We start from the raw sequence: 110,293 nt of genomic DNA, 5'->3' as shown, positions 1-110,293 counted from the left end.
TGGAGGAACAACTGTCATGACAGACACTTTACAAATAGTTGTGTGGTAAATAGCATGTCGTCCTCAGCTTTGATGCCAATAAATATGTCCTTGTATAGCTGTCGTATGAATTGACCCAGTATCTATTGTGTCAATAATGATTTAGAGCAAAAGTGATTGTAGGACCCCAAGAACGGTTGGAAAGAGGAAAATAGATCTAGTGTGTACAAAGTGTGTAAAAACAGTTATTCGAATCCTTATCCTTGACCTTTGACCTTTTCTACTATTTACTTTCTTTACTTTTTGGGGAGAGGGGAAACTGAAAAGTAGTTTTCCCGTACAAGTCTAGTTGATTGCCACAAGTGTTCAGGGCAAGTTCACTCAATCATATCGGCACACTCTTCATCATCAAGCCGCGAAGATCCGTATTAGAATTGATCTCCAGTAACCCAAGAGGCCACGTAAGAGGCGACTAACGAGGTCGGGTAGTCATCCGTGCTGACACATGTCATCGTATGCCATAGTGTAGATTTGTGTGTTCATGCTGCTGATCACTGGATTTCTGATCCAGATCCTATTATTTACAGACCGCCGCCATACAGCTGGAATATTGCTGAATGGAGCATAAAACTCACTCACTCACTCACTCACTCACTCACTCGTCATCCAGTCAACCCCACGAACGGCTTTACGAACGTTGTCATGGAGATTGGATTAGCGATGAACCGTTACCTTCGTGAAAGGTGATGTGGGTGGGATATGTCTGCGGGTGACGTGTTAGATGTTGTACATGGATGCTGCGCATCAGATCATTGTTTACAACTGGCTGGAAGAACCCAACAACTGTTCCGAGGCAAGTTCACATGGACAAATAGATCTACAATATAGTGAAGCGATGTAAAATCACTCACTACACCAAGGAAAGTGTTTCGATTGGTTTGGAAAATTAATTTACATTTGACTCACCTTAAATTTTTGAATAGAGCCTTGAAGCCCCAAGAAACGACTGGTTAACCCGCGCACCGTAAATACGCACGTTTTAGTATTAAATGTCAGGACTTACAATAAACACTGATAAGACAAAAGCTATATGGACTGGCTCAGAGGGAAATAGTACTGCTATATTATGCAAGGGCGTTAAAACAGAATGGCAAACTGACGTGTTTGAAGTCTTGGGAATTAAATTCCATACAGATCTTAACAATCTGTGGGTAATCAATCCAAGAAAATTTAGATTGGCTGACATTGCAACTTTTTTTCAGAAGGATTAAATCTAGCAAACCTGAGATCATGTTTTAGAAACATTTTGTTTTAAATCCCTCTAATATTCTTTTTGATCTCATTAGAAAATCTGGTGTAAATGTTGATCACATAACTCGGCATTGATAAACCTTTCCTGGAAGGATGCTTTGAACGGATGGAACAAATATCTTTTCCGTAAACGTCTTGTGAATTCTGGAGATATTTACGAAATGACAGTCCTGGTTTAACCATGGTTTAACCATAACTGCAAAAACCCAACACATCACAATGAAACTGGACAAGTAAAGGAAATGTTAAGGAACTGTGTGACAAATGTTTCATGACGCCTAGATTTCTAATGAAAAGCTACCTAAATTGTGTATGAACTGGAAAGCATCTTTGCAAATTTTACATTTGACTGTCATGGACTTAGAATGACTTACAGATACGGTTTGACAGATGACAAACTACTTGATTTTCAATACACGTTTTCAAATAGTATTAGCTGTGCCAAGAAGAGCTGTCGACAATTTAGATTGCTGTTTTTTGTAATGAACTGAATGAGAGCATTTGTTCGGAGTCACACAAACGTTCTGGAATGAAACTGGATGAACAATCATACAGAAAACACAATTAAAATAACAACATTCCTTATTTGACCCGTGAAGGTCAGGGGTAAAATAGGTCTTCAGCAACCCATGCTTGCCACAAAAAGGCGACTATGCTTGTAAGAGGCGACTAACGGGATCGAGTGGTCAGGCTGGCAGACTTGGTTGACACATTGACAATATTTACAGACCGCAGCCATATAGCTGGAATATTGTTGAGTGCTACGTAAAACTGAAGTCACTCACTCACTAACTTATCACCCAAAACATGCATCCATTTGTTTGATATTAAACAACAAGCTCAAAAACTTCAAAGGTTTTTGGTTATTTGATATTGATTTCAATGCTGAAAAAATCATCGGAATTAACATCCAAATGAAGAGCAGCATTAACAAATAACAAATATTATCTCCCTGATCAACGTTCAGACTATGAGCTTTAATACTGACCGCCGTGTCTTAACGAATCCTTAAACACTATGTACTGTTTTATGAAGTGATAGAGAAAAGTAAAGTAACGAAATTAACACCAGAACCTTCAAAACACCAAATTGTCGAAATCCTCAAAAAATTGAAATATATGAACGTTTTTAATACAGCTCAAAAAGATCATTTACGTTTAATCCGACCTGCCTGGATCCGTGAGGACACAGTTCAGTAACAGCAATGCTTGCTCCGGATACCTAGAAGAAACCATCACTTCAGTTTGGCGTAGTGTATTATTACTTTGTTGAATTGCAAATGAAAGCTTGCAATTGTTACAATTTAACGCAGTTGAACTCTCACTGCTGTCATTAAATTGTAATTACATTTTCCGATATATAATCAGCCTTTCAAACAAGCGTCATAGTGGATATGCTAATTAGCCAAATAGCTTTCCATAACTCCTAGGGTGTGTAATTTGGTTGTTTAGTAAATATATATGTTATGTACGTCAACAAGTTCGTCGTATTTTGTCCTCATTTGAGTCAGACCAACTTTACTTGTTATTTGGTTGTGTTACATTCTTCACGACAGTAATGTTGTGAGTGTTGTGCTCTATCGTGCTTGCACACAAATAACAAATGGAACATCAGTATTTGACATCGATTCAATAAGACATGTTCAGGATGAGGTCGCAATCGGGCAATAATTTGATTAGCAAATTTATTATTTGCAGAGAATACGCTTAAGTGTGTTTTGTCGCTTTAGTTTGATTATCGATGTCTAACAGAATGTTTTAGAACAAAATTTGACAATCAGAAACCGAGCTTCACAAAATCCCACTTCCAGCTTCACTGCTTGACTTTTCGAAATTGATTAAATTGACTCGAAACCGTTGAAGTATCTAAATGAAAATTGCAAGAGAAATGTTCGCTAATATATAAGTATATAAGTTTAGACCGCAGAATGAAGGAGAACGTTTGTAAGGTACTACAATCGCATGGTAGCATCACTTATTCGCCGGAGCGCTGGATATGTGTTGCCGACTGCAACCGTCATTAGTAAAGGTCAAGGTCACCAGCGGCTTCTTCACGAGACAAACTCAAAATGTAACTCTCACACAGAGATATGATGATAGGGTGTCGTTACTGAACGTCAATGTCACATACAGCACTCCCCTCCCCTCAACCTCCTAACCCGGGGAAGAAACCCAAGACATAACTCCCACACAAGTAATTTGTGGTTGAGTGTGATAAGTCTCTAGATATGTCTCGAAACGTAGACGAATCTATTTTCAGTGATCCCAAAGCCAGTTCTTAAGTGCTCAGTATGCCTGCACCTGGGAGTTCCAAACGACCACGGGGATTTTATGGTAGATTGTTCGTAACTGTGTATGGTCGGTTAAAAATATATCCTTTGTCTAATAAAAATGGAGTCTTACTTCCGGCTCACAGATCTATGACGTCACTTCCATCTACATTTTTTTCAAGCTCGTAGACATCATGAACGACAGTTTGTGAACGTGTAGTCTGAATACATACACAAAAGGTTCATTGTTAGGTCGATTGCTACATTGTATGTGGGTGAAGGTACTGATAACATTTGCTTAAAAATTCGCGGTGACGGATATCGAGCGAGCGAGGGACCGAAGGCTGTTTCAAAACGCAACTGCGACGTCACGCCCTTCAAATAAAAGTACACTTGTTAGGGTGTATATTGAGGTTGTATACTGCCAACAAACGATGTAACCATTGTTTATACAAATTAATTGTTCCAAATATTTTATTGTGTATATGGGTGAGTGTATTTATAAAAGGCCGAAATCGGTCAATTCTTGGACGTCGTTTGTTTAAAAGAGAACTCGTTATATTTGTAGAGAATGTTTATGATTAGACAATGCGTGTTGAGTTATGCTAACTTTATATAACTGATACGCTCACGATCTGATTCTTCAGTTGATCCTTGTGTCCTTGACAACAGGTGCCCTGTGCGGGACTGATCACTCACATTTCGTGTTTCCAGAAATCTGCTCAATATTCTGCAAATCGCAGAAATCCACGATTCCCGTTTTAGCTGAACCCTTGTTTAATACATCATCAAAATATGTCATATATAGACACTGTTACAGATAAGTGGGTGCTCTCAAGTCGACGCAAACTGAAATAACTGAAAACAGAATAGCTTTACTCAATCTAACACTAAAATAGTTAAACCTGAATTGTTTTCACAGGAAAACAATTTCACAACAATTGCTCGGAATCAAGTATTCTTCAGTGTTAATTATTAGTGTAAGACATCAGAACCCCTCATACTCTTAGGGGAGCCGGGGTGTTTTTGTATTTCTATGTTTGTACTCGACCGACCGACTGTAAATTGCCCAACCAACCTAAAATGAAAAAAAAAAACTTTCCGCAGATGTCAGGCCTTACCAACTGCTCATGTCATTGCTTGATACCTGTATCAGTGCTGGCATGAATGCTACAGGCAGAGGTCGACTGTACATTAGCAACTCAGCTGAGCGATATGTGCTATGTATGAACATTCTTCTTTCTTACATTTAATATATCAATCCACTCTCATATATCACAGAGTGAAAGGAAAGCGTTTTAATGGCCCAGATGTCTGACTTTATGACAGTAGCACCTGAATCATTCCAGTTTGATGTTTTCTTTATTCTTACCCGTGAAGATCCGGATTAAGAATTGATATTCAGTCACCCATTCTTGTCTTAAGAGGGAGCCGTGAAGGTCCCGGGATAGAATAGGCCTTCAGCAATCCATGCTTGCCATAAAAGGCGTCTATGCTTGTCGTTAGAGGCGACTGATGGGATCGGGTGGTCAGGCTCGCTGACTTGGTTAACACATGTCATCATATCCCAATTGAGTAGATCGATGCTCCTGTTGTTGATCATTGGACAGTGTGGTCCAGTCTCAATTATTTACAAACCGCCACCATACAGGTGGAATATTGCTGAGTGCGGCATAAAACTAAAGCCACTCACTCACTCGTTCGCAGTAAGTTATATTTTTCAAATACAACTGTTAACTTACAGTTCTTTGTTCTTTCTTGGTGTCACGACGGATTCTTGCTCAGATAGTGTTTCGTTAACTGTTTAATTTTGAACATAATAAGCAAGAAGATGAAAAGGACACGATATTAAATCCTCACTGAAACACCCTTGCGATTTTGAACATTGTGCCAGTTCATTGTGTATGGTTTGGATCGTACTGTGATCAGAGCGAGTGAGGGGGTTTAGTTTTACGCGGCTTTAGGCACTATTCCAGCAATATCAGGGAGACTATATACAGATTATCCCTGGCAATATCAAGCGGGGAACAGCAGAAAACAGAAACTGTGCGATCAGCTTTAATATTTACTATATGAAAAGCGGGGATTTTTTTATTTCTATCTTTCTACTCGCCTGATAGACTGTAAATTGTCCACCAACAAAAAATAAGAAAAAAAAAAACTTTCCGTAGATTCGAACTCGGGCCCTACCAACTGCTCACGTCAGGTTTTAGGTAGGGGACGGGAAGTAAGCTGAGCTTACATAGTACCCATCTGAGGAATCGGACCCGGGTCTTTGGAGTGATGAGCTAGCACTTAACTACTGTGATCAGAACAGAATGGAATAAATACAGATGTTATTTGATGCACAAAAGATAATTTCACAACGGTTACAGACGGCAGGGGAGGTACGTCCTGAAACTATGACTCACCAAGGAATGGGTTTCACACATTGTACCCATGTGGGGAATCGACATTGAGGAACGAACGCTTTAACCACTAGCCTACAGCTACTTGGCAAAGAAAGGCCGAGAGCATAGAATAAACGAGTTAAATTGTATTTTAGGAATTCATTTCAACAAAATAATAGTTTGCATGTATGTAATTTCATGCCTTTGTGGTATTGACATGTCAGTGTTTGATACCCTTGTGAGACTTAAACATCATTGTGCCTTAGTTTGATACCCGTGTGTTACTGAAACCTCCCTGTGCCTTAGTTCGATACCCGTGTGATACTGAAACCTCCCTGTGCCATAGTTTAATACCTTTGTCTTACTGAAACCTGTTTGTGTCTTTGTTTGATACCTGTGTGATACCGAAACCTCCCTGTGCCATTATAAGTTGTTCAATGGTCGCGAGGCTACATGAGCCCATGCCCCCCTCGTGTCCAGTGAACAACGTATTTCTCTGGGAATTCCGAACTCTTCTGGTGCTTCAGGGTAGTACTTTTTCATCTCGAATAACATTGAGTCACGCATGAAGCACGGAAATTACCGATGTATTGCGATTAAAAATCGATGGAAGGGAGAACTCTAAATCTGATTACCTAGTGTCGTCTGCAAAATGGCGATACGCCCCGCATTCAACAGAAGTGCTTCAAACAGTTCAAGATTAAAATTCAGGTGTTCGGTAAGATAAATACGTTGTTCACTGAACATAAACAAACCTCGAGGGTACATGAGCCCATGGCCAAATCGTGACCAGTGAACAACGTATTTCTCTGGGAATTCCGAACTCTTCTGGTGCTTCAGGGTAGTACTTTTTCATCTCGAATAACATTGAGTCACGCATGAAGCACGGAAATTACCGATGTATTGCGATTAAAAATCGATGGAAGGGAGAACTCTAAATCTGATTACCTAGTGTCGTCTGCAAAATGGCGATACGCCCCGCATTCAACAGAAGTGCTTCAAACAGTTCAAGATTAAAATTCAGGTGTTCGGTAAGATAAATACGTTGTTCACTGAACATAAACAAACCTCGAGGGTACATGAGCCCATGGCCAAATCGTGACCAGTGAACAACTTATATAATACATCCCCTGTAAGCGGGGTACATTGAAAATAATAGAATAGCGTTTAGCCAATCAGAAAGCGACATTCATGTGTGAGGTAAGATAAAGTTTGATACCTGTGTGTTACTGAAGCCTCTCCGTGCCTTAGTTTGATGCCCGTGTCTTATTGACATAGTTGTATGTCATAGCCTAATGCTTAGATGTGTTTGATGTGTTTGATGCATGTGTCTTTGTAAAACATGACTGCGCTGTGGAAATGATTGTGTGTCTTTGTAAGATGCCCATGTTTTAACGACAAGTGTTTGTACACGTGTCTGAGTAAGGTATTAATGTGTTATTGACGTGCTGGTGTCAATAAAATATTTGTGTCCTGTGTCCGTTACTGGTAGAAACTCCATGCATTCAACTGAAGTTGTGAGATTAAGAAAGGGCGCAAACACTCGATGTACCGACATTGTTCTCAAGCACCGTGACATAAGAAATGTCGCTATCAACCGTTCTCAATACAGACCTTTGACATCATAAACATCCTCTCCCTCATGCTCCGTATAAAAAATAAAAACGACCTGTGACTTCTGTCCTGAACTGTATAACCCGGACGTTTCACATGACAAGCACACCCGAGAAACGTTTTCCTCGTCACGTGACCACTTTCTTCGGCGTTGTTTGAGGAACCAAAACGTCTTAGTCATTCAGGAACGTATCCCGCGAGCCTACCTGTACCCGGACTGTAATCACGTGATGAAAACGCGCATTTTAGTAGAAGTCAATATTTATCATAATGTATATCAATACTTAACGGTTTTGTCTTAATAATTTGTCTGTACTTGATTTTAAAGCTGTTGTGTCTCATAGGTCGAAGGGCCGGGTGGTCTACATTCTCAGTTTGAATTATACGTGATTTTAACATGTAACGCTCGAATGCTTAGTTTTGTCACCATTAGTTAAACAACACATGGAACTATCTTCTCTCATTGATAATCGTGAATCCATTTCTTGAACAACATACTCTATATACTCTGCAATTTGTGTCATTGTTAAAAGCACTGTTCCTGGATTGTATCGTCTTCTTTACGTGAACGCGACGTTTTTTAATGCCGCTTGTAGCATTGTTACAGCGATATCACGGCGTACGACCTCAAGGATAGACTTAAAAACTATTCTCAAACAGGGAGTGAGTTAGTTGACTTTCAAGTATGAACATCTTCTTCACAATGATTCATTTGGAAGTTTTGAGTTTGTCGTACATCAAGATACAGTTTGCCTTGTCGTAGCGCACACAACAAGAGGCAGAGTGAGTTTAGTTTTACGCCGCTTGTAGCAATATTCCAACAATTATACGGCGAGGGACACCAGAAATGGGCTTCACACATTTTACCGATGTGGTGAATCGAACCCGAATGCCTTAATCAGTAGGTTACCTCACCAGCAAACAGAAAAACATGTCTGGTTTATCAATTTCATGAAAGGTCACCTTCATCACTAAGCTACCAAACCGCACCTGTTCACCGTGTTATCCACATAATACTCAATGTTTGGCATATGACATAACTAACGGGACTGGATGGTCAGGGTCGCTGTCTGGGTTGACAGATGTCATCATATCATAATGGCGTAGATCGATTATTTCCTGACCGCCCCATTGCTACAGTTAGCAATGGTATAGTGAGTGAGTGAGTTTAGTTTTACGCCGCTTTTAGCAATATTCCAGCAATATCACGGCGGGGGACACCAGAAAATGGGCTTCACATATTGCATCCATGTGGGGAATCGAACCCAGGTCTTCGGCGTGACGAGCGAACGCTTTAACCACTAGGCTACCCCACCGCCCCAGCAATGGTATAAACACGAAGGCCTGTATATATAATTTCATGACTGTGCAAACCAGTCAGCATTAACAAGATTGTAAACTGGAGTATGAGAAAATGAGTGTGGAAGTGTGTTCATTTGTAGGTAACCTAACATACTCGCTGAGTGCTTTCTCTGATCGAGGTTCCATTTGAAGTGGTGACAAAATCTGCTTTTAGGAGCAAGTTCATATGAAGTGGGACTGGAGATCGACAGCCAATCACAGTAGACTGAAGAATTACAGCCAATCACAGTAGACCGGAGAGAGATAGCCAATCACACTGAAATTTTATTTTCGAACTTTCAGCTTCATTTCCCGAGAATTTAGCTCAGTTCCAAGAAACGACCCAATACATCCTCTTACTGTTTACCATGGGATATCCGGGCTAGTGCACACTAATTGTTGAACTGGATGGTTGCTACCGAATCCCTTTATCGGTTCTCAGCTGAATATCCGGCTGTATGTACCTACTGGGCACCAAGAACCTATATTCTGTGGGATCTAAAGCACCAATGGCATGCGGTTACACAGTTATATTAGAACGTAATCATCCTTGATCATTATGTAAGGAAGGCCGCTATTGGCTGGAATGTAAGCTAGGGTACAAGAAATGCTGTTTGTTTCTCAAATGTTAGTTCATTATTAGGTGTCCCGTCTCTGTATTCGAGACACTGACTTCTTCACTAAGTGCAATTGGATGGCAATGGATGGCAGCTTGTGTACAGGATAACATGAGTGAATGCAATGTTAGGACATTTTGCACACTTGATCAAACGTTTCAAATTATGGGTCACCCCCATTTAAGACCAAGGTCACTGTGAAACATGGATCAAAGTTCACGAAATTTCGAAACAATGCATGATAACCCTGTCGCTCATGATTATTTCCCACGGGTGTTCCCAGAGTTTCACGCGAAGAAGCATCATATCAAATCTAGACTTGATTAGCCTGTATGGCTTCGGCATTGCACGGAGGGCTTGGCATTAGGAAAAATAAAATGGTCCAGGGACTGTGAAATGGAACCTAGACTTGCTTCATTTAGAGCTTTAGCATTGCAGAGAGGGATTGGTAGTAGGCAAAATGATGTGATTCAGGGACTTTGAGACAGATTTATTTGACAATGCGGGGTCTTTTCAGACGGGAGAAAATTTAATAACTCTGAAGCATACGCATGTTCAGCGAGAATGAATGGATACCCAGGAGACGGACATTGAAATAAGACTGTTAACTTTGTAACTCCTGATAAACTACATCGGTTGCATTAAAACCCCAGGAAGTCTTCGTGTCCATGTTCCCAGCTGTGATCGGGATGTTGGTTGATACAACACATTCTAAATTATATATGATTACTATTTCAGCTTTTAGCAATATACCAGCAATATCACGGCGGGGGACATGTGTGGGCTTCACACTTAATACCCATGTGGGTATTCGAACCCGTGTATTCAGCGTGATGAACTAACGCTTTAACCACTTGGCCACACAACGCTCCGAAATTGAATATAGAATCTGCTATAAATAATGTCCGCCCCTGAATACAGCCAGCTCGTAGTGGAAAATGTCATCCTAGCGCCTGACGGCGATGCATTAACAGGCAAATATTGACGATGCTATTTCCTGCACGTCCACATCAATATTTAGTGTACTCGGCGTCTCCTTGGTACTGTATTTGAATTATTCAATAAACTATAGCTTTAGTGATCGCAGATTGGTTTAGAACGTTTAACAAGCTGAATGAAATCAGATGAACTATGATGCACACGGAGTGTTAATATTTTGGACCCTCGAGGGGGCGTGTTGTGTGATGCGCTGTTTGAGATCATGTGGGGTATCCTATCGTCACATCATAGGTGATATCCTTTCGTGACATGGATCATATCCTGTAGTCACATCACGAGTGGTATCTTGCCATGACATCATGGGTGATATCTTGGCATGACTTCATGGGTGAGATATCCTGTCGTGACGTCATGGTGATATTATACGTGACATCATGTGTGATGTCCTGTCATAACGTGTGACATCCTGTCGTGGTACCTTGGGTGATGTCTAATCGAGAAATTCATAGGTAATATCCAGTCGTGACATGTATGAAATCCAGCCGTGACATGGGTGATACCCTGACATGAGATCATATACGATATCCTGTCGTATCATCATGGGCGATATCCTGTTCTGACATCATGGTGATGTCCTGTCTTATCATCATGGATGATATCTTGTCGTAACATTATGCATGGTATGCTTCATGGGTGTCATCATGAGTGATATCCTGTTATGGCATCATGGGTGATATCATGTGATATTCTGATTGCATAGATAGTATGCGTCATAAAACAATGACCGTGATGCACACACCTACCTGAAGTTGGCAATGCCTGGATTTGACACATCTCTCGCTACTGGTCTCTTTCCATATCCCCCTAGAATACAGTTTATCCCTGAATAGAGATTTAATGAGTCACATCCTGAATATCACAGCCATATCGTGAATAAACAAGTTGTGTTCATTGTTTGATCGACATTCTAGAAGTTGGTGAGGCAGTGCTAAAGCGTACGAGCGACTACAACCAAGTATTGAGATGTATATACACACATGATTATACAATGCCATTGAGAAAGTGGATTTGAACCCACACCCTCAGAGTCTGACACCTTATCGCCAGCAAACAAAAGTCCAAAACATCATGTTAAAAAAATCCCCTCATCAATATAGTGGTTGAAAACAATTTTCAACATCTGAAATTTCCTCATTGCAGGTTTGGCATCAAGTGTGAGATGTCAAGAAATTTGCAACAAATCTGATTTCCTCAACTGACTGACTGTCTCGGAGTCAGGGGGCAATACAAACCAGAGGTGGATTAAAACCACACCTTCAGATGTCGTTATGATCATGTGACAAATAGATGAAACAATATAATACGTTATTCTTTCATGATTATAATGTTGTATTGTCTTTGAAGATTTGGACACAATTACAGTATCTTCTTTTCAATATAATACGCTGGTTAAAATATTGAAAAATTCGAAATTTTAGTCTCCGAGTTAAAAAGATTGTTGCCCTTTCTTCCACATTTTGGACGTCAGGAATTAACATAAGGGTAGGGTTAAATGGAGTGGGATTCCCGGGTATAAATTCTGGACCCGTCCCAGCCCTGACCGTCACAAATCTGGACTGTTGGCATATGAAGTCGTCATGATGAATTTGAAGCACTGCTAACTGCACCGTTAAACAACTCTAAACCATCGGTCCACCCACCAAGTGCAATACTGCCATTGTGTCTGTACTATATGATGGAGTTTGTAGTGCTACTTTATTTAGTACCCTTGTAATTCACCTTATCAGTGCATTGTGTTTATTTGTGAACTAATTTATAATTAAAATAATCTGCAACATTTTCAGAATGTTACGTCAACCAACATCTCGATCAAAGATGGAAACATGAACAAGATGACGTTCTGGGAAGAATGCAACGGAAGTAGTTTGTGAGGAGTTACAAAGTTAACAGAATTATTTGTACATGTATGTTATCCTGTCACTCCGGTATTTTACCTACTACCAATCCCTCTCTGCAATGCTAAAGCTCTAAATGAAACAAGTCTAGGTTCCACCTCACAGTCCCTAAAGCATATTATTTCCCTTCAGCCTAGCCCTTCCTGCAGTGTTAAAGCTCAAAATGAAGCAAGTCTAGGTAACATTTCACAGTCAGTGAACCATATTATGTTGCTCATGGCAAGTCTTCCGTACAATACTGAAGCCCTACAGACTAATCAAGTCTAGATTTGGTACGATGCTTCTGCGCATGAAACTCCGGGAACACCCGTGGGAGATAATCACAAGCGAGTTATCATGCATTGTTTCGATTTTCCGTGAAATCTCAACCATGTTTAACAGCGGCATTGATCTTAAACGGAGGTCCCCCGTATCTTGGAACGTCTGACCAAGTGTGCAAATTGTCTTGTAATTTCATTTATAAATATTCAAGTTATCTTGTACACAAGCTGTTAGGACGCCATGTTACCACGCAATGACCTTGGTTGCCTTCCAACTGCATGTCAGAGTATTCAGGAGACGATCGAGACACCTTATAATAGACTAACCCTTGAGAAACACAAAACATGTCTTGTACCGGAGCTCACGTTCAATTCAATAGCTCCCCCTTGTGCATTATTATCAAGGATGAATAGGTAAATGCGTAACCTTATTTCATTGGCACTCACTGGCATTAAAGATTTGGTGCTTTAGATCCCACAGAACATAGGTTCGTGGTGCCCAGTAGGTACATAAAGAAGGATATTCATCATTGAACTGATAAAGGGATTCGGTTGCAACCATCCTGTTGAACAATTAGTGTGCACTAGCCCGGATATCCCATGGTAAACAGTAAGAGGATGTATTGGGTCGTTTCTTGGAACTGAGCTAGGTTATCGGGAAATGAAGCTGAAAGTTCGAAAATAATACTTCACTGTGATTGGCTATCGCACTCTGGCCTACTGTGATTGGTTATCGCTCTCCGGTCTCACCTCAGAAGGTCGAGAAGGTGTCGACTAGAACGGATGGCATGTTTTATTTTGCAATGACCTAATTTGTGCATTTACTCAGGTGTGTTAAATCCGCAGCGTGTGCGGTGTTATTTAATTTATTTGGATATTAAATGTACTAAATATGAAGAGGCTGACTAAGAAAACTGTGAGTGTATTCATTATCAGCTCAAAATGAAATGTTTCTAAAGAAAACTGACTGGCAAACGAAAGTATACAGGATGCGTTATATTTCAAGAACATAATAATACCACAAAAGCGTTTGATGAAACGGAAAATGCATGATGAAGCACGCTGCAATACACGGGGTATGCCAGCAAATATGTTTACATAAATAAACAGCGATATAGTTCTGACAACTGCAGAGGGTTCCGATGCTGCAAGGTCAAGGACATTCAACACAACGGTCTTTGGGTGTATATTCCAGCAGCACGCATTAGTGCTGGGTACCGTGAACCGGCTAACGCGATGACCCAGTGATATGGCTGCTAATGACTTCACCGTCAACATCCGGCGGATAGCGATCCTCTTGGGGTGTTGTGACTCTGGGACGTCCAATTCTGGGTCGATCACATGTATGACCTATCATACTGAAACAGTTAAACAGCCTAATTATTTTGCAAAGTAAATCGTGCAAAACAAGTACAAATGGTTTTGGTTGCATTGTCATAAGTGAAACATGGTGGTTGCGTTCTAAACAATCTGTGTTGTTCAGTAATTTACTAGTCAGAACGCAAATTTGGGATTGCAGCAACAATTACACCTGTGTATTTTCTTTTTTTCGTCAGTTTATATCGTGCACGTTACCACCACAAAATGATTTGACACGTGACGTTCCGGAGTAGAATTTATCTTTAGCAACGTCGTTTGAAGTGACTATCAGGTGGTCAGGCTCGCCGTCTGGGTTGACACAAATCATCGTACCAAATGCCTAGATCGATGTTTGTTGTTGTTTTTTGTTTGTTTCTGTTTTGTGGGGGTTTTTTAAATTTTTTTATTTATTTATTTATTTTTTTTATTTTTTTTTTTGTCCTTGGGTTTTTTTTCATTTCGATGTGGTACGTGAAGTGGCATGATGCTACACGATCCCTTGAAGAGCGTACAAGTTAATTCACCCTGGCGGTGGAGTGCAATAATAATACTGACAGTGTGTATCCTATATCACTCTATTAATGCACACATCTTGCGTTGTCAGCATGTTGCGTAGATGAAGATTGTATATTGCACCAACCAGTCTCATTTAATACTCCATTTTCCGAGAAAATGACACTCAATACATACTTGAAGCTCAAATAGATAATAATCGTTTAATGGGGTGTAAGCGTATAAAACTCATGCCCACGCTGTGTAAATCAGTCTGGGAGTTCATTTAGCGATAGATTGAGTTATATCCGTTTGATGTGTCATGAGATCTTCAAGGACGTGCTGAAACCCTGGCGCCATTACCTGAAAGAAGATGGTGGAAGCATCGTGTACAGTGTACTGGCAGAACTAAACAACCTCACTCTCTTCGACCAATCCCCAGTAACCTGGCTTAGCTTTTGTTGCTGGTGATCCCTATCTCGTGTTTTGGTAGTATTAAATGTCATCGATTAGTGTTTAACAGAACGTTTTAGAATTGGAAATCATTATTTTTATGCTCGAGTTATATATTTCGTTATTAATCAGCCAAGTGGTTACTGCTGTCGCTCGTCACGCTGAACATCTGGGTTCGATTCCACACGTGTGTTGTTAATACTTTCTGTGCACTTAAGACCATTGTGCACTTAAGGGCACCACACACGTGTTTGCAATGTGTGAAGCCAATGGATTTTGCAGCGTACATCTAAACCCACTCACTCACTGTTGTGTTCACTCAAAATTGCCATGGATACGAATACGATTGCTTTGTTAAGGAATGTGCATTCCTCTTTTCCTACTTGTTAAGGGGAGTACGTGGTGAGATTTAATTCCTTACAGTGTGCAGCGAACATCCCTCGTCTGTCTGTCGAGGCACCCACATTTGTCAGTCCCGATAGTATGTAGCAGTTCATTGACCCTTTACTCAGAGTTCTGCGCCAGCTTGTTAGAACGACCTCGACATAGCCCAGTTATACACAGCAGACTCTGTTATGAAACAGTCGTAAATCAGCTTTAAGTGTCGCAATTCAACGTTCCCTTCTTAAAATATGACCAAGGTTTTAACAGTGTAAGATCACACACAGAAGTTCGTTTCGTTTGCTCGTCGTCTATATTGTCATAACCTTTAAATAAACGCTGATTGCTGTCTTCTTTACTTATTTAGTTTCATTGTCTTTTTAATACACACATTGTTGGTAAAATAACTGTGTTAACGACCGCTTTTTGATTGGTTGTTCTGCTACCAATCACAGCTCACATCCTGTTGTACAATTTGACAATTCTCGCTTGAAATATACTTTCACGGCCACGTCAACAATAATAAACATACATACATGTTGATGTTTTTCCACACTTTGCTCTACGTTACAAACATTAAACTATAAATATCTACACGGAAATAAAATACATACAATAACATGCGTTCCCTTTAGTCTTTGTCCAACTCAAGCGAAAACACAAGATACCATCTGTTCTGATTTGTTTTTGTTATTTTTTGGTTTGTTGTTGTTGTTGTTGTTGGATTCGGTTTGTTGGGTTTTGTTAATTTTCTTGTTTCGGGTTTGGTTTTGGGTTGATTTTTTTTCTTCTTATTTTATTTTTTTTATGGGAGAGGGCACGGTATTGCATCTTTTCTTTAGGGGGTGGGGGAGGGGGTGAATATGCATAGTGGTCTGAGTATAAACAAGTGGGCTGTAGCAGTGCACAGAATTATCGATGCATTGCAATTGTTGAATCTCCGATAGCAATTAATCGTTGATGAAAACGAAAAACTGTCAATGAATTGGTAGTACGTGTGACTATCGATCGTTTAGTAATTCACTTTCGTTGATAAATGCGCAGCGCAAAATAAAGGAGGTTATGATGTATAATTGCAGTTTCAGTTTTAGTTTGCTCAAGTTAACCGTTTCCTTGACATGGGGTTCAAGCTATTAAATATAGGCTGAAAGTACTTCAGCTTGTTTTTATTTCATATAAACTGTGCATTTATTTAGGAAATGACTTCAAACGAGGCAATTGCTCTCGTTATAACTATATGCCAGCAATGTAAATAAGTACTGACGTTTCGCTTGCACTTGGCTGAATAAACCACAACACTGATTCCATCATTCACGTAGACCATCTTATTAATTAGTGCCGAGTTGTATTTATTTTATAAAACCCAAACCAATTTTAATAACCGTTTAAGCACATTTAATCAACTATATTAGTCCATAAACATAGCTATGGAATGTACGTATTTTTAGAACAGCCCCTAAAACAGGCCTTATAGAAAGCATATCCAGCACTATGGCTGTGGAATTCACGTTTTCAATTTAAATTTTAAAAAAACAATCTAGACCTTTATAAAACAAAAAACAAGTCTTTCATGTTGTAATTATCCAGGGTTGCACAATGAAGCCTGGCTCGTGTTCAGATTAAAGAATACAACAGTAGTTAAATGTTCTCAGTGTACTGTCTATGGTTACAACATAATGTAAGTGCAAGTGTACTTTGTGGCCGGTGAATGACCCAACACGCAATTCCATGGCAGGTTTTGTTTGGCATCGACGGATTGGGAGAGATTATTATCGTGTTCTTTCACCTCATTTATCACTGTAATCAAGGACCGACTCAGGTTGAATGTTATACAATTTGGTCACGTGCTAACACTTTTTGTACAATGTAACCTCATTACAGTGTGGAACCGCGACTCCATAGCCTGCTAGGCAACAGGTGGATTGAATCAGTAACCTGCGCATCGAGACACAAGAACCACACCTATACCTGCACAACATGAAATGGGTCTGGTGAGGTTTAACGACGTCATTCGTTTGTCATTTGGGCACCAATGACGTCATTTCCAAGGGACGTAAGCCATGAAGTGTTCATTATGGACATAGAAGCCAGGGTTTAATGTAACTAACGCAAATACTAAATTAGTTACTTTTGATATCTGTATTGTTTTGGCTAGGGGTTCAATTGACAAACACATCTACGGCTCTGCCTGTTAAATTTATTACCTCCCTTGACTGTCTTTTGATCCAATCAGGTGTCTACGCTGGGAAGTTGAGCGAACCAATCACAACTCACTTTCGTTTTTTGAATTATCTAACCGATTATACTTGGCAACAGAAACCATGCAGAGGTTCTCTGGAAAAGGTAGAAGGCGTTCTTGCATATGTCGTTTTAAAGTTTCGGACCTGTCAATTTGTTTGTATGATTTCCCTAAAATCTGGGACGCACTGCGAGCAAACCTTCTCAGCTGCGACCGCTACCTTTGTTGACACTGGCAAGCTCGGTTATAACGGCGGCCTAGCTGATTGGCTAGTGTGAGAAGGCGGAGCCAGCAAAGGGAGGTAATAAATTTATCGGGCAGAGCCGTAGATGCGTCCAGGGTATAGTGGAGACTTATCGGAACGTATACCCTGGAGATATCGAGGATGGCCCATCTGGTGCCCAGTGTCATTCTCGCTTCGCTCTTTTTCCTTGAGAGTGTCTGTTGTCCGGACTATGACTCGCAGTTGTATGTTATTGTACAACCACTTAGTGGTGGGACTTAGCGCAATATAAATTTTCAGTCTCATTATTACTGTGGGGGAATAGATCCAAACTACCTAAATAACCGATTCCGCATCAGACAACCCAGTGATCAAGATCATGAGCATCGATCGACGTAACTGGGATACGATGTCGTGTGTCAGCAAAGTCAGCGAGTGGAATTGCATTGTCTTGTGTACACTAAATCGACGGGAAACATCGCGCAAACTGAAACACACCTGTTTCTCACCACCTCGAAATTTCCCTGAAGTATGCATGTCGAAATTGATCCATACCGTTGCATTTGGGAGTGAGCGCCAGGCTCTTTGACTTTGTAACGCATGTCACTGGCGACCCAATCCCGTAGTTCGAACATTTATACAGTTATACATTTATACCCATCACTGGATTGTGTGGTCCAGACTTGATTATCTACAGACTGCCCCCGGTCTATTGTAATATTGTTACGCATAACTATATGGAGAGAGGTGTCCCCCCTCTCTTTGTGTCTCTCTCTGTGTCTCTCTCTGTGTGTCTCTCTCTCTCTCTGTCTCTCTGTCTCTCTGTGTCTCTCCCTCTCTCTCTCTCTCTCACTCTCCTATCCGCTCCTGTTTTCTTCAAAACATTTTTTACTGCACTTGTGTTGCCATTACTAACGTTAGTTACATTACGGACCTAACATAACTTACATAACTTGACATTGCGTAACTTGTGCAACTTCTCCCTTTCAGTGGTATGTCTGAACAGGCAACATTTCCGGTTGTTATCAAAACTGTTTCCACAAACATTTCCGTTTCCGTGATGCATTACAAGCACTCCACCTGGAACAGCCATTCGGCGGAATATTATACCTCATTACACGCGAACTATACTGGTTATTAACTATCATAAACACCACAATCAGAGGAGTATATTTAATAATGTAACAGACATATTTGGAAATACGTAGAAATATTAATCCGCTATTCCAGAAGAACAATATACGTGTGACGTAAGAGATCAGCGCGTTCTTAGTCTTGAGTGGTTCCTAGTAATTGTGTGGAAAGCGCATACATACACTGTTGCTATGGTAACCTACAATTCTTCATTGATATGCCCAAGATGTTTGTGTACGATTGTGTGAACTATCAGAATGACGTCATGGCACTGCAAATTAATGTGAGGAGGATAACCTGGTTCTTGGTACGTCTCACTATAACTTATAAGACCGTTGCAAAAGGAAAACAGCTCGTCAACCAACATCAAGATCCATTTATTTACAGGGGTTATTAAACAATACAGTTTAGGAACAGTTTTGGTTTTGATTTGAACAAGAACAATCAGTTCTTACCTAAATGAGCAGTGGAAATCAGAAAAACCCTTGAAAGTGAAAATATCGAAGTTAATAAAATCTACACAAGCAATCTGAGTTGATATTTGTTTATTAAAACTCGGATAAGTGTGCTACTAAGAACTGGATTTTAGATTCCATATTGGCTATGTTTGGTTTGTCCTCACATATGAAGATCCGGGTTAGAACTGATCTTCAGTAATCCAATACGTGACTAACGGGATCAGTTGGTCAAGCTAACTGACTTGGTTGACATACGTCAATGTATCCCAACTGCGTAGATCGGTACTCATATAATGTTGACCACTGGGTTATCTGTTTTATACTGGATTACGCACAGACCATATGGCTAGAATATTGCTAAGTGCGGTGTAAAATTAAACTCAATGTGTTTCATAAGCCAATGAGTTTCATACGATCCGTCTGTGTAAATCTGGCACCAATCTGACCAGTGTTCATACCTTTAAGCGAGTGTTGTCTGTTTGGCGATGTTCGAGTTTCTGTGTTAGTTTGTTTATTTCGGAGGAGAATTTTGTGTTTATCTTAGGAATAGTTTAGGTGTGAAGACACTGGATGGGTTGTTTTGTTTTAGCCTATTAAGGTTTTGCCCCCGGGGGTCAGTTGTCCGGGGGTCAGTTGTCCGGGGGTCAGTTGTCCGGGGGTCAGTTGTCCGGGGGTCAGTTGTCCGGGGGGTCAGTTGTCCGGGGGGTCAGTTGTCCGGGGGGTCAGTTGTCCGGGGGTCAGTTAGCCTGATACCGCGATACTGGGGATAGATGTGGAATTTTGTGAAAAAGCGCTTGAAGTTTGGGGCTTATGTTGGTTTTATGGGTACTGCTTATTGTTTTGTGGTTTTGGAGTGAATGAAGATTGCTTGCTTCATTATCATGAGCCGTTTGATTAATGGGCTTGTTTGAGCTGATAGCCAGAAGTTTATAGTTAACTGTCCCCGTCTATGGGAGTTCGCCTGTTGTTGGAGGTAATGAGATAAGTGAACTTCCTTGCTGAGTGCGTGTGATTGTTTTAGGGCTTTGTATTGTGAGCGGTAGGGTAGCCTAGTGGTTAAAGTGGTCGCTCGTCACGCCGAGGACCCGTGCAATAATTTGCGTTTGGTCCGGATAAGCATACAGACATGAAGATTTGAGTCAGAATGACATCCCCTGCTTGTTGTAAGACGAAACTGACGGGATCGGGTGGTCAGGCTAGCTGTCTTGGTTAATGCATATCCCTATTGTGTAGACTGGCCCTCATGCTGTTGATCACTGGATTGTCTGGTCCATACTCGATTATTTACAGACCGCCGCCATATATCTGGAATACTGATGACGTTTAACAACAAACAAAACAAACATTGACTGTCTCCCTGATGACATTAGTAAAGATAGACGTATCGAGATGGAATATGGTTGAGTGTGGCGTCAGAGAACAACCAGCCTTGCTCCAGAGTGTCCAGTTCCACTGCTGTCGTCCATCTGCCGCGAACAACCTGGCAGAAACGAACATTAATCATGACATAGCCTGATCAACACGATGCAGGATGCAAGGAACATATACATGGGCAGCTGTAGTAATTTAAACATCAGGTGTCCTCAATTAGTCACCTCAGTTAGTCATTAGTCACTCAGGCATGTGACATGAAACATATGGAGCACCACTAAAACTCAAGTGTCAACAAATGACAATTAGTATCCTCATTGCCTGATACGTGATGATGAACAACTGGGACATTCGTTAATAATACATTGAAACGGAAATTATACGACGCAGACCTAGTGTGCGAAAAAAGACACTGACCCGTGTCATGTAAAAATCCAGTCTGGCCAGTAAATTTCCAGTCACAGACCCGACTGGATAGTGAATGTTCATGGAGTCTTGTGGGGTCTGGGGAGTTTTTTACATGGTATATTACTTTTTAAAAATATTTTATTTAGTTTCTACACTACAGTTTAGGGCGAGTGAATTATTTTGTGGGCTAGTAAGTGGTCATAGCCAGACCGAAAGTATACTGAACAGCAAAAGAAACGCAAGTTTCAAAAAAAGAAATCTGATAAAAGTAAGCTTTCATGTTTATGTCTACAATTTTAAAACCTCACAAAAAAGAGTTGCGTTTCTTTTACTGTTTGGTATATTTCTCACACCGTGTGGACCATGCATATAGTAGTGTAGATAACGATGGAAATGGACCAGGCCCATCCCAGAGCCTTAATTTAAAAAGGAAGACACCTAAAGACAGCGAGCAACACTTCTTACGGATTCACCGTCCCGTAGCCTTAACAGTCCTGCATCTGTATGTGTCGTGGGCGCGTAACGGTTTGCATAGTGACACAGTGAAGAAGTTGTGTGGTTTCAATACTGTCTGCAGCTTCTTTTGAAGGAAACGTAGCCACTAACTGCATGGGAAGTCTGTCTTCCACGTGGACTAGGCTGGTGTGTTTGCGCGTTTGATTTGTACGTGGTGCTGGTGTGTTTCAGCACCCCTGTTTTCGATGTTTTTGACAATGTTTCATTTCACACAAAGTCAACGAATATTGAATCAGTTGCGTCTCTGTAAATTCTAGCATGCCCTTTAAAGCGCCCATTAAACACAGAAAAAGTTGCATTTGCCTTACAGTATAATTGAACTCACCATGTTTCAGTTTATATACGAGTATCACATTTGCGGCTGTTCCCATACTTTTTGTTTTTACTATTTACTATGAAAGGCATGCCAATTTGTCGATACATTATGAAAGTAAATCTGCTCAGATAAAATATATTTACACTTGGTGGTCTGCATGGTGATCTTATATGATAATTAAGATAGGTGGCTTGATGAAGGTTATGCTTGATGACTTGATGACGTTTATGCTTGGTGACTTGATGACGTTTATACTTGGTGACCTGTAGACTTTTATGCTTGTGGTCTGATGACGTTTCTGATTGGTGGCCTGATGACTTTTATGCTGTGTGACCTGATGAGGTTTATGCTTGGTGGCCTGAAGAGGTTTATGCTTGGTGGCCTGATGACGGTTATGCTTGGTGACCTGATGAGGTTTATGCTTGGTGACCTGATGAGGTTTATGATTGGTGGCCTGATGAGGTTTATGCTTGGTGACCTGATGAGGTTTATGATTGGTGGACTGATGACGTTTATGATTGGTGACCTGATGAGGTTTATGATTGGTGACCTGATGAGGTTTATGCTTGGTGGCCTGAAGAGGTTTATGATTGGTGGCCTGATGACGGTTATGCTTGGTGACCTGATGAGGTTTATGCTTGGTGACCTGATGAGGTTTATGATTGGTGGCCTGATGAGGTTTATGCTTGGTGACCTGATGAGGTTTATGATTGGTGGACTGATGACGTTTATGATTGGTGACCTGATGACGTTTATGATTGGTGACCTGATGAGGTTTATGATTGGTGGACTGATGAGGTTTATGATTGGTGGACTGATGACGTTTATGATTGGTGGACTGATGACGTTTATGATTGGTGGCCTGATGACGTTTATGATTGGTGACCTGATGAGGTTTATGATTGGTGGCCTGATGAGGTTTATGATTGGTGACCTGATGACGTTTATGATTGGTGGACTGATGACGTTTATGATTGGTGGCCTGATGACGTTTATGATTGGTGGACTGATGAGGTTTATGATTGGTGACCTGATGACGTTTATGATTGGTGACCTGATGACGGTTATGCTTGGTGACCTGATGAGGTTTATGCTTGGTGGCCTGATGAGGTTCATGATTGGTGGACTGATGAGGTTTATGATTGGTGGCCTGATGACGGTTATGATTGGTGACCTGATGACGTTTATGATTGGTGGACTGATGACGTTTATGATTGGTGGCCTGATGACGTTTATGATTGGTGGACTGATGAGGTTTATGATTGGTGACCTGATGACGTTTATGATTGGTGACCTGATGACGGTCATGCTTGGTGACCTGATGAGGTTTATGCTTGGTGGACTGATGAGGTTTATGATTGGTGGACTGATGACGTTTATGATTGGTGGACTGATGACGTTTATGATTGGTGGCCTGATGAGGTTTATGCTTGGTGACCTGATGACGTTTATGATTGGTGGACTGATGAGGTTTATGATTGGTGACCTGATGAGGTTTATGATTGGTGGACTGATGAGGTTTATGATTGGTGACCTGATGAGGTTTATGCTTGGTGACCTGATGAGGTTTATGATTGGTGACCTGATGAGGTTTATGATTGGTGGACTGATGACGTTTATGATTGGTGGCCTGATGAGTTTTATGATTGGTGGACTGATGACGTTTATGATTGGTGGCCTGATGAGGTTTATGCTTGGTGACCTGATGAGGTTTATGCCTGGTGACCTGATGAGGTTTATGATTGGTGGACTGATGAGGTTTATGATTGGTGACCTGATGAGGTTTATGCTTGGTGACCTGATGAGGTTTATGATTATTGACCTGATGAGGTTTATGATTGGTGGACTGATGACGTTTATGATTGGTGGACTGATGACGTTTATGATTGGTGGCCTGATGACGTTTATGATTGGTGACCTGATGACGTTTATGATTGGTGGACTGATGAGGTTTATGATTGGTGACCTGATGAGGTTTATGATTGGTGGACTGATGACGTTTATGATTGGTGGACTGATGACGTTTATGATTGGTGACCTGATGACGTTTATGATTGGTGGACTGATGAGGTTTATGATTGGTGACCTGATGAGGTTTATGCTTGGTGGACTGATGAGGTTTATGATTGGTGACCTGATGAGGTTTATGCTTGGTGACCTGATGAGATTTATGATTGGTGACCTGATGAGGTTTATGATTGGTGGACTGATGACGTTTATGATTGGTGGACTGATGACGTTTATGATTGGTGGCCTGATGACGGTTATGTTTGGTGATCAGATTTATTACAATGCTCTTATGAAGATAATTAGAGGCGATCCGATAATGGACATACGTATATGAAGTTTATGTTTGGTGATCTGATGAAGTTTATACTTGGTGGTCTCATGTAGTTTATACTTGGTGGTCTGATGAAGTGTATATTTGGTGGTCTGATGAAGTGTATGTTTGGTGGTCTGATAAAGTTTATATTTGGTGGTCTGATGACGTTTATACTTTGTGGTCTGATGAAGTTTATACTTGGTGGTCTGATGAATTGTGTATTTGGTGGTCTGATGAAGTGTATATTTTGTGGTCTGATGAAGTGTATATTTTGTGGTCTGATGAAGTGTATATTTTGTGGTCTGCTGAAGTTTATACTTGGTGGTCTGATGGAGTGTATATTTGGTGGTCTGATGAAGTCTATACTGGGTGATCTTGTGATGTTTGTTTTTGGTGGTTTGATGTGTGATCTCATAAGAATTCAAGTGGAATGTGAAGGGACGTACTGGATAATCAGATGAAGATTATACTAAATGCTAAGAAGAAAGTTATACTATCTGATCAGATGGGCGATTGAGTGAGTTTAGTTTTACGCAGCACTCATCAGTATTCTAGCTATAGGGCAGAGGTCTGTAAATAATCGAGTCTGGATCCGAAAATCCAGTGATAAACAACATGAGCATCGATCTAATGTGTCAACCATCTTGGCGAGCCTGACCATCCGATCCCGATAGTCACCTCTTACGACAAGCATGGCTTACTGAAGATCAATTCTAACCTGTAGGGTTGATCAGGTTACATGTCCGGGGGGGTGATCTGATGAAGACATTCGTCATTTGATGAAAGGTTAAACTGTGTGATCAAGGGTCTTACTTCGTTGGTGATCATATTGAGGCTATTATGAGTGATGAATCGTTAACACTGAGAGATCAGTTATTGGGTTACACCTAATGATCAGATAAAGGTGAATATTGTGTAATCAGGTTGAACTATACTTGATGATAGTTCAGGATTATACTTGGTGAGACATGGGATGAAATGTTAGCGATCTGTACTGCCACTTGTCAGGCCATATTATGCAGACCGCGCTGGCTCAGTGGGTTAGATTGCTGACCTTAGATCTATGTATCTATGTGCACAGTTACGATGCTCCTGTAACAGACGCTGGTAATGCATACATTCAGTAACTGTTTTAATAATGTTATCTTCCAGCCAAACGCTAAAATCCACTTTCTGAAACACATTTAATCATCCAGGAAGTGACGATCATGAACGTCTACTGAACGCAGCAGGTGGTCACGAGCCAGGATGCTGTCACCCAGTCGCGGTATATGTCTCGATCTGTCAGCAACAGATTGTGAGCCCGACACCAACATACCGCCGGTGATAGGCGCTCAAGGTCAGATTAGTCATAACGAAGAAATCGGTTACAAACTGCCACTCAGGGACCGTTGCAGGCAACATGTGTAAGATCGAGAGTACATGCACGACTTCATCACTACGTACAACTTCATCCCACAACTTCACGTCATGACATCAGACTCGACAGCAGTGTAGGGAGCTCAGCGCTGAGTTAATGTTATGTTTCCTGACGAAATCGAGGTTCAGTCTCGAATTCCAGAATGGTCCATAATGGTGAAGCTGGTTCCACGATGACAGACCTGTCGTCCACATTGACAGCGGAAGAGTCATGGGTCAATACGATCGTTAAAACATTATTGCGCATCTCGTAGTGTTAAGACTGTGACCGAATTCGTACGTTCAGTTGCAAAACTTTCATTTAAGGCCATGTTTACACCTCAGTCTGGCTGGGACACCAGAAACGAGCTTCACACATCGTACCCATATGGGGAATCGAACCCGGACGACCTAACGTTTTAACCATAAGGCTGCCCCATCGTGACTTGTGAACGTCTACGTCAACTTCAGAATCAGTCTGTCATTCACACTGAAATTGGTGTTGTTCTCACAGCCGTGTTGAGCAGCCGGGGTCACAGAGACATTGGTCGACTTCAACTATCAGAAGCATGACTTCTAGAATTCGTGTTAGTGGTCCGCTCGACAACTTACAGACCGTAGTGATATAGGTGTAGTGAGTGAGTTAAGTTTTGCGCCACTTATAGCAATATTCCAGCTATATCACGGAGGGGTACACAAGAAACGGGTTTCACACATTGTACCCATGTTGGGAATTTCACGTGACGAGACAACACATTAAACCACTAGGTTACTCCACTGCAGCTGCCCTTCATACTGCTGGGTCCGGTGTTAAACAACCAACAAACTGCACCTAATCTTATCAGGTTTGTTTTTTTATGATATCGCATTTTGCAAGTCATAACATTTCTTTCGCTAAGAATATATGTAATCTGGGTAATCTGACACATAAACCTGTCAATACACGCAAGGGTGTAGAATAGACACGGGTATGATGCCACGTTATTTTGAGGTCATCGTGCCATGTAAGCTTTTGACCTAGCTGTTATCTAAATGGGGACAGTAACAGGCGTTTCCCATTTCTGTCTATTACAACACGCCCATGTCAAAGAGTCCGTATCCATGTATGATTTGAATGAGAATTAACCTGAATGTTGTCGCCGTTGTTGACACAGGTGAACTTCACTTCACCACCACAAGATGATTCCTCAAAAAGTGAGTACTAGAAAACTAGTAAAACTACATCAGTTATAAAGTATCGTCATCCGCATAAATTGTGCAACCGTTAAAGCGGGACATGCTGACCCTTATCACGTCCAACCAGTGTTATCGACGATTTTAAGTCACCCGTTCATGTAATTTCTACATCTTTTTTGCATTTTATGCTCCAAAGATTCTATTTCGGTTGGCTAGCTTTGTAGTTAAAGCCGAAGGCCCGGGCCCTTTTCGCAATAATCCTCTAATATCATGGCGGGCGACATTAGAAATAGGCTTTGTACGAATAAGGGGAATCGAAAATGGATTTTCAGGGTGACAAGTGAACACTCGCTTGTCACCCCACCGCCCACAGACCACTGAAACCGTCAAATAGAGAGTTCACATCATCCGTGTCGGAGAAGAAGATACCAAGAACCACCGTTACATATCATATAAATGTTGCAGCGCACTGATTACGTTAACAAGCCTGCATGAGATGCGTTCTATCCTTAAATATATGAGGACATTATTCACGAATTACTCACGAATGATGCTTTTAGTTTGTTTGTGCATATTACTTCTAAATAAATATATCAAAGATGACATAATTTGAAAAATATCTAATCGTGTACAGATCATTATTAAAAGCTGCCCCCCAACCTTGATAACCTTCACAAATTGCTGTTGTCGCCACTGACCACATTTGATACAGCTCCAATTTAGAAATATAATTTGTTTATCTCGAGTTTGTTCTTTACTTCCAATTAACGAAGGCTAAGAAGCTAAGACAGTGATATAAAAAGTCATTTAAATAATTAAACTTACATAAACCTGAACCAGGAAGTAGGACCCCAGATTTCCAATGACTCACTATCGTCAGCGCGAGCCAGCGGTTTAAATGAACGCCAGGAATAGCGAATCTAAGCCTGTTTTTAATCTTTACAAAGCAGACACGTAACTTGCACGAATCGGTTTGATTGCATATGTACTGAATCACAAAAGAAACCTGACACAAACGTTTCCTCGGTCAATACATTTCTAATATCAAACTATTTCGATTCTTTATTTGTCTACAGCATATGTACAAATCATGATTGTAGTTCGAGTAGATATAAACCTGTAAGCACTCAAACACTGAGTTTTTACATAAAGGGGTATCCTATACTGGACAAAATAAAATAGGGATATTGGTATTTTATTACTGATATTTAATCAGTATGTCAGTGAATAAATACATCATTATTCATAATTTCAAAATTAAAAATATCCCAAATTATTTTTGTCCAATACAGTTGATAAAGCGTTCGTTCGTCAATTCGAAGATACGGGTTCGATTCCGCAGATGGGTACAATCCGTGAAGCCCAGAACAGGTGTCCCCGGCTGTGATAGTGCTGGCATATAACTTAAGCGGCGTAAAACTAAACTCACTCACTTTCAAAGCAATCCGAATGATGTTTAGTTTGCGTCACCAAAAAGGTTTGGTAATATAGTTGAATGGCAACTATCTTGAATGGCAAACATTTTTATTCTTGCAATCAGCTGTCGTTGCCTGGAAGACAACGCCGTGGACAAAGTCTCAGTCGTCTCTAAAGATGGTGCCATAGGAAGGTCATGGGAAGAATGGCGGAAAGCAAGGGAGCATAGTGTTTGAACATATGGGTGATCGGAACCCGTGAAGGTCCTGGTCAATAATCCATGCTTGTTGTAAGAGGCGACAAACAGGATCGGGTGGTCAGGGTAGCTGACTTAACTGACACATGTCATCAGTTCCCAGTTGCGCAGATTGATGCTCATGTTGATCACTGGGTGGTCTGGGCCAGACTCGACTACTTACAAACTGTCGCAATATAGCTGGAATATTGCTGAGTGCGGCGTAAAACTAAACTAACTCGCTCACTCATGAGGTGAATTTAGGCGATGTGATGATGTAATGTTTTATTGCTGAAATTCAGCTGGGGATTGATTTTTGCCACACAAAGTTACCATTTGTAGGTGTCACCTTTTTGTGTTCGTCAAAATCGTCGAAATCGCACCAGCGACGTCTTTTGAATATATCTTTTTGCTGATCAAGTCTAAACTGCAATTACCTCTTTGCAAATGTCTCTTGTGTATATAGAATACCATTAGTGATTTTTTTCGATACGATGTCTGTTCATTGTGCTGTCGATATTGAGAGGCATTACCGGGCATTATTTCTCACAATCCTTTAAATTCTGTTCAGTGAAAGACTGTAGCATATTTATCGACAAATCTTATTAGTGTGGATCTAAATGTCGCATGCACTTTTCAGAACAATTCACCAGGAGCCTTCGGGAAACGGATTACGCTTTCAGTGTGGAACAGAACCTTTTATCCAAAATACTCGCACATGTTAAGTGAGTGAGTGAGTGAATGAGCAAGTGAGTGAACGAGTGGGTGGGCGGTCGAGTCTGCGGGTTCGTGGGTGTATGAGTGAGTGAGTTTTGAGTGGATTCGGGTTTGGTGGGCGCATGGTCGGGAGAGTGGGTGTGTGTGTGAGTTGAAATTCGGGTGGTTGAGTTTTCAGTGAGTGAAGTAGCTTCCCTTCGAACAATCATCTTACGGCACGTCTACGTAACGTGTTAAGGAGACCCGAACTTCACGCTTTGTCATCAGTGATAACAAGGTGACGTTAGATTTTAACCCACTCACTCAGTGACAACAAAGAGTTTAATTTGGTTATACAGGTAGGGACATACACCGACGTCGAACCCCACCGTTATGACGCCGTCGGATCCAAATGCATTCCCGTGCTTCAAATACTCAATAACACCCGGAAATTGGCCAACACATGATGTTTATCTCCTAAATCATTGCTTGATACAAAAAGTGTCCTTCAGTGTCTACATATATAAGATGCTGTGCAGTGTCCTACAACAGTTGTGTCTGTTTGAAGGGAAACAATGTCTGACAGTTATGTTTACCAATAGCTTCGGGTGGACAGTTTCCGTCCATCTTTACTTATGTTATCAAGAAGACATTTCTGTGTCCAGTCCTGTGTGGAAGTTCGATTGTTCGTTGTCTAACGTCTCAATATTCCTTATTCGTTGTATGGCGACTGTCTGTACATACTCAAGGCGGGACCAGACCTACGCAGTTGGTACACGATGACATGTGACCACCCGATCCTGTTACTTGTCTGGAAGTCATCAGTGTCGATAAAAATAAGATGATAGCTACGTTGTTTAATATGACCACTGTGACCACACAACGGTGGGCAACAGCATGAGGCCTTATGCCAGTCACAACAGGCTTCAACACATATTTTGACGCTAAACACCTCCAGCAGAGGTTTACTAACTTTACTAAACATTCAGTTGAACAAGATCTCCCATCGGTCGGTCCTTTGTTGTTTAACACTGCACTCAGCAGTATTATAGCTATATGGCGGCTGTTTGTAAGACTGAGTCAGACAATCCAGTGATCAGCATCATAAGCATCGATATACGCGACTAGGTTCCTCTAGTGAAAACCATCAGCCACATATGGCAAGTTTGGAAGCTTGCTACAGCTGTTGACGGTCGTCCAAAGTATATTGAATTCGAACACATAATTCAGTGAAACTACGAACCAATTTTGAAGTAGGTGTATGCACAAGGGACGACATTTTAGGATCAGTATATGAATGTTCTTCTTTGAGAACCAGTCGAATCTAGTACATCTCAAACACGTGGCAGTTAATGTGTTGTCTCTCTCGGTCTCGTTAATGTGTTGATGGGCGGACTCTCACATTCTCTACTGTCCCGCATTCCAGTAATCTGTCATTTTCTTGATTCTGGTAGCCTCATTCGTGACATTGTAACTGATACTGTTAAAATCATTAAAACGTCTCCGCCTTTTATAAGTTGGCCGCATCGAGTTAATAGTGCTTTTTGAGACAGTCGTTGATAGCGTGCTTCAGTCTCATATTAGGATGTGTCTTGGCGATTGATTTAGCAAAACCCTTAAACAATATTGAAAGGAATGCAGTTCAGATAATAGTCATCGATACAATTGAAGATTTATCACTAGGTAAGTTAGCTAGTTAAAATATTTTTGGGGTGCGTATTTAAGTTATATGTGTATGCTTTCATCTAGTTTCATCTTAGTCACGTGACAGTCAGGTTGTTTGTCCTCCCGCCTCGTTACTGTGTTGATGGGTGGACGTTCGAATTCCACCCGCACCCGGCATCTCGATTCAGTATTGTCGAAGTATGGCATCAGAACATGGGAGGAAAGGTTGAGACACTAACTACTTTGATAAAACATACAAAGTTAAGCTGGAGACAGACAGGGGTCGTATTAAGGACAAAATATGACGAACCTGCGATCATAAGATCCTGTAGAAGCTAAGGGATGCAATTTGTTCAAGGAAGTCTTCAAGGAAGTCCACAACAGCAAATCAAAAACAAATCCTACTTGTTCATAAGCCCAACGACAATTTAACATATATAGAGCTTGTTTTCTTTTTCCTGCATTTGCGAATTGAAAGAATTATATTAATCATTTATTATGAATATTAAACCGTCGCTTATGCCCGCATAAGTTTGTGAAATGTAATCTGTGGCTGGGTAAAGTGTGTAACAGCTACCATCCGATCACATGATATGTAATGAAAATATAGTTTGCAATAATGTAAAACACAACTTTTTGGACGACAATTTCAAGTTTAAATTGAATAAGTGACTTTTAGCTTGATAACGAGGTAAGAATTACCATCGAAATGTCGCTTGATGCAATAAACATGAAGTTGTCATCCATAAAGTTGTACATGTTTCATTTTTTTCTCGTTAACTTCTAGAATACCCATTAAACCAGTAGTTTGCAATGTCTAGAACTGTTTCTTGCAAATTATATTTTTCAAATATAAGCAGGAGTATTTTTCGAGCGCTGTCTCAGCGACAGCACAGATCACCTGTCTCCATAAGCTGCGTGTCCAGGTAAAATACGCACAGAAAATTTCCAATTACGCTTTGGTAAATAATTATTGAGTACCAGTTACGCATTTAAAATGTACGATACGAAAAGGGTTTAAAACATATGCGCACGGAATAGATTGATAAAAGCCACTTGCGTATTGAAAAGGCATTAATTGCTAAAAAGTCGTACCGTTAGTATAGAACTAATGTTATATTGTTGTCATGGGATGAGTGATTCTTTTATGAAATCACTTCCATTATATTCGTGCTGATTAGCTATTATATAAGGTAATACATACCAGCATAGTAGACTTACTCAGTGATATATACTTTACTGTGTTTAAATCACTGAATATTTGAAAGCCGTAGGTACAAATGAAATACCCACCCAACATTTCTTAATACAAAGAAAGTACAGAGGGTACAGTACCCACATGAGCTAAATTTTGTCTGATGCTCTATGTTCTGTGTAAGATTAAACATTAATAAGAAATAGAAACAGTTTCTTTAACCCCTCAGTGAAGTAGGCGTACTGCTACACCCTACTCACTCATTCACTCGCACTCTCTTAGGAACAAGGTAAATCTCTGATAGGATCTGTCGTCAACAGTTTGAAAGCTATTAAAATACACTGGGTGTATGAAACACAGCACAAAGCGTACGCTCGGATTTGAGTTCCACGGGCCATGGGTTCCTGAGTCCTTCAATACAGACCCCTGACGTGTACCAGATGTCGTGAAATATACGTATCTGGCGGGATGTTGACAGTAAACGACAAGATCCTCTTATTTGGGGTTCGAACACCCCCAAGCGACGGATTCTCAAACTAGTAGCAAATTATATTGGCTATTTTTAGTAACCAATGGTGAATCCGCCCATGTAATCTCAGCACCATACCATGATTGCTGGAGAAAAATGTCATTTGTGATAATGAATATCCCACTCTATAACCCCATTGTAGCCTTACTCCATGGAGGGGAGGGGGGTCTTGGGGTGCTGTTGTTTGTTTTGATGTTGTTGGGGGGGGGGGGGGGTTGTGTTTTGGGGGTGATTGTACATGTTGATGCAGGATGATTGTTGGTTGGTTGGCTGGTTGGTTGGTTGGTTGTTGTTTAACGCCACACTAAGCCTAATTCCAGGTATATGGCGGCGGTCTGTAAATACTAGTAATCGAGTCTGGACCAGATAATCCAGTGATCTCAACACCATGAACATTGGTCTACTGAGATGCGATGACATGTCAACCATGTCAGCGAGACTCTGAGGACATGCACTAGTTTCTGAAGACGGGTGTTGTCTTCACGGGTGTTGTCTTCACGGGTGTTGTCTCCATTATATACTGACTTGAACTGATGCAGTGTGGCTGCAAGTACAACATCAGTTATTATTTGGTCTTAAATTTAGCTACTCCCCCAACCCTCATTCTTTTTACTTTAAAGCTGACATATATCTATTGTGACAACGAATTGAATTGTACACCCTAAGCCACCGGCTCCCTTTACATTTAACTGTAAACAACAAACAAACGACATAAAAATGTCTGAAGGTTACTTATTTCTAATTCATCACGTTGCTGACAGCAGAGCAACAGACAAACACAAGACGCTATAGGCAGCTTTTAAAGACAACGACACAGTGACGTCATACTGCCACATTGTGACATAAAACACAATTCTCTCAGTGCAGAGTTTATGGAGGGTTCATATTCATCGTTTCGAAGAAACTGTTTAGACAGAAGCACTTTAACTAGTCTGTCTCACGGTCTCACCATATCATTTTTCCAACTTCCAAGCCCTCTCTACAACGCCAAAGCTTTAAATGAAGCAAGTCTAGATAACCCCAGGTTCTGAATCTCTGGTCCCCTGAGGCTCCTTTTCTAAATTATATGGGTTTGTTTGTTACTATTAAAATTATGTATATTCAGAGACTGTAAGCATTAGTCTCCACGTTAACACATATCCACCTCACACACATTTACTCTAAAAAACGATCCCGCCTTTCTGGAAAGAATAGTAGGCCGTTGTTTACAAAGAACATAGTTACAACAGACGAACAGACGATGCATTGTTAACCCGCCTCTTCTGTAAGTCACAGGATATATAGACTAAGCATGGTTTCTGAAAATACATAATTTTTACGGTAATAAATAAACCTATTTTAATTGAAACTGAGCCCCAGTGAGACGGGAGAACCGGAGGAAATCTAGACTTGCTTCATTTAGACTTTAGCATTGCAATGGGGGCTTGGTAGTAGGGTAAATAGTGTCGTTCAGAGACTGTGAGACAGACTAATGAAGGGAGGTAGAGGTTATCACACACAAACATGATCTTGTAAGGCCGTATGTTATTTGATATGTTGAGATTGTCTCATCTGAGATAGTGCCAGACCTGATTCTTTGGTGGCGTGGAGCGATAGGTTGTTAAAGCACAGCAACCCTTCATCCGAGCTCCATCCTTAATAAACTCTATACAAGATCTTCAATAAGTATAACTGACGTACTGAAGAAAACACACGGAGATTATTCCATTTTTTTTTAAATTGAGTGAGTGAGTTCAGTTTTACGCCGCGCTGAGCAATATTGCAGCTATATGGCGGCGGTTTGTAAATGATCGAGTCTGGACCAGGCAATCCAGTGATCAACAGCATGAGCATCGATCTCCGCAATTGGGAACCAGTGATATGTGTGAACCAAGTCAGCGTGAATGACCACCCGATCCTGATCAGTCGCCTCTTACGACAAACATGGTCGTCTTTTATGGCAAGCATGGGTTGCTGTTTTGAAAATGGAAATATATATCTTGAAAATTGTTTTGAATGTGACTTGCAAGTAGCAAACATTCACACATCGTGTACACGTTTACAAAAAACCACAGATATCATACCCAGCTGAACCCTTGAATACCCGGATTAGAACTGATCTTCAGTAACCTATGCTTGTTGGAGGCAGCAAACGTGATCGGGTGGTCAGACTCTCTGACTTGGTTGACACGCCATCGTATCCCAGTTTATGTTGATCACTTGATTGCCTGATCAAGACTTTTACAGACCAGCGCTATATAGCTGGAATATTGCTGAGTGCGGCGTTAAACAACAATCAATCAATCGGACCCAGGTGCGACTTTGCCAGCTCCTAAGGAATGAACAACAGTGCTTATTGGTTTCTTTTCGTTTCCATGAATTATAAATTTAATTTATAACTTCTGGATTACTTCATGTATCCTCACCTGTACTTGGTCTTGGTGACTTTGACAGGATCGAAAGGTCAGGTCTGGTAGAATGATTGATGCAGCGTCCTTGTCCAAACAGGATTATCTACAGGCGCCGTCTCACAGCTTGAATATTGGATCGTAATAATAAAAAAACATAACTATGGTGACTTGCCAGATGTATTGGCAATCTTTGTACAGTTGTATATGTGAATATACGTCCGAAATAGCCACTAGTCCGGTTATTTACAGCGGCTAGTAAAAATCCAGTCGGGCCATTAAATCTACACAATCACTGGCTAGTAACTTTTCATTGTCTCACTTTGCAAGTGTATCACTCTCTCCAACTTGTTACGTTGTTACACTTTGAAATCATGCAAGATTATGGTATAACGAAAATGTTCATCGCATTAGCAACAGAATGATGAAACATGTGTTCACATTCAAATTTCTGGCTAGTGAATTACTTAGTGAGGCTTGTAACTTTCAGGCAGTAGCACAAATCCAGTGATTGATATCAAGAGCATGTGTCCACGCAAATGATGTCGATAAGGAACCCAAATCAAAGAATAGTATCAGTATCATAATGTTGAAATTAAGGAGCGGTAGGATAGCCTAGTGGTTAAAGGGTTCGTTCGTCGCGAGAAAGACCTGGGTTCGATTCTCCATCTGGGTACAATGTGTGAACCAGAAATGGTTCTGGTGTCCCCGGCTGTGATATTGCTGGAATATTGCTAAATGCGGGGTAGACCCAAACTGACTAAAACACAGTACGAGTAACTATGGCGATATTACCACGGTCAGTGACTAAAATTATAGTCACTCATTCACTCCAGGAGTTAGATCTCAGAACATGAACAAACCCACACAAAAATCCCAATGATGGAGACACATTTCAGTATGACACAGTTTATGCAAGACGTCTAGATAAGGTGGAAATGACTTAACCGCCATCAACCCGATCCCATCGCTATTCGACAGCGATATATAAACGCGTGATAGTGTTGTAGTCGAATGGTAGTGGGGATTTGGGGTGCGTTGCAAGCCGAAAATTCCTTACACTAAGCAAATGAATGGCTCTTCCAGAAATGGCGGAGCGATTACCGTTTGCTCGTCCGGCGCTAATAAAGAACGTATTACGAGAGTGTGGATGGCGAGTGATGAATTAAGTATTGTTGATGACTACATTGAATTTGTGGAACAAACTGAGGATGCTGGGATGCAAGATGCTTTTGCCAATTTGGCAGCCGAAGAATTTTCTTCAGTCATCGAATTCAAATTTTCCTAAGCCATCATTCTGGTTCGAGAACGAAGCGACCTCATCCAGCGACTGTTGCGATTACAAGCGGCTGAAAGTTGTCCGTTGTCAGGTGAATCGCTTCACATCGCCCTCAAGCGACTGGTTGTTTGCACTTATGTATTATCATGGAAATGGCTGTATCGCTATTTTCAGATGTCTAAGCAGCTCACTCCAGATTGCATTTAATGAACTCAGCAGTAGACGTGTAGCTCAAGCAGATGTAATTAATCAGGCGAAAGCTATTCTATTTGAATATCTACCGTAAATCACCCAAAACGATTACGTATTGCACCGTCGGGTATATCCCGCATAGCCGCAGTTTATACCATAAACTTTATTGAGGATCAATTACTAGTTATCACTGTACTTCAGGTGATGCTGGTATCGCACCCAACATGGCGTCAGGCAAGATCGCTTGGCAGTTATTTCCTTTGAATTAGCCGCCTTCCACCATTATACTATCCAAATCATTTAGCATACTGATACACCTTGATGGCGTAAATACGTTGAATGCACTGAAATGTCTATATGTTGAGGAAAAAGCATTTTTTAAATGGAGAGAACGTGTCGAAAACTCAAATTCAGAATGCCGGTAACGCAGGGTGATGGATGGTGGTAACGGCGAATAATAATACGTTCGTGTTGTTAGAGGCCACTCCCAAAAGACAGACCTCCTATTTTGGAGTTATTTATTTAATTTACATACGATAACGTGCAATGCACATGATTAATAAACGCCCTTGCGTAATTGTAACGTAAAGCGTTTTTAACAACTTATATATTCTAACACCTAAGTGTCTAATAGGCCCCCTTTGCCCGGGTGATGTGTAATTCTACAACACTTTCGTGCAGCTTTATGTGATTGTTGCATACCCACCACTGGAAACCTTAAGAAACTATTTTTCTTATTCTTCTTTAATCATACAATATATGCAGTGTTCATTCTAGCTCACGCCCTTGAGCCATTTGTGCGCAGTGGATGTTTATATGGCGCACTTTGAAAGTACTTGGGAGGAGGGGGGCGCGGGTGGGGGGTGGGTGGTTGGCGCACTCGTAACATAAACATAAATCTGAAAAGCACTACGGATTTGTTTTCAAGTGTTTACTCAAGAAAACTCAAAACGCAAATTTAGTTTAACTGTCACAAAATGCACTGCCTCCTCTCACTCAAGCAATTGCATGCGGTTTCAAACGACAGTGCGAAGCCTACACAATAAAGGAAAAGGCTTGTCATGATGACGATGCGGAGAGCACAACCAACCGCGACAACTATATCCGAATAGAGGATGAGAAGAGATACCAGGAGGATGTGTCCACGTGTTTTTCAAAATACGTGGTTTCAAGTTTACTCTTTACCCCTGTGCATCGTTCGATTAAGAGGCAAATCGTATGAGATGTACGCATTACCCATCACAAAAATGATGAGTTTACAGGGAATGACACAGACAATTATCAGACCAGAACGCCCCCAGAACATGCTATATCATCAGTCGAAAGTCGATCCTTATCAATGAAAAATGACACTCATTGACTTAAGCTTTCAGACAGGTATTGTCAGTTCTTAATTCTTAAAAACCAATGAACACTGAACACATTTTACACTGAATAGCTTCCTTAACAGTCTGACAAATGTTTTGTCCTCAATCCTCCTCACTGTCACTTTTCCTTCGACTTGTGGTGTTTCAATACCAACTGCCGCTGTTACGGGTGATTGCCTCCCTCCCATTGCAAGCAGGGTGGGTTCTGCTATTTATTTTGTTGACAGTTACATGGACAGATTCTCTCATACAAAATAAAATAAAATCGGTGATTTACAATGTGATTAGGTTGTCTGACAAAACATCCACTTGCAAAGTTTGAGATCGATTGGATCACTGGATATTTACAAAAAAACTGGGTCCACATGCATTTCATGCCAAACTATGTGTTAAGAGCGTCTCGTCTATATCTCCTCAATTCGGACATTTTAAATGTTGATTTCGTTCCGATTTTGACATTTATTTGAAGTATATTTTACATCGTGAATTTATTGGGTAGGACTGAATATATAAAGCTATATAGTCTGTCAACTTAACTTTGGGACTGCATATTTTGCAAATATCCTGTTTCGTTATTCGCTTCAGTGGAAACGTGTTTACAGGTGCATTCATGTTTCTATGTGACAGGAACCTACTTGTAATATCACGTTGACCGCCTGTCACAAAAATTACCTATATATAAGTATCTTTATTTTTCGAGACTGTTTTCATCAACTCAGTCTGGTATATGTCTGACAGGTGACGTAGGCATTTGTGAACAGGAATTATTGTGATAAAAATGTTGCAGTATTTCACACAAAATGATAATCATGAAGCTCTAGTATATTAGTACACCAGGGCCGTGTTCCTTATTGAATCTGGTAGAAATCATAGTTTCCCGATTATCTGTCAAACTCGTGTCGTGCTTGTGGCTTCAGCATCCAAATAAATCAGCTGGAAACTACGTCACTTCCGCCCACTTCAACATGACAAGACGTAATAGAATGCTTTTGTTTGTCTATACCTAAAATATCTTTCCAGGCAGTTTTACTTCGTCCAATCAATAATTCAAACTTAAAGGAACCTACACAGCCTACGTATTCAATCAAATTAACTGTTTCGGTATCTTAAGGACTAATGCTGTGTTTGAAGGTCAAATCACAGTACCGGTTCATGTTAAAACCAACCAACAGTTATCAATATGAAATAGTTGATGAACATTGCGAAAGCTACATCAGTGAGTGAATGAATTGTTGTTTACGCCGTTTTTCCAGCAGTGTGACGTCGGGGGACACCATGACTTTAATGGGCTTCACACATTGCACCCATGTGAGGAATCAAAGTCGGATCTTGGGCTACCACTAGGCTACCCCACCGCCCCTAAAGTTGCATCAAGGAGATGCAACAGGATGTACGAGATGAACGTGTATTTTACAGATATGTGATATGAGAACACTGATCTAAAAATTCAAAATATACAATTTCCTGTTTCTGCATTAAGGCTGTGAAAATAAAAATGTACTTCAGCAGAACTTTAAATATGTAACCATGGCAAGATATCTTGCAACCAATCAGATTACAACAGGACTGGTATCCCTAGCAACCTTTCAATGACATTTTATCATTTTAACATTTTATGGATGTGTAGCATTTCAAAACTATTGTCGTGTAGCACAACGCACGAATAAGCAAATTCAATATTGTATCGCGTTATTGTCACCAAGATCAATCAAGCTTTATTTCACATATATAATTCCATTTTTCCATTAATGAATTCACCGAGAGCTGTACGAGAAACATTGCAATAACAGCGTGCATGAACCAAAGATGGTTATTCCACTTGCAAATATTTGTCAGTTTGTCTGTTAAATACCGGTAATCTGACATAATATAGCTCTATAATTGATCCACGCACTGTTTGCTGGCCTATCATTCATAGCATCATACAAGAGGCGACTGACGGAATCGGGTAGTCAGGTTCGCCGGCTTGGTTGAAACATCGTATCGTATCCAAATAGTGGAGATTGATGTTCATATTGTTGATCACTGGATTGCAAGTCCCTGACTCTATTATTTACAGGCCGCCGCCTTACAGTTGGAATATAGCTGGGCGTGGCGTAAAACAACAAACAAACGTTTAGAGAAGACTGGACACTCATGGACAACTGTCAACATGAAGAATTTAGTCAATGTTGGCGGTCACTGTCTACCTTAAAACCTACAGAACTATAGACAAACAAACATATCTAAAACACTTATTCTCACAACAATATCTGCCCAAATGAGGTTTATCGAGTCCACTACCAGTATACCCGCATACATGTATCATTCTCAGATTCCTGAGAAGAATGCAGCCAAACCTGTCTGCGTAGTGCTAAAAGGATTTTAACATCCACCTTATTTTTTGTAGAAGAAAGACCGGTGAATATTTTGTTGAAAAACAAATTTGTAAGCAGGCAATGCATATTTTAAGACCCATCCGAAACAAGAATATTTGTATGAATTATTACAACACCCAGTAGATACTAATGCACTTCGCACATTGAATATGTAAATGCACAAACAAGGTCTGATATATTTAAAGGGAATTTCGCCACTGCACCCTTGCAGCAAACTGGAAAAACGAACAGATAGAGTATGACAGTTTCTCAAACAACGTTTACATTTTGTTATAAAAAATATGCAATTTTTTTCTAGATTTTGTGTGTTTTTATTGCACTCCGCGTTGGTTTGATTCTTTTGTGTCTATTTGCTTTTGCGTTAGATTGCCAGTCATTGGTATCATGTCGTCTAAAACGGACAACGACTAAACAGTATCATGGATTCCGTCTAAAACGGACAACGACTAAACAGTATCATGGATTCCGTCTAAAACAGACAACGACTAAACAGTATCATGGATTCCGTCTAAAACGGACAACGACTAAACAGTATCATGGATTCCGTCTAAAACGGACAACATCTAAACAGTATCATGGATTCCGTCTAAAACGGACAACGACTAAACAGTATCATGGATTCCGTCTAAAACGGACAACGACTAAACAGTATCATGGATTCCGTCTAAAACGGACAACGACTAAACAGTATCATGGATTCCGTCTAAAACGGACAACGACTAAACAGTATCATGGATTCCGTCTAAAACGGACAACATCTAAACAGCTAATATCATGGATTCAAGGTGGGGATCCCCGGAAATCGATGCACCCATGAAGAGGAATCGAAGTCTTAGGCGTGACAGTCGAAGCTTTAACCACTAGGCTACCACACATTTAATCTTACTATACAGCCGTCAAAACGTCAATGGTTAGGCGAGTTCGGTATTGCATGCCGACTGGATCTACTTTTGTTATTTTCAAGGAGCGCCCCAAACACATTCCTTGAAACATAATATTTGTTTTGTTATCTTTTGTCAAATATTATTCAAAACTTGACACGCAACTGATGACGTAACTCGGACGGACGCGATCTCACATAAAGTGTGACACATCCGTTGCGTTAGAACTCGGTAAGTTCAACGCGGAAGTTTCAACAGTGACGTCTAGCGTTAGATTAAAATCTGCTGTGTCATGGAAAGGGTATTTAATGAATATAGCTCGTCATGTTAAGGAAACTGTACCTGAAGTATTGAACTCTGAAAGATGACGTAAGGAGTGAAACAATTCGCTGTTTCTCCTCTTTATACCATGACAAACAGTAAACTGCGTATACTATTCAAAAAAGTAGGGGACTCTGGATTTTAAAAAATAATGAAATGGAGATCATGAATTCAAGAAGGTATCAAATGACAGAAAAACATTAAGGGAACATTTGTCAATTTATTCGAAACTCTGGGTACAGAGTAAGGGTAGACACAAACACAGGGTAAAACAGCAAATTTACCATCCCACTGAAACAGAATCAGTAGCGGGTAAAACCCCCTCGGCTGGCTAGACAAGCTTGAATTCGGCGTCCCAGGTGATTTTGGGGAAGGTTATTCCATTCCTGTTGCAACGCTGCAGCAAGTTCTTGAACACTGGCAGGAGGTTGTTGACGCTGGCGTAGCCGCTGTCCATGCATGTCCCAGACATTTTCCATGGTGGAAAGGTCCGGACTGAGCGCTGGCCATGGTAGTGTGGTGATATGCTGCTGTTGGGGGTACTCTGTAACGATCCTGGCCCTATGACATCTGGCATTGTGATCTTGGAAAATGAAACGGCTGCCATGACGATTTGCCACCCCACAACGTGGGGTGGCAAAATATTGTCCCGGTAGTACTGTCCCGTGACACGCCCAGCAACAACATGCAAGTCCGTTCTGTCTCCCCACACCATTACAGATCCACCCCCACACCATTACAGATCCACCCCCACACCATTACCGATCCACCCCCACACCATTACAGATCCACCCCCATCTGGATCATGTCTAATGACGTTAACATCATGGAAACGTTCGCTACGTCGGCGGCAAGTCCTCCAACGCCTGTCCAGGAAGTCGACAGTGAACCTCGACTCATCTGAGAACATTACGTTGTTCCATCGGCGATTATTCCAGTGTTGCGATCACGACACCATTAGCGTCTTGCCCTAATGTGATCATCCTTCAAACAGAGAATGACACAAGGACGTCGGGCGTGTAAGTGATGGGTCCAGTCGATTCCTGATGGTCTAGGCACTCACTACCAAACCAGTATCTCTTTGAAGTTGATACCTTATCTGATGTGCTGTTATCAGACGATTTATCAAGGCGATAGTGCGGAGAGGTCTGTCCTGAGCCTGAGTTGTTGCCCTTGGTCGGCCAGATCGTGGACTATCGTTAACAGACCCTGTATCACGATGTCTGGACCAAAATCTGCTGATGACAGACTGGCACACATTCATTGTCCTTGCCACAACGACCTGTGTTTTGCCAACCTAAAGCATGTCAAAGACACGTAACCTCTCATTCTGTGTTAGATGGCACATGTTCTCTGTTTCATTAACGACTTCAACCACTGATAATCTGATGCTTTCGCTTAAAAATCTAGCTCTAGAGTGACTCCAACCTTCAAATTCAGAGTCATATAAATTTTGTGCACAACCCCCATGATAATCAGTTGCATCCTGTGCAGATCCTGAGGGTATCGTTGTGTTTGATCCATGAATTTCTTTGAAAATTCTTCCTCAGTTAGGATCTATATAACTTTGTTTCGTATCCATTTGTATATGTGAAAATTTTCAAAATTAAATATCCCCTACCTATTTTAATACTATATTTAATGATAGTTTGTTAAACAACTATTTTATTTTTTTAGAGCGAAAAATCTGCGTAAACCTCAAAGTCTTGGTATGATGTACTGATTATGATTAGCGTTTCATTGAGTATTTCTTCCTTATTAGTTTTCGAGTTAGATTGCAATTTATCTCTCCGTTTTGAGTCAAACGCACTTTAGTCGCCCTTTACAAACACGAGCTACTGATGACCAAGTCTAACACGGATCTTCCCGGGTTACACGAACGCAACGCATGAACCAGAACAAATATCCCACAGCAAGTATACTCACAGCAAGTATACTATGTTCTTCCCCTTAGATTTCAAATGGCTGTGTGTAATCATATTTGGAAATGATTCAGGAAACAGCTTCACATTACCCCTCTCAATGCGGTTCCGGAAGTTCGTGCTGGCAGCGGTACGTCGCCCGTCAATCAGGAATAATATCCTCAAGTCAGCTACTGGTCAGTATGCTAGTATTTATCATCCCTGCTATCTAGCAGGAACTACTCAGGATGTAACTGATACAGAGCCAATCACATACCTGCAACTGACTTGCCGGGTACATAGAGAAGTGACTGGTCTACAAGCTCTTGTGTTTATGTGCGAGCATGCGTGTGTTAGAGTGTGTCTGTGGACTGAGCTGTATCCCAGTGTACTCTTAGTCTATGCTTGATCCGATACATCGTCAGCAAATAACAGTGGTAAACGCAGACTCCCTTTAAGAAACTACACAGCATTTATTTTCGGTGGGCTTTTATGAATTCACCAAGGCATAAGCCAATAACTGACACCCTTGACTGAGTCCAGCTGTCGCAGGGAAGATATGCACCGTGAACTGTTTTAATGTACTGGAGGCAGTCCTTAAATAGGCACTTCAGTACTATGTCATATGTCATTAAATGATAATATGGGCTGCCGAGAACACAAGCATGTTTTATGCCTATTATAATGTCAACAGGGCGGATACAACTGTGTTGTTAATACAAATTCGGCAACATGGGGATATGAGGAAATGACAAGCCGCGTTCAGATCCGGGTGACAACTGGTCCTCAGAAACCCGTGCTTGTCGCGAGAACAGCTAAAGTCAAACTTGATGAATTCGTATTCCAACTGCTTATGTCGATGGTCATAATGTCAATCACTGGACTGGGTTGTCTAAAATATACTATTTTCAAACCACTTTCATGTAGCTGAAGTAAAGCTGAATTCCGCGTCAAATAACAAGCAGGCATCCAACAATACAAGTCTGGGGTTATGAGTGAGTTTGAGGCTTTTACCCCATTTGAATAGTATTTCCGACGAATTAAACTCTGACAATGAGAACCGGAAATGATGCAGATATTATCCTTCAAAAAAGGTGCTCATAAACAAAGGATCCTAATTTGGTGAATCTCTGTTTCAAGCTCATGATCACTGGATCCTGGTACGTTGAGAGGCGCAGCTCTACAGTGCATAGCGACTCTTTAGACAAATGACTACTAGTATTTATATAGAAATCAAAATATATCTATATTCTGACTGTCTCAGAATGTCATAGACACTCAAGGGCACGTAGATCACACGTGGTGTCATGTGACCAACATCAAACAGATGAAACATGGGTATCACTTGATGTGTCAAAATTTAGCATCAAAACAAAGTTCATGCCACCAGCTTCGTTTCAAAGTCTCCTTGACAGCCATGTCACTGAGGTGAGGCGGAGTTTGCCGTTGCTGTGAAGATTATTCCAGTTATACAGCCACACGTTGGCATACATCACAAGCAACAGTCAAGACTATCTGTTTTTTCAACTCTAGCAAAATGTTTAACATGGAGTTATTTTTTTAACTAGATTACGCCGAAATGTGGGGAATCAAACCGGGATCTTCGGCGTCACAAGCGAACGATTAAATCACCAGGTTACGCCACTGCCATTTTAACGTAGATGTCCCTTGGACACTCAGGATACAGCTTCGAGACGACTTGTCCTTGCTTTTAGCCCTTGACAGAGCGAAGCTAGGAAACAACAAGTGTCATGCTTAAACACGACTTAATACGCCGCTACCGGAATGGAACCAAAACATGGATGCGATTCATGGTAAAATAGTTTTCTTGAAAGCGAAAAGGTTAGTAATCGGGAGTTTGGGGGATTGTTTTTGAAGACTGTAGTACACAAACAAGGGTTTAAAATCTGGGGAAACAATCAGCACAACACAAATAGCAGCAGTTAATAGAACACAAGATGAGAGTATAACCTCAGGAGCAACCACCAAATCACATAAGTGAGTATGAGACGAGGAGAAACAAAAACATAAAACAAAACATAAAAGACATCATGGGCAACCAACATCATGGGCAACCAACACAACACAAACGGGACTGTTTAACATCAGGAGTAACCTACAGAAGACAAACTGGGCTGTTTAACATCGGGAGTAACCAACACAACACAAACGGGGCTTTATAACAACAGGTGCAACCAACATAACACAGGGCTTTACAACATCAGGAGCAACCAACACAACACACACGGGGATTTGTAACCAACTGAACGCATGGGACAACCGAGCACAACGCAATCGACTGCTTTAATCAACAGACATAACGCAAGTAATGTCTGCAAATTATACGGGCAACCAACACAACTCAGGCGAGGTTTCAAAATCATACTGGCAACCAACACAACGTAAGTTTATGCTGTGAATCATATCAAAAGCCGACACAACACAAACGATAAAGGACAATATATACACTATTATAGAAACAAATTTCCAGTAAATTACAACCCTACAGCCTTTATTGCCGTCAGCCTCATAAACAGCATCCGGTATGTACATAAACTCAATATCATGTCATTTGCAGATCCTACAGGTACAAGATGAATATGAATACTGGTATTTCTTCCATGGATCTTATAGGGAGGTGGGATAGCCTAGTTGTCAGGATGTTCGCTCGTCACGCCGAAAATGCAGGTTCGATTCCCCACAATGGGAGCAGGGTGTGAAGCCCATTTCTGGTGTCCCGCGCCGTGATATTTTGGGCGTATTGCATAAAACTGTCTTCGTATAAAGAGAATCATGAATCAATTCACATAACAGGTCTCTGATAGTGCTCGTATTTACTCCTGAAATCAATCAATGTTTGTCTCACCATGCTCACATAAGCAGTATTTATTGGTATCAGTAGTATTTGATTAAAGTGCCGTTTATCTGATTAAAGCCTGTCCTTCACTCGCTGAAGACCACAGTAGATTCATCAACCCGGCTGTGTACGTGTTCGAGTCGTTTGACATGCATTGATGAAATTGACATTTATTTCTCCTCTTGGCGTCCTATCTACTCGTTATAATGGATTCTTACCATCCGTCTTAACCCACTGACAAGCTATGCTGGTTGGCATTAACGATGTGATATCGGGTTACGAGAAGGCAGGCGACGTATATGTAAAACATCAATAGTGAACAGAGAAAGCGACCTACTTCCTGGTTGGAAGTAGCCAATCAAAAACCTAGGTTGTCCGATAATATACGATGATTGGTCCATCGATCTGAAGCCAAAGGAAGTGGGACATTTGCGCTCGTTTTGTCTGCATGCATGTTTCACCCTGGTAAAAGCATACCGTTAAAATAGAGATACAGGAAATGATGTTTTCAAAGGACAGTGGCATTTATGGAATGCACGAAAAGCAGAAACGCGGAAGTGACAAATAAATACGATGTCCCTCTTCTGTTGATTTTGTAACACAATCGTATCCGTTTGTCAGTATACTGCATGTTAAAAGCAGGCACGATACATGGTCGATTATGTGAGGTGAGGTGAGGTGAGGTGTAATGGGCTATAACGTCGCCCTTAACACTATTTTGTTCATACAACGGCGTGCATGCGTGTGTATGTGTGGCTGCTTCTACTAACCCAGATTTAAACTGGCTTTGTAGTGCTACATTACTGACACATCATGCCGCAGTTAAGCATAAACACCCTATATATAGGCCGTTTGGCTAAAAGGCGGACCGATGAATTGCAATGTAACTCGAAAACTAATACACATAACATACTCAGTGAAACGCTGATCATAATCAAAAAGCCATACCAACTCTGTGAGGTTTTTGCAGAATTTTTGTCCTAATAATGAAAAAATTGTTTAACAAACTACCATTAAAATATTGACGCAGTTCACTGTTCAATTTATTACGAGGGAATGCAGAGAAAGGCACAGTGTATACTCAGACACATTATATCGACTCCGAGCCGACCAGTTCTTGTTGTACCCATCAATGCCGAGCGCCAGGCAGCAACCAGCAAGTAGCATAGAGACGGTCTCTGTTAAATGAACAGGTCCCGAGTTTTCGAAACAAACATAAGTTTTTACTCAGATTTCAAAATGAGTTTGAAAATTTGAAACTGCTTTATTTTTAACTCAAATGCATTTTAAAATAGAAAATGCTAAAAGACCTTAAACAAAATCTTCACAAACTTCAAACTATTTTTGAGTTTAATATCAACTTCAGTATATTCTGGGAAATGTATTTTCTCAAATTTGAGTGAAAACTCGAACTTAAGTCAAAACTCAGACTTAAGTTTGTTTCGAGAAATTGGGGCCAGGGCTTTATAGGGACTCATCTTCTCGTTAGTCATAAGATTTAAACTTTTAAGCAAATTTGCGGATATATTAAACGGCACCACAGGTTTAACCACAAAAGCTGGACAAAATCATTAGAATCTATGCCGAAAGGTCGCCTTACACAGAATAAAGAAGTTGTATATCCATGAAAAGACAATCATTCCTCAAAAATCCATGAGGAAAAATATCTTAAAGGGTGGTACATGTTTTTATGGACAATTAGTGTTCATTCTGGTTGAATGAAAGCAATACATATAAAGGATTTTATTATGGTTTTGCCTTTGCACAATCTTAATGTGTTTTTGCACCTTCTAGAATTGAAACAGACAAATATCTCAATGTAAAGATTTAAGAGTGTGTCACAAAGATCATTTGTAAAACAACACTTTTCAGTTCAGGAAGTTCATTTTCTTTGGTCGGTTGTAAGTAGGTTGGTTGGTTGGTTTATTGCCACACACAGCATTATTCCAGCTTCGTGGCGGTCTGTAAAATATCGAGCTGACCAGACAATCCAGTGATTAACAGCATAAACATCGGTCAACGCAAATGTTTTACAATGACATGGGTCAACCAAGTCAGCGATGCTGACCATCTGGTCCAGTTAGTCGGGACCACCTGGACCGGTTTGTCTATGTTTGCTGAAGGCCCATTCGAACTCGGAACAAGGACACTGGTCCTCTGTTCCTTATTTAAAATTGAAAGTCATTCAGATATCAGATTCAGATATATACTTTGGTTCTAGTATTCATTGTATGTATTCAAAGTTAGAAAAGCAGCTAATGTGAGCTACAAACCCTCAGCATAAATGCAGAGTGAGTGAGTGAGTGAGTGAGTTTTAAACCGCTTTTAGCAATATCCCAGCAATGTCGGGCACAACAGATATGGGCTTCACACACTGTACGCATGTGTGGAACCATACCCAGGTCTTCGGCGTGACACCTCACACAGACAAATACATAGTGGTTGTAGAAACGCTTCTCACCTTGCACAACATAAGTAAATCTCCATGAAACCAACCGTAACAGAGCGGTACACGGTTTATAATGCCATATCGTGCAGTGTACGATGATAATATTAATGATAACAACATTACAGTAATAATGAAAACAATAATCACGTTTTATTTTAATTTATCACTATTATTGATATTTTATATTAAAAAAAATTCGTTAGAATGTATTTATAACAACTGAATACAGGTCACATAATTCATAGGCGGATCTAGAAGTCGACTGCAGAGGTGCGCACCCCGCTTTTGTCCTGATATTTGCTGAGTTGCTGAGTGCGGAGTAAAACTAGACTCACCCGCTTCTTCAATTAACATCCTGTACTTGCATGTCTCGTTTACGTCATGAATGTTTAGGGCATTTATATCTCATGGGCACACTTCCTTCTTCACAGTGGGGTAAAACACCGATGTACTAATTATTGAAACACGAAGTCACGCAAAACAAATCATCAAAACTTACATGATCGTTCCATTTCATTCGCTACCGCAGACCGAAAAGCCCAGGCAACGTTTGACAGCCGCGTTGGATCGTTTCGAAAAGGGGATTCCCCTTTCTCTATTAATAGAAACTACTTCCTGGTTTGCGTTGAGTTGTCTCATTTGACAGTTGACTCTCTGGGCGATAGCGCGTGCCAACAGATGGTGGGCCAATCCACGTGGGTCGACTGGCTATCAACACACACAACGACTGACAACGTCTTCATACACATGTTCACTGACGGCAGTTTGTTGTGTATTTCTCTAACCATAAACGTGTGTACGCTCTCTTTCTTTGGTTGTGGACGACTCGTGGAGTTTATCAGCCACAAACATGGTGTCAAAGCTACTCTCCTTACTAAAGTGGCAGACCTACACAGAAGCAAGCCCTGGCTTTTAGGGAAAACGTAAGTAATCTGGATTGTCATATCAGATGTAGATGGATGTATGAATTTAGTATGTGTATGTGTGGATTTAGATGTAGAAACGTACACGTAATTTGTGTGTGCATATGTGGAGGCCTCTCAGTCAACCCGGGTTCTGTGTATATATATCTCTCTCTCTCTCTCTCCGAATACGAATCCCATACCTGTCGTAAAAGGTGGAAAACGGGAACGGGTAATCAGGCACGGTTGACACATGTAGGTAGGTTTCCAGTTGCGCTGATCGATGATCATGCAGTTATGCTGTTGATCACTGGATTGTCTAGTCTAAACCCGTTTATTTACAATCCGCCGCCATATAGCTGGAACATTGCTCAGCTGGAACTCACTCACTCAAGCTCGTTATGAATGTTTAGAGAAAACTTTCAGACGTTATGAATTCATGAACTCAACTTATTACTGCCGATCCACTAACGTAGTAATGAACAAGCACTCCTAAAAGACATCTTCACTTAGAAATTTCATTCACTACACTTGCACACGACTCTTAGGCATCTAATATAAATTTAAATAATAACTCATAGATTATATATATAAATAAATTATTCCTGTAAACGTCTACTGTTACAGACATTCTTACTCTAATCTAGGCACGCCTGTTATAACGATCAGACTAGACTGGTGCTTAGTTCCTGAGTATATGTAATTATGATGGTAACAGATAAACTCATTTAGATTCCAAAGGAGCCCCAGTAAATTGGGAGATCTGGGACTTTGGAAAATGCGACTTCCTTCATTTCGGATCTCGCTTAAGCAATGCATGGAGCACTAGGTAATAAGAGAGATAGGGCTGACACTGTGAAGCTTTCAAGCACGCAGCAGTTTGTAAATGCATAATCGGACGAAGGAACGTGTGTGTGCACGGGTGCGCAGCCCTTCTCACCCCACCCCACCCGTCCTGAAAGCTTGAAAGGTTACTTAATACTAGGTGACGATTAAGAACGGGTGGAAAAGGAAGTGTGCATCCCTCTTTCACAAGAGTGAGCCGAGCCTCCTATCTCGAATAGCTGTATCCGGCTCTGAAATATACATAGGTATGCAACCTAAATGAACGTGTTAATAAGTGTTGCAGTTCTATAATACAGTCAGGCATGACAAGCAAACGGTTTATAATCAGCGGGAAATTGCATTACAATGACAGCGTTCTTTATAGTCTAACCAGGATGAATGCGCACTTGATTGCACAGTGGATTTCACTTCACAGTTACACCGGGCCAATGATATTGGAAGAAGCGGGATGGGTCTGGGTGTGGGTATATGATGGGTGGGGAGGGGGAGGGAGGGAGGGGGTTGTCCATGACAGTGGTGGCATCGTCTTAGTTGTACTCATTGGGCTCCTGGTACAGTGAGTTTGGCTTTGCGCAACTTAAAGCAAAATTCCAGCAATATCTCGTTAAATCTGCTTCATGCATTGTACCAGTGAGGGGATTCGAACCCGGACATTCTGCGTTGCGGCAGGGGAAAGAAACCTTTCGCAATTTCCCACCAGGCCACAGGACCAGTTAGTGGACAGTGTACATCACTGGACCTCACACCCTCCTTGTACAGAGATAGGGCGCTGCTATCGAGGAGCCTCCTGCTATCCTGTGACAGACATTATTTTTATGCATGTATATTCTCAGATAACAGTTCGTTTACCTACGTCCTGGTTCACGTTTACTTGATAATGTGTGAGCACTCATGAAATCCTAATATGGCACGTCACAACATCGATTTTCGCGATGATCGAAAGAACACCGTGATTACTTTGGACTGTGTACATACAGCCATAGATGCATCAAAAGTTATGTTCTATATCTTTAAGTGGAGTGAGCATGGTTTTACGCAGCTTTATCAATGTTCCTGCCATGTCAAACGGGCGACACATGAAACTGAACACGGGTCTTCGTCGTGACGAGCAAACGCCTAAACCACTTGGCGAACTCACCGCCTCAGAAGGTAGCATTAATGAGATACAACATGGTGCAGGGCTTGGGAGATATGCATGATATATTTTTCAGATATTGAAATTAGGATCACTAGTCTATCCAACCGGCCCTTCTGGGGAGAGTGAAAGTTGTCACTGTCATCAATATACATTGTACAATCGCCCCACACAGTTACTATCAATGCGGTTTGGACAATTACATCAATGGTTTAAAGGAGTGAGTGAGTGAGTTTTAGTGAGTAAGTGAGCCGCTTTTAGCAATATTGCAGCAATATCACGGGACACCCGAAATGGGCTTCACACACTGTACGTATATGGGGGGTCTTCAGAACCACTACTGAGCTAGCCCCGCCAGTCACTCGCTTCTCCTGTAACGCCTTAAACGTGTGACGCCTTTTCGCTAATACTTCATTTGATCACTCTTTGGCAGTTCTTCAGAATTTTTAAATTTTAATATACTGGGTGAGTGAGTATGGTTTCAGTAATATCACGGTGGAGGGTTCCAGAAATGGGCTTCACACATTATACCCAAGCGGGAACAAGTGGCAACTTAAACCACAAGGCTACCATCCGCCCCGTTTAGTACATAAAAGTAATCATTGATTTCGTCTGTCATTTTATTATTTTTTTCAAAATTGTATCAAACGCTATCTACTGCAAGCCGAAATTTTATCACTTGGCCAACGCTGAAATGTCCCCTGAAATAAAATATCCTATTCGACGTGACTTTTCAGTAGGACTGAATAACGAGCGTGATCCCTTTACATGTTATCAGTGGGAATACAATAACTGATCTTTCGAGCTACGGTTGTAGAAAGATGTAATGAGGGATTGCAATAGTTGAGTTCCCGATAGCAATTAATCCATGGTAGAAACGAAAAACTATTGATAGTATGTGTGACTACCGATACTTTAGTAATTAACTTCCGTTGATAAATATAGGAAGTACCTAATTCTTTCACTCTGATTAAGAGTTATCCGCCCTGTTACCTCAGATGTGGGTTTTACATTGAACTATACATTCATTTGAGAAATGACTTCAAATGAGACACTTCAGTGTGAAAAAAGACATTGCAGTTGTTGGTCTCAATAGACGATCGCTATCGCAAAAGTTGTTTTCCCCTCAATAGTCAGCCTTAGTTATAGACGACCGAACAGCACATGCTTGAAGTTCTCTCTGTAGATAACGTCAGTAGATTTAACCCCCGGGTTCAACTTTTCACAGTTGTCCGTACGGATTAGCGAGTTCCTAGAGAATTAGGCTTCCTTAGTACGGTGTCTGGACTAACGAGGACTCACCGTTTGAACAGAATTCATTTTCTCTGGAATTAGATATAGACATTTGATATTATTTAATGTATGCTTGCAGGAAAACACTTTATCGTCCAAAACTGTGTTCCACAGGAGATAACGTTTGTGGGAGATCAGACAATATCTCCTAGGAGATATCGTTTTGACAGTAGATTTTGCGCAATGCCCTGACAATGCTATGACGTCATGAACTTGATGATGTGACCATGGTCTGACATCACTGCACTGGAATGGCAGTGCTGTTTTCAGAGATGTACATTTCTCACTGAAAACTAAAGAAGAATGATTTTGGATGATGAATAGAATCTCACCCTTGTGTCAGCTGATATCAATTATTTTAGCACTCGTTGAAAAAGGTAAAAATATTCTCGGATATTTGTTACTTTATCAACTCATGTTGATATGTTTGTTATCAGTGGACACTTGGGTGAGATTCTCTATACATCTCATAGACACCATTTAACAATTCATTCCGTATTTTTCTCGTCAAAATTGCACTTTACATTAATTCCTCGAATTAGTGATAGCTTTTAATCGAAATTGTGACATCAGTATATGAAAAGCTTTTACAGATGTCATATTTTGATGATGGGCACTCACTTTGGTTTACCATAAATCGATCCTTTTGAGTTAATAAATATAATTTACAATTTAATTACACCCACCGTTTTGCAACGCAAATAATTTCTCAAGCCACTATTGAAATATTTAAGTAACATAACAAAAGATTATTATTTGCCAATACGAAATATATAGTACAATGGAGACTCATTTTCCCCGAGCTTATTCTTCCCGAGGTCAGGGTGATCGGCAAAGTGACATCGATCTCCCACCGTGAACACTTTCCAATATCATTGACCCACTGGCCTACATTGTACTCTAATTCGTGCAGCAACGTGACACGGCACTGCCGTGTTCGTCCAACCTTTTAGAGGACTGGGGAGACTGGCATTTACTTGTTGGAAACAGCCAACGGCAAGATCCGAGTGTATGACATACTGTATCGATCCATGTGTCTGATCCACGCCCGCAGCACTTCCTGTTCTACACCGAGTGATTGACACATGCGTTCATTACTGTGAAATGAGCTTTCATCGTATGTGTTCTTCCCTGCTTGATGAACGATGTGTTCATCATGCTGACGACCTGCTCTGTTGTGTCTTGTCAAAGCTCGTTCACGTGCGGGGCGATGACGTAGCCTAGTGGTTATAGCGTCCGCTCGTCACTCAGAAGACCGGGTTCGATTCCCCACATGAACATAATGTGTGAAGCCCATTTCTGGTGGCCCCTCCGTAATATTGCTGCAATATTGATAAATGCAGCGTAAAACAATACTCACCCACGAAAGGGCGTAAAACAATACTCACCTACGAAAGGGCGTAAAACAATACTAACTAGTTCGCGTGGCTTCTTTAAAGTACAGTGATCGTGATCGGCATCCGGGATATTCGCAGCAACTGGTAAAGAGCGTGAGCACTTCTTGTTGTGAAAGACCAAACTCGTCTAACTTCCACTCCATTAAAATGTCAGGCATTGAGCAAAGACGTCACAGTGTGTGTGTGTGTGTGTGTGTGTGTGTGTGTGTGTGTGTGTGTGTGTGTGTGTGTGTGTGTGTGTGTGTGTGTGTGTGTGTGTGTCCATGTGAGTGTGTCCATGTGAGTGTGTCCATGTGAGTGTGTCTGTGTGTGTGAAAACTGTTTTAAAATGACTTTCACTTTGTGTGAATCAGTGAAGTTTGAACCCTAGATTTCAAAATGTCCGCAGCAGTGGCCCTCAGGCAATTACAAGTTTCAACTGTCATTAATCATTTGCCCAATTACTTAGGGGATATGCATTAAATAGATACTTACATAAATTAATAGATCATGGAAAATGCCAGTGTTAGTCTAGTCGAGGATCAAATCGAGAGTTTGGGTCTATATGTTTTCGTTTTGTTCAGTTGGGTGCCAGAAAATCGTATACAAAAAGCCCGAGTTTGTGAAGTGTCTACACACGACCAGAAACAACGCGTTTGTATTTATTCGTGAAAGGGAATTCCCTTGAAAGACGTCAGTGTTTACAAGAATGCATGAAAGTCACTCTCATGGTTTAGTGACACGCCTCTTATTGAATTAATGGTCATGTTAACGTAATTTGTTTAAAAACCCAGACTCAATCTCAAATTATTTAAAGTGAACTGGCGTCTAATATGCAGAAGATGCTCCCCACAGAGTTTCTACAAACTTCCTGTTTAAATTTAATTGAATTCAAGACTTTAAATTTAATTTGTGTGGCTTTACGCGTTCTCGCAAACTATCTGGTTGATTCCCATCTCGGTGGATCCTTGTACGTCAGTTTAAAAGTGCAAGAACATCCAGGTTTAGTGTTATTTTCAACCTCACTGGAATAACACGACATTGAGCTACACTGGTTTTGACAAGTCTCGTTGATCGGATTCATTTGATCAGTTTGTAAAGTTCTACACGTATGGACAGTATCATCAACATTAACATTACTACTTCTCAGTAAATAGATTTAAATAGTCACAAATATGTTTGAGTTTGTGTATGTACACTTTTACACGTCTATGTCGAAAGTATCTTATATTTCACACAATCCGAGCTTCGGCTCAACCGAAATATTATGCTTGAGTGAGTTTAAATTTACAATCACAATCCAGTGGTCAACATCGTGGGCATCGTTTTACGTAATTAGGAAACGATAACGTGTCAACCAAGCCAGCGAGCTTGACTACCCGACTCCACGTGTTGCCTCTTACAAGCATGAGACACTGAAGACCAGTTGTAAGTCGGATCGTCAAGGTAACCGAAATATCATGAACTAATTACGAATGGGGCAAGATTTCACTTCTGGACAACTTTAATTTCGATTCGACCCGTGAAGGTCCCGGGGTAGAATAGGCCTTCAGCAACCCATGCTTGCCATAAAAGGCGACTATGCTTGTCGTAAGAGGCGACGAACGGGATCGGGTGGTCAGGCTCGCTGACTTGGTTGACACATGTCATCGGTTCCCCATTGCGCAGATCGATGCTCATGTTGTTGATCACTGGATTGTCTGGTCCAGACTCGATTATTTACAGACCCCCGTCATGTAGGTGAAATATTGTTGAGTGCGGCGTAAAACTAAACTCACTCACTCATTCACTAATTTCGATTCGACAGATCATAGTACTACTGTGTTCGACTGTATATGTGCAGTTAGCACCGCGATACTTGAAACCTGGGATGGTCTCCCTGTTGAAACACAGCGCATATATTATCGCCCTCATATTATGGAAACAGGATCCGCAACGCGATTGATTACACAGGTTCTCTATTTGAAGTGCGTGAATGACTCGTTTCCGGACACCACCTTTAAAGGTGCGGTTTAGACACCGATATACAGAAACAGGATTTCCGTAGAAATGTTTAGATCATTATGCGTCTCGGCTTACGGATTTAAGTGGTTAGACGGGTCAGAAAAGTCTTTTGCGTGGTTGTAGTCGTCAGTGACGCACAGGTGTCGCTGCCAACGCGACAGCAAGCAACAGGGATCGTGTACTTCGTAAGTGAAGACGGATATGACGCTATTTTCCTATGCTATTACGTGATATAAATTCCTGTTGCGATTGATTGAATTTTCTTTTTATTCATCTCCAGTGTGAAAACACTCACGTAGGCTGCTAGCACTAAAGTCGATGTTACCTTGTTCCTTACACTGGGGCTATTTTACTTGTCGGTATTATGACGAAAACTATTCATAATTCATTTTGAATTTTATTTTATTTTAGGTTTGATATAATACAACTTTCCGTTTATCATGTAAGCGTATGACGAGACTTGTGTGTCCGGCAGGACATTTTTCATACGATATTTTTCAATATGGTCAAAACAGCCGGGAAGCCACTCAAACACTCATTGTGTTTCAAAATTAAATGAAATTAAGTAAAAGTTTGGTGGATATTATCTGCAGTTGGAGGTCAAAATCTGCACGAATCTAAACCTTTTGACGTGGATGTGTTTTGACTACCCGGAAGTGCAAATGACTTATAAAGACGATAAATAATCACGGATTTGGTCCCACCAAACGGCATCTGACCTCGTCCAAGATTTTCTTAATCCATGAACAACAGTTTGAACAACAACTGTTTTAGTCGAACTTTCAAACTGTATATTTGGCTGAGCAAACGACTTGACAGACATGGAAGTAGCTGAAATTTTGCATTAAGCATCTCACGAGGATGGCAGACACACTGTTGTTGTAATCATCTGACCGTGGGGTTTCAGACATCTCCGTTATCAGAAATATTTCATTATCACTACTTTAAACTGCACCTTTTTGTAAACAGGCGTATCAGGTACCTTTTTCATCGAGTGAGTGAGTTCAGCTTTTAGCAATATTCCAGCAATATCACTGCGCGGGACACCAGAAATGGACTTCACACATTTTACACACGTGGGGAATTGAACCCCGACCTTCAGCGTGATAAGCGAACGCTTTAGCCATTTGGCTACCACACCAGCCCGGTACCTGTTTGAAGGAACTTGTGTTGTCAAGTTTTAAAAGCTGGTTTGAATACTTATGATCACATAAATGTTGGTTTAAATCAGCCAAAATACCCAAATCATGATCCCACTAACTACCTGGTCTGTTTGTGGCATTGTCTAGCAATCGGTGAACATCCGGATTAGAACTGATCTTCAGTAATCTGACTTGACTGACATGTCATCGTATCTCAACTGCGTGGATCGGTGCTCATGCTGTTGACCAGTGGATTGCGTGGTCCAGACCCGATTACTGACAGACCGCCGCCTTATAGGTGGAATCAGGGAGCCTATAGGGTGTTGTAGAGTATCCGTGCTGGAATATAGTTGAGTGTACCCACTCGCAATTTCAACGTTATGGAACAATTTCGACACGCACGCTTCATGGAAAATGGGAGATGGCGAGTGGCATTAAACTACCTACCAACCAGCATTGTTTAACGTTGACTTGTATTAGAGAGGTATATTACATTAATCTTTCATATTTTCCAGAATAACGGAGCTACTGGTGGCGTGCCTCCTCATTACGCTGGCTGCCGTCGCTCTATCAACTACATCTGTGTCAGATTTACCATTTACCGGAAACCAGTCGGCTCCCCTCGCCCCGATTGTCCAGACAGTCATGTCTATAAATGTGGGTCGCTACATATACATGACTGTCCAAGACTGCTTTCTGCATCAGCATCTAGATCGTTTTAAAACAGATCTGATTCACCACATCGTCACAACGGTGTCTTACGCTACATTCTTAGCATACAAACAAAATATATTTCTCAGCGTGGCTGGTTTGCTGATGGAACTCAACGTCATGCCTATAGAATTCGGCCGGTTTATGCGGGACCTGGGTGTGCAGAAATCCTCTGCTCTTTATAGAAGAACTGGAATAGTCAGCTGTGCTGTTACCATGGTTTCAAGGGGTGTTATTCCCGTTGTCTGTCTAGCCATAGCTTTAAAACAAGACTCACCTCTGAAAATGGCATTTCCTCCAATGATTTTGTTTTTTATGTGCATCGTGTTCTTCTGTGTTCTTAATTTCTGGATGATTTTGCAAACTGTGAGCCGTGTTATTAAGTATTCCCCGTGTGGAACGGGCGATATCGCTGAACAGAGCTCGAACTATCACGTGACAAATCCGATGGAGCCTCAGTCACGTGACATAGCACTTCCGGGAACACATGGGAGAAGACAGTGTGTGACGTTTTCCAACTTAAACTATGGATATGTTAAATCTTACGATAACAGGAACATTTGTAATAACGAAAACGGTAAAAATAACCATTGCAGCAAAACTGTTTCCAAGCCCATACTTGTGTACAAAGACCCGCGTTTGCCCCCGACGCATGTGGGATCGGAAACTGATGACGTTTCCAACAATTCCGTTGGCGTTGTTCACAATAATTTCAGTACAAGAGTCCATTTACAGGACGAAACGAGCCGACCAAACTCTGTGATGACGGATTTATCAAGAGTTCACTCCCCTGTATTTAGGGGGAGCCTGCAAAGCATTAGTTCGAGCACAAGCTGCTCTTCCGCATCCATCCTCATCCAGAACGTGGTTCCTTATCCTCAGCATTTCCCGGAGATGCCGCTCGAAACAAACCGCACAATCACGGCGTTCTCGGAAACAGCCGAGCCTTCTTTCACAGCTTTAGGCGATACTGGCTAGCGTTATAACTGGAAAATGTCCCTTACATTGTGAAATCTCGTTCATCCCGTGTTCAGAAAAAGGTCATCAAGGGAGAAGGGGGGAGATGCATGTGTGTGTGTGTTTGTGTGAGTGCGTGCTTGTGTGCATCAGTTACATCCTGTGAAAATAGCCCACCGCCATTATTGGCTTCAAAAGCCACCCCCACCCCTCCTCTGCTCCACAAAAAAGGGAATATTTGAAGGCTTCGTCAAGAACATTCCTCTTCTGATTTGTGAATTCTCCAATTAATTTCAACAATTTTACTGACATCACGCTGAATTTGTCGAACGTCATTTTTTCTTATATTAGATGTAACCACACATTCTTGTTCGATCTTTCACAACAAGAGGTGCTCACACTCTTTATCAGTTACTGCAAATAACCCGGATGCCGATCAATGTGTTCTGGACCGATCTCTGAAACCAAGTACGTAAATGTGTGTGCTTGCGCGCTGAAGTATGTCTGTATGTGATGTGGTACACGTACGTGTGTGTGTGTGTGTGTGTGTGTGTGTGTGTGTGTGTGTGTGTGTGTGTGTGTGTGTGTGTGTGTGTGTGTGTGTGTGTGTGTGTGTGTGTGCATCCGTTAACGTGTCCGTGACTGTCTGCTTTTGTGTTTTTAAACCCGCCATCGACTGAAGCAAAAATGTGATTCGCAACAGCGAGGTATTCGCTCAACCAAAGATTGATGTAGGACGATAGCTGCGCAACGGTGCTCAAAATGGTCATATTATCGAATCTATTTTTTTCATTTACCAATAAATGTATCCATTATATCGGTAATGTAGGAAATAGTCCTTACATTCATGACCATTTTGTGAGTGAGTGTAGTTTTACGCCACTTTAACAATATTCCAGCAATATCACGGCGGGGGACACCAATGGGCTTCACACATTTTGCTCGTGTGGGGAATCGAACCTGGGTCTTCAGCATGACGTTCGAACGCTTTAACCGCTAGGCTACCCCACTGCACCGATCACATTGTGTACACATTGTCATAAGAGTCTAAGCAAGATAAAAAGTGGTAGCAGTGACGCGTTGTGTTCAGGCTCACTGTTATGCTTTCAAGTGAGTTTTTAGTTTAGTTTAGTTTAGTTTTCTGTCCCTTTTAGCAATACTCCAGAAATATCATACCATCGGACAGCAGAAATGGGTCTTACACGTTACACATTGGTTCGCTGGTGTGAACAATATCTGAATGCTTGTCTATTGGACAGACGAGATTCTTTGAGCTCATGCTATCAACCACTAGTTTACTTAGAGTGACCGTTAGGTAGCTTGTAACTGTACTGAAAATTCAAATCTGACTCCAGAACATCACGGGCGGCGGGATAGCCTTGTGGTTAAGGTGTTCGCTCGTCACGTCGTAGACCCGGGTTCTATTCCCCAAGTGGTTACAGTGTGTGAAGTCCATCGCTGGTGCACCGCGCCGTGATATTGTTGGAATATTGCTACAAGAGGCGTAAAACTAAACTCGTTCACTCACCTAGAAGACCAACTCTGGAAATGTGACGTCCAGGGACATACAACACAGTATTATGTCTTAATGGGTACATTGACGGAAGCATGCTCACATTTATTGATGCCTTGTTAAAATCGGGAAATGTATTGTTACTTTATTTATTTGAATAAATTGTCATGAAATAATAATGTTTTTGTGATCGTCTTGGGTGACGAAGACAAAATAGGTACCAGGGCCGCCTTTCACAAAGCACTAAGGTGACCGTAAGTCACTAAGGTAATCTTAGTGCAATGTTAAAGAATGGGAGTTAAGGTTAACTTTAATAAAGGTTGCTTCGTGAAAGGAGCCCCAGGTACTTAAAGCTGATACAGTGGGTGATGTGTTTAATACGGTGCGATGGGGTAGCTTAGTAGTTAAGGCGTTCGCTCGTCACGTCGAAGACTCAGGTTCGATTCCACACATGGGCACAATGTGCGAAGCCCATTTATGGTGTACCCCACCGTGATATTCTTGAAATTTTACTAAAGGTTGCGTAAAACTAAACTCACACCCTCATTTTTAGATTTATGGAGTCGAGGGCGAATTGTTTGAAGGATGTTTGATCAAGGTGACAACATCGAAGGCCTTGGTAAAGATTTCAAAAGCCTTAAGGTAAACACGTGAGGAACAGTTCCAAACAAAGAATGTCAAAGAAGTTGATATGACCTAACAGTAGGGACTGATTAATGTCTAGTTCACGCAAGTGTCTTCAAGGTTATGCCTTAATTTTTTCACATTTTTTTAACATTTCATAATTTCTTTGCGCATTGGCACGCAGACCGGCAGGGTCAATGCACACAACAGTTTACGTTGAATTTATCTCATTGGCACGCAAAATTGCGTACAGACGTGTCAGAGTGGCTTAAGGCAGATTCTCTTCCTCAACGGGTACAACTTGTAACTCACCTCACCATGACATTGCTGGAATATTGTAAAACCGGCATGAGGATTATTTTCTATCGAAACTAGAACATTGTCAGAAGGGGGTCAAAGCCACACCCATAACTCATATCTTAAACATGAGGTGAAGTGGGGTTAAAGATCGGGCTTAAGATTACTGCGGCCGTACGCATGTGTGGATGATTTCGTGTCCCTCTGTCCTTAGCTAAAGACGTTTTATGGCGCTAGTCCACTGGGGCAACAGGCTTCTGAAGTCACCAGTGCATGTTCCATTCCCATATTGCTGGGTTCCATACATGGCCACGCAGGGTCTTAAACGTCAAAAGTCTAGTATCGAATGGCTACCTTACGCTCTCTGGTAGACGCTCATTCCACTTGACCACAGAGTCTTGAAGGAGCTATTTGCAAGTGTTCCCGTGACACCATAATACGGAGATTATGGTATGCTAAAGAAACAAATAGCCATGTCAGAGTTGATGGTTAGTGTGTATGTACTGATTATATCTGGGGTGTTTTAAGAGTTGTGACAAGCTCACGACGGCATGTAGATCGTTGGTTCATATACAGTAAAAGAAACGCAACTCTATTTGTCGAGTTTATAAATAGAAGATATACGTATGAGCGCTTAATTTTATGAGATTCCTCTTTTCTCGAAACTTGCGTTTCTTTTACTGTTCAGTATGTATGCTCTGCGCAGAATTGCTTCGCTGAGCAACACCAGGATGCGAAAATCCATCGAAATAAGATGGTATTTTTTAAAAAAAAAACGAAAAAAAAAAAAAACACTAGATCCGAAGATCCATGATGAAATCTTTGATATTGACATTAACTGACCTAACTGATAGCACCACGCCTGCAATCACTTGTTTATGTTGCTGAGGGTAGTCTTTACAGCATCTTGACATTGCAGATTTCCTTTTGACGTCTCTTCTCACATTAACTTTTCGTATATATTAGCTTTTCATGTTAATACTCGTCCATGCCCAAACCCAAGTGTCTAACCTTGAACGTACCGTTTTCTCGATATAAACATTTAGTCAATGGACATTCTCAAATTAGCCGTCATTTAAGCTGTCAAACCTAGAATAACTTGATTCATTCATGTACGTCTCTTCACCTTCGACACAACGGTGTTCGTATTTTAACAAACATAACAATAAATTCGTTATGCACATAAGTATACTCCTCCTCCGGCCCGTATGATAATGGTGACAGTGAGCTTAGCTTTACGCCACACCCAGCAATATTCTTGTTACACCCCGCGTTGTTATTTTGCAAATTTTTGAAAATGTTGAATTTTTCTGAATTTGTAACTAGCGAGTGTGACGCAACGGCCCTGTTTCTGTGCACCCTGCTTGTGAGGCGTGTGGCAATATATATGCATAAATCTAGTGCATGTATTTCATAAGCGTACATAAGATATATTCCTTTACGTGATGAGAATAATATTCTAATTGTAAAGCGGATATGTCATTTTCAAACTACATACATGTATGTAAGTCTTGATGTCACTGTTGCTTACAACGTGCATATGTTATGTCGGGATAGAGAAACGTGGTTGACATTAAACGTCGAGACATTGTTAATGCTTTGTGTGAGATGAATATGCCTGCACAAACTCATACCATTGGTCGCACACTATCAGCGCCATACACATACACACACACATCACGCATACATACACAAATACACGCACACATCTCATACACATACACACGCATACAGAAACACCTCACCACATTACAACTCACCCCACCTCACCTCACCTCACATCACATCACCTCACATCACATCACATCACATCACCACATCACACATCACACATCACACATCACAACTCACTTCACTTCAACTCACCTCACCTCACATCACCACATCACAACTCCCCCACTTCAGCACACCTTACCTCATCTCACCTGTGCATCCTGCACCCTCACCTCACCTCACCTCACCTCACCTCACCTCACCTCACCTCACCTCACATCACATCACCTCACATCACCTCACATCACCTCACATCACATCACAACTCACTTCACTTCAACTCACATCACCTCACATCACCACATCACAACTCACCACACCTCACCTCATCTCACCTCAACACAACACAATACACACAATACGCGTGTCTCCAAACCCCCAGTCTCCTGTACCCGTCAACCAATGGTTTCTTTCATGTACACACAACACTCACACAGCTTCTAATATATGGCCTTTGATCCCGTGCACCACAAAGTGCTCCTCTACCGTCACACAATGAAAACGGTGTCCAAAAGATGGCGCTAGTATCTCTGTCATACGACCTTCACTTGCCAACCCCAGCTGACAAAGTCCACCCTCTAAAGTCACTTCCCTGTACAAAAACACATGCGATTGGTTCACTTGCAGCTTCCTGATTGGACAGTGATACTAAAGTTCAGACTCTGAATGCTGGGAACATGTTTGAATAGCATGTAAACACTCCGAACTGTATACTTTGTAACAGGATCTCGAACAGGGTATGTAAAGTTCACAACCGTTTACAATATTGAAATGAGGGTGTATTGCACAAGATCTTTCTTTTGAAATTTTCTCAAAGTACATTGCATATATTATCAACTGGCTTTCGAAAATCATTTGGGGCGGTCAGGTAGTCTTACGCGTAAAGCACCCCTCGTCACACAGAAGACCTGGGCTCGATTCCCCACATGGGAACCAAAATGTGAAGACCATCCCTGGTGTCACCTACCTTGATATTGCTGGAACAAGCGTCGCAAAACCACATTCATTCATTCATTCATTCACTCATGCATTCACTTAATGATCATTACTGTTTTCAGTGTTTTGTTATTGAAACAATGATGATGTGTAGGTGTACAATTACCATATTACATCAGTGAGGAGTGACCTTCACCTCCAACACAAACAGATAGCAGGTGTCCGTGACAGACAGCAGGTTTTCGTGATGTCTTTCTTCCGGTTATTACGAACTCAAATTGACCACTAACTTCGCTATAACCGGAATTCGTTATAAGCATTGTGAATACAACATGCATTTGGTAAGAACGAGGCATAATTTACTCTCTGTCTTCAGCTGGTGGTTGTGGTTCTTTTTCCGAATCTCGGAATCTCGACTCTTTAAGCAGAATTTAATGACTGATTTCCATTGCTTTATGGATGCTTTATGAAGATCCGGGATAGGAGGTTTTCATAAACAATGCTTGCCACAAAAGAGGCAACTGTTGAGATCGGGATGTGGTTGACACATATTACCGCTTCCCAATTATACAGATTGGTGCTCATGCTGTTGATCACTGGATTGTCTGGTCCAGACTCGATTATTTACGGACCGCCGCGATAGAGCTGGAATATTGACGAGTGCGGCGTAAAACTAAACTCACCCACTATAGATCTCAGACTATCAGTAGAAGAGAATGACTGTCACTGCCATAGCCTACTATGACAGTAGAAGTTGTGCACATTGATGTGATTGTTGTTGATTGTTGTGCGTATTGCACAAACACACGTGTTAGACACAAGGAGTAGTAGAATGGTTGACTGGGTCTATTGTTTAACGCCACACTCGGCACTAACCAAGCTGTATGGCGGCGATCTGTAAATATATCACGAGACAATTCAGTGATCAACAGCATGAGCATCGATCTACGCAATTGGGACACGATGGCATGAGACACATGGAGTGATTGGAAAGCCTGTCAGAAGAAATCGTTTAATAGTGACATTTTTCATTAAGCATTCCCGAGGACATAATACATTCCTCCATAACAGGAACATTGGAACGACGAAATTTGGGTTCATTTGGTTTCTCCCTTTATCAAAATGGCACTCGGCAAAACATGTCTGGTTATCATCTTTCTCTGCTGGAAGCTGACCCGTGAATTCTAAGTTGTCTCCCTTGGTGTTAAGGTCCCGGGGTAGAATAGGCCTTCAGCAACCCATGCTTGCCATAAAAGGCGACTATGCTTGTCGTAAGAGGCGACGAACGGGATCGGGTGGTCAGGCTCGCTGACTTGGTTGACACATGTCATCGGTTCCCAATTGTGCAGGTCGATGCTCATGCTGTTGATCACTGGATTGTCTGGTCCAGACTCGATTATTTACAGACCGCCGCCATATGGAATATTGTTGAGTGCGGTGTAAAACTAAACTCACTCCCCAACTCTCTGTTGGAAGCTGCTCCGGTATGGTTCTTGCAACGATTTGTGATAATGGATTAAACTTAGGTTCACCATTTGCAGCTAGGTTCAAACCTACAATCAAAACAGTGTAAGGACAAGGCATTACCATCGCTAAAGAAACCGTCCAGGAAAAATCCGGAATGTTTTCGCTTCAGTGTTCTCTAATGTCGAGATACATTCGCAGTGACTCCCTCATAGAGCCAGACAGTATACACAGCATATTAAGCTGGGCAATTTCAGTACATGGGAAACTGAGAAGAAGTCTGCTCTTCCACCAGGATTATGAAATGTGCCAGGGAACAACCTACTCATTGTCATGGTAACAATGCACTAGTGTGATTTTACTTGTGTTCCAACTTCCTTTGGGTTTCCTTGGTTGATGAAAACCGCATTACCCCAAATGTAAGGTTGATATCAACCTCTAGGGTTTTACCTTCAAATGTTGATCAGAGCGGCTTTTGGCAAGAACAATGTCTATATTCAATGCAGTTTTAAATGTCCGTAAATGACTGTACACATGTATCCGACGTGAATTCTCTACTTTAACTGATGGCATTTATGAAATTATGACTTTCGGTTATCCCGTGTGCCATGTGGTTACATCTCTATGTCCGGTGTCCCGGGGACCCCGTTGTTGTCTAAAGGAAGCAGTGCTTGTCGTTAGAGGCAACTAACGGGATTGTGTGGTCAGGCATATTGTGGTTGTACAGCAGTTTAATCAAAACAATGTTTACGTGTTAACATTTTTAAGATACCCTGTTATGTCACCTACTGAACACGTCTGACATGAAATTGAATGACATTTACGACGTCAGCCGAATCCAAGGTCCTCCAAGAGCGCTACAGGAACTATGTGGGTGTTTACGTGTGAATGTGTGCATGTAGACTATTGATTGACCTAGGAAGTCTTGGTGACTGAGCAGCTTAAGCGGCTAGCTTTGTGTGCTGGCGATTAGGTGCCTGACTCTGAGGGAGCATGTTCGAATCCCGGATGGGACTCAACCCATCAAACGTACTAGAGTCTGTACTTTAGTAAGAAAGTGTGATCTCAAACATAAGATACATTACATTGATTGGCCTGGTATTCTGACAGAGGCAACTGACGGATCGAGTGGTCAGGCTCGCTGGCGGGGCTGACACGGGTCATTGTATCCCAGTTGCGATGCTCATGCTGTTGATGTCAGGATTGTCTGGTCTAGACATGATTTTTACAGACCGCCGCCTTCGTATAAGCAGGAATATTACCGAGTGTAGTGTGAAGTACAGAACAGCCTATTATTGCTTGATTTTTGGTAGAGTATGAAGAAACCTCGGCCTATTATTTGCTTACTTTGTAACCAGCAGCAGCATGGATTTTTTAATTTTTTTCTTCGTGTACTAAACATACGCGTTGACAGACTACGCAAGCATGTCAACAGTCATGCAGTACTGCACCTGGGTGGAGTCGTCTCTCTATGCCCCAACCACAAAGAGAAGGTCTGTACTGTGAGATCCACAGACGTATTCAGTATCGTGTTCGCCCACTGTAAACCCACTGTTGAGAGCACGTCATGCTAAGCCTTTGTAATCAGCCTTTATCAACATGACCAGAATACTTCCTGGTACAGTTCGTGTTGCTCTGCGCGCCAAATATAGCAACAAAATACGAGATCTTTTTTCTTGTCACGACTCGGAATCAGGTGCTCAAGGAACAGACGCCAGGAGAATTAGTCTCAGAAGGACAGACTTATTCTGGGTTCGAGTCCCGGTAAAGACCCGGTAAGTGGCCCATGTACGATGTTAATAGATGGGAAACTAACATGGTAATGCAACAACCCTATCGGTATCTTCATCCAAATATAATTCTCTTTTCCGTCCTCTACAACCGTACTCTCTTATCTTGTCTCTTTCCTCAACCACTTCCCCATCCTCATCTTCAGTGATATCAAAACCACCGCACCACCGTATCCATTTGGTCCACTCCACTCCGTCAAAGGCCACATCCACCTCTGTATCCTCACAAACCTCCATCACATCCCATCCATCTCGATCCTTATTCACATAACACTCCATCCCATCCACACCCACCTCCGCGTTCCCATCCCACCCCCCATCCACCTCTGTATCCCCACAACACCCTATCCCATCTCCATCCACCTCTGTATCCCCACATCACCCCATCCCATATCCATCCCCATCTGTATCCCCACAACACCCTATCCCATCTCCATCCACCTTTGCATCCCCACATCACCCTATCCCATCGCCATCAACCTCTGTATCCCCACAACTATCTACCCCATCTCCATCCACCTCTGTATCCCCACATCACCCTATCCCATCTCCATCCACCTCTGTATCCCCACATCACCCTATCCCATCTCCATCAACCTCTGCATTCCCACAACACCCCATCCCATCTCCATCAACCTCTGTATCCCCACATCACCCTATCCCATCTCCATCAACCTCTGTATCCCCACATCACCCTATCCCATCTCCATCAACCTCTGTATCCCCACAACTATCCACCCTATCCCCATCAACCTCTGTATCCCAACATCACCCTATCCCATCTTCATCAACCTCTGTATCCCCACAACTATCCACCCCATCTCCATCCACCTCTGTATCAACCACATCACCCTATCCCATCTCCATCAACCTCTGTATCCCCACAACACTCCATCCCATCTTTATCCACCTCTGTATCCCCACGACGCCCTATCCCATCTCCATCAACCTCTGCATCCCCACATCACCCTATCCCATCTCCTTCCACCTCTGCATCCCCACATCACCCTATCCCATCTCCATCCACCTCTGCATCCCCACATCACCCTATCCCATCTCCATCCACCTCTGCATCCCCACATCACCCTATCCCATCGCCATCCACCTCTGCATCCCCACATCACGCTATCCCATCTCCATCAACCTCTGTATCCCCACAACTATCCACCCCATCTCCATCAACCTCTGTATCCCCACAACACCCCATCCCGTCTCCATCCACATCTGTATCCCCATAACACTCCATCCCATCTCATGCACTTTTGTAATGCCTACAACTCTCCATCCCATCTCCATTCACTTCCGTATTACCCGGACGATGAGGTGATCTAGTGGTTAACGCGTCCGCTCGTCACGTTGAAGACCCGGGTTCGATTCCCGACATGGGTACAATGAGTGAAGCCCATTCTGGTGTCCCCCGCCGTGATATTGCTGGAATATTGCTAAAATGAGGCGTAAAACTAAATTCACTCACTCACCGCATTACCTCCACAACGCTCCATCCTATCCCCATCCTCCTCCGCATTACCTTCCCATCCTCCTCCGCATTACCTACAACGTTCCATCCCATCCCCATCCACTTTCGTAATACCCACAACACTCCATCCCAACCCCCTCCGTATAAGCCTTTAACACTATGTCCCATCCCCACCCACTTCCATACCCCACAACGCTCCATCCCACCCTCTCCGTATTCTCGCAATGCTTAATCCCATCCTATTCTCACCCATACTACACCACCTCACCCGCTTCCCCATCCAAAATCCCACCACGTACGCGCCAACACACAGCACCACCAGCAACCACCCACGTTTTCACTCTCAATATGAACAAGAACAGCGGAATGATCCTCTCATAAAACCAACTCACCTGTAATCCTATCTAACTATTTATTCAAATACTATATTCATAATCGTTGTGGTGATGCAGTGAAAATGAGAACATCATATGATATCCGTGAGCTGATGTTCTCCGTGCATGTTTTTCAGAAAGCTGATGCATTTCTGGAGAGGATATTATTACCTGTCATAAATGTCACTGATAAATGATATACATAATACATTAGCGTGTGTCTGAAAATTGATTTATAAGAATGATTATTCTACGTCGCTATCACACAGACATGATGCCAGCTGTTCTAATTTCACGTCAAGGCGTAATAACGGGGCATACAGTCATTTTATGTACAGTCGTCTACCTGAGGGACGGTGGGGTGGCCTATTGATTAGCGTTCGCTCTTCGCCCCGAAAACCTGGGTTCTATTCCCCACATGGACACAATGTGTTAATCCCATTCTAGGTGTTCCCTGTCTTGCTATTGTTGGAACATTGCCCAAGGCGGCGTGAAACGAAATTAACCTCACTCACTCACGTCCCCTGATTTCGATGCAAGTATGCGGAGGCATGTGTCTAGTTAGGCAGTCGGCATCGATTCCCAGCATTGGTGCAGAGAGTGGATTATTGGCACCATCTACTGAGATAGAGCTGGAATACTTCTAAAATAGTCCGTCACCTCATTCTATCCCGTTAACGCTCACCCAGTCTTCAGGGGCGGTGGGGTAGCCTAGTGGTTAAAGCGTTCGCTCGTTACGCCGAAGGCCCGGGTTCGATTCCTCACATGGGTACAATGTGTGAAGCCCATTTTCTGGTGTCCCCCGCCGTGATATTGCTGGAATATTGCTTAAAACTAAACTCACCCACACACCCAGTCTTCACATCGCGAGTGTCACTTTTAAGAGTAGGATACAAATGATAAGGTCACCCATGAAGTTGCGAGAGGTCAAGTCGTACAGGGGTCAAGTGGCGGGGTGTCAAGCAGGTCAAGTTATTATAATTACCTATTTCCTAAGTACAACAATGTCAAAAAGGAATAAATTAAAACGGGAATGTATTTAAACCCTGTCGTAAACTTGGCTGTACATAGCTAAAGCACTTTCCGCGAAGTTGTTTACAGCAGCCCATCCTGGTCGCAGGAGGTGACTAAGGGGATTGGGTGGTCAGACTTGCTGACAGGTTGACTCATGTCATTTCACCCTCATGTACAAAAACGCCAATTTGAAAGATATCAATTACTAGGTTAATTTACCAAGACCTTATTCACATTTCGCCATCTAAATCTGAAATATTGCCGTTTCCAGTAAGTAAACAAGGTATACATGTAAAGCGATAAAGCGTATCACGTAAAGTACTTGTGAGTCGGTCACTGAGTACACGGGCTAAAGAAACGGATTTGTTGGTGCAATGTCGAGAACTTCCTAGACTGACAATCAGTTGCAAAATAGATATTTTTTATCTTCAGATAAGCGAAAAAAGTTGGACTGTTGCTGGGCAGCCAACCGTAAGTACCGATGTCACCGCGACCTAAGTTTGTTTGTGGGTCTGTTGTTTAACGCCGCACAGGTTGACTGGTCTGTTCATCCAAGGATCAATCTGAGGCCACAAACAGCAAAATATAGCAACATGGCGGCGGTCTGTAAATAATCAAGTCTGGGCCAGACAATCCTGTGACAAACAACATGAGCGTCGATATCGATGGGGTACAATTTACACGTGTCAAGCAAGTCTGACCACCCGATCCCGTTAGTTGGCTCTCACGACAAGAATGGGTTACTGAAGATTCTAACTCGGGTCTTCACTGGCCGGCCACCCATGAACGATGTTTTGATTATGACAGAGAATCCATTGTGGTAAATTGATGACGTCAGCATTGGCCATCGCAATCGGTGTAAAGTGACGGATAGGTCACCCATTTTGACCATTCAATCCTCTTTCCGACCCTTTCAGCGGGACTCCTATAGCGATTACTGGTCCCATGGGAAAGTAGACGGGTGTTTTCGGATTTAGTCTGTCGATGGACAGAGAAGAAAAGTTAACTTATTTGACAGTTAGACAGATCAGAGGTACTGCAAAAAACCTTTCTCCCTGAGGATGTTATTTGCTGAGACTTGTGATTTTACATCCAAACTTCACCTGGGAGCCGAATTATGAAATTGGTGGTTAAAACGTTCTTACGTCAAACCGAAGACATCGTTTCCGTTCCTCACATCGGTACACTGTGTTTAAAGCTTTAAGTTGGTGTCCATCGACATGATATTGCTGGAGTATCGCCAAACACGGTTTATAACTAAACTGGTGAAGAAACCACACCAAGGAATCCTCACTTGCAGAGCGAGATATTTTACGAGGGCTTCACTATCCGGGTTTCATTGCAGCAGTGAGTGAGTGAGTGAGTGAGTGAGTGAGTGAGTGAGTTTTACGAACCTTTAAGCATTATTCCAGCAAAATCACGGCGATGGACACCAGAAATGAACTTTAAACATTCTCCCGTCGAGGGGAATCGAATTGGGTCTTCGACGTGACGAGTGAACGCTTAACCACTTGCCACCCCACCGCCACAAATGAACAACCAGCAACTCGCAGACCCCACATATTGATAATGGATAAAATAAGAATGCTATACCTTCATTTTAAGTTATTTTATGTTTCTATTGTGTTAGTTGGGTTTAAATTTGAAAAGCTGACAAGCAGATTTAAGTTTCATTTTGCAGGCATGTTAACGGATTACATATATTAGTTTACAAGGACCTAAGGAGAAGTTTGAAGCTTATTTTAAAATGTTTTAAGATGCCGATGTAAAAGAATATTCTAAATATGTCATGTTCACAATTTCTTCAGCTTGTTGAGTTCTATATCATCGACATTTGCCAATAAGTAAACGCAAGAATTTCCTCCCGTGCTCACAGTCATTTCAGCCTTCACAAGCCTTCAGTTGATGAAGGGGTTCCAATATGAATCTGGTTTACTAGAGGCAAAAGGCGTCTCATGTGGTGGTCAAGAGCGATGAGGGCCTTTGAGATGTTCTTCAGTGGTTCAAGACACTGCATAAGTTCATTTATCTTCCCGACCAGAGCGCCCTCTTGACACTGAGAACTGACTCCCGTCATGCCTTCTGTACCACCTCTTGATGACTGACCCTCAATGTCAGAGTCAGATTCGACCTTGACCTCAGCTGATTCTTCGGGTTCAGTTCCGAAGTTATATCTTTGTTCGCTGCTAAATGACATGCCTGGTTCTTCTGTTCTTACTGTAGAAGATGTCGCCTTCTGAGCCTCGTTGTGGATCTGGGTATTTCCGGTCCCACCATACTCTTCGAAATTTTTCTTCCTGCTTGTCTCTCCTGTGACTGCTGGGTCCAGTTTTGTCAAAGTGTTTGTGTCCACACTCCGTGATGATGTAGGGTTTTTCTTGAGTTTGTCTGGTTCTGGTGTTCTGTAGTTTTGTCTCCATTTTTCCACTCTCAGTTCTCCATTCCCCGATATATTTCTTCGTTCGATCATGCTACCGTCTCTGCCCTCCAACATGTTTCTTTCTCTGTCGTTTCCTTCTCTGTCTTCCGATCTCCGTTTTCTTCCTCCACTCTTTCCTTCTCTGTCTTCCGATCTCCGTTTTCTTCCTCCGCCCTTTCCTTCACTGTCTTCCGATCTCCGTTTTCTTCCTCCACCCTTTCCTTCACTGTCTTCCGATCTCCGTTTTCTTCCTCCGCCCTTTCCTTCTCTGTCTTCCGATTTCGTATTTCTTCCTCCGCCCTTTCCTTCTCTTTCATTCGATATCATTTTCCTTTCACCGCTCCTTCCTTCTCTTCTCGATTTACTGTTCCTTTCGACACCGTTTACTTCTCTGTCTTCCGATTTCTTTTTCCTTTCTCCGCCCTTTTCTTTTCTTTTATCCGATTTCATTTTTCTTTCTGTGCTGTTTCCTTCTTGTTTGTCCACTGTCATTCTTCTTTCACTTGTGCTTCCCCATCCTTCACTGAATCTAGTTCTTTCTTTAATGTTTCTTTCTCCTTCCTTGGCTTTGTCTGATTCTGTCTGTTCATGTGCAGTACCAGTGTTCATATAAGAACCGTCACAGGTACCGGCAGATTTGTGCTCATAATCGAAGACGTTTTCCATGCCGTAACGATAGACAGGTTCATCCTCCCGGTAAGGGAAAATATCTCGACCAATTTGTACTTCATACGGGTTTGGGGATTTTTCGTACTCAACTTTTTCTCGAGGTTTTTGTCTTAATGCTTCTTGATGACGAAAATGATGTGTATGCCGGTGGAGCTGACCAACTGACACAGCCTTGAAATCGCACAGAGAACATGTCCAGGGCGCACGCTCAAGGCTGACGTGGGTTCGGATGAAATGCTCTATTAACTGTTCCCGTTTACCATTCGTGTCGCACTTACTGCATTCGTAGATTTCAGAGGCCATGTTGTTGTTGTTTTTCCTGAAAGAAAAAGTAAATTAATAACTCTGCCTGCGGAATAACCTAAAAAGATTCAAAGGAACCCGAAGAGAATTCAAGAGGAGAACTATTGAGTATTGATTTTTTCCTTGATAAACTAGAGTATGATTCCATGACCAGTCAATGAAAAATCCCCCAACTTCAACATTTGTGTTTCTAATGGGTTTAACCAGACCCGTCCTAATGGGTTTAACCGTTTCTAATGGGTTAAATTCAAGCAGAATTTTTGTTACACAGTACGTTTTATGCATGAACATGTGAAGTAGCTACTCATTTTTAAAGCCACTTTGGTGGGTCAGTCTTAGTCGATTATTATCTGGAATGAACATTAGTTCACCTCAAGCAAAGGTGAAAGTAGAGATAAGTTTTTTTTATGATGCCGTTATAAGCTAACCAGGGTCCATTTCTTTGTGATCAGTGACGTCAACATTTCCTAGTGGAGAGGTGAGATTGTGTGTCGTTCAAAATGAGATTCAGGAAGTTGTACGTTCGGGTTACTGTAATGAGATTTAATGCAGTGGTTACACTTTATGCAGTAACTGGCATATCAATGTTGTCTATTAAAACCACTTCCGTGAATAGTAGTGAGCGAGTGAGATTATTTTTATGCCACTTTTAACAATATTCCCGCAATATCACAGTGGCGGACACCAGAAATTGTTTTTACACATTGTACCATGTGGGGAATCGAACCAAAGCGCTCGCCGTGACTAGCGAACGCTTTAACCACAAGGCTATCCCACTGCCCCAATGGACAATAACCAATGTTGTGCTGAATTACGAATCCCAATCAGAAGAAATTTTTAAAAATTTGCTTAAAGGTCCGTTTGTTTTAAAATGAGTTTGTTTTATCGTAAAAGTGTGTGAATTTGGTTTTTCGCCGCTTTCCGAAATATTCCAGCAATCTCACGGAGTAGTCTAGTGGTTAAATCGTTGGTTCGTCACCCCTAAGACCCGGGTTTTATACCCCCCATAGGTACAATGTGTGAAGCCCGTTCCTGGTGTCCCCTGCCACGACCAGTGAAGTCCCGGGTTGAAATTGGTCGTAAGAAGGGATCAGACCGCTAGGCTCACTGACTTGGTTAACTCGTGTCGTCGTATCCCAGTTGCTAACATTCGATGCTCATGCTCTTTGTCATTGTATTGTCTGGTCCATTCTCGAGTATGTACAGACCGCCGCCATATAGCTGGGATATTGCTGAGTGCATTGTTAACCAACAACCCATCCAACACTACTGATTTTCAAACTACAGGATATGCGTAAAGTAGGTTGCCAACCCACACTGAATTACGCCATGAATCAGGAAGTGAGCACATAGTTTGCACATCCCTGTGTCTCTCCGACGTATGTTTCCTGATGATGGATAACGCTGCTTTAGGACAAAACGTTGTGCTTATTCCAGGGCTACAACCCGCATGGGAAGTCTGTCTTACACATGCACTTGGCTGCTGTGTTTGGGCGTTTGAATCACACGTGCTGGTGTCTTTTCAACTTTGTGGCTTCATAAGCTTCACTGTATGTTGTTTAAAGTGTCCATTAAGTTGCATTTACTTTAGAGTATGTATGACACATCATGTTTAAGTTTATATATGACTGTCAAATTTTAGAGTCCCCCCATACTTGTAATGCATGATTTAAGTAAAATCAAACCACTCACCTGTCGAAAGGCTGCTTAAAGCTGATGACAGTCCTCTAAGACTGACCCACCAAACTGCCTTTCCGCTTTAGCTACTTCACATTTTCCGAGAATAAACATTAGTTCACATGAAGCGAAGGTGAAAGTAGAAATAAGGTTTTTATTATGCCCTTATTAGCCATCCTCGATATCTCCAGGGTGTACGTTCCGATAAGTCTCCACTATACCCTAGACGCATCTACGGCTCTGCCCGATAAATTTATTACCTCCCTTGACTGTCTCCCGGGAGGTTATTCCGGATCTCTCCACGTTATAATTATATATATAAATGCTAGCTGTCGTGTTGACACACACACACACACACACACACACACACACACACACACACACACACACACACACACACACACACACACACACACACACACACACACACACACACACACACACACACACACACACACACACACACACACACACACACATATATATATTCATTCATTATATTTAATGAAAGTCAATAGTTTTTTTATTTATTACATAACCGAAGTACACCGTTTATTGCCATCCAGTTTCTGAATGAAGTAGTCCGGCATCCCTCCTGAAACATTATGAAATCTACTACCCATGTCAAGTTTAGACTCATTAGTGTCACTGTGGCCACTTACTTAAGTCAACTGTTCTAAAGTATTTTGTGGCCCATTGCCTTAGATTTTATCTCATTTGTATTGTATTTGAAATCGGTATTGTGAAATTGACTTGTGACTGTATAACTTGCTCTTTGCTTAATAATACAATGTATTAATGTTTTAGACTTGTCTTTGTTCTGTTTTGCTGGTTCACAGAGGATTTCTTAAACCTTTTGTCTCGGCAAATTCTTAACCGTAACACCACGGATATAAACCACTGGTATTATATAACCGTATCTTAATATTGTGAGTGAGCGAGTGTACTTGTACGCAGCACTCATTATTCCGGCTATATGGCGGCGGTCTGTAAATAATCGAGTCTGGGCCAGACAATCCAGTGATCAACAATATGAGCGTATTTCTGCGCAAATGGGAACCAATGACATCTGTCTTACAAGTCAGCGAGCCTGACCACCCGATTCCGTTAGTCGCCTAAGCATAGTCACCTTTTATGGAAAGCACGGATTACTGAAGGACTATTTTACCCCGGGACCTTCGCGGGTCTAATATTGTGAGAGGGCCCTACGTGTACGTGTGGGAGTGAGAGTATGTCTTCGTTAGTGAATGTATACAACCCATCAAACGTTTAGACTCACTTCAAACATTCACTATATGTGAATGAATGATGAATGAATGTCCATATTTCATCCAAAAGATATTCGAAGATTAAATAATTATAACATCAGCCAGTTACATATATGTACATATGATGTTACAAAGCCCGGATATTTACACAGCACAGACATTTACATCAATGGTTCTTCAGAAGGTTTACATCCAAGAATCCTGTACAGAATAGCTATGCTTCGAAAAATGTAGTATGACGCTTTGCCATGTTGTTTTGTCAAGACCATGTTAAGTTTTGCACCACAAAAGAGTACAATGGCATCTTCATCATCAATCATTTCAATTAATACACCTACATCTACATCTACATGTATATATGGTTACAACGAAGATGAATCTCTGCACTAAACTGGCTAAAACAACTGCTGCAAATCTTAAGCATGTTAACTGCACGAGGATCATGCATCTAACTGCTGAAAAGCATCTGCAAACATCGTACATGTGAACAGTTGTGTTTTGGTGTAAAGTAACTTAATAAGAATTCGCCATTTTTAACCGAGCTGCATCATTTATTAAAAGCATGCCATTATGTTTTTCAACGATACGAATTTGTTTTACAATACATCAGTTCACGTGTAAACAGTACCTTTAAACGGTATGGATTGTTTTGCAAAATCTACTTTAGAACAGTTGACTTAAATAAGTGGCCACAGTGACACTAATGAGTCTAAACTTGACACGGGTAGTAGATTTCGCAATGTTTCAGGAGGGATGCCGGACTACTTCATTCAGAAACTGGATGGCAATAAACTGTGTACTTCGGTTATGTATTGACTTTCATTAATTTAAATATAATGAATAAATAAATAAATAAATAAATAAATAAATAAATAAATAAATAAATAAATAAATAAATAAATAAATAAATATGAATGAATATATGAATGATATATAAATCGTACCCATGAGCAAGCTTATATCAGTATCAACACGAGGTGATGATAAGGTTGCAATATATAGAGAAAGATATATAGAGAACCTCACCCAAGTATCTACTGATATCAAAAATATCCACACGAGTTGAGAAAGTTACAAATATCCGAGACTTGGATATTTTAATTTAATCTTTAACAACGAGACATGGCAGCGGGGAATGCTATTTGCTTGATTCTACCTTGAAGGCTCCAGTCGGACAGTTCCAGCCCCTCACTAAGATTACCCCTGTGTAATTGTCAGTGCCATTGAGAATATCAGTTTTTGAGCACTTTCAGTTCGAATTTGGAGGAACCTGGAGTAAACATTAGTTCACCTGAAGCGACAGTGAGAGTAGAAATATGGTAGTCAAATTCCCTCTGACTCAAGCGTCATTCCCGAGTGTTGAAACAGCATTGTCTTTAAATTGTTCTATTCACCACATAAAGTGTAGTTCATTCATTTGACCCTGGAAGTTATCGCATTGCTTTGAGGTAGATCTCAGGACTGTTAAAGCTGATTTTGAGAGAAAGAGCTGAGGAAAATACGGAAAACACATGAACATTATGAAGGATTGACCGGGAAAGGCAGTCCGGCAACAGAGGCCGTTAGTATGTTTAGGCTGCCGGGTAAAAGAAAGTACTCAGTGTTGGTATTTTTATACAAACGAAAATAACAGTAAATTAAACAATTATAATATCATTAAACACTATATAATTGAATATTATATATAAATATTAAACGTAATATCTAAATATTAAATATAAATTTAAGTTACATAAATATCATAAATTATTAAGTATTATAAATATTACTTAGCATTACAAATATAATTAAAGTAAAATATGATTTATATATAAACCTATCGTTTTCACCATGACTATGACTTACTCAATGTGGTGTAACAGGATGGTTCAGTGAAAACTGAGGTAAGAAATATATTTGAACCCACCATTTCCACCATTCGAAATGTCGTAAATATGTTGCTAAAATCAACTTTTATTTATGAAAGTCACATTTCACAGTTATTATGAAATCATTGCAGTATCATGCAATATAGCAATATTTTATTCTAAAAGAAACCATATAGAAAAGGTCTTTGAGAGCTAAGTAAGTATATATGTATGTATGTGTGTGTGTGTGTGTGTCTGTGTGTGTGTCTGTGTGTGTGTCTGTGTGTGTGTGTGTGTGTGTGTATGTGTGTGTGTAGTGCTGTCCTTTTTCAACATGATGATCTATACTGAATGTTACCACGGGTGTCATCAAGCGGTTGACATTTTGTGCGGAGCTAGGATTGATCTGTGTAGCTTCCTGCAGTCGGACAAGGAGCTGCCTGGGGTGGTCATATTTCATACCTTTATTGCTTCTTTAAGGTGTTCATATTTTATGTTTTCATTGTTTTTTAAAGGCATGCCATGCACAGAAGTACATGTAATAGCTGTTGAAATTTTAGTGGATTTTTTTTTCAAATATGGCGTCATGGTAGACGTTAGTGGGAAAATATTTGGCTGTGTATAATCTAAAGTAACCATGTTATCAGCCACCCCAAGGGACGTAACCCTTTGAGACTTATCCTCAGATGCCATTGTCCGTTGTCACGCAATCGAGTGATTGAGTAAGTTTAGTTTTACGCCACACTCAGCAATATTCGTTATGGAGGACGAAAATGTTGAGGTTGGTGAAAGTTTTCAGTTGTACAAACGTGTTAAATTATCGAGGATGTCAACATCAGTGGAGGCAGGATGTTCTTGAATCAGGTGAGACAAACAGTCCGTTCTCCTTAAACACTGTTATTGACACTACATAATATACTGGAAAGTTAAAATAGTTAACTTCTGTTACAACAAACTGAAATTTTAATTCCTTATGACCCGGGTGTTGAGGTAGCGTAGTGGTTAAGGCGTTTACTCGTCCTGCCGAAGAGCCGGGTTCGATTCCCCACATGGGTACAATGTGTGAAGGTCATTTTCTGGTGTGATATTACTAGAATATTGCTAAAAGCGGCGTAAAACTATACTCACTAGTTATGACCGTAGTTCTATATATGGACTCCTACAGATCTAAACACCACATAAGTAAGTTCGTTCGTATTCTGTTCGTTATAAACATGTTGTAAACGTTGTGTACTGTATAAACGATGCAACCTGTAATGATTTAACTTCTTCAAGTATTTATTGCATAGTATTTAGAAAGATTAAATATGTTTAATGAGATAAAAACAATAAACATAGAATAATAATCAGGATGAGGTGTATGTGAAATAGCCTCTGGCCCGCTAGGCCATGGCTAGTAAAAATCCAGTGTGGCCAGCTAATCTCCACAGTCGCTGGCCCCACTGACCAGTGAATTTCCGTGAGGTAATTTTGCAAACATATCATTCTCCGAGAAAGAAATAATACGCATGTGAATCATGCAAGATTATGTCCTAGTAGACTTAGTGTTCTTCATATTAGCTGTTTAATAATGAAACCCGTCTCTAAATGTCGGGCTCGTGAATTATTTCGTGGGCTATTGCTCGTGACAATCCGACATAGCTAGCCCGACTGACAAGCAAAAGGTCTGGAAATTAATTCGCACACGTGTATATACACGTAAGCACGTTGAAGTTCTTTTTGATAAATTCATTCAGGGCCATTAACCCTTCACAGAATACTTACTTGTTCATTACTACAAAACAAAATCCTGAAAATAACGATACGAAAACGATACGAAAACGGATCCATGAAGATCCGAGTTGGATTTGATTTTCAGTAACCAATAATTGTCGGAAGACGCGACTCGGGGGTCAGGCTGGCTGTCTTGGTTGACTCATGTCATCGCATTCTAGTTGCTTAGATCGATGTTCATGCTGTTGATCACTGGATCCAGACTCGGATATTTACAGACCTCCACCATACAGTTGGAAAACACAAAGTCAGCCTAACCCGCTTAGCATGGAGCGGGTGGCTGAGCGGGTTAGACGGCTGAGTTTGTGTGCTGGCGAGGAGGATGTGGATTCGAGTGTGGAACTAGAATCTGTACTTTACTAAGAAAATGTAATCCCAAATATAACATATGACAGATATGAGCAATTTCAATAATTTTCATCCCAATACGATGTTTCAACGTTTAACGCAACTTAACAATTTCCCACACATCGGGTATGGGTGGGGCCGAACGTGACTTTTCCTTCCTTGGTCGTCAAGGATATACCCTTGTATACAGAACACAGTAGGTTAGGTGTCGGCTAGGACCTGTGAAGTACGGAAGTTTTCATTAGTAAAACTAATGACGTGAACAGTTGATACGTCATCCTGCTTTTTCTTCCTCCAACGAATGACGCACACAATGACGATATTAACGGTTAAGATCGCCATGACAACGAACACTACCAGCACCCATATGGGCACAGGCGTTTCAGACCTATCGTCCACCTGAAGCGTCCCGTCACCACAATTGTCCAGCCCGTTCCCAAGGAGACGGCGAGATATACACACATTGTTGGAGCAGGTGAAGTCCTCTTGAAGACAAGGCGCTGGGGACGAAATAGTGAAAATTACTTGATATATCAACAGTAAAAGAATCAAGACAACTCGCTGACAACACTTAGAATATAAGGGTTTAAAGGGTTTAATTAAGCAGACACACGGTCAATATACTTCAGACGAAATGAAGCTGTAATAAAGCAGCGTCAGTGAAGGTGCAATAAAGCAGCGTCAGTTGTTTGTGCACAATGTCCTTCCATTCCCTGTCCAGGTGTGACTACACCACAAAATGGGCTTCACACATTGAACCCATATGAGGAATCGAACCCGGGCCTTCGGCGTGACGAGCAAACGCTTTAACCACTAGGCTACCACACAGCCCCAGGGTGACGAGCGAACACTTTAACCACTAGGCCACCACACCGCCCCAGGGTGACGAGCGAACGCTTTAACCACTAGGCTACCACACCGCCCATGTCAAGTATAGACGATACCGACAAATGAATGAAAATAAGTAGTAACCCTCACCACTCAATAAACTCCAATGGCCAATAGTTCTTCGGGTATCAGTGCTATGAAAAACCTCTATCATATTATGCAGCCCACTCCCAAATGGATATTTTGGTGCTTGTACAGGGGGGAAATGTTTTATTCGGGGGCATTATCGACTTGATCATCTCAAATATGGCATTTCATCACTGGATGCAAAATAAGAGGGAGTATTCTTCATTGCTAAATGTTTACAATGATTCATTGCTAAATGTTTACAACTTCATAATGCTTGATACAGAAGGTTAGTCGACTGCCAACCTTCAGTGACTGCAAAGAACTGACAGACAAAGAACCTTCACTGACTGCATAATACAAAGAACTACCAGACTACCAGCCTTTACTGACTGCACAATGCAAAGAACTGACAGACTACCAGCCTTTATGGACTGCACAGCGCAAAGAGCTGACAGACTACCAGCCTTTACTGACTGCACAATGCAAAGAGCTGACAGACTACCAACCTTTACGGACTGCATAAACTAAAGAGCTCATAGACTACCAGTCTTTACTGACTGCATAATACAAAGAGCTGATAGACTACCAGCCTTTACTGACTGCATAATACAAAGAACTACCAGACTACTAGCCTTTACTGACTGCACAATGCAAAGAGCTGACAGACTACCAGCCTTTACTGACTGCACAGTGCAAAGAGCTGACAGACTACCAGCCTTTACTGACTGCACAGTGCAAAGAGCTGACAGACTATACTAGCCTTTACTGACTGCATAAAACAAAGAGCTCATAGACTACCAGTCTTTACTGACTGCATAATACAAAGAGCTGACAGACTACCAGCCTTTACGGACTGCACAGTGCAAAGAGCTGACAGACTACCAGCCTTTACGGACTGCACAATGCAAAGAGCTGACAAATTCCCATCCTTTACTGACTGCACAGTGCAAAGAGCTCATAGACTACCAGCCTTTACTGACTGCATAATACAAAGAGCTGACAGACTACTAGCCTTAACTGACTCCACAATGCAAAGAACTGACAGACTACCAGCCTTTACGGACTGCACAGTGCAAAGAGCTGACAGACTATACCAGCCTTTACTGACTGCACAATGCAAAGAGCTGACAGACTATACCAGCCTTTACTGACTGCATAAAACAACGAGCTCATAGACTACCAGCCTTTACTGACTGCATAATACAAAGAGCTGAGAGACTACCAGCCTGTACTGACTGCACAATGCAAAGAGCTGACAGACTACCAGCCTTTACTGACTGCACAATGCGAAGAGCTGACAGACTACCAGCCTTTACTGACTGCATAATGCGAAGCACTAACTGACTACCAACCTTCACTGACTGCATAAATACAACCGTTACTCAATGTACAATGTCTGGGGTTGCCAGACCACCCACCGTTACTGTATGCAGTGAGGCGGAGACTGAAACGGGGCCCATCTCTGTTTCTTCCTGGCCTGAAAGAGATGGAGAGGTCGACCCGAGGGAATAAGCGGGGAACATTGAGAACAGAAGACCGCGTCCTGCATCTCTCACCTGGAAGAAAGAGAGCCATCCTTTTGCAAAATAAGTATCGCTTCTCGTTGCAAGTGAAATATGGAACAGGGAGATATATCTACACAATACTACACTGTTTCAGCTGTGTTCCAGCGTTATCTCGGCGGGGAACACCAGATATGGGCTACTCCACGGTGTACCTTTGTGGGAAATCGAACCATAATCTTTGCCGTGACAATGGTGTACAATTTCAGTCTGGCATCGCTGTTATAGATTATCAGTTCCTGCATGATGTTCACTTCTATAAGTAGTTTTTGATTTGCAAACTCGTCACTGTGTCATAATATTTTGAACCCCGAAACCATCATTTCTTCTATCCCACAAGCTCAGATACATACGTACGCACCCATATCCACATTCACACTTCCTAATCGTTCATCCTCAATAACACCTGACCCTTACATAATAAGCTCTGAGTTACGAACTATATACCGTTCAACGCAATACACCCGTATTGATCAGGGCTGGAATCCATCTTCTGTAACCCATGCTTGTCGTAAGAGGCGACTAATGGGATCGGGTGCTCAGGTTCGCTGACTTGGTTGACACATGTCATCGGTTCCCAATTTCGTAGATCGATGTTCATGTTGTTGATCACTGGATTGTCTCGTCCAGACTCGATTTCACGTATTTACAGACCGCCGTCATATGGCTGGAACATTGCCGAGTGCGACATAAAACTATATTCACTTATACGATGCAATGCGGCCGACATTGATCCGTCCATAGGTCTAGTGTTTTCCTTTTATGAAACTGTGTGTGTGGCTACTCTTAAAGTGCTTGTGGGGTGGTGAGGTAGCCTTGTGGATAAAGAGTTCACTCGTCACGCCACAGACCCGGGTTCGATTCCCCGCATGGCTACCATGTGTGAAGCCCATTTCTGGTGACTCCAGTCGTGATATTGCTGGAATGTTGGTTTAAGTGGCGTAAAACTAAACTCACTCACTCACTCACTAAACTGCCTGCGGATCTGTAGTCTGTGCCATGTAGGTTGTCATATTCTTCAGAATAAAATACACACCGTTTAGCGTCACGTGACCGAAATTCTCACAGAAAATGCCCGGGGTAAATTCGACGAAGGTGAAGGTCGCCATTATCATCTTGCCTGCGGGTGCCAACACGGTCAGGTCACAGTTGCGTCGGTTTTCGACGGCGACGTTGTTGGTGATCTCCACGTTCTCAAGCCCTGCTACATCCATGTCTAGTCTGTCTCCACACATCGTACCCATGTCGTCTGAAACAAACAGCTGCGTTTGACAGCATGAGTTGCATGCTGGGCGTGTTTGTTTGTTGTTGGTGATTAGAGGAGGTTAAATTAGTGAGGGGAATGTTGACAGCTTAAATGGGTGAATGGTTTAACTGATATTTGAGCGAGCGAATCAAACCGAGACATGACTCCCGTTAACAAATTCAGGGACCTACTTTTCAGCCGATTCGAATTTTCTCGTGTGAAAGTGAAAGGAGACACTACAAACAACGATGGTTACACTGAATTCCAATCAGTTGTTTCATAAGAAAATGGTATTTACAAATTAATATTGATTTTAGAGTTTAAAATAATCTGTTATATATTTTATGTCGAGGTTTAGGCAGCATGTCGTTAACTAAGACGTTAGAGATTGTCTCTGTTTGAAGAGGTCGTACCATGATTGACAAGTCATCTGGCTCACTGTTTACACTTGTTTTGTGTTCCTTGCACAAGAGTATTTTTGTAATGTACAGTTTGATTGACATAATACTAAGTCCATACCAAGCCGCCAAAGTTTTCTAGCAGCCAAGCCTCGTTTTGAGATTTCCACGATTTCCAGATTTCCGTTTGTCCGAGCACGCTGCACGACAGAGCAAGCTGCACGACAGAGCACGCTGAGCGGCGTGTTTGGAAAGGATTAAACGGCACTGATTGATATTTATATATCCAGTTTAATGGGTTGGTCTTAAAAGTCTGACTGTTTTCTGTACTCAGTCGTGCAATAGGATGCAACGCAGTCAGCAGGAAACGAGACTGTTGTGTAATCGTTGTTTTGACTTGAGTGATCGTACGGCAGTCAATCTTGGTAAGTTTGGGAGTCAGTAAGTCAATCAGGAAGTCAGCCAGTCAGATAGGGCGTCAATCAAGAAGCCATCTGTGAGTGAGAGACTTTTTTTCATATCGGAACACCACCGTAGGAAAACTTCATCGTGAAATATTACACAGTTGTGTCCTTTATTAGTTCATCGCGGTAGACCAGTTTCAACACTCTTCCAAGCTGCAGTCGTCAGGTAAAACTTTGGTTCATGACAAAGAATTGATTGGAAGGAGAAAGATGCCCAATCTTTTAATCCATTCCTTATCAACATTATCTTAAATAACTCAAACCAGATGAAATAATGGTACCTAGCTATAGAGGGCGCTGACTCGGAAGCTGGAGAGATGGTTGCCTTGTGGTTAAAAGATTCGCTTCCCCGTTGGTCTGAAATGTCAGTGTGATTGTGCGTGCGCGCGAGCGTGAGTGTGCATGCGTGGGAGCGTGCGTCCGTGCATGTATGCATGTTTGGTTGTAAATGACTCTACGCTCATAAAGGATGTTATGCCGAAATATAATAATTATCTTTATTTGCCTGGTCCAGGCATGAATATCAATGGCCTACTGGAGTAGTTTGAGTATCGGTCATGCAAACAAACAATATAAAAGGAATGTGACTTACATTTCTTCACAGTGGAAACAGAAGGTATGAAAACAAACAGAAAACAGATACTGCAGACAGCCCAGGAAAGACACATTCCTGCCACGTCCCAACTCACTTCAGACAGCGATCACTGTGTTGAGAAATATGCGCCTTGCAAAATCGGAAGCAGTGTTGAGGCCTGCGGAAACAAGAATTTCCGCTGTATGAGCCGAGATGAACGCTGTTGTCATGTTTCAAGAAAGGCGTTCAAGAATTTCAATTTCCATGTATCTGAATTTGACATGTTTTGAACTATCAAGTATTTATGATCGTGTTTGTTTCTAATACGTAGGTTGGTGGTAAGAGGCTGGATCTGGTGACGTCACATCCGGAACAAAACTGTGATGAGAAAATCAATGGCTCTGGAAATACATGTACACGGATCGCTTGGTCTGGGATAACATCGGTCTTCAGTAACCCATATGCTTGCCAAAAGAGGCAACTAACGGGAATGGATGGTCAGGCTCGCTCACTTGGTTGATACATGCCGTTGTATCCCAGCTGCATATATCGATGCTGAGTCAGCAGATTCATGGAATATTTGTGAAAATGTTGTAATAAAGTTCGAGAAAATTTCCAAATCTCGATCTTTAGGCATTTTTAGGTCGTTTCCAAAGGTCGAGATCGATTGAATACGAGATCGCGAGAATGTCCCTTACAGTGTTCCATACCTACACGCCTGGAAACTGTCAAGGACTCCCTCCGGAAGCGAGTTTTTTTTCTGAAGCAGTTGTCGAAAGCGTCGCTAAGTCCAGTCGCTCTTCAGTTGAGAGACTATATCAGTCACACTGGCTGTGTCCGGTGGATTTGATGGAGTCACAACAGGTGGAATCCTTATATCCAAAGGTGAAAGACGTAGCCGAGTTCCTAAATCACCTGCAGGTGACTTCACACCTTAACGTTCGCACTATCAAGTCTTACCGATCTGACATTTGTGCCACAATACGCCAAATGGCGGAGGTCCCGACTTCTCGGAGGATCTGCTTCGGAGGGATTCAGTGTCGTGAACGTCTGCGTCCGCTGCGTCCGCTGCGTCCGCTGCGTCCGCTGCGTCGAGACAGTTGACTCTCGAATGGGATGGATTCTTAGTTCTCGAGGCTTTTGAATAAAGACACGTTCGAGCCAATGAAGATGGCAGAGTAAAGGCTTGTTTCCTACAAAACAGCCTTTCTCAAGGCATTGCACATTCTCTTCCCACAGAGGTTACTTGTCATATCTTCCTACGTAACCTCTGTTCTAATACGACCCTTTCATGGTGCGAGTGTTCAAGACTCGTGATTGGAGGCAATCAGATTTAGTGGTGCAATCAGCGACCTTGTTTCAAAAGTGATCGTTCGCAAGATCTCGGTAATTTCCGGATGCATCGTGAAAACTAGAACCACTTCCCGAGCGCGATACTCAAATGTTTCTTCTAGACAGAACTCCGTCATGTTATAGTTGTTTCTCCACATTGCTTGCATTTGTCAAGTTGAATCTAGGTGGATGTAACACGTATTCTGATTGGACAGAAAAAATGGGAAATAAATCTGCTGCCATTTTTTGCCGCTAGGAGATTTTATGAGTACCCCGAAATATGGCCGTATTAGAACAGAGGTTCGTAAGAAGATATGACAAGTAACCTCTGTGGGAAGAGAATGGGCTTTGCATGGCTACAGATTTCCGAAGCTTACGTTGGCAGGATGACTTGGTAAGCTTACAGACTGAGACTCAGAAACCACATGAATGTTTAGCTCCTATTACAATCCCTCCTCTCTCCAGTATCTTAGAAAAAGAGGATTTGAACCGCTTTCTTTGTCCTAGAGCCTTACATGGTATGTCCACGGGGTTAAACACCCTACACCCTACACCCTACACCCTACACCCTACACACTAGGTACAGAAGTCGCCTCAGTCTCTTTTCAAAGTGGAAATAAAACGGGTGCTGTGAGGGAAGCCTATGGTCAGTACATAGTAGTATGAAATCACACGAATTAGAATCGTTTGGTCCCCGGCATTCGCTTCTTCAATGTCTAGATGCAAATACAAGGCAAAACACTAATTATTGCTGAAGAACAAACATGCTAATATCACAGAAATATCGGCATCGTAATTAACAATGGGATAGTGAGATAACTTTCCCCTCGCAGCAGCACAGAATTTATATCACCACCTCAATGTTAAGCCAGGAAAATTAGTAATGCACTGTGATTATGTACGTTGTGATTCGTATAGTCATACTGTGGAAGGCATACACAACAAATCCACGAAGAACTGTATCTCAAATACACAGTGGACAAAGGAACTATTTGTATTTAGTGTGCAATCAGAAGCTACAGAGCTTTTACCTGTTTGGATGGTTTAATGGAAATCCACATCGTCATGGATATTCATGGATTTTACATGATCTATAACATTCTTCTGCAGGAAATATGCTGGACAAAATAAGTTAGGGATATTGGAATTTTTATCGCAGGTGCAATAGGCCAAGGAAAAGAAACTAGAACCGTATTCTGCCACTTCATGCTTACGGTATAAGGGGTAATGTCTTAGAATGGTTTGAAAGTTATCTAGATAGCAGAATACAGAGAAATTGTTAATAAATGGTTACAGTTCAGATATTAAAACTGTGAAGTGGTTCCGTTTAGGACCGCTTCTGTCTACCATTTATATTAATGACATCGTTAACGGTATAGATAGCAACATTCGCTTTTGGGTGATATATCGATGTATATACTATAATAGATAACCATACTCATTATAAAAAGAGATTTGGCAAAAAAGTGGCAAGTTAGTTTTAATCCTAGTAAGACTGATAGTATAACATTCACTCAAAAACGCAAACTATGCCATACCGAACTTCATAATGAATGGTGAAATTATTAAAGAAGTTGATTACCATAAACATCTAGGTATTACACTTCAAAGCGATTTTCTTAAAAGTTCATATAGGCGACATGATACAGAAGATTAGTCCAGTGATCAATTGTCTGAGACGTTTGAAATGTCGTTAGGTCATTTGTATGGGTATACAGAATGTCAAATCACAAGAATGAAAATTCGAATGGAGATTGGCAGCCCGCAACCGATTTCGAATGACCTGTGAGGGCAGTCGACCTCTCAACATCTCAGCCCTGGTTCGTGAAGCCGGCAGAAATCTGTCACGTAGGTGACGTAGGACGATTTGACGGTCTTCTGCTCGTGACGTCACACGTGGACGGCCCGACCTTGGGCGATCAGAAGTGGTGCCAGTTTGTTGTAGACGACCTCGCCAGTCATACACAGTACGACGGCTGCAACTCATTCCTCCTGCTCAATAACTGATCTTGCAACATGCCAACGGCACGTTCACGTTGCACATTTGACAATCGTGACACTTAAAGTACCGTTAGAACTGTGGTTTAAAAGTGTTTTTCTTTTCAATGTTTCGGGCCAATGCAAACACGTGCAAATAAAGAAAACTTCGATGCGAAGATCACGTGACTGCACGTGCAAAACCTGATTTGGCACTAACGTCATTTGCACAACGAATGGATGGGTATGAGTGGGTTTTGCTAAGTCCCCAATTCGGATACATAGATTATCGTCAGAGAAAACGTTTTGATTATTTTTAAAAATTACATTGTGTGAAGTTTCTTTTTGACACAGTATATATTCAATGTAATACAAGTGTGATGTAACTTGCTTTCCTGCAGGAGTGTTAACTAGGTTACCAGGCATAACCAACACCAAGCAACAATCATATGCTGTGGTGTTAATATTATTCTTTGTCGTCAAACTATTTCATCTATGTATCCAGCTATGGAATAAATTAATGTACTGGAGCAGCGTTTACACAAGCCAGTTGGCTTGGCCGCCTATCCAGATTTCTGCACGCTTTGTTGAAATAAAAATACATTTAAAGCATTTATTGTGCACTGAAGTTTCCTAGGGTCTAGCAACTCCTACCAGGTCGCGCTGACCCGACCTGTGTTGGTGGCAGTGTCGGGTCGCCCTCACCTCGTTCATGAACAGGACATCATGCGCAAGCTAATACCGTATTTCCTCGAATAACAGCTTTCACAAGGTGGCAGTGCTGTCAACACGAAATGTGAAGTTAGCCGTAAAGCAACTCCATTTCCTCGATGGACTGTGAAAGAAGAGCACGTGACACGAAAGTAAAGGTAAGTTTTCCCTCATATTTTCATTATTTAGCGAGTATATCAGGTTTTGCCACTGGGCTGGTGGATCTAGAAATCTACTAATCTTTCAGTAATAGCTTGACATCCTCTACATTTATTGCACTTGCTCGTTAAGTGAGGGCACCCTCCTGGGTGCAGAAACAAGATCGCGGAAAATGATCATTTCAACCCGAAATATGACATCCTCATCAGTAGACGTGCATTTTTTTAGCTGTCAGTACTTAGATATAGTTAATTTAATCTTCATTCGCAGTACAGGCTTTAATGCACCAGTAATTATTCAGTTCTCGTCGAAAAATCAAACTGTACATTTTACATGGAGTTGGTCACATGTAGCAAATTAAAAGACTGCCCAATGCGTTGTGATTTTACTGTCCAGGGAGTTGACAATTTGTAGTTTTTAACCGCCATGTCATCAACCGTTATTCTAGAGGTGTTTGTTGTTGTGATGAAGAATGTTTTGCTCATGATTGTTGTAGTTTCGGAATAATATACTAATGGTAGAAAGTCAAGCAACCCGATAATTCTGGATGTCTATCAACCAATTCTTTAAACATCATCACAACAGTCTAGCTTTATGCCGCACTCAGCAATAGTCCAGCTATATGGAGGCGGTCTGTAAATTATCGAGTCTGGACCAGACAATAAAGTGATCAACAGCATGAGCATCGATCTGCGCAATTTGGAACCGATGACATGTCAACGAGCCTGACCACCCCATGTCTAAATATTTGTGCCATGGCCCAGCTGGCGCTTCATGCACATTTATACACTGCAACCAACCGTGCAAACAAGTGCATGCTACTCGTAATGTCATAGGACTTTCAGTTCTAACTTCTGAATATTGTCATGCCCTTCATTACAGAGATAACAACACATGTGGGTCGCCTTTGGACCAAAAGCCTTTGCATGACCCCCCGCAGTGTCACACCACGGGCGCTCATAATTAGCTTTAGTTCTTGACAAAGCATGCTTGATGGTGAAAGTAAGAATGTATCAATTCTAAATATCAGGTTGATATGAAAACAACGGTTGGTTGATTGATATGAAAACATCACTAAGCCTATTAGAGTTACACGTGCCCGATTCTAATTTCTGTAACATTAATTGCTTGTACAATACCTCATTATGACAGTTGGGACAATGAAAGCAATGAAACAGCTGTTTGTGGTGTGTTTAAATTGGATTGAAAGCATAAGCTCTAATAGCTCGTAGAATGCCATTGGTGTAATCAGTTAAAAATGGAACTATGTTAAAAATGGAACTTCGACCGCGAACAGTGACAAGCTACAGACAGCTCCATGAAGAACAATCCTTTGCCCTGAGCACATCTGTTAGCATTCGTGTCTTAGTTGGAGTCTATCCAGTACAGAGAGTGATTTGGAAGCGCAAGTCTCGTCAGGTAAGTTCATACTATGATATCTTGATAATAACAGAAGAGACCAAAAAAATGTTTAAGGTGCTTTCAAAGATGCATTTCATCTCTTTTTCAATCAACAAGTTCCTTGATATTTCTGTTCGACAAAGCGCTATATTTAGACATACTGCAGTATTTGTTGCTGTATTGTATTTTCTTAATTATCTGCACAGATTAGCATACATACATACATACATTTTGCTCACTTCAAAGTCATTCCCTATGTCGTGTAGAGGTTTACTGGGTCGTTTTGAATATGTTTGAAATTCTCATTATTCAGTTATATATAACAACATGGATAGGTTTCAAATGTAACTGACACGACCACAAAGTCCACAGTTTATTAAAAGCCACTTGCCAAAAAGCAATTGCCTTCAAGAAAGTATCATGACCTGTCTAATTTTCCATTTGCCCTGTTTTTATGACATAATCATGGTGATGTAATTATGAAAGAATATATCAACAGGGTACTTGATGTTAATGTTTAGTGGACTATTTATTGAGAAGTGATAAATAGCAAAGAAAACGAACTCTACCTTATTAATACTGTGAAATTTAATAGCTATGTTTTGAACAGATATGAAATGAAATCCAAGTTTATTTGCAGAAATTATCTAGTAGCCCACGGACAAGTAAGATACCATTATGCGATTGCCCGTAATGAAAAATGAGATGCCCGGGCGATGCGCTTTTTGAACCCCTGTTATAATGGGAGTTAAATGAATATATTAATACTTGCCATAAATTTTTGATTGGGTAATATTAATCCAAATTACATTTTTCAATTAAAGGGCTTGCTCTACCTAGTGGAGTGGGCGGACTACCCTCAAGAAGAGTATCAGTTAGTTGCCTCTTTCGGCAGTGCATGTTTGCAGTGTAATGACGTGCCATCAAACTTGCATTTTGCAAGTCGCGAGTACCTTCGCGGATTTCACTATCCGTGTGCAGCATGATATCTGGTCTCATTCTGTTGAGTGTGTTTGAGTGAAGTTTTCGTGTATCTTTTGATGTGCAAACACATGTACAAATCTAACTGCCTACGAAGAAACCATCATGTACATACTTGGTTGCGTAACTCTCTACCATCAGTATATATGTTTTAGTTTGATAATTATGTTTATGGTTTCTGGAAACAAAATCTTAAAGTCGCACATATCCTTCACTACCAGTCGTTTGTTGCCAAGCACACAAGACCCGTGAATGTCCCGGGGTAGAACAGGCCTTCAGCAACCCATGCGTGCCATAAAAGGCGACTATGCTTGTCGTAAGAGGCGACTAACAGGATCGAGTGGTCAGGCTCGCTGACTTGTAAGACACATGTCATCGGTTCCCAATTGCGCAGATCGATGCTCATGTTGTTGATTACTGGATTGTCTGGTCCAGACTCGATTATTTACAGACCGCCGCCATATAGCTGGAATATTGCTGAGTGCGGCGTAAAACTAAACTTACTCACTCACTCAAGCACACAAAAACAGACTGGGTTCCGTTCTATTGCGTAAATTAGTACAATAACCAGTCCATGTTTTTAAACCAACCCATTCAACTGGCTCTATAAATATTAACCAGTATTATTTGATGTATCTAATCACTTGTATATTGCAACGCTACGCTTCTTGTAGGAGGAAATGGAGTTGCGGGGAACTCCACATTTCGTATGGACAGCGCTTCCACCCTCTGATGGGTAGCACCTGTTTTACAGATGCTGTGGCGTCATCCAGCGCGTCGCGTCACCCGCCACTAACGAGAAGTGTGTTGCGCAGCGCATTGTAACGCTAACCGCATGGGAAAGAAATTGTTTGTTTCCCGATTTCGGGATAACAAATTTGGCTAGTATGGTCAAATGGAAAGGAACTCTTGATAAGTGTTACATAAAAACAGGAATCACTATAGAATTCCTAATATCTCAGGACACTAAGCACAGAAAGAGTCCGGAGCAGAAAGTCCAATGAAGAAATGCAATGTGGGCGAGGAAATACGGTATTAGCATGCTGATGATATCGTGTGCAGCTGAGTCAGCTGAAAGGGGAATCTGTGTTGTGAACAGGCCCAAGTGTGAACGAGTTGACGCATAACCAAAAATATGTTGTGTGGGTTGGGGAGGGGCGGGGGGCTGGTGACAAGAGTGGTGTGTGCGTGCGTACGTGCGTGCGTGGACCCAGAAGAGGGTTCTTTAGTCCAAGGGAGATAACTCTAATAAAGTTAATGGTGTCAGCTGGAACAAACACATGTTTCAGGGTGTGACAATCTTCGCAGTGTAAGCATTCATTTTCTTATTCCGTACGGAAAAATAATCGTTTGTGCGATTCCTTCAACTAACCAGGTCTATCTCCTCTTCAAGCATATCTTAAACGTTCCGTGTATCTGATTAAATGAACTTTGAACGCTAAGAGCCTACGTATATGTTATTACGTGTCCATCATTCAATGGCTGTTGCAATGACACCTATTCTTTATCAGACAAGCCTCATGTACTAACCTTTCAGTCCGTTGAAACATCAGAGTTTATTTATGTTATAATATGATGAGAAGGAATCAATCAGTAACAACAGCCAGAACTTTGCCAATGTCTAACTGTTCCAGTTCACTAACTGTTCAACATTTATTCTCTCCTGTTCATGTTGCACTTTTGTGCATGTTCCACCGGAATGTTTATGTCCTACATTTTGTAAACATCGTCAGCTCGCGAGAGCTGGACATCCTTTCGCTCTCGGGGACCATTCATAATTTAGGTCTGGTTCAGCTCAGAATCAGTCGCGTGTAACGATGCGAGAAATTGACGTGTCTGTAGCCAATTACGTTCGAGTGTATAACAGACTTCAAATAGAACTCTGATCCTCACATAAGGATATGAGTTAATCAAGATATGTGCTCAATATTTTATTTTAAAAGAATATTAATGTGTAAGAAATTAAAAAATAAATGTACTGTAGTAACAATGAATCTTTTGATGGTGGTCTGACTGGTCGTTTTGGGATCTAGCGAACTTGGCAGGGATGTGATTCTTGGTGTTCAAAGAAATGGGGCAGCCGTTTGTATGCTCTTTATATCTTGAGTATATTTGAAACTGTTCTTGGTACACTCATAACCAGCATGGAGTAATATGTGTCCCCCTTCAGGATGAGGTACATCTTGATCTGAACGTTAGCATTGGGCATGGTGAATGATGTACCAAACACTTCATACTGACCTTTATATCCACCTCAAAATGAACATCAAACACCCAAAGTGAACAAAGTCAGGGGGTGTTCTCAGCTAGCTCAAAACTGAAATTCAAGGCAGGGGGAACCTAGTGATTAAAGCACATTCACTCATCACGCTGAATACCCAGGTTCGATTCCACAGATGGGTAAAATGCGTGAAGCCCATTCCCAGTGTCCCAGCTGTAATATAAAACTAAACTCACTCACTCACTTTTGGTAAAACAGGTCATCCAGATCTGATCATTGATACAGAAGACTTGTTGAGCGAACACTCAGTAGTTTGATGCCACTGTTAGCAATATTACTGTAACATCACTGCAGGGGACACCAGAAATGGGCTTCATGCGTTGTACCCATCGAAGCAAACAAACCAGAGTTTTTTTGTGTTACGAGAGAACGCTTTAAACTCTATGACACAAAAGAAAATTTCAGTGTGATGTTTGCTTTGGCCAGAAATGTTTCAGCAAGGATCAGTGTTTTTGCAATATTTTAATAAATGAGACTATTGATGAATTTTTCCTCTTTATATCTAGACACATACATCTTTTACTGAAATAATAATATGATTAGTTAATTCAGTTTTTGCCATTGGTGACAAATAGTTATCTGATTTCAATAATAATAATAATCACAATAATTCTGCATTGTTTTCAAAAAGGTGTACCTTTGTCAACATAAGTGTGCCCATACCATCAAGTTAAACTTTAAACATCACAAGAGTTATGTGTACAGTTACAGATTTAATGTTATGCCCACTAGCATCCAAAATGGCTGCACCCATCATCATCATCATCATCATCATCACCATCATCATCATCATCATCATCATCATCATCATCATCATCATCATCATCATCGGTTTAACGCTGCTTCTAGAAATATTCCAGCAATATCACAGTGGTGGGACACCAGGAATGGGTTGTACGCGTTGTACCCATGTTGGGAATCGAACCCATGATGAGTAGGTGCTTAAGCCACCAGGCTAACCCACTGCCCCTTTGTGATTTTCTGAAATCCAACATTGGCCAAATTTCTTTGCTAGTAACAGATATGTTATGGTTACCAAGTACATGGAATATCATTCAATATTCTGTGATAGCCTATAGTGTCTTCTTTTTCTTGTGCTTAGTTTTAAAAGTACTGAAAGGAAAGATGATGAATCTCTTTCTTATACCAGTTTACACTGACATGGTTATACTAATTAAACTAATTGATTAACTAGGGCATTTCTGATCAAATATTTTCTATTATTTCATGATTTATGTATGTTTTCTTAAAATCTTTCCCAAATCAAAGGTTATTCTTTCCTAAATTGATTTTCAACCTTAAGAAAATAGTAACGATCAGTACTGAGGATTTCTATTTAAGATGGAAGCTGGGACAAATTAGAGGTGTGACGATACAGAAAATTCATGATACGATATGTATCGCGATATGTTGGAATGATACAGTATGAATCATCTCATCATGATATTCTGTATTTAGTTATTTTCTTTAAAATCACATATTTTGATACCAAGTAAAAGTGTCAATTTCTAGCGAGAATTATCCATTTTTAAGTCAACGATACATATCACGATACGAAAAAAAGTATCAATATATATTTGTCGTCTGATAAAGTATTACGATTATTGATATTACGATATATTGTCACAGCTCTAGCACTAATAATACTATTTGTGAAAAAGTGGCAGCTTATTTGCTTCTGTAAGCCATATAATTCAGTATTCCCAGTAAGGCTGTTACCCATTAAGGCTTTTTACACTGTTAATCAATCGATATGAATTTGAAGGCTATTCTGTTTATATAAATGATCACTTTGTGGATTAAGCTAGGATGAAAATATATATGAAAGAGCTTTAATGACTGTAAATTTTCTTTGTAATGTTGAATCATTTTCATTCTAAATGTTGTGTAGAACAATGCATGAGATTAATATTGTACATAGCATTTTCAACATGTATGCAAAAAGTAGGTCAAAGCATGCAATTGTCCCAAGTATAGACAAACAACAGCTTCAAGGGCGACAGCTGTGTATCTGATTTCAGTGCTTTCCTTCACAATAGCATGTGTAATTGTCAACATGTCTCTGCCACATAACACTATTTGCAAAATTCACAGACCTATGAAGATCCGCTTTAGAAATGATCTTCAGTAGCCCATGCTTGTTCTATGAGGCGACTGATAGGATCAGGTGGTCAGACTAAACTATTTACAAGTCGCTGCCATGTGGCTGGAATGTTTCTGAGTGGGATAAAACTAAACTCACTCACTGCAATATTCACTGGTTAGTGGGTGTGAAAATGGTTGTAGCAAATACATGTGTGTTTTTTGTGGGATTTATTTTGGCGTTGAGACAATTTAGTGTTTCAGTCTCTGCATGAGATATGTTGTTCTCTTCTCAGTTTTGTGTTGTATGACCGGGACATTTAGAGTTGAAAAACTTAAAATACATTTGACAAATGTTTAACGAAAACTTGAAGCCAACTGGGGAAGGGTCAGTGTACCAAAGGACCAAATAACTGATTCATTTCCCTTGAGGAATAACAACTTCCGAGAATTGTCATATTTGATGAAATCTTGCGATTACACATAACTGTCAGGTGATCACAATCAGGTGGATGGACATTCATCATATAAATTATCAGTTTGTCAGCAGAGGGACAAGCATAATATCTGAAATGTATGGTTAAGTATTTTCCAGTCAGGAATATTAGTTAGATATGTCAGAGTTTGATTGATGGAGGTTTTAAAGCTATTTAATGAAGTCATTTTATGACAGAAGAATTTGATGGTACCAAACACAATTTTGGATAGAGACTAATGAAAGTAACTAATTATTAAGAATGGATATGAACCATTTTGTATGATGTAGGACATTATTTCGGGGGGGAGGAGGAGCCAAAATTGTCATTGTTCTGTTTTGTTAGACGTGCATCAAGTAGTGTGAGATTCTGAGATTCTGGGCCCCACTGTTGATGTGAGACATTCTCTCTGTATTATGAGAGACTGGCTCAGATGAACTCATAGCATTAAGAGTTGTACCAGAATCCAACAAGTTCTTCCGTTGAAGTTTTGAACCAGTGTTGTGTGTACACTAGGAATGTAAGGCAGTTTTTGAGGACCTCTGAGTGTGAGAAATCATTCTAAAATGAATGGACTTAACACCACACTGGACTTATCCTTCAGTATTTCATCTCGCTACATCATCCCCAGACCAAGAGGGTTACAGGCCGGGAAAGCCACATTTCCGAAACAGATAGCTCCAACTGATGTGGCTCTCTCGGCAATAGTTACAGTTCCATGAACATCGAATGTGGCTCTCTAGGCTATGCTGTTAAAACATGCTTAGTGATTCAAACCTGTTACCGTATTTAACAAAATGAAACATGTTTCCTCATAATTTTATTCAGATAACAATATATTTTGTTTCTATAATTAGCACATTATCTGCTAATAGGTATGTTATATACAGTAATGGCACATAATAATAAGCACATAAGCAGTGCCTCCTCCCATTTCAAAGTGTCGGTTATTTAAACTGTAAAGGAAATTTCTATTACCGAAAGTGTAAAGAATATAACCCACAGATCAGAAAAGTTTAAAAGTATCTTAACACCGACACATCGCCACCACCCCACTCTAGGCCTACCCCATCCCACACCCCCACCCTCTTACACACCATCAGACATACACACTCTGCCATACATATCACTCTGGCCGATACATCCAGTATTTGAATCTTTTAAACAGACATCATGTACTATAGTATACATATGTCAAGAAAGGCATGGACGTTAACAGTGGTGTTCAATCATGGGTATCACTTCACCATATGTTCCTAATCATCTCACTACATTATGGCTTAGTCGGATGCGCTAACGAACCCGATGTGAAAGTTATATTGCAGAACCATTGAAATAAATGCTAAAGCAGTGTCAATCTTGTAATAATCTATTACCTATTAGCAACCCTGGGGTAGAATATGTTTGGTTAACCCATGCTTGCCATAAAAGGCGACTATGCTTGTCGTAAGAGGCGACTAATGGGATGGGATGGTCAGGCTTGCTGACTTGGTTGACACATGTCATCGGTTCCCAATTGCGCAGATCGATGCTCATGTTGTTGGTCACTGGGTTGTCTGGTCCAGACTCGATTATTTACAGACCGCCACCATATAGCTGGAATATTGCTGAGTGTGGCGTAAAACTAAACTCACTCACTCACTATTACCAACCATTTACGCATGTACTAAATATTTGACAAACTTAAGCCTAGTTGTACGAGATTTCAGATGTATTGAAATGCATGTCATACAATCACAACATTCACATATGTTACACATGCTGGAAACCAAGTGACAACAATGGTTTCATTTACATACCTGTGAAATACATGTAAATGCAGAGTTGATTGTTCGTTTCTTTTAACACCACTTTAATTGTATGTAAATCAGACAGCCAGATGATATGTATACTACGTAGATTTCAAACATTGTTCATATGGCCGCCAGATGACACATTTTGTAACATTTTGTAACTCTGGGTAGAGTCATTTTGTCTGGTGCAAGACCTCACTTACATGTGCTAGAGACAAACGAGATTGACTCAGTGTCAATGAAAGTGGGGACACTATTTTACCATTTACGGTAATCCATTAATTAATTAACGTATTGGAAATGTGGCTTTGCCAGCTACAGCCATGTAATTGAAATGTGGCTTTCCCGGCAATAGCCATGTAACTGAAATGTGGCTTTCCCGGCAATAGCCATGTAACTGAAATGTGGCTTTCCCGGCAATAGCCAAGTAACTGAAATGTGGCTTTGCCAGCTACAGCCATGTAATTGAAATGTGGCTTTTCCGGCAATAGCCATGTAACTGAAATGTGGCTTTGCCAGCTACAGCCATGTAACTGAAATGTGGCTTTCCCGGCAATAGCCATGTAATTGAAATGTGGCTTTCCCGGCAATAGCCATGTAACTGAAATGTGGCTTTCCCGGCAATAGCCATGTAACTGAAATGTGGCTTTTCCGGCAATAGCCATGTAACTGAAATGTGGCTTTCCCGGCAATAGCCATGTAACTGAAAGGTGGCTTTGCCAGCTACAGCCATGTAACTGAAATGTGGCTTTCCCGGCAATAGCCATGTAATTGAAATGTGGCTTTCCCGGCAATAGCCATGTAACTGAAAGGTGGCTTTGCCAGCTACAGCCATGTAATTGAAATGTGGCTTTCCCGGCAATAGCCATGTAACTGAAATGTGGCTTTGCCAGCTACAGCCATGTAACTGAAATGTGGCTTTCCCGGCAATAGCCATGTAACTGAAATGTGGCTTTCCCGGCAATAGCCATGTAATTGAAATGTGACTTTTCTGGCAATAGCCATGTAATTGAAATGTGGCTTTCCCGGCAATAGCCATGTAATTGAAATGTGGCTTTCCCGGCAATAGCCATGTAACTGAAATGTGGCTTTCCCGGCAATAGCCATGTAATTGAAATATGGCTTTTCCGGCAATAGCCATGTAATTGAAATGTGGCTTTCCCGGCAATAGTCATTTTTAAAATGTGGCTTTCCCGGCCTGTCACCACCAAGAATGGAGGAAAGACAGATTGCCCAGGGAGAAGGGTATTACAGCCCAACACCCTCAAGTAACAGCTGACTAAACACACTGATGTCAACCAGTATTGTGTTATCAAGGCATTAAGTATCAGTCTGGAGACTGTACACTTACGTTCCACCAATATCTTCATGAGGCCAGACCAATTTTATTTCTCTTTTTAAGGAACTGCTGGTCATTTTTTTTTTCAAGAAAAAAATGGTATAAATTAATTTTTCCTGCTTAAAAAATAATTCTGTAAATTTTATGTGATATGAGTGAAATATTCTTGAAATCAGTGTTAAAGCTAAACTCACTCAACTAATGTTTAGTTGATGTATGGAAACAATAAGTGGTAACATGGAACCTCATTTGGTTTTTTTGTTTGACTGGTGACTTCTTTCTTTTTGCTATTTTTTTTTTCATTTTGCTCCTGCCTTTAGGTTTTCTGAGGACAAAATCTGTAGAGCTAGAAATAAGATTAGTCAGATCTATCTAAACATTGCTGCATATTGTGGTGAGTAAATGTTTATTTTGTACTAGCATTATACCGAAGGAACATTTACGTCCATCAGAGTTGACCAGATGTTCATAGTGGCTAGCATTGTTGACAAAACAAAGACGCTGAAACTTTCGTGTTGTGTTTCAGTCAGTTTTTTCCTCATTTTTGTATCTAGTTATATGTGATATATATATATATATATCACTATACACAAGTTGTAAATTGATGTTTTTTCATAGGCCTGTATACTGTAACTCTACACCACCACTAATCATTATGCATTACTGCTGGTTATCTCTCACCATGTGCAAATCTATAACCAGTGCTCAGTAATCATAAAAGACATACAAGGACACTTTCTGTTCATGCGATTATGTCTAATGAATGTTATCTGTGAACGGGCATACATGTGATGTAAAATAGTATGATGCTCGGTTTCATATGTTTGATAGGTACATGTATATGAATTATTGTTTTTGATAAAAAATTTACAATTAAGTTTGATCAGGCAACTATGTTTTGATGTATTTGTTGATGCAATATGTCTTAATTTAAAAATCATAATTCATTACATGAAGTAATATAACTGTAGCTTAATAACCTAATGTTGTCTTGTTTACCTTGGCATATACCATTATTATCAAGGTTCAGTTTAATTAAGCCTTACGCAGCCAACCATAAAAGGTGTTGTTTTGAGCGTTCTGTCTTATGGGAAGATACTGTTGCTGATGCCTTGAAAGAAACCTAAGCATAAGAAAGAACATACTTTCTCAAATTTAATTTGATGTTTAATTTTTTATGAAGGTGGGTTAGTCGTCAAAGGTGTTGATAGTTACTGATACATGTGAGGTTGATCGACTGACCAGTTATTTCCAGAATTACCAGGGTATCATGATAATTGACCCTTTATAATCAGGACTCATCTTGTATGGCTTCTAAGTCTTCATCTTTCGATAAGGTGGCGTGTTAGCCTATTGGTTAAAGAGTGCACTCGTCATGCTGAAAACCCATTGTAGCAGGCTATGCCTTCCCCAGTCTAATTTTTGAGTACCTTCCAAGTAGGAAGTATGTGGGTACCTGTATCCAATAACGTTTTTAGTAGTTGTTACAATATGAATTAGCTTTTGTTTTCTGGTAGTATGACTAGTGTAGCCAAGATATTTATGTCCCAGAAAGCTGAGGGTGTTTATGTTCTGGGTAGCCAAGATGTTTATGTTCTTGTTGGCCAAGATGTTTATGCTCTGGGTAGCCAAATGTTTCTTACTCTGGGTAGCCAAGATGTTTATGTTCTGGGTAGCCAAGATGTTTATGTTCTCATTAGCCAAGGTGCTTATGTTCTGCCAAGGTGCTTATGTTCTGCCAAGGTGTTTATCTTCTGTTTATGTTCTGGGTAGCCAAGGTGTTAATGTTCTCGCTAACCAAGATGTTTATGTTCTGGCTAGCCAAGGTTTTATTGTTCTGGGTAGCCAAGGTGTTAATGTTCTGGCTAGCCAAGGTGTTAATGTTCTGGGTAGCCAAGGTGTTTATGTTCTGGCTAGCCAAGGTGTTTGTGTTTGTTTTAGCTGTTGGTAGCCATAATAGTAATGGTCAGGGAAGCTTAGGGTAGCTAAAATGTTTATGCTCCATTAAGCAGAGAGTAGCCGAAAGGTTAATGTTCTCGACAGCCAAGAGGTTTAAGTTCACAGGTTTGATGTTTAAGAAAACACAGATGTAAACAGCTATGAATGCAGATGTAAACTCAGATGTAAAGAGTTGTAAACGCAATCATAAACACAGGTGTAAACAACTTAAATTGCAGCCGTAAACAACTTTAAATGCAGCTCTAAACAACTGTGAATGCAGCTGTAAATATGTAAACAATTGAAGTGCATCAGCAAATGAATGTAAACAATCGTAAATGCAGCAGTAAGCAGATGTAAACAGTAAATGAATCTATAAACAAATTTTTCCCCTTGAGTATAACATCACTGATATCAGTTTCAGACATGGCTGATCTTGCCTCACATTTGAGCCTGCCCCTTCCCCTGACTCTGACTCTACCTGATGGTGGAGACGTCATCATTGATCAGCTGACTGATGCCCAGATGACAGAGATGTATGCAATGATTGTGGATGCTGCCCAACACGGTGAGGGATATGGAATAGATGAATTTCTGAACGAGGAAGGTTTCCGATCTGAAGTTGGGTCTGGCGAGAAGCTGGCAGTCATGAGACGCGACACAGGCGAGTTGATAGCAGGTGTGGGAAACTGTATCGGACATACATGTCGAACTCAGGTGGTCGTCGAAGCCTTCCTCATCGTCAAACGTTCAGAACGACGTCGAAAACTGGGATACCTGGTCCTCTATTTATCAATTTTGTTGGCACGAGATTTTGGTTATTTGGGACTTTTGTTAAACATGGTGAGAAATAATACAGTCATGCAGAAATTGTCTGATTATTTTGGTTTTACACGAGTCGGAGAGCTGCCCTTGAGCTGTCGTCTGTCCAGTGGTCAGTACGAGGGAGGTTTGTTGTACTACCTGGACGCTAGCAAGGTGGATGCTGTGAAGAATCTTATTAAGGAAAAGGATGGAAAATATGTGTTTGTCATTCCATAAAGATACTTCAGTGATACCTGATGGCAATATATTACTTTTGAATGATGAAGCATGATTAGTGTAAATAGTTGAAATGTGCAATGCAAAATTTCCCAGACGTTTGTGATAATGTTGTTTTTTTGTTGTTGTTGTTTTTTGTATTTGTGATGGTGGTGTATAAATAGTCAGAGATGTTAAAATGGTTGATTAAAAGGTTTTTGTCTTTCTATGTTTTCATTTCAGTACAATTGAAGGAGTGGAAAAGGTCTACATGTACACGCCGCATGTAGGCTCAGCCACTGCAACTTCTAATGAAAGTCGGACAACTAGTAGTCTAGACTGCATGCTTTATTTATCCCGCTGATAATTGTGAATAGGCATGGCTCCCACGTCCGAAAGCTATGATTACACGATGCCATTTAGAAAGTGATCAAATGCAACATATGTCATATTTGGGATTTCACTTTCTCAGTAAAGTACAAATTCTAGTACATTTTTGGTTGAGTCCCATCCGGGATTCGCGGGCTAAGCAGCTGACTTTGTGTGCTGGCGATTAGGTGCCTGACTCTGAGGGTGCGGGTTCGAATGCCGGATTGGACTCAACCAAAAAAGTACCAGAATTTGTACTTTACTGAGAAAGTGAAATCCCAAAGATGATATGTGTTGCATTTGACCACTTCCTAAATGGCATCGTGTAATCATACATGTACACAGTATTTCTAGTATACCCTGACACTTTTCAAACGATTGCCCTAATATGTAGATAGTAGGATCTGCTTGTACAGTTGGTTGGTTTGCTGACAGGGAACAGTGAAAGTCCGAGTCTGAACCAGTGATCAACAACACGAGTGTCGATGTACGCAACTGGGATAAGATGACATGTGTGAATGTAAGTCAGCAAGTCTGAGCACCCGATCCTGTAAGTCATCTCGCATGACAAATTGCTGAGGACTAGTTTTTACCCATATCTTTGTGTGCTTGAACTATCCCTATGTGTCACACACAGGCAAACACAATATATGGCAATGAGTATTGCAGTACGGGTATCACAGTCTCAAAGTTTATTTGCCTTACATAGCTCCAATCAGAAGTCAGCAGCCAATCTGGTATGAAGATCTATTGGGTTTGTTATATTATTTTTAACCATCCATTGGTGTCATTTATGTCCACATACCCTCTTAAGAACACCTTTGGTTTAAGACAAGCTTGTGTTAAGATATTTAAAAACTACTCCAAGCAAATTCTCATATCATTTATTCAACTTAGTTTAGTTAAATGCATAGATGTAGTGCTGTTAGCTAAACATGTCATATATTGTCTAATTCTCATCCATATATGCCATAAAAAAGTAGGGGATATTCCATTTTGCCAGCATACCACTAGCCAATACCAATGCATGTGAGAAGAGAATAATATATATCCATACAGATGAAATATTTCCAATCGAATGGAATAAAATGTCAAATTTCCCTTAAATTTCTCTTCATCATCATTTGTTCCTAGGCTTCATTTGCATGGTATCAATCTTGTAAATCAAATATGCCTTACGTTTTAGTGGTATATGTATGTGCATGCCCTGGCCATTTAAGGAATAGTTGCTCTTTCATAAAAATAAATATTTCCACAATTTTCACAAAGATGCCAAAATCAAGCATGCATTTAACTTTCACATTTGCCAGTGTGCCAGAACCTTCATCAATCTTGTTATCAAAGTATTTAAATATATCATAAGGGTTTTATCTTTACCAGTGAGACAATTGCCCAGAAGACTCCCAAAACTGAGTCTGAGGGTGAAAGCGTATCCTGCAGCAAGAGCAGTACCATTGCTTTCGGTTCAGCATACCACTATGCAATCCCCAAATTTAGTATTTTCATTTTTCGTACCGTCATTTTATTAGGTGTTATTATTAACCTTTTCTATAATTTTTAGAAAAAATCAAATTTTCGGTCAAAATCGATGCCTTTCTTTGCAAAGCAGACACTATATTTTCCTTATATAAGTTCTCATATACAAAACTTTATCAGACAGAACCGAAGGCCTTGTACTACAGCATACCATTTCACTTCTATTCGAAGATCATCATAGGAAAACCTGTAAAATAATCATCTGGTGTACTGTGTTGCAGGATTTAACAATAATTTTTATTGCATGAACATCATATTTCTTGTCAAGATTTGGTTCCATGAAATATTTTTGTGGGTCTTGCTTACTGGATGTAAATTTCTGCTTCATGCAAGACATCCAGTAAAACCCTGAAAGCCCATAAAACCCTAAATCACCTTAAAACCCAGAATCCCCCCCAAATCCCGAATCCCCATTAAAAAACAGCCTCCACTAAAAACCCTACATCCACATGAAACCCACACATCTCCATAAAGCTTTGCATACAGGCAAAACCCTATAAATCTCCATAAAGCTCTGCATACAAGCAAAACCCTAAATCTCCATAAAGCTTTGCATACAGGCTAAACCCTACATCTCCATAAAGCTCTGCATACAGGCCAAACCCTACATCTCCATAAAGCTCTGCATACAGGCAAAACCCTACATCCCCATAAAGCTCTGCATACAGGCAAAACCCTACATCCCCATAAACCTCTGCATACAGGCAAAACCCTACATCCCCATAAAGCTCTGCATACAGGCAAAACCCTACATCTCCATAAAGCTCTGCATACACGCAAAACCTCACATCCCCATGAAGCTCTGCAACCCGCAAAACCCTACATCCACATGAAACCCTAAATATCCATAAAGCTCTGCATACACGCAAAACCTCACATCTCCATAAAGCTTTGCATACAGGCAAAACCCTAAATCTCCATAAAGCTCTGCATACAGACAAAACCCTACATCCCCATAAAGCTCTGCATACACGCAAAACCTCACATCTCCATAAAGCTTTGCATACAGGCAAAACCCTAAATCTCCATAAAGCTCTGCATGCGGACAAAACCTCACATCTCCATAAAGCTCTGCATACAGGCAAAACCCTACATCCCCATAAAGCTCTGCATACAGGCAAAACCCTACATCTCCATAAAGCTCTGCATACAGGCAAAACCCTAAATCTCCATAAAGATCTGCATACAGGCAAAACCCTACACCTCCATAACGCTCTGCAACCCGCAAAACTCTACATCCACATGAAACCCTAAATCTCCATAAAGCTCTGCATACACGCAAAACCTCACATCTCCTTAAAGCTTTGCATACAGGCAAAACCCTACATCTCCATAAAGCTCTGCATACAGGCAAAACCCTACATCTCCATAAAGCTCTGCATACAGGCAAAACCCTAAATCTCCATAAAGCTCTGCATACAGGCAAAACCCTACACCTCCATAACGCTCTGCAACCCGCAAAACCCTACATCCACATGAAACCCTAAATCTCCATAAAGCTCTGCATACACGCAAAACCCTACATCTCCTTAAAGCTTTGCATACAGGCAAAACCCTAAATCTCCATAAAGCTCTGCATACAGGCAAAACCCTACATCTCCATAAAGCTCTGCATACAGGCAAAACCCTAAATCTCCATAAAGCTCTGCATACAGACAAAACCTCACATCTCCTTAAAGCTCTGCATACAGGCAAAACCCTAAATCTCCATAAAGCTCTGCAATCAGACAAAACCCTACATCTCCATAAAGCTCTGCATACACGCAAAACCTCACATCTCCATAAAGCTCTGCATACAGGCAAAACCCTAAATCTCCATAAAGCTCTGCATACACGCAAAACCTCACATCTCCATAAAGCTCTGCATACAGGCAAAACCCTACATCTCCATAAAGCTCTGCATACACGCAAAACCTCACATCTCCATAAAGCTTTGCATACAGGCAAAACCCTACATCTCCATAAAGCTCTGCATACAGACAAAACCCTACATCTCCATAAAGCTCTGCATACACGCAAAACCTCACATCTCCATAAAGCCTTGCATACAGGCAAAACCCTACATCTCCATAAAGCTCTGCATACAGACAAAACCCTACATCTCCATAAAGCTCTGCATACACGCAAAACCTCACATCTCCATAAAGCTCTGCATACAGGCAAAGCCCTACATCTCCATAAAGCTCTGCACACCTGCAAAACCCTACATCCACATGAAACCCTACATCTCCATAAAGCCCTGCACACCCGCAAAACCCTAAATCTCCATAAAGCTCTGCAACCCGCAAAACCCTACATACACATGAAACCCTAAATCTCCATAAAGCCCAGCACACCCGCAAAACCCGACATCTCCATAAAGCCCTGCGTACATGCAAAACCCTACATCCACAGAAAACACAATACAGACAGTTTGGCATCCAAGTTCTTAACAATGCGTTTGATTTTAAATCAAAATGTTGATGCTACAAAAAGAATGAGGTGCTTATATTGCTTATGAGTGTGTTTGGTTTTATGTCACTTTTAGCAGTATTCCAGTTATGTGTTAATTTGACGAAGACTGAGACTAAGTTTACGGCTGGTGAATTTCCATGCGTCAGTCTAACGGAGTTGTTTGCCCTGGGTGTGAGTCGACTATATCCCTATCGATCGCAATAAAACGTGTGCGACTGTGTACATTACAGCGACACGTAAGTGAGTGAGTTTAACACCGTTCTCATCAATATTCCAGCTAAATGGTGGTGGTCTGTAAATAATCGAGTCTGAACCAAACAGTCCGGTGATCAGGAGAACGAGCGTCGATCTACGCAATTGGGAACCGATGACATCTGTCAACCAGGTCAGCAAGCCTGACCACCACCCGGTCCATTAGTCGCTTCTTATGGCACACATGGGTGGTTGAAGACCACATATACCCTAAATCTTCACGGAAGAAGATTAAGTATGTGTAATTACAGACTATGGCAAAAGCTGAAATAAATGAGTATCACCTATCCCCAGCCTCTGTAAACTTATCCTCAGTACTTTTCACTACTCGGTGGTGGAGTGTAACGAAATACACTGAGACTAAGTTTACTTCGACTGACCTATCCCTCACCCATTTTAGAATAACAAAGTGAATCATCCGGAGGGAAGGCTTGTATATCTATTGAAAACAATCCTTGTCTAACATTAATATGTACATTCCACCTTAGAATATATTTCTTAACAGCACTGTCAATCTGGATATCATTAGGTGTGCACACCTGAAAGCCACGATACTGCAGGGATAAAGCGGCATAAACCCAAACTCACACATTCCCTAACTGAACAGTCATCTATGTGGTTATATCATACGATTTACACCTGGCCAGGTAGTCCACAGATAGTCATAGGGGCAGCAGACCTGTCTTGCTAGCCAATCACAGTCACAGCCTGCACACTTGGCCTGATGGTAGTTTGGAACGGAACAGGTCCTCAGAACCACATGTCTGTCTTCTATCGGGAGCATCAAATCAGCATTTCAGTAGCAAAAGCTTATTTGTGGTGGTGTCAGTTGCTGCTAGGTTTTGCTGGCTAGTATTGTCCGTTTAGCCCCAAAGCGGACAGATTAATTGCAGTCTCGAACTCGAACCTAATAAACATGAGATACTCAATTAAACGCTGATCCTAATCAAAACATTCTACGGACACTGTGAGACCTTTTGCAAAAGTTTTGTCCTAAAACTGAAAAAACGTTGTGTAACAAACCACCATTCGGCTATTGACACAGTTTACTTTTTGTTATGAGGGAGGGGTGCAGAGAAAGTGACAGCCAGGTGTTCGATAACCACGTTCAAAGGTATTTATTCACTAATTCATTAACCTGTGCTGTGTCCTGTCCATCCTTTCCTGCTTCTCGAACACCTGGCCGTCCCTTTACATACCCTTTACTTGTCCCTTTACATGTCCCTTTACATGTCCCTTTACATGTCCCTTTACATACCCTTTACTTGTCCCTTTACATGTCCCTTTACATACCCTTTACTTGTCCCTTTACATGTCCCTTTACATGTCCCTTTCCATGTCCCTTTACATGTCCCTTTACGTCCCTTTACATGTCCCTTTACATGTCCCTTTCCATGTCCCTTTCCATATCCCTTTAAGTCACGTATGCATCGCTAATTAAGTGGCAGGTCGATGTATGCAAATTTCCCCAATCCAGTTGTGTTAACTGAATAATTCTTTTTATATGTGAACCTGATCGCTGGATAATATTGAATAGAGTATGTGAACACTAGGCGGTTCTTTTGTTCAGAGCCTAGTAGAGACGGTTGTCTGCGTTCCTGAGTCTTTTACATTTACGTATAAACAATTACCTGCTTGGCGCACTTGCAATCTGTGTTACACGTGACATGCGTAGTTGTCCACAGCTGATGTCTGTGTGTTTTCTGTGCAAGCTTTGTCCACAATCACAAGCATAATACAGCGATCTTGTAAATAAAGCTATGACAATGAAACATTCAATTACTTCGTTATTAAACTCTCTCGCTCGCTCTCTGTCTCTCTCCCCCCGTCTCTCTGTCTCTCTCTCCGTCTCTCTCTCCCGTCTCTGTCTGTCTCTCTCTGTCTCTCTCCACCCCTCTCTCTCCCGTCTTTGTCTCTCTCTTTCTCCCTCTCCATCTCTTTCTCTGTTTCTCTGTCTCCCTCTCCGCCTCTCTCTGCGTCCTTCTCTTTCTCTGTCTCTCTCTCCCCGTCTCTCTGTCTCTCTCTTTCTCCCTCTCCGTCTCTCTCTGCATCCATCTCTTTGTGTCTCTCTGTGTCTCTCTCCGTCTCTCTCTCTGTCTCTCTCACTCTCTCCATCTCTCTCCGTCTCTCTCCATCTCTCTCCCTGTCCCTGTCTCTGTCTCTCTCTCTGTGTCTCTCTCACTCTCTCCGTCTTTCTCTCCGTCCCTCTCTATCTCTGTCTCGCTCACCCTCTCCGTCTCCGTCTCCGTCTCTCTCTGTGTGTCTGTCTCTCTGTCTCTCTCTCTCCCTCTCTCTCTCTCTCTCTCTCTCTCACACACACACACACACACACACACACACACACACACACACACACACACACACACACCACGGAGTACCGAAATAGAAA

The 110,293-nt window shown here is 41.3% G+C and overlaps 4 protein-coding genes and 2 long non-coding RNA genes across 6 annotated transcripts; 3 read left to right on the top strand and 3 right to left on the bottom strand.

Annotated features, from left to right (window-relative positions):
• Positions 1–49,313: 49,313 nt before the first annotated feature.
• On the top strand, positions 49,314–60,728 carry LOC137258798 (uncharacterized). Its single transcript, XM_067796492.1, has 2 exons — positions 49,314–49,593; positions 57,884–60,728. The coding sequence occupies exons 1-2, from the start codon at positions 49,349–49,351 to the stop codon at positions 59,055–59,057; spliced, it is 1,419 nt and encodes a 472-aa protein (XP_067652593.1). The 5' UTR covers positions 49,314–49,348; the 3' UTR covers positions 59,058–60,728.
• Positions 60,729–67,324: 6,596 nt separating this feature from the next.
• Positions 67,325–88,435, top strand: LOC137258801 (uncharacterized). The gene is made up of 3 exons (XR_010954645.1): positions 67,325–67,418; positions 70,731–70,769; positions 86,135–88,435. It is a non-coding gene; the product is annotated as an uncharacterized lncRNA (long non-coding RNA).
• LOC137258797 (cylicin-2-like) lies at positions 71,893–75,602 on the bottom strand. The gene is made up of 2 exons (XM_067796491.1): positions 75,382–75,602; positions 71,893–73,705 (listed from the first exon to the last, which is right to left on the bottom strand). The coding sequence occupies exon 2, from the start codon at positions 73,687–73,689 to the stop codon at positions 72,187–72,189; it is 1,503 nt and encodes a 500-aa protein (XP_067652592.1). The 5' UTR covers positions 73,690–73,705; positions 75,382–75,602; the 3' UTR covers positions 71,893–72,186.
• On the bottom strand, positions 80,789–85,930 carry LOC137258614 (uncharacterized; the record flags this gene model as incomplete). The annotated part of the gene is made up of 4 exons (XM_067796313.1): positions 80,789–81,102; positions 82,978–83,115; positions 84,158–84,370; positions 85,822–85,930. Coding segments are annotated over 4 exons (759 nt in total), but the record flags the coding sequence as incomplete, so codon positions are not given.
• Positions 88,436–93,606: 5,171 nt separating the features above from the next.
• LOC137258800 (uncharacterized) lies at positions 93,607–103,517 on the top strand. The gene is made up of 2 exons (XR_010954644.1): positions 93,607–93,673; positions 102,692–103,517. It is a non-coding gene; the product is annotated as an uncharacterized lncRNA (long non-coding RNA).
• A 6,166-nt stretch (positions 103,518–109,683) lies between these two features.
• Positions 109,684–110,019, bottom strand: LOC137257499 (putative uncharacterized protein DDB_G0271982). Its single transcript, XM_067794827.1, has one exon. It carries the CDS (start codon positions 110,017–110,019, stop codon positions 109,684–109,686), a length of 336 nt encoding a protein of 111 aa, XP_067650928.1.
• Between the last annotated feature and the right edge of the window lie 274 nt (positions 110,020–110,293).

This window comes from Haliotis asinina, chromosome 12, assembly GCF_037392515.1.
Source record: "Haliotis asinina isolate JCU_RB_2024 chromosome 12, JCU_Hal_asi_v2, whole genome shotgun sequence".
Taxonomy (NCBI): domain Eukaryota; kingdom Metazoa; phylum Mollusca; class Gastropoda; order Lepetellida; family Haliotidae; genus Haliotis; species Haliotis asinina.
The sequence above is the reverse complement of the archived record's forward strand: the minus strand, read 5'-3'. Positions and strand labels throughout refer to the sequence as shown.

What these genes read in the sequence shown, in the direction of transcription:
- LOC137258798 (XM_067796492.1), top strand. Translation starts at nt 49,349, where the DNA reads ATGGTGGGCCAATCCACGTGGGTCGACTGGCTATCAACACACACAACG. An exon ending in CCCTGGCTTTTAGGGAAAAC is followed by an intron (nt 49,594 to 57,883) that starts GTAAGTAATCTG and finishes CATATTTTCCAG; the next exon opens with AATAACGGAGCTACTGGTGG.
- LOC137258797 (XM_067796491.1), bottom strand. Translation starts at nt 73,689, where the DNA reads ATGGCCTCTGAAATCTACGAATGCAGTAAGTGCGACACGAATGGTAAA.
- LOC137257499 (XM_067794827.1), bottom strand. Translation starts at nt 110,019, where the DNA reads ATGGAGAGAGTGAGAGAGACAGAGAGAGAGACGGAGAGAGACACAGAG.